This window comes from Rosa chinensis, chromosome 6 (genome assembly GCF_002994745.2).
Source record: "Rosa chinensis cultivar Old Blush chromosome 6, RchiOBHm-V2, whole genome shotgun sequence".
NCBI lineage: Eukaryota > Viridiplantae > Streptophyta > Magnoliopsida > Rosales > Rosaceae > Rosa > Rosa chinensis.
Window position 1 is genome coordinate 57,194,615 of NC_037093.1, and position 123,723 is coordinate 57,318,337.

The 123,723-nt window shown below is 40.0% G+C and overlaps 6 protein-coding genes, 3 long non-coding RNA genes and 1 pseudogene across 13 annotated transcripts; 5 read left to right on the forward strand and 5 right to left on the reverse strand.

Annotated features, from left to right (window-relative positions):
• Positions 1–4,639: 4,639 nt before the first annotated feature.
• On the reverse strand, positions 4,640–5,814 carry LOC112173496 (glycine-rich protein 2). Its single transcript, XM_024311133.2, has one exon. It carries the CDS (start codon positions 5,614–5,616, stop codon positions 5,008–5,010), a length of 609 nt encoding a protein of 202 aa, XP_024166901.1. The 5' UTR covers positions 5,617–5,814; the 3' UTR covers positions 4,640–5,007.
• A 30,187-nt stretch (positions 5,815–36,001) lies between these two features.
• Positions 36,002–40,970, forward strand: LOC112170430 (fluoride export protein 1). Of its 3 annotated transcripts, none has more exons than XM_024307721.2 (7): positions 36,002–36,298; positions 37,966–38,358; positions 38,540–38,620; positions 39,002–39,100; positions 39,248–39,440; positions 39,634–40,049; positions 40,440–40,970. In XM_024307721.2, exons 1-7 carry the CDS (start codon positions 36,089–36,091, stop codon positions 40,656–40,658), a joined length of 1,611 nt encoding a protein of 536 aa, XP_024163489.1. In that variant the 5' UTR covers positions 36,002–36,088; the 3' UTR covers positions 40,659–40,970. The 3 variants fall into 3 exon arrangements, with proteins under 3 accessions (XP_024163489.1, XP_024163488.1, XP_024163491.1); XM_024307720.2 differs by having other exon boundaries at positions 36,009–36,298; positions 37,966–38,373; XM_024307723.2 differs by lacking the exon at positions 36,002–36,298 and adding an exon at positions 37,083–37,234 and having other exon boundaries at positions 37,966–38,373.
• Positions 40,971–41,226: 256 nt separating this feature from the next.
• LOC112170431 (flavonol synthase/flavanone 3-hydroxylase) lies at positions 41,227–45,890 on the reverse strand. Its single transcript, XM_024307725.2, has 3 exons — positions 45,237–45,890; positions 41,975–42,302; positions 41,227–41,688 (listed from the first exon to the last, which is right to left on the reverse strand). Exons 1-3 carry the CDS (start codon positions 45,698–45,700, stop codon positions 41,473–41,475), a joined length of 1,008 nt encoding a protein of 335 aa, XP_024163493.1. The 5' UTR covers positions 45,701–45,890; the 3' UTR covers positions 41,227–41,472.
• On the forward strand, positions 42,309–44,953 carry LOC121050083. The gene is made up of 2 exons (XR_005801712.1): positions 42,309–44,225; positions 44,392–44,953. It is a non-coding gene; the product is annotated as an uncharacterized LOC121050083 (long non-coding RNA).
• Positions 45,891–54,756: 8,866 nt separating the features above from the next.
• On the forward strand, positions 54,757–57,976 carry LOC112170432. The gene is made up of 4 exons (XM_024307726.2): positions 54,757–54,871; positions 54,935–55,006; positions 57,017–57,418; positions 57,669–57,976. Exons 1-4 carry the CDS (start codon positions 54,757–54,759, stop codon positions 57,974–57,976), a joined length of 897 nt encoding a protein of 298 aa, XP_024163494.2.
• A 10,496-nt stretch (positions 57,977–68,472) lies between these two features.
• On the reverse strand, positions 68,473–71,494 carry LOC112173757 (selenoprotein K). Its single transcript, XM_024311440.2, has 4 exons — positions 71,342–71,494; positions 69,128–69,231; positions 68,871–69,018; positions 68,473–68,774 (listed from the first exon to the last, which is right to left on the reverse strand). Exons 1-4 carry the CDS (start codon positions 71,481–71,483, stop codon positions 68,740–68,742), a joined length of 429 nt encoding a protein of 142 aa, XP_024167208.2. The 5' UTR covers positions 71,484–71,494; the 3' UTR covers positions 68,473–68,739.
• Positions 71,495–74,013: 2,519 nt separating this feature from the next.
• Positions 74,014–76,546, reverse strand: LOC112173903 (protein DETOXIFICATION 41). The gene is made up of 8 exons (XM_024311596.2): positions 76,131–76,546; positions 75,343–75,887; positions 75,172–75,258; positions 75,028–75,084; positions 74,700–74,938; positions 74,499–74,617; positions 74,304–74,390; positions 74,014–74,194 (listed from the first exon to the last, which is right to left on the reverse strand). The coding sequence occupies exons 1-8, from the start codon at positions 76,440–76,442 to the stop codon at positions 74,120–74,122; spliced, it is 1,521 nt and encodes a 506-aa protein (XP_024167364.1). The 5' UTR covers positions 76,443–76,546; the 3' UTR covers positions 74,014–74,119.
• Positions 76,547–90,326: 13,780 nt separating this feature from the next.
• LOC112168806 lies at positions 90,327–92,833 on the forward strand. 3 transcript variants are annotated; one of them, XR_002924423.2, is made up of 4 exons: positions 90,327–90,937; positions 91,017–92,085; positions 92,181–92,267; positions 92,354–92,833. It is a non-coding gene; the product is annotated as an uncharacterized LOC112168806 (long non-coding RNA). The 3 variants fall into 3 exon arrangements; XR_005801917.1 differs by having other exon boundaries at positions 90,327–90,571; positions 90,708–90,937; positions 91,017–92,267; XR_002924422.2 differs by having other exon boundaries at positions 91,017–92,267.
• Positions 92,834–97,060: 4,227 nt separating this feature from the next.
• LOC112171639 lies at positions 97,061–98,514 on the forward strand (annotated as a pseudogene).
• A 16,943-nt stretch (positions 98,515–115,457) lies between these two features.
• LOC112174205 lies at positions 115,458–117,650 on the reverse strand. Its single transcript, XR_002925899.2, has 3 exons — positions 117,474–117,650; positions 117,291–117,389; positions 115,458–116,412 (listed from the first exon to the last, which is right to left on the reverse strand). It is a non-coding gene; the product is annotated as an uncharacterized LOC112174205 (long non-coding RNA).
• Between the last annotated feature and the right edge of the window lie 6,073 nt (positions 117,651–123,723).

The following is a 123,723-nucleotide window of genomic DNA, read 5'->3' on the forward strand; positions in this document are numbered from 1 at the left end:
TCTCCAAGGTCAATTTCTTCACTTAAATCACCTGGCGAAAAATCTTATTGGCTAGAAATTACTTTCGGAAATTAACTAAAATTTTTAGGGGCTCACACCCAAGGCCTTCAACTTTGCTGCCAGATTAGTCATTTCAAGAACATGCTCATGCATGCTTCTCCTACCATCAAATTTCTTGGTGGTAAGTTCAGCCATTAATGTCCCTGCAAGAGACTTGTCAGCACTCTTGAAACGATCCTCAATGTTCTTCAAGAATTCCTTAGCAATTTTAGCTTTCGGAAGTATAGTCTTTATGTTGTTTTCTATAGTCATTCACATCAGCATAATGCTCAGTCTATTAGACTTTTCCCAGACCTTATGTAAAGCATTTTCTTCAATAGTGCTTTCAGTAGTTAGAGTAGCAGGTTTCTCGGTTTGGAGTGCCAAATCCATATCCAGAACACCTAAGTGAAACTGAACTTGTTCACACCATTCCGAGAAATTCAGTCCATTGAGCACTGGAATAGATGAAGCATGCGAATGAAGCGAAACATGAGCTGCAACACAATAATACAAGAGCTCACAACATTAATTCTTTGAGTCACTAAACACGTATAAACAGTGAGTATATCAACACAATACTCCTTTGGGTATTATCATGCAGATAATTAACTAAAATGATGCATTTATCGTCATTTGAGCAATGAGTATATTCCCAATCAGGCAAGCTTGTAATCTTTGGATCTCCAAAACTAATCTAACATGATATAGTATACCAAGACGTAGCGGTTCGGTGAAGTCGTCAATCCAAAGGAAATGGTTTCTCTCTCAGCCCTTGCACCTCAAACTCTCATACGTGTTTTGAGTACTTTATGTGTGTATATAAGATGGAATTGTGCACTGGTTATATAGGGTGAGAGAGGACCAATTTCCATCAAGGACTTGAGTGATTTCCATCCATATGGAAATAGATCTAGGAAATTGTCTCTGATTGATCAATTAGGATCCATCAATTAGTCTATCAAATCATATACGGAATATACACCATAAACACCAATTACTTCATATGATCCACAATTAAAGGAGTAAATTCTTACATAACAATGATCCCGTAGAACATGGTAAAATCACTGCAGTAGTTGTCTACTCATGATAGTGCTGGTCATATCTAACTTCTCTCTCAAAGCATATATCGTGAGATGAATTTCATAAAAGATGAACTCATGCACCAAAAATGCCTCAGTAGCGTGTTGCTCGTGGCAAGGATCTGATCAGTATAAGATTTTTACTAAATAAACAGAGTAATCTTCTCTGAGCCATATTTTCTTGGCCAAGTCATCCGATATGTTTCTTCGGATGTCGTCAAATTCAGACATTGTTTTGTGTTTCACATAATGTGAACATGCAGTTCTAACATAGCATGATGTTTTTTTTTTTTGACTTTTTTTGACTTTGTCAAGGGGAACCCAAAGGCTTCATCGGCCCAAGATAAACCCCTTCGGCGCATGTGAAATGCTCCAACTGTGCATTACAGCACAGTGCCTGGCTACTTTGACAGCTTCAAAATTTGAACCTAGGTTGGGAAGCACACCCAACTAGGCAAGAACCACTAGGCCACTTGCAGTGGTTAACATAGCATGATGTTAAAAAAGAGAATCACATCGTTGTTTATGATAGGTCATGTCCGGTTCATATCGATCATTTTCTTTCCATCTTGGTAAAGAACTGATGTAACACGTACCATCACTACATATGAACGTAATAATTGTAAGTTGTTAATGTACGTACGTTGTTATTAAAGCCCGATGTACGTACACTCATTACTCTTCGTATTCATCTAAGCAACTAAGAATTCGTATCCAAAAACAACGTATTCAAACATTTCCACCGTTGTATGTAATAGTTACATAGAGACGACGCTTCATTCGGTGATCCCAACTCTACTAAGCAAAATCAACCAGCTCAAATTGGGTGATAGAGAAGGCTCTCAGCGTAAGCTTAACTTGATTTGGAGCAGTTCTGTTTGTAAAAACACGAAATGGAGGAACTGGAGCACTGATTCACATCTGCATAACAATCATAGGTTGTAATAGGTTGTGAAATAGAATCAAAATTGATCAAATCAAGATCATGAGGTTGCTCCTAGTCAACACTGAACACTAGTAGGCAAGGACTTGTAGATCAATTCTATATCACTGGTTGCTGCGTCATTTTTATGTGATTGGTATTTAGAAACTTAGATTGGAAATTGACCCCTTTTTATACTTGAATTGTTTTTTATCAGATAAATAACTCAAAAGCTACAATTAGTTTTTCGTGAGTCGAACTCACAACCTCTCACTTACAAAGGAGAGACTATGCCACTAAATGCAGACTAACTGGTATTGAGCTTTTTATGCTAGAATTGTCCATGATAATAAGTATTCAATTAATAAATTCTCTATTTAGAAATTAATAAGTCTTCAATTCATTTTGTAACCCTGACATAACTTATAAGTATGTATAGTGAAATATTGACATTTACATGACCTAAACTAGTTTCAGCCATAACACCTCAAATTTGTTACTTATTCACTTCAACTTATAGAAGCCCTATAAAAAATAAAATGTAAAGAAAATATTTCTCCTAGGAAGGGCAGCCGCCACATCTTCTCTTTGCTCCGTCCAACGGCAAGTCAACACGACATCGTCGTCGGACGGGCCTCATGGTCTCCTAATTGGTCTGCTCTTCTTTTTTGGGATAGGAGGCATGCTTGGGGTTGGAATAAGCACCTTGGCTTTGGGATTGTTCGCGCCTGGATCGCTTCTCGATCCGGTGGGCTTTGGACGAGAACTGTGGAATGGCGGCACTATTGAGGTCAAGCACAACGGGATCCGCGTAGTAGCAATGAGGGATTTGCTTGTTATAGCTGAGTTGCAGTGGCTTCTTCATGGTTGTTTGGGTACTGAGTTCGTCTTTCTTGGCTAGGGCGGAGGACGGTGGTTTCTCGTGCTTCCATATTTGGTCGGACATGGTATGCAGGCGGCGATGTATGGCAGTTACTGCTAGGGTTTGTGTTTCATGAGGGTGGTGCGCTGGGCCTCAAGCTGGGCTTCCATGTTACTGGGCTGGCTGGGCCTGACTTGGTTTGGACTCAATCTTTTAGGGTTTTTTTTAATCTATTTCCCTAGGTTTTTAAGCTAGCATTGTTCTCTAGGGTTAGCCTCCTAGGGTTTCAAGAAATAAATTAGAGAAAGTTCCAGTGCTTTCTTTAATTTTAGGATGATGTTTCATATTAGGTTGCCCTAGTTATATTGTTTCATTTGGTTTGGGCCATAGGATTCCCTAAGGATGACTCAATCTTGTCGTAGATCTCTTTTTAGGTGAGTTGTTCCTTGAATGTTATCTACCTTTAATATTATTAATGGATTGACACCCAATTCTCTCAAAAAAGAAAGAGTTATGCCTAAAGCATTTGTATAAATATTAAGATTTGAAGTTTCGATCTGTGAGAAGCGAAATTTCGGTCGGCCCCACTCTACTAAGCTAAATCAACAAAATCAAACTAGTTTGATAGAAAAGTTTCTCGGCATAAGCTTACAACAACTGTTAAACAAAACTGTCTAGTGTTCTTGAACTCATAGAATATCCAGAACGATGCAGAAGCATCTTAATTACGTACCCTTCACCAATACGGTCAAGAACTCAAGATACACTACAAGTGCAACTTAAATATAGGAAAATCCGACTTAACTGGCCAGCTATATGTTGCAAGGAAGAGTACGTTCGTCGATTTAGACATCCTATCACCGCTCTATACTGCCCTTTTTAAAACACAGAACACACTATGGTAAATGGTAAATGCATCATGAACAAACGCGCGTCTTGAAAAGGAATTGTCATCTATGCACGAACAAATAGAGAGACCAAAATTTCCCACGAATTTCTTAGTTCGTGTATATCTAACAAATGAAGCTTCAAGAAAGGAAATAGGTATTTCATCTACGATTGAACATCAATTGAATGATAGGATAACAGGTAAGACACTGTTTCAGAGGCTTGTTTAGTAGCTCGAACATAGTTGGCTGAGCCTGGACTACCAGGGCACAACATCACCCCAACGATAATTTAGAATCAGCTACACAATTTTTTCTTCTTCATCCCTCCTATAAATTTTCGGTTGCTCTAACTTGATCACGCTACCCTAGTAGATACAAATACAAGTTGATTTATGTTTGTTTCCTAAAAGTCAAAATTGGAAGATGAAGTACACTTGTGAACAGACCAAGTGATAAGGCCAAAGACTAAGAGCGAGTCTAGGACGTTTCAAAATTAAAATGGCTGATCATGGCAAAAGGGAATTCTTGTCCCACCAAATATCAACCTCTCATGGATTATCGACTAGGATAAGATGTATAAAAACTCCCAATTGAATTTAGTGTACCATATGAAGATTGCAGAGGACAAAGAAACTATATCCACAACCAAAACCTGAGATTTTAGAAGTCTGAAAGGGTGGAGCGTCCCCTTCGAAAGGAACCATCTTTTTGTCGCTTAGAGTTAAAAGATATCCAAAAGGAACAAACATCAAGTTGCTATAGACATTCAAGTTCATCAAATTCTGTATAAGAAATCCAGTTGAATAATTGATACAGCGACAAGAATAACAAACAATCCAAATGACACATTCTGATCAAGGACTTCACCTTTCATCAATTAATTCCGTATTGAACAACAAGAGAGACATAAAAATGGGGAGGATAACAATGAATGAGAAAGAAGAAAAAACTATCCGACCATATCCGCAAGCATTAATTAGATGGAGAAAAACTGCTATCTAATTGATGCAGTAGAAATAATCACCACATTACAAAATGAGTAAAGATTACTAACAAGAAAGAAGTCACCAAATGTGTTGAACATGAACCCTGCAGAAATAATCACCAATTAAGCACCCAAAACACGCAGCAGACCACAGAAATCTATATACCAATCCAATGCATGTGGCAGCTTTGAGTCTAACACAACCCAATTCTCACTTCTGATCATTAGGGCGCGCATTCCCTTGCCAAATGCCCTTCCTCTCCACAATTATAACAACCACCACCACGACGCCCCCGGCCGCCACCACGGCCACCGTAGCCTCTACCTCCACCTCTCCCACGGCCGCCAAATCTCCCACCCCCGCCACTGCCCTCGTAACAGTCCCTCGCCAAATGCCCAATTTCACCGCAACTGTAGCACTCACCACCACCGCCACGACCACCACCACCATAACCTCCACGACCGCCATAACCGTCACCCCTCCCTCCGCCTCTGGCGACACTATATTCCTCCGGGCCTCCGCCAGACCTCCCATAACCACCGCGGCCTCTGCCCCTACGGCCGCCGCGGCCGAGTCCTCCGCGGTCGAAGCCAGGACGGCGGGATCGGGTGAGGTTGACGACGTCGACGGCTTTGGTGCGGCCGTCTTCGCTGACTTCGACGAGGAACTCGACGGCCTGGCCCTCGGAAAGGGTGCGGAAGCCGTCGGACTGGATCGAAGTCTGGTGAACGAAGAGGTCCTCGCCGCCGTCCTCCGGGGATATGAAGCCGAACCCTTTCTGCGCGCTGAACCACTTGACCGTGCCGGTGGATCTGGCGGTCTCGGCAGCCATAAAGAAAGATCTAGAAGATTCTGCGTGAGCCGTAATCTTAAAATTCAGTTATAACTGGCGGACTAAACTCTTAACTGTCGTCCTGTAACTGAAACAGAGTAGTCAGTCCAGTTCAGTTCTGCTTTGTTCTGCTTTTTCAAGGGGAAAGGATGTTCGTTGGGTGCGGGACCCACCGTTGGGAGTTGTCATCCAAAGGTTGTTAGGGGATGGAGTGGGCGCCTTGGAGCTGGTTGGGTTTTATCCGATTATCCTTTTGGAGGCTTCCCACGTCAGCGCGCCATTCGGCGCCAACTTGAAGTTCAATAGCAAAGGCCCAAATGCACAATTGGTCCATTTTGGTGGGCTTGTAGCAGTGTAGCAATGTGCTACATTCTCTTTTTATTTTTTTGATCGGGAGCACAATGTTTTCTCTATTTTTTTTTTTTTTTCCTTCTTTTCAATGGCAAAAATCCTATTTGGGAATTGTTTCTACATGTGGCTACGGTGGCACGGGATGAAGAATTGGAATGGTCTCGTGTTCTAGTTTGGAGGTTATGGCATGAAAGAAACAATAGAGTTCATGGTAATCAAGTGCTAACTGGGGAAGCTTTGGTTAATAGAGCTGGCGAGTGGTGGGCACAGTATTCAAGGGTCATTCTGCTGGCAGATGACAAGGAGGAGATGAATCTGGGCGGTGGAGCTTCTTTTTCCAGATCACGTCAGCGTCCGAGGAGAGCGCCAGCAACTGGCTTTGTGAAACTCAAGGTCGACGACGCGTTGAACGGTGTTGCCGTATGCTTTGGTACTGGAGCAGTGTGCCGTGATCAGATGGGTACGTGCTTGAGAGTACTTTTTGTTTTAGGGGTCGGCTTTCCAAGCCCCCCAGTGTTCTAAAAAACAGTCTAGGCGGATATATGCGTCTCTCTGAGAAAAACCCTAACCGCGTCTGAGTCCTCTCGTGTCTCCTCCCTCTGTCCTGCGACGCATCCTAGGGACGTGATCGTCAGGCGGGCAGTGATTGGTTCGCCGTTGTTCGGCGAGTTTGGTGGGTTCGTGGTGGCAATCTAGGCTTCGTTTTTTTGTCAATGAAGATTGGAGATTCGCACACAAAGCTTGGGAAGGGTGGAGGTATCAGACTAATGGGTGGGCTATTCGAATCAACAGCGTAGTCTGCTCGGGTCGCCGGGCTGCCGGACGGCGACAACTCTGGTGGCGAGTCGAGAAGTGGTACTTGTATTCCTGGGTCAGTTTGCGGTGGAGGTGGCGCATCGGCTCCAGATCTAGGGGCGGATCCAAGCGGCATGGTTCGCGTGCTGGCGGTGGCGGATCTTGTACTGGCGGCGGCGGTTTGAATCTAGTCTAGTCTTGGGTGCGAATCCAGATTGGAGTGGGGTTAGTGGCTATGGCTCCGGAATAGCGACAGGGGACTGTAGGAGGCCAGCCGTGGAGGTGGGGCGAAAACGGTGCTCCGACGGCGGCGTTGGTGGTCCGACATGGCTGTTGGGATGACCTGTTGAGGGTTGAATTGCTTTGGGCTTGTGGGCTGTTGACTTTCTCTTCACCTGGCAGGAAATTGGGCCTGGACCCTATCATTGGGCCTTTTAGGCTTTTTATTTTTTATTTTTTTATTTTCATGTGTTTTTTAGTATTTACTTATTAATAGTTGGTAGCTTTATGTCACTAATAAGTCTCTACCACTATTTGTTAGGGTGTGGGCTCTGTCCCGGTCTGCACACTCAGTGTGCCTTGTCTGGCCTAGCAAGGCGGTTGTCTGTTATAAAATGGACGAATCCTCCTAGTGGCAGAATGAAACAAAAGGTCACCAGATATGATTCCATGAGGAAACATGGTAGGAAAGCTGTGTTATTTGTAATGATGCTTCTCAGTAGTAGAGTTATCTTTCCGTTATGTCATCGCTTTGTCAAAGTAAATAGAGTAACCAATCGAACACTCTTTGCTAATTGGTGCATGTTAGAATACATTACTTATTGTAATATGGGGTTCAGGCTCTATGTCCCCCCCCTGTATTCTATGGTTTCATTAATCAAGGCTTGAGGTCAGCTGCACCGGCTCTTCTTTTTAAAAAAAAAAAAAAAAAAAGTCTAGGCGGTCGCTTAGGCACTGGGTCACCGATCCTATTTGGGGCTAGGCGTTTGGCTTCTCAGTTGCCGCTCAGGCTGTCTAGGCGGTGGTCTTGGGCGTTAGATTTTTTTGGCAGAGGCTGACCTCTCTTAACACGACAAAGATCTGAAGCAAACTATTTTGCTTATGGATTTTTCTTCGTCTCTCTCTGAGAATATCAACAATTCAGTATCTCAGGATGGCAGTGGTTCCGGCGATCAACAAATCAACTCGATGAGAGAGAAAGCTAGGGGAGGGAGAGAGGAGGGGAGGGAGGGAGGGCGAGAAGCAAAGTTGTTAGTATAGGTTTTGTTGTATATTGGCATTCCTAATACAAAACATAGAGTCTTAGGTCTAAGTTAGAAGTGTGTTAATCGTTGGAGTGATTAAAGACCTAGTCTAACGAAAAGGAAGATCAATGCCCCAACTGACTCTCCGGCTGCCTCACAGGTAAATGCATTGCAATTCATAACCTCTTGTGTCTAAATGCATACTGGGATTGAAGACTGTGTTGCAATCCCAATGAAATCTGTTTGTGTGACTTGCTTAATTGTCATTTAGTTTTCTTCAAGAATATTTTCTCATTCAAAGCAATCATTCACTGAGTGCTAGGAGGAAAATGATTCAGACTAATTTGGTTAGTTAAGTCTCTTATATTTCTTTAGGGATAAAATCACATTTTATTTATTGATTATTCTTTTAGAGAATTTCTTTCCAAATAGGAGTCAATTAGGTTTGAAAGTGTTAAACTCGCTAAGGTTTTAGGGAAAGTGTGCACAATACATATAGGCAGAAAAACCATTCATTCTGTACACTTTTGAAGAGAAAAAGATTTTGTGCATCAAACGAGTTTTTCAATTACATAAAAAAAATCATGAGCTTCATAGAGAGTCATTAATTTACTTGTTCCATGTTTAAGTAAATTGGTGTGCCAAACAAACATATTTTTCATCACCCTTTTCATGCTGCATATCAAAGAACCCACGTGGTAAGTTGGGTGTCATTGATTGCAAAGTGATTGAGAGCCAAGGTGGAAGTTCTTCAACAGTGGAGAAGAACAACATCAGTGTGATCAGACAACCATCGAGAGAGAGTCTAGAAAGAATAGCTGAGGTCAGAGCTATTAGTTGTAAGTCAATTGTACTTGTGTCTTTCCATTAAGTGAGTTGATTTTCACTAGGGCCTTTAAGAGTTAAGGCCCTGCAGTTGTTTACCTCATTTTGAGGATTTTACTACGGAAACAATTCATATGTTTGTTGATTGCTGTGTGATTGCTTCTCTCCTTCTTGATTGGTACTTTTGTGTTCTTTATGTACATGCATGTACATTTGCAAGCATAATTAGCTATAATGGGCCACGCTCATTGTACCGCCAAAGGTACTAATTCCAACTAAAGGAATGACATGCAGACACACCGCCAGACAGGCTACGGCCTCGGCGTCGGACCACCTCCAGATCGCCGCCGACGCGCCGCCACGCGCCACGCCAAGATGGCATCAGAAGCTTCTGAAACTGGGAACTGAAGCATGTCAGTCCCACATCGAAAACAAAGAGAAGATCAACCTCTTCCTCACCTATAAAAGGTTCTCTCCTCTCTCCTCATTAATTACGCATTCAATACTTACCTACTGTTACTTTGTCAACACAAATACATTGACTAACTTAGGCATCGGAGAGCAGAAGACCGCCCGGCGCGGTCTCCCTCTGACGCCCATTGTATTTCATTTGACAGGTGACGGTAGCTTCGAGAACAACACAAGTACCGATCCGCCAACCGGATCAACGTTAGCTAGGGTCCAGCTACCGCTGGACTTTTAGGCATCAACATTGGCGCCGTCTGTGGGAAACCTTGAACAAAAGGCCATCCCACCACACTCACCATGACTAACGGTAGCGGGGGAAATGCTGAAGAGCAGGCAGACCATCCCTCCATCCCCCAATCTTCCGACCCAGCGGTGGGCGTTAACCGCGCACTATTCACAACCCCGGTCAACCCCGGTGGTGAGGTAGATCCAAGCGGCAGTCGCCCGCCGGGCCAAGACCTCGTCACTATGTACGAGCTAGCACTAGCGGATCTCCATAAGGCAAACAGGGAACGTGAGGAGGAGCGCAAGGAAAAGGCCGAGGCCCAAAGACAGGTGGCTACGCTTATGGAACATTTTGAGGAACTGAAAAGGACGCTGGCGGCCACCGCCCGCCCAGCACTGAGCGGGCAATCACATAACACCAGGCATAGTCGACCCAGCACCGGCACATTGGTACCAGGGCCGGCCATACAGATGCAGGTACCGTTGAACCCACCTGAATTGTTGGGAATGGGACCACCGCCCATACCTCAACTATTGCTGGAGCAAGTGGCGGAATCACTCCCGCACACCAACCGCTCGGGAGCCAGGGCAAGGACTGAAGGCAATCTGCCTATGCCAGGGCCCAGGCCATCCCAGCGGGACGTTCAGGCCGATTCCGCCGGCGATGCAACCGCCCAGATATTGGAAAGGATGCACCAACTGGAGCAGAGGTTGATCCGGGCGGAATCGGGCGTCCCAGCACCAACTCGGAATCCGCTCTTCACTTCCAGACCGGGACCCTTCTCCGCTGCAATTCTGCTGGCTGTCAGACCGGGACATGCAAAAACCCCAAAGATGTCGCATTACGGCGGAATGTCCGACCCCTTCGTCCACATGGACACCTTCAAGAAGGTCACCAACAACAAGGGGTTCGACGACGCCACCTTGTGCCACTTGTTCAGCGAAACGTTGGATGGCGAGGCAATGAACTGGTTCTTTGAGTGTCCGCCGGGGTCTGTCAGCTCATTCCATGCACTATCGCACGCTTTCCTCTCCCGCTTCATCTTATTGTCCGCCAGTCATCACAACACGAGCCAGCTATTCAGCGTTAAGCAGGGGGAGGACGAATCACTGAAGGCCTTCGTCACAAGGTGGCGAGCGGCAGCGTCTCAGTGCCGCGACCTAGACAAAACTATGGCATCAGCGGCCTTCAGGAAGGGACTTCTCAAGGGACCGTTCCTCTATCACCTCAACTACAATCATCCCAATGCGACGTATGACCACGTCATGAGTGAGGCGGTCATTCACGCTCAGGCGGAATTCATCACATATGGAGAAACCCCACCACCACCAGCAACGCCAACAAAGTCAACACAGCCATCCTCCGGTCACCAGGAAACCGCTAACAAGAACCCCTCAGCACCACCAACTGACAAGAAAAGAGAGTGGCAGCAGGGCCACCACCAGAACAAGAAGCAGAAGGACCAGCATTACAACAGGGGAAACCGCCCGACCCATGGGGATAACCGCAACAAGCAGGCGGAGTCCTCGCAGCGGTATGCAGTTTTCACGGTCCTAACGGCCTCGTATGAAGATATCTATAATCAGTGCAAGGATCTGATTCCACCGCCACCTCCTCCAAAGTACCCAAAAACGGGTAAACCCAGGAACACCGGCAAGTGGTGCAAATACCACGAGGACAGCGGCCACAATACCAATAGCTGCAACGCTCTCAAAACAGCCGTTGAGACCTTGTACCGCGACGGCAAGATGGAACAGTTCAGGGTGCGCCCACCACCACCAGTAATTGCCAATGTCGAGACCTTGGGCCGCATCAACACCATCGATGGCGGTGCTTCAATCACCAACATGTCCCACAGGGCAAGAAATCGCTATGCACGCGCTAATCATCCGAAGGAAGTCTGCAACATCCGCTACGAAAGATCCGCCAAACTCCCAAGATCAGGTTGGGAACCTATTACCTTCTCGGAGGAGGAGGAGCGCGGAGTCCATTTACCCCATGACGACCCATTCTTGGTTGATGCCATTCTTGGCAGATTCTCGGTGGGGAGAATCTTGGTGGATAGCGGGTCCGCTGTCAACGTCATCTTCAGCGGCTGCTACGACCATCTCAAGCGGAACAAAAAACTACTCCAGGATCACGAGCCACTGCTCAGCTTTTCCGGTGACGTCACACAACCGCTAGGGTCGGATTACATGCGCTTGGTTATTGGCACTAGTCCGTGCATGGCGGAGGTGCATACAGAGTTCATTATTGTCGACTGTTTCAGTTCGTACAACGCCATTATTGGTCGACCAGCGCTTAACAAGCTCAAGTGCATCATTGCCGGGTACATGCTTCTCATGAAGTTCCCCACGCCCAACGGCACGGGCTGTGTGAGGGGAAGCCAGCAGCTGGCACGAGAATGTTATTCAACGACTATAGCGCGGTCGACACGCCGCCATGAGATTCTGACGGTGGGTAACGAGGCACCACCACCAAACATCTTTGAGGATCCTAGAGATGAGGAGAAGAAATATGTAAAGAAGGAGCCGGTCAACCCGGACACGTCGTTGAAAGTTGTCTGCATCTCAAACGAGCACCCTGAGCGGACAGTCCGCATAGGCGCCCAACTAGATCCAGAGGTGGAGGCAGAACTCACTCAGTTCCTACGTGATAACGCCGCCGTCGTTGCATGGTCCTACGCGGACATGCCAGGTATCTCCCCTGAAATTATCACTCATAAACTGACCATCAAGCCCTCCTTTTATCCTATCAAGCAGAAGCGGAGGGCCTTTGATGAGGAAAAATACCGGGCAATCGGAGAGGAGGTCGCCAAACTACGGAACATTGGATTTATCCGCCAAGTCATCTATCCCAGTGGATCTCAAATTTGGTAATGGTCAAAAAGCCCAGCGGCAAGTGGCGGATGTGCGTCGACTTCAAAAATCTCAACAAGGCATGCCCAAAGGATAGCTTCCCGCTACCTCGTATCGATCAGCTAGTTGATTCAACTGCCGGACACGAACTCCTCAGCATGATGGACGCTTTCTCCGGATACAATCAGATCAAGATGCACCCTAGCGACCAGGAATGCACTACCTTCACCACCGATAAAGACCTCTACTGCTACAATGTCATGCCTTTCGGTCTAAAAAACGCCGGCGCAACGTACCATCGGTTGATGAACGCCATGTTCGCTGAGCATCTGGGAAAAATCATCGAGGTCTACGTGGACGACATGCTAGTTAAGAGCATAAAGGCCAGTGGACATGTGGCAAACCTCAGGATCATAGTAACCATCCTCCTGGCCTATAATATGCGCCTCAACCCAGAAAAATGTTTCTTTGCAGTCACCGCTAGCAAATTTCTCGGCTACATCGTCAGCGAGCGAGGTATCGAGGCTAACCCGGATAAGGTACAGGCCATCCTTAACCTGGCGAACCCCGAGTATAAGGTGGACGTCCAGTGCCTCCAGGGCAAGTTAACCGCCCTTTCTCGATTCATCTCTCGACTCACTGATAAATGTGCCCCATTCTTCAAACTCCTCAAAACAACTCACAAGAAGGTCATTGACTGGAACCCAGAGTGTCAGGCGGCGTTCCAGGGCCTAAAAGAATACCTGGCGGCAGTCCCTCTCCTTTCTGTCCCTGTGCAAGGAGAAACACTGTTCATCTATCTAGCGGTCTCGGCAACGGCGATAAGTTGCGCCATTGTCCGACGGGAGGGCCAGGATGAGCTCCCCGTGTTCTACGCCGGCAGAGGCATGAACGGAGCAGAAACAAGATATTCATCGTTGGAGCAACTGGCCCTCGCACTTATCGTTGCCGCCAGACGCCTCCGGCAGTACTTCCAGGCTCACACGATCCATGTGCTAACCAATCAACCGCTGAGGCAAGTGATGCAGAACCCTGAACACTCGGGGCGCCTCAGTAAGTGGGCCATTGAGCTCAGCGAATTCGACATAGAATACAAGCCAAGAACCGCCATGAAGGGCCAGGCGGTGGCGGACTTCATCGCTGAACTTACTGAGCGTCAACCGGAACCCGGTACTCAAACAGAGCCCGGAACAGAAATAGTAAACGGTGAATAGGCAACTCCCCCACAGTCAGATTGGAACCTGCATGTGGACGGCTCCGCCTGCGCCAAGGCCAGCGGCGCCGGAGTCATCTTAACAGGACCCGGGGGACTGAACGCGGAGTACGCGTTGAAGTTCAACTTCAAAGCTTCAAACAACATGGCAGAGTACGAGGCACTTATCGCCGGCCTACTCCTCGCCATTGGCTCAGGAGCTGACAGCGTCAACATATTCAGCGACTCGCAACTAGTCGTTAACCAAGTCAACGACAGCTTCCAGGCCAAGGACCAGCAGTTAGCGGCATATTTGGGATACGTCAAAACCTTGCTAAAAAAGTTCAAATTTCACTCCATCACACAAATCCCCAGGGAAAAGAACGCTAAGGCTGATTCACTGGCGAGACTGGCAACCGCCCAACCACATCAGAGTCCAGCGGACACAAGGGTGGAATACCTTGACAAGCCAAGTATCACAAAGACCCTGGCGGAGATTTTCAACATTCACGTCAATCCCAGCTGGATGGACGAAATCATTGCATACAAGCGCAGCGGCACATTGCCAGAAGATAAAGTCCACGCAAGACAGCTCAAACGCAGGGCAACCCGCTACAACATCCAGGATGGCAAGCTTTACCGCCAGGGATTCACCCACCCCAACCTCCGTTGCCTAAACCCAGAAGAGGGAAAGGCCGTCCTAGCACAAATCCACGGCGGAGAATGTGGAAACCACTCGGGCGCCAGATCCTTGGCCAACCGCACAATGCGACAAGGCTACTTCTGGCCCACACTTGGTGATGACGCCCAGCGGATTTCGAGGTCTTGCCACAAATGCCAACAGTTTGCAGATCTCCCCCACGCACCGGCGGAACCACTGTCGGTCATCATCGGCCCATGGATTCATTCCACGTGGGGCCTGGATTTGATGGGAAAGTTCCAAACCGCCAAGGGTCAGTTCAAATACATCATTGTTGCCATAGATTACAACAGTAAGTGGATAGAGGCGGAGCCACTGACGGCAATAACTACCGCAAAGGTAATTCGCTTCCTTTGGAAGAATATTTACTGCCGCTATGGTGTCCCACATACAATCATTACAGACAACGGCACACAGTTCAACAATAAGGAACTCATCTCATTTGCCGCCAACCTGGGCACCAAGTTAAGTTTTGCATCTGTCGCCCATCCCCAAACCAACGGCCAGGTCGAAGCAGCAAACAAGATAATCAAGAAGCTGCTAAAAAAGAAGCTCGACGACGCCAAGGGTTTGTGGGCAGAAAAACTTCCAGAGGTCCTATGGGCCATCCGGACAACCCCATCTACCGCCACCGGCGAAACTCCTTTTTGTATGATGTTCGGCACAGAGGCGGTCCTTCCTATGGAGGTAACTCATCCTACCGCTAGGGTCGAAGGCTACGGCCCAGAGACCAACAACGACGGCGTCAACTTGGACATGGATCTCCTAGAAGAAAGAAGATACAAGGCCCATCTGCATAACTTGCAAAACAAACAACGGGTATCGCGTTTCTACAACGCCAGAGTCAAGGCCCGGAACCTCCAACTGGGGGACTGGGTAATGAAGGAAGTCATCCCACCACCAACAAAACTCCGCCCAACATGGGAAGGCCCATACAAAATCGTGGAAGTCGTTAGCCCAGGCACCTTCTACTTAATGGACAAGGACGGCGTCACGTCGACCCACCCTTGGAATACTGAACACCTTCGGTATTACTACAAATAGTCAAACCGCTACCCAAGAGCATCTTGACTTAGCTAAATTTTTGCTCAAATATTTAGCTAAGGGAAGCTACCCAACGGGTACTACCCCACTGTTGTACACTGATCCGTCAGCTATCAATGAAACGAGGAATTATTCAAACCATTGTTACCAAGTCTAGCACTGAGGGCAGCTGGCAACGCCGGCAATCGTCGGTGGACTTCGTCCGCCACGTGGTGCACTTGGACCAATCTTAATTCCTTTAATGTTTCATTGATCGACAGAAGAAATATATATAACTCAAAACACTAGCACTCGCAAACACATCATGGCAAACCAAGTCAGAAATTTATTTCACTTTCAATATTCTTTACAAGCTGTCGTGACTCAGCGGCCACAAAACAAAACAAAAAAAAAACTAGGAAGGTCTCCAGCGGCCTCGGCCGGCTTCAGGGGTTGCCTTCGACATTTTCTGCTTCGGCGAGCGGCGGCACGATCGATCGACTCGCTTGGTCGGACCCTCGCGCCGTCGGACTGGGGGTCTCCATGGTACCATCCGCCCGGGTGTGTGCCTCCAGGAATCCGGCACGTGAAACCTCGGACGGGGTGGGGTGGGGAGTCTGCTGGGACCCTTCCGCCGGATGAGCGCCACTTTCTCCACTGCCCGAGCAGACACCGGCTGGGGCAGGCACGTCTGTCTCCGGCGGGATACTCTCAGTCGGCAGCACGTCAGGCTGTGACGCTTTGGCGAAGTCGATGGCGCCCTTCCGCTTCAGCATGTCTATATTTGCTCGGGCCCCAACCTTCGCCGACTCGGTCGTTGCCTTCTTAAACTCCGCTGACTGCTTGAACGCCTCAACGGCGGCGACCGCAGCGGTACTCCCTTCAGCCCTCAGCCGGGTAACCTCACCCCCCAGCCGCTTCACTTCAGCCATTCTCTCGGCGGACTCCCGCTGCACAATAATGAGTTTTTTATCCTTCGCGGTTATCCGCTCCTGCAGCAGGACGATGTCTTGCTCCAACTTGGAGACATATTCATTCCTCTCCAAGTCCCGCTCAATGGCTACTTTGAGCTTACCGCGGACATCAGCATAGTCACATTCTGCCTTGGCAAACCCCCGCTCCGCCTCCGCCAGCTTCTCCTTCGCCTCCGCCAACTCCCTCTGGAGACCTTGGATTTCATCCCTGAGCTCCCCCTCAATCAGGGGCCGCTTCGACGCCGCCACGAACATGTCGTGCAGTCCCGCCGATATTTGACCAAACGCCGAGCTGAAGGGCGATTGGTCAATTGCCGTGGGGCGCGAGATACCCGCTAGGCCGCCGAACCCTAGCCGTTCGCATAGATGGAAGAGGAACTCCCGCTCACCATCTGTCATGAACGCGGCGTACTCGGCAAACGAGTCCAGATCACTGCCGGCGGCCGTCTCTCCCTCCACCGCAACAGTTTTCGAGGGGGCTTGGCGAGCCTTCTTCTGCTGGCGGGCCCCGATTACCTCAACCTCCTCTTCCTCTTCCTCGTCAGGAGAATCAACCTGCACGCGTTTTCTCTCCAGCGCCCTTTGGTTCCCGGCGGCGGTCCTCGTCACCCTCGCTGGCGGCTCCGCCGGTTGCACCACTTTCCCCTTTTGAGGGCCACGCCTCTGAGCAGGCATCCTCTCCTTCTGTTGCCCAGCCACAACGCCTCCCCTATCCCCGCCAACCGCTTGGGTCCCCGTCTGCACTACCGGCAGACCATCCTCACCAAGGTGGGAGTGGTGCGGCATAGGCAGCACCACGGGAACCTCCGACTGACTCAGTGCCAGTGTCTCGGGGTTCACCAGCGTCTGCTGAGCCGCCAGCCCCTCGGCGTACATGGCCTCCAGAAAGTCGTCTATCTCCGCGCGATCCATGGCCTTTTCGAAAGCGTCGCGACTTGATTTATTACCCGGCGGAGTTTCTAAAAAAAAATGGGTACCAGTCAGTCCAGAGCGCGCACAAAAAAAAAAAAAAAAAAGAGAGAAAATGGTGTGGCAGAGATTTCTCACCAATGGAACGCGTTAGCCGCTGGTCGACCAGCAACTCCCAACCGGTCAGAAGTCGGAAATCAAGCAAGTTGCGGTTCCGCCAGCAACCTCTGATCCTCGCTACGCGGCACTCTTCTTCGCGCGTTAGCGTATACCGCAGTCCCGCTGCACAAAAACGGTAATCGTTAGTGAGACTACAAATGCAAATACGTAAACCCGCCAACTACGTTCAGCGGAAACCGGTTACCAACCTCGAATGGGTTGGAACTCCGACTTAATCCTAAATGTCGGCCCTTCCTCGTTCGACCTAGCGTGATACTCCCAACCCTCTGTGGCGACGCAGAAGGTCCCCCGCCAGTAGGACATTGAGTCCCTTAGATTTTCGATCAGCTTGGGGGTTCCCTGCCGGCGGCTCAAGTTCACTTGCCCTTTGCAACCCCGGCGCTTCACGTACACCAGCTCGTAGAAGTGAAGCACTTCCGCCACAGTAGGCCCCTCGCACCTGGACAACCGCCAGAGTGAGTTCATGGCCAACATCAACCGCCACATGTTGGGGCAAATCTGACCAAGGGCAAGGCCAAATTCGCACACCAGGATTTGGAGATTGGGCACCAGCGGGAATGTCACTCCTTGGCGGAATATCGCCTCATGAACGGCAGCAAATCCCGCTGGGAGAATCGAGGCCTTCTCATCCGCTGTCGGCAGGCGCAGCTTTACCGAGCCCGGCAACCGGAACGTCTGCTTCATTCGGTTAACGGCAGCGGCGTCCATCCGCCCTTCTGCCTCGTCGACGGCGGTGCCATCAGATAGAAACCACGCCGACTCAGCATTCTCACCCGCTACTTCTTCTTCTCCACCGGAGCCGCTAGCAGCGCTATTACTCGCCAAACGCTCGTCGCGCCTAGCGTTGGCAGCAGCGGCCTCACCCGCCTTAGAGCTCTCTGGACGCGAACCACGACCCATTGCTACCTCCCAGGGGATGGTCTGTAGCGGCTCAACTTCTAGTGGTTCTGGCAGTGAGGTTCCTGCATGGGCAGACGGACGCAACGAGTCAATAAAAATCCTATCCGCCGCGCTGAACGACACGTCAGACCCGGAATCCTCACTGCTCGAAATCTCTATGACGTTAGCCATCCCAAAACCCTAAAACCCACATCAGTTAGCACAAACACAGATCTAGCCTATTCTCACATCAGTTGTAGCCGAGCACATCAAGAACAAAAAAAAAAAAAAAAACCCAGAAAATGCCAAAACACGAACAAGCGCACTCAACCCATATTCGACCATCTAAATCCCTAACCACTAACGCTTGGCCAACCGCAATTCAACCCCCCCCCCCCCCCCCCCCCCAAAAATCTCATTTTACACCTCAGAACACGCCCAACAAAACCAGCAGTCACCCCAGAAAGACAAACAACAAAACCCAGAAAGTAGCAGATCCAATGAAACAGGAAAAGTAAATCCAGAAACCAACCTCGGTGGTGAAGCCTACGATACGATGATGCACGGTAATCCTAGGGGACCGCTATCGCCGTTTCTCCGGGAACGATATCTCCAAGCTCCGGCAACCTCTTTCTTCATTCTCGGACAAGTAGAGCAACAAGAACACGACTGTGGTTTTGAAGCTTTTACCAAAGTGTCAAATCTCGCTAGCTTTCCCCCCCTTTTATGTCAACATCAGCGCGTCCTCCGCCGTCCGCTGCAAAACGACATCACACGACAGCCGTACACGTGTCACAGCCCTCCACTTAATACCCGGATTAACCGAGGCGTCGCTTCGATTGCGAAACCCGTAATTACTATCATTTATGGCAAGCAGACGGCCAGGCTTAGGGGACAGGCCTCCGCACGCTAACCCCCTGCGGGTCGGACACGTGTCTACTACCACCAGACGAAGCGTCTGGTGGAAGTAACCACCGCGATAACTTCACCAACCGTCCGGGTCTGCGCTGAGCGAAACCCCTCCAGCGAAACTTCTCCCTTGTCCTATTCCAAGTGATGAAGTCTCCGCTGAGCGAAAACCCCGCCAGCGGAACTTCTCCCTTGTCATCCTCCAGGTGATGAAGTCTCCGCTGAGCGAAACCCCGCCAGCGAAACTTCTCCCTTGTCCTATTCCAAGTGATGAAGTCTCCGCTGAGCGAAAACCCCGCCAGCGGAACTTCTCCCTTGTCATCCTCCAGGTGATAAAGTCTCCGCTGAGCGAAACCCCGCCAGCGAAACTTCTCCCTTGTCCTATTCCAAGTGATGAAGTCTCCGCTGAGCGAAAACCCCGCCAGAGGAACTTCTCCCTTGTCATCCTCCAGGTGATGAAGTATGCGCTGAGCGAAACCCCGCCAGCGGAACTTCTCCCTTGTCATCCTCCAGGTAATGAAGTCTGCGCTGAGCGAAACCCCGCCAGCGACACTTCTCCCTTGTCCTCTTCCCGGAGATGAAGTCTCCGCTGAGTGAAACCCCGCCAGCGAAACTTCTCCCTTGTCCTATTCCAAGTGATGAAGTCTCCGCTGAGCGAAAACCCCGCCAGCGGAACTTCTCCCTTGTCATCCTCCAGGTGATGAAGTCTCCGCTGAGCAAAAACCCCGCCAGCGGAACTTCTCCCTTGTCATCCTCCAGGTAATGAAGTCTGCGCTGAGCGAAACCCCGCCAGCGGAACTTCTCCCTTGTCATCCTCCAGGTAATGAAGTCTGCGCTGAGCGAAACCCCGCCAGCAGAACTTCTCCCTTGTCCTCTTCCAAGTGAGGAAGTCTCCGCTGAGCGGAACCCCGTCAGCGGAATTTCTCCATGGCCATCCTGCAAGCGGGGTGTCTTCCGCTATACATCTTCGGCGGAACCCTTTGCAAACTGCGTACTTTGTTCAACGCAATATCTTTCAACAAAATACCGACAGCCGCGTCTACCGGACGCTGCTTCCTGCTACATTTAGCGGGGGGATATCCGCCAAACTGCGAATCCCGAGGCCACGCCTCACTCTGACAACGACCGCCACGCGGCGTTACCGTCAGACCGTCCCTACGGGACACGGGGACTAGTCAACAGTCTACGACGGCCCTGATCAGGTATGTTGACCCCCGTCATTTGGGTGTCACATTAGGCTCGCTACCCAACACCCTCTGCTCCGTGCAGCTCCCCCTCAACAAACAATTTGCCGACCATCCGGAGGTCTATCTTCGTCGGGGAGTGGGGGACTCCCTGGGGGGGCCCAGCAGGGGCCCGCCCGAAAGGGTATAAAGCGTCTGCTCAGTAAAACCAACGGTTGACGACGCACTGACGCTAATTATGCTCTTGCAAGTCTAGCGGAAGAAAACGCTTCAAACCACCGAGCAACTCCCCAAAAAAGATTGCCCTCCTTGACTGGGGAATTGGGGGACTTGTACATGCATGTACATTTGCAAGCATAATTAGCTATAATGGGCCACGCTCATTGTACCGCCAAATGTACTAATTCCAACTAAAGGAATGACATGCAGACACACCGCCAGACAGGCTACGGCCTCGGCGTCGGACCACCTCCAGATCGCCGCCGACGCGCTGCCACGCGCCACGCCAAGATGGCATCAGAAGCTTCTGAAACTGGGAACTGAAGCATGTCAGTCCCACATCGAAAACAAAGAGAAGATCAACCTCTTCCTCACCTATAAAAGGTTCTCTCCTCTCTCCTCATTAATTACGCATTCAATACTTACCTACTGTTACTTTGTCAACACAAATACATTGACTAACTTAGGCATCGGAGAGCAGAAGACCGCCCGGCGCGGTCTCCCTCTGACGCCCATTGTATTTCATTTGACAAGTGACGGTAGCTTCGAGAACAACACAAGTATCGATCCGCCAACCGGATCAACGTTAGCTAGGGTCCAGCTACCGCTGGACTTTTAGGCATCAACACTTTATGTTCTAGGATTCCTTGGCATGCTTTAATCCTTGGATAAAAAGATGTGGATTTTATCAAGTCAGCCTATTCACCACCCTCTAGGCTAGTTTGCTTTGATATGAGTATTTTCAAAGTGAATAACATACATAAAGAAGAAAAGAATAGTAGTACGTAGTATTGGATTTGGTGTTTCACGCGAGGTAGGGTGACATCGATTTCTTGATTTTTTTCAATCAAAAGTTTTAATTTTCTTGGTAAATCAAGTAGCTATAGTACTATAGAGATCCTATTGATGATGGATAAGTAGCAAACTAGCAATACATGGAATCGTGGAGATAATGTTAGTTTCATATAGAAAAGAAATATATTATATTATATTTTGGGACATAATATAAAAGGAAAAGTAGTTTTTTTTTTTTTTTTTGAATAAAACCCAAATCTGGTGCCAATATATTGCAACAGAAGCCAGAATAGGCCGTACATACCCTTCCACAGTAGACAAGGAGATAGTGGTAGTACGCACAGTGGTACATATCTATAGACCCACTCATTAGACAATTAAATTCATAGACATAGCGAGAATCCTCCTTTGGTACTACTGCAGAGGCGCTAGAGGTACATAAAATGCATAGAAATGCATAGCTTCCTAATATAAGGAAATCATTGTAATTAGATAAACTAAAAAACATAGGGATGGGCTTGGGGTAAAACACCCCAGCCCAAATTAAGGATCAAGAGGGCAGCCCCCAGAGAATGGGCCCAGCAGAGAAGGTTGACCTGTGCCCACCACCCATCCTCAACCTCTAGCGCTGCCGATCATGCTGAATTTTAAGGACATCAAAGAAGTATTTATTATTTTTTTGTCATAAAAGTAATTAAAAAATTAAATAAATTGAAATCGCCTACGCTGCTAGTCCCCGGGCTATCGCCCAACTAGCGCCTAGTGTTTTTCAGAACCTTGCCAAGCCCACAGACGTTTGAGGTGTTAGCCCTAGTAAATGGGCTTTATTTCTACCTTCAAGCTGGATTCAAATACTTAGAGATCGATTGAAGGAGATGCGAAAAATGTTTTCTTGGCCCTAGAAGAAAACTAAGAGGATTTTAGTCATGATGGTGTGTTGGTGGAAGAAGCAAAGTGGCTATTGAGTCAATTTCAGTTAGTTAGTTAGTTGGGACTCGGTCCCTAAAGATTGTAATAAAGCAACGCATTGTGTTGTAAAAATGGCGATTAACTTGTCGTTTCCTGCCTACTGGTGGATGTTAATGCCGGATTGGCTCAATGAGGTTATAGTAGAGGAGCAAAGTTGGTAAGTTTTAAGTGATTTGTAATGGAGTATGGTACTCTTCCCTACTTAATTGTGGTGGAGTTTAATGAGGCTACTATGTACGTACTCCTTATGTAATTAAGTTTTGTTTCAACGTTTTATCAATTAAATTCTTCTTGATCAGAAAAAAAAAAAAAATTCTTAAATTAGGGATTATGTCAGTAGGCTCATAGCTTAAATTTTTGATGTTTTGAGTTTGACTCTCGCTTCTTTCTATTTGAGTCCAAACTAAAAAAGAAACACTTACTAAGAGCATCTCCAACAGTGATACTTATATTTATAGCTAAAAGTAGTTAAAAGTAAAATATAACTAGTTAGCTATTGAGTTATGCTCCAGCAGAATACCTAAATTCTAAATTAAATTTAGGTTTTAGTTAAATTTTCTCTCATCCTAGCTAAATATAGCTAAAGAATTTAGCAAAAGTTAAATTTAACTTTTGTTTAGGTATTCTGCTGGAGTAAAATTTTAGTCTAAAATTAGCTAAATATTAAATTTATTTTAAAATAAGTAGTCTGTTGGAGATGCCCTAAGCGTCTAAATAATCATTTATTGTGTCAGAATTGTAATCAGTTATATGTCCCTCTATTTATGTTATAATACACCAAACTATAGTGTTTGATTTCTTCTTTATTGTAAACGCTCCTCTAGTTTTGGACAAGTTAGTGACATCTTAAAAACGTGCACAATGCTGTTACATTTGACTTGAAAAATTAATACGTATTGAAATCATCTATACTTGAATATTAAAACTTACGGGTCAAAAAGCCCGTCACTCAAACAATCCCATTAAATCCAAAGAAACATTGCCAAAATCTCAATAAACAAGATGAAAACACACAGTATAACCAAATTTTGAGTTCTTCGAATTACAAAATGCCGACCAACAGATTCGGAGTTTTTTTTTTTTTTTTAATTAAGTTGGTTTATTCCTTTTTTGGTTAACTACTAGCTGGTTTCTTTCTTCGCTTTATTTATTTAGCTTGCTTATACGTACCTTAAACATTCATCCACTGAATCAATATTATACCGAGGTCATTAGTCAGACACCTGTGATATGTGGATGCATATATTCTTTGTGGCACGGAAACTATCACCCCGTATATATGCATAAAGCTGCAGTCAAAATCAATGTACGTGTTCGACATACGACACCATTAATATTATAAAAGTTGAATTCTGTAGAAATCAAATTGTGTAAAAAATATGAGAATGACAAAATTTACAGCGTATCATCCATCTCTTTCTTTATCAGTTTTTTATCGTGTAACAGAGAATGTCTTTTTTTTCCTCGATCCCTCAAAACTGTCATGTTGCATGGCAGAATGAAAAAATAAAACTCTGTCAAAGTCTACTACCAAAAGTTAAAAAGTTAAAGTCAATCATATTGGCTAATCCCATATGAGCACGCACAAAATCATTCAGCTTTCTGAAATTCCAGAAATTCCCAGAATCTCTCCTCATTCGCTCAGTGCATGCAAACGATGGCTTCCCTATTCTTTGGTTTCCACTTTTCCCTTCCCAATGTCATAAAGAAGCTCGTAAACCCCTTCATTCAGGTACTGAATACACCACCTCTCTCTCTCTCTCTCTCTCTCTCTCTCTCTATCGATCGATAAGTTATATTATGATCTTAGAAGCTTCATAAGCCTCATTAATTGCATGCATGTGTTTAATTTGCTTTAATATTTCTCATGCTAGCTTAAAGAGTAAAAAGTTTTGTTCGGTGATGCTGGTATTGCTTCTGATCGAAGAGTTTCACTTAAAAATATTTTTGTTTCTTGCTTCTGAAATTTCGTTCTATCTTTACTGGATGCCAGGGCAGACGTCTTTATGAGCAAAATCAGGATTTGTAGGGTGACAAAAAGAATTTATATATAGGGTGGCCTCACCGTTGAGAAAATTGTAGATTTAAGTTCTAAAAATGATATATTCCATATTTGATGAATGACACATCTTCAGTTTGTTTCACTTATATTTGGTCTAAGAAGAAAAAAAGAAAAAAAAAAAAAAAAAGAGATGAGCTTGAGCTTGAGCTCTATATTTAGTATATTGAACTCGATAAGAAAAGGAGAGTGGAATATATTGAGTAACTTCAAACTCTATGTTTTATTTTTGAGTAACTTCACATCACATTTTTACATTTTTATCATGGCATGCATGTCACCTATACACATCATCTATTTGTCAAATCATGTCATGTAATTCTTGAGAAAAAGACCATCTTATTCTTTCAAAATCTAATGACTCAAAATTATTTTGTTTTTTTCTTCCATTTTTTCTTTTCATTACAGTCATGCTTATATTTAAACAATTTTTTTTTTCAATCAAGAATAGAAAATTTTCATGTAATTCAGTCAAAAAATTTGCACGTACATTCGATCAATCCATTTGCATAACACATGTATATGAATTCAAAGTTTGTTGGGTTCCTGCAATTTTTTAAAATATAATGTGAAAAATACATATGCATATGATTATATATAATATTTTGTTCATTTTTTTCTCTTTACATAGCTAGGGTTTAAATGCTAGATTTGAGTTTATTTTTTTCCCCTTATATTTAGATTATAGATGATAATAATTGTTCATGCTATCCCACGATATGGCAGCCCTAAACCCTAATCGCCCCGATTTCGGGGTTTTCCAATGGCGGCCAACTCTGGCCTCACCCCTAAGTGGAACCTTCCTCTCCACACTTTGTGGCTTCTCTTCAGCCCTGCACCGCTGGTTGTCTTCGGTGAACACCCTTCCAAAGAAACCTTTATATCAGAATGGATCTCTCGACCATGAACCTGAACCTTCTCATGGGGATTCTCGAAAGAGATCTGGCCTTTAGTGTTAGGGCGTTGAGGCCATCCATCGCCGGTTTGCAGGGCGGGTTACTTCTGGTCGGATCCGACCTAGTCGAGCTAGGCTAAAGGATGCAGGGGATGTCCAGATCCGGTGGGTTGTTCCAGCCATGGCAGGGACAATTCCTCTGTACTCAGAGCAAGGCGATGAGGTGAGGTCGACTCCGAGTTGCTGAGATGGCGATTTGGAGAAGATTTCCAATTTGGCAGAGAAGGCGAACTGGAATTGGGGTGGCTACCTTGGTGGGAATGGCGTGATCACAAAGAACAACATCTACTTATGTGGGTTGGATTCGATCTGCACGCGCGGTGGTGGTCTGGTCTGCAGGAGTGGAGGCAGGCAGTATGGCCGCGGGACAGCTTTGCTCCAGGCCTGGATGCACTTCCCATGCTCATTGCAGGAAGATGAAGGTCCAACTGGTTGTATGTGCTGGGGTGCAGGCCGTGGCCTGCATAATTGATGACAGTGTACAAGCGGCGGCGGAGGCAGTAGCCATGACGGGAGGTGGTGCAGAAGAGGGGGTGCCCAGATTAATTGGGAGACCCACCAATTGGAGGCCCAAATCACTTCTGTGGCCCAGGTCAGGTGGATGGCCCAAATCAGAATGGGAGTATTGGGTGTCCCAAATATTTAGAACTGTTTCTTAGATTATGACCCATTTGTGGACCGAAATGGGGGATCCTAATTCTCTAGGGTTTCATATTTGGGATCCTGGTAGTTTGATCCATAGCAGTGTTTTTGCCCGCAGCATGCAGCAATGGAGTTTTCCAGACCTCCCAGCCCTAACTTTTATGGGAAAGGAGGAATCTAATTTTTTTTTTCTTTCTAAACTTTGCCTAATTACTATGCTTAGTTTTCATAGTTGTTAGGCTCGCTTTTGAATAAGTAAGCACTGGTTGTCTAATGGGTGGTGCTAGCATACCACGTCCTAAACTTGTCTAGAGGTGGTAAGGGAAGGTATGTATCCATGCCATTCTGGCTTGAGTTGAATGAAATGATTGATTTGGTTCAAAAAAAAGATTATAGATGATAATTAATGGTTGCTACTAACATAGAACTTTTTCTTACCTTTTAATTTAGACATATGTATTTCCTTACTTTTGCTATGAATTATATTGTAATTAAATATATGGTTACAATGTCTATCTCTCTGACTCTGTCACGAGAGAATTCCCGTTCACGACAATCTCAACCTTGTGGCGACGGCATACCTACGACCAGAAAGGCTAGATTTTCCCTCCTTTCTAATCGATTTTTGGGTGATGGTGATGGGTTTAGTCCTCATCGTGGCCCTAACTTTTTTGCTTTTGGCCTCCTTTTATTGATCGGAGGTATTTTTGCTCTATGGCCGAGGGCAGATCTCGACGGTGGTTCTTCTCTGGTAGCGTCGGTGCCAGAGTGGGAGCCTTCGTTTCAGATTCCTGACAGTGTCCATGACGGCGTTGATCTAAATGATCGGGCTTTGGGGTTCCTTGAGCAGGGGTCTATGATAGAGGTGGCACGGTCGACGGTGGTGGGGTGGTCTACGGTGGTGGCTAGTGAACGGGAAAGGATGCTAGGGTTTCCTTGTGTTGGGCTTAATGGGCTTAGGCTGTATTGGGCCCGTCTCTACTGGAGTTGGGCTGCCCATCTGTTGTGGGTTTGGAAGATTTGGGTCTCTATATTAGTGCTCAAATGCTGTAGGTCGCAAAATCTAGTGCTCGGTTGTATCTTTTATTTAAACAACTTCTGAATGCTTAGGTTTTGTTAGAATAATGGTGCGTGGACTTTCTAAAAGGTGGGTGTACTCAGGGTACGCAGGATTCTTTTTTAGAATAGGATGTCTGTATGTCCTAAAGGACGGCTCTTTCTAACAGCCCCACTGGGGTGTATCGTCTTTTGTACTACTTGCTGAATTATAAAATCTGGTTGACCTCTTTGATTTAAAAAAAAAAATAGACATTCGTATTTTCCAAATTCAATTTATTAATGTTTTTTTTTTTATGAAATTAATCAATATTTGGAAAAAAAACTTAATTCCTATTTCTTGACACCTAATTCAATATATCAATGCTATTTGGAAAGGAAAAACTATAGGAAAGAATTTAATTAAATGAAGAAAAAAAATTTGAAATGATTAAATGAAGAAAAATATTAGTCAAAGAACTGTAGTTATATCTCTTAAATTAATACATCTTATATAATTAAGCCAATTCTTGAGGGAATGGTTAAATTTTTGAACTACCGTATATGCCCTCACATAATATAAATATTAATAAACAAATTATCTCTATATGAGGATAAGATAGTCAATAAACTATATCATATTTGAAAATTTTGCAATACCTCCCATGAAAGGAGAAACTTCCCCAAAATTAGGAAATAAATTGCTTTCACTTTTTTAATTTAAAAAATAAAAAAATAAAATTCAATTGATCTGTGTGGAGCACATGTTAAGGGGCTAGTAATTAATAGCTGATATTTTTTTGTCACCTAAACATTTATTAATGTAATTGATTCACCCTCTAGCATCTAAAAGGAAATGTAAAAAGGTAAAATTGGTGTTGCAATAGTATGATGTGGCAAGATATATTATGTGGAATTGAAAATAAAATTTGTATTTGCTTACATGACATAACATCTAGGATTTCAGGCCACAAATCTTAAGCCTCATTGAAGGGATATGATCCTCTCCTGAGCTAAACTCTCTGCTGAGCTACCTGAGCTTTGAAGGAGATGATGACACGTGTATATTATTAGATCCAATGGTCTACAACAAGCCTGGCTTTACTTTTTCTATTTTCTTCTCTCTCTCTCTCTCTCTCTCTCTCTCTCTCTCTCTCTCTCTCTCTCTCTCTCTCTCCACTGTTCCTCTTCTTTCGCTCTTGGTCTACTCTCTGTTCTTTTTTATTTATTTTTTATCATCTCTGACTGAGACGAAGACGTTTCCAGCCTCCTCGACTCAGACGAAGACGTTTCCAACCCTACCTGGATCCAGACTGGGATCCCCCAACTCCCCCGCCCCGATATTCTTCTCGAGAAGGGGATCGTTCTGAAATGGAGAGCCGAGTTCGGCGAAACCATCAGGACCTGCGTCATCCTTTGGGAAAATTGGGTTTGGTGAAAATTGAAGAGAACAGGCTGATGGCAAAATGAAATTCAGATATTAGTCTAGAACCCATCAATGGAACACCTAGCCCCAAATTGAACCCATCAATTGAATCCCAACCTCAAGTTCAACCAACCAACAGAATTCAATCTCAAATTGAATACTAAACATTGTTGAAACTTCAAATTTCATACCATTGTGACAAAATTAAAATGTGGATTGCAAAACAATAAACCTCAAGGTGCAATCCCAGTGATTTGAGAGAGAACTGAGTTCAATTTGTTGATGTTTTAACTGATACCCAATAGCAAGACGATAGTTGGGGTGGTTGATGGCGGTGGTGACGATGTGCCGGGTTGGTTGGTGGTGACGATGGGCTGGGTGGAGTGGGTGATGATGAACAGATGAATCTCTGGTCTTCAGAGAGAAGAGGGAGAGAGTCCTCCGTTTTTGAGTTTTGATAAAAAAAAGATAAATCAAAATTAAGTTCAAGCAATAGGGGCCATTAGATGTAGTTTTATACACGTGTCATCTTGTAATGAAAAGCTCAGGAAGTTCAGCTCCAAAAAGTGCTCAGGAGAGAATCCTCTCCCCTCATGGAAACTCCTTATCATTGCTCTTTTACAATCCATACTACAAAAATACAAAACTTAAAATACAAAAAAAAAAAAAAAAAAGTCACTTTCTTAGAAAAATATATAACTAGATTTAAAAACTAATATATTCAACCTATAACTCGTTCAATAACAAACTCTAATGCATGTCCATTCGTTTGTTAGACCTCGAGTAATAATACCCGCCGGCCAAAACTCCCCCACATAAATTTTTTTGATAATAAGTAGTTCATGCGTGCCTTGCAAACACAACCACACAATTCAATAGTATACTCGACCTTTTCAAAAAAAAAGGTTTGGCTATTACCTGCGAGCTCTGCGGATGAATGGTTGTTAAGAAAAATGGCATGCCACCAGGTGCATGTTTTGTAAGTCAAATATACCACGCGGCGTGTTTAAGTATAATGTATTTGAGAGAGATTGATGAGAGAGATGTGTTCTTATTATTGAGAATAGGAGCCCTATATATAGGGATTACAAAGTGCTAGTTCTAATGTTACAAGGAATACCAATTCGTGTAGGATTGGGAAATCTAGAACCTTCTCTCCTATTGCTACTCCTAGTTTGATAAGGCACACTAAGTCGATATTCCTTCAACACTCCCCCTTGTGCCGCTTCAAACTTGGTGGTGACGCTTCATCCGTTGCCTCGTTAAAAACCTTGCCAGGTAACAAAAACCCTGTGGGATAAAAATAACCCTGGTCGAAGGACAAAAAGAGCACAACACGTCCTTCACTCTTCGAGATCGAACATGTAGACATCATAACTCCCCCTGATGTCGATATCTCCCCCTGATTGCTATAATCGTGGGAGTTCGGATAACTTTCTCAATCCGATGCTCTTCACATGTTTCTCGAAGGTGGATTTAGGTAACGACTTAGTGAATAAGTCCGCTACATTATCCTCTGATCGGATTTGATTCACTTCAATCTTTAGAAGTGATTGTTGTTGCTGATTATAAAAGAACTTAGGCGATATATGCTTGGTGTTGTCGCCCTTGATGAAACCTAACTTCATTTGTTCAATACAAGCTGCATTATCCTCATAAATGCATGTAGGTTCATTTGTGGTAGACTTCAAACCACAACTTCCTTGAATGTGTCGAATTACAGACCTTAGCCATACACATTCACGTACAGCTTCATGTAGAGCAATAATCTCTGCATGATTTGAGGAAGTAGCAACAAGGGTCTGTTTTGTAGACCTCCAAGATATCGCAGTGCTTCCCATGGTAAAGACATAACCAGTTTGGGAGCGACCTTTGTGAGGGTCAGAGAGGTACCCTGCATCAGCAAAACCCATCAAGACATCATTGTCGTTTTGATGGAGGGAGATAGGAGAACGCCGGCCACCATGAGCGGTGGCGGCGCCGGCGGTGGCAACATGGCCGGCGGCCATTCCATGGACGGGGGCGTTTTGCCTCTTGGGGTCCAATCCCAATTTTCCGTCATTCCTTTTCTCTCTGTAGGGATAGAATAGGCCCATATCAATCGTACCTCTTAGGTATCGAAAGATTGTCTTTATACCAATCCAATGGCGGCGTGTTGGCGCAGAGCTATGTCGAGCTAACAAGTTCACTGCGAATGAGATATCTAGTCTTGTGCATTGAGCTAAGTACAATAATGCGCCTATTGCACTCAAATAGGGCACCTCGGCCTCTAATGGTTCTTCGTTCTCATCCCTTGGACGAAACGGATCTTTTCCGGGCTCAAGACTACGGCCGATCATGGGAGTACTCGTAGGCTTTGCTTTATCTTCATTAAAGCGCCTTAGGATTTTCTGAGTATATGCAGACTGATGGATCAAGATTCCATCACTACGGTGCTCGAGTTCTAAACCGAGACAAAACCGTGTTTTCCCAAGATCTTTCATCTCAAATTCAGATTTCAAGTATTTAGCAGTTTCCTTCAACTCATCTAGAGTTCCAATTAGGTTCATGTCATCGACATAAACTGCTACGATTGCAAATCCGGAACTTGTTCTTTTAATGAACACGCATGGGCATATTTCATTGTTAATATATCCCTTCCCAATCAAGTAGTCACTTAGACGGTTATACCACATCCGTCCGGATTGTTTTAATCCATATAGTGAGCGTTTTAACCTTATTGAAAACGCGCTCCGTGGTTTAGAGCCACTTGATTTGGGTAATTGAAGTCCATCTGGAACCTTCATATATATCTCTGAATCTAGATCCCCATAGAGATATGCTGTAACCACATCCATAAGCTGCATGTCAAGTTTTTCGGAAACTACCAAACTGACGAGGTAGCGGAACGTTATAACGTCCATTACGGGAGAATATGTCTCCTCGTAGTCAATTCCAGGGCGTTGTGAGAAACCTTGCGCCACAAGGCGGGCTTTGTATCTAACAACCTCGTTTTTCTCATTACGCTTTCTAACAAAGACCCATTTATGGCCAACAGGCTTTACACTTGGGGGTGTCTGCGTTACAGGCCCAAATACCTGTCTCTTTGTTAGTGAATCCAATTCAACCTGGATTGCATCTTTCCATTTAGGCCAATCCGCTCTTTGTTGACATTCTTCAACAGAGCGAGGTTCGATATCATCATATTCTATAATTCCTTTTGCAATATGATATGAAAATGCATCATCAATCGCCATAGAATTTCTATCCATCATCTCATGTACACTAGTGTAATTTATGGAGATCTCTCTATTCTCTGGAGTTGGTTCTGACATTGGAGCGTCCCCCAATGATGTCTCTTGGACATAACCATAATCCGGAATATTCTCATGAGATGGATTATTTACATCGATGATTAATGGATTATTTTGTGCCGAACTCGCTTTCTTTCTTGGGCGAGAATCCATCGAACCTATGGGCCTCCCGCGCTTCTTGGCGGGAGCCGTGGGCCTAGCCACAACGTCACCATCATTGAGAGATGGGACGTTGGCGCCATGCTCATGCATTCTTGAGTTGGCGTCATGTCCTCTACTTTTAGGGACATCAATCCTTGCAGGCACGTTTGCAGCAGGTATGTGTGATTTCGTCACTTTAGCGATATCAGAAAACGCATCAGGCATCGAATCTGCTACGTTCTGAAGATCGAGAATTCTCCGCACTTCAATTTCTGACTGTGCGGTTCGGGGATCAAGATGAGACAGAGTGGGGACAGACCACGACAATTCCTGTCGTTCCTGTTGAACATTGATGTTCTTATCTCCCCCTAACGACGGGAAGACTGTCTCATCGAAGTGACAATCCGCAAATCTAGCGGTAAAGAGATCGCCTGTCAAGGGTTCTATGTAGCGGATAATCGTTGGAGAATCATATTCAACATAAAGGCCTAATCGTCTTGAGGACCCATTTTGGTGCGCTGTGGCGGCGCAATAGGCACATAGACTGCACACCCAAATATGCGTAAGTGTGAGACATCAGGCTCATACCCAGTAACCATCTGGGACACAGAGAAGGGTTGAGTGGCAGTGGGCCTCAGACGAATAAGCACAGCTGCATGCAATATTGCATAGCCCCAAGCAGAAATAGGGAGATTGGTGCGCATCACCAATGCTCGAGCAACCATTTGTAGTCGTTTAATGGTGGCTTCTGCGAGACCATTTTGGGTATGAACATGAGGAACATGATGTTCAACATCAATCCCAATGGACATGCAATAATCATCAAAAGTCTTTGATGTAAACTCCCCAGCATTGTCTAATCTTATAGACTTAATAGGATGATCAGGGTGGTGAGCCCGTAACTTAATTATTTGTGCTAGGAGTTTAGCAAATGCAGCGTTCCTTGTGGACAATAGCATGACATGTGACCAGCGTGTCGATGCATCAACCAACACCACAAAATATCTAAATGGTCCGCATAGTGGTTGAATAGGTCCACAAATATCACCTTGGATTCTTTGCAAGAATGGTATATTTTCTTTGGTGTCCTTTGCATAGGATGGTCTCGATCCTAACTTTGCTAAAGAGCAGGCTTTGCAGAACGAATGATGGGCTCCAGAAATAACCAATGAGGATTTTGGTTGAGCCATGAAGTCACAATGGACTTTAGAAGTCGAAATTTGAGTCAGAGGAGCAGAGGTGGCGTCAAAGCCACCCTTGAGCCGCAGGGGGCTGGCGGCGCCGGCTAGTGGTGGCCGGACTTGAAGGGGGAAGGCACCGTGAGGCGCAGGTGCTCCTCCTTGATCCAAATTTCGAGTTTTACTTCCTTTTGTTCTGAAAAAGGGATGTCCGTGTGAAGTCTTTAATATACGGATCATCATGTCACGACCTGGGTGTCCCAAACGGTCGTGCCAAAGCCTATACGTGTCGGAATCCCATAAATCATCTCTCATGACATGGTTGGATTCAATGACTCGAATAGTGGTTGCATACAACCCACTAGAGCGACACATAAGTTTCTCTAATACTCGTTTATGTCCGTAGTCATTAGAGGTGATGCAAAGGAACTCTTGTCCATTCTCACAATGTGTTTCCATATGAAAACCATTGGCTCTTATATCTTTAAAATAATAAAGTTCGAAAAACATGTCTACGACATGAGATAAAATAAATCGATACTTTATTAATAATATCCAATGATGACACCAAAGTTTCGTGACCATAATCTAATCCAATATAAAAATCAAATTGATTTAAGGCATAATTGCCATGACATAATTCTTGGAAAAATAAAAGACTATAAATAAAAATCTGCGGTATTTTGTCTTCATCGCCAGATTTAAAGTCTTTGTGAACTCGAAGTCTTGATCACCATGATGCGACTACCTTCGTAGGTACATTGCAAATTCAGGTCCATTGATCAGACGTTCCATATCAGAAATAGACACTATAAAGAGGATTCTCCCTTGATTGAGGCGCATTGGCGCAATATGCATAGTCCCTAGGACTGGTGGCGTTGGAAAGTGGTGCCCATGGCCAACGTTGGTTCCATGGTTTCCAACCCTATTTCCCTCAAAATCACGCCTCCTACGGTCGTGGGATTGTCGCCTTGAGCGATTACCTTCTTGAGCATTTCGATCGTATGGATCATGACGTCGATGGCGACTTTCTCTAGCCATAGGACGATGCTCTTGATAGCTATCGTGAAGCCTATCAATTTCTCTTTTCACAAGTTCATTGCCATGTCTTTCAGCAGTGGCCATAGCTGCAATAAGCTGTTGGAAACTTGTGATCCGTCTTGCATTTACATGAGTCCGGAATAAGTCAGAGGACCTCATAGCATAGACGGGGAAGGTATTGAGGGTTTTCTCAATCAATTGGTCTTCTGTGATTGTTTTTCCACAGAGACGCATCATTGCTCTGATGCTGAGAGCTTCCGAATAAAATTGCATGACAGTGTCAAATTCAGAAAAGCGAAGATGTTTCCATTCTGCTTCTGTATTCGGAAGTATGGAGTCACGAACATTGCCATATCGTTCGCGAAGCGCATGCCAAAGCTTTATGGCGCTATCCTCATTTATGAACTCAAACTGTAGGTCACTATCCATGTGACGTTTCATGAAGGCAAGTGCCTTGGAATTATCTTTCTCAGTTTGAGGGTCTGGAGCTGTTTCTATAGGACAAAGCTCTTGGATTGTATGCAATAAATCACGGGCAATGAGGTGGATCTCGACATCAGTGACCCAAATTAAGTACCTTTTGCCTGCATAATCCAATGGAACAAAATCGAGTTTGTTTGTGTTTGACATCCAGAAAGATGAAACAAAAACAAGTTAGTTTCGGAGTCAATGCTTCCACGAAAACTAAATAAGATTTCCGAGCTATGCTACCAAGAAATCGATTTCCAAGAATAATTGGATTAGACCGAAACAATGATGTTTATATGGTCGTTAATCGATGCTTACGGACGCTCTTAGTCCGAAGTCTTACGAACGCTCTTAGTTCGTTAATTGCGTGAATCCCCACGATTCTGCTTTTCAATGATCGAACCCACGTTATAAGAAAGGTGGGATGTAGAAGAAGGGAGGTTTTCAAGTCCCCGAGAAAAGAATAAGGATTTAAATTTCGAATTATAGGAACTTCAAAACTTACTCTTTTGAATACTTACTTGGTGAAAATTCGGAGCAGATTATGTTCTGAACAGCTTGTACCTCGATTGGTGTACAGATCTCAATATGACTCCGATAAGGCTGAAATTCGGAGGTTAGATGGAAGAGACAGAGACGAACAACTTTGATGAAGAAAGTTTTTCGATCTGAGCTTCCGAACTAGACGTTTCGAGGCTTGCAAGAAGACGGATGTGCACAGGAACGGGAAAAAGATGCAGTGGGTGATGCGTTGGCTTGTTTGCGCAGCAGGGATGCTTCGGTGGCAGCAGGCTGGAACGCAGAGCTGCAGGGAGGGGGCAGCAGGGGCTGCTGTGCAAGGTTGCAAGCACACGGGTGCTCGGGCTGCAGCGAAGGCTCGGCTAGCTCGGGCTAGGGGCTGCTTTGTGAATGAGTTTTGGTTTTCTGTTTTGTGGTTAGAGTCGTGCTGATAACGTGTTTAAGTATAATGTATTTGAGAGAGATTGATGAGAGAGATGTGTTCTTATTATTGAGAATAGGAGCCCTATATATAGGGATTACAAAGTGCTAGTTCTAATGTTACAAGGAATACCAATCCGTGTAGGATTGGGAAATCTAGAACCTTCTCTCCTATTGCTACTCCTAGTTTGATAAGGCACACTAAATCGATATTCCTTCAACACGGCGCAGATTCTTGAACCAAAACCAATCATTTATTAGGTTCTTAAACACATTACATGTTTCTGCGTGATGGAGTAAATTGATGCATAGTAAAAAGGATAAAAATGATAAATATTTATAGTATCATCAACCCTTTTTCCATCGTGCGCGCTACACAATGTCTTTTGTTTTCCTCGTTGAAGATTGTCACTTTGCAGTTGTTTGAAAATTTACAGTAAAGTTGGATTAAAAGATATGAAACTTTTTTAGTCAATTAAATTGGTCAATTCAATAAAACGATCGAATACCAAAGTTCCAGATACGCCTATAAATCGATCCGTGATTGAAAAGTTTGGCCCCCAAAAACCATAAAATAAATAAAACCACGTACAAAATGATTCAGCCATTGCCAGCCAGAAATTTGAAATCCCGGAAACCCAATTTGCCCAAATCTCTCTTTCATAGAAATCCTGGTCTTGCCTTCTCTGTGTTCCACTTTTCATTCCCAAAGTCATCGTCTTTTCTTTTTTTTTTTTCATTTATCTTTGAAATGCATCCATTGCCGCCATCCTCAGATAGAAGCTTGCAAACCCTTTTGAATCAGGTACTCAAAAAACCTTCCCTTTTTCTCTTTCTTGTTACTGTAAATTTGTATGTTAATGCTTACAAGTTTTGTGATTTTGGGTTTTCTTCACGGTTCTATTTTTGTTTTGTTAACTGTTCCGCTCATATCTAGTTTAATTTAATTTGGTTCTGATGCTTAAAGTTGTGCTCGAGGAATCTGGAAATGTGTGAAAAATGTGGGAACTGAAAAGTTTCACGTTTGGTGGTCTGCGCATAAAGAAGTTGTTTTTATTTTTGTTTGGTTAACTGTTCAGCTCATATCTAGTTTAATTTTATATGGTTCTGATGCTAAAAGTTGTATTCGAGGAATCTGGAACCGTATGAAAAATCTGGGAACTGAAAAGTTTCACCTTTGGTGGTTTGTGCATAAAGAAATAGTTCAGAATCAATGAACTAGAGTTCTTTGACCTTTTTCCTTTTCTGCTTTTAAAGTTTTGGGTGCTTTAGAGGAGAGCACACGTCTTTAAAAAAAATTATTGGACTGCACTTTTGACTTCTAAATAGTATGAATCTGTTCCTGAATAAGGTACTGCTTCAGCTTGATTTATATTGGGTCCCCAATACATTCTAGTTTATTTCCTGAAGAAGTGTGAAGCGCAGAAATTTAACCTCATGAAATTCCCTTTGGTTCAAAACACAGTAAACTGTATAAAGTTTTACAGATAGAATCAAGTGATCGAATTAGAGTTGATTTCACCTTTTGATTTAGAAAATTAGGATGGTTTTGTCATCTTCAGTGTATGGGCCCAGTCAGGCGATTGAAGAACATGTTTTGATTTGTTTGGTTCTGGGATCAACTTTTGATTCCATTAGTTGGTGATAAGTGCTTATATAGGACCTTTCTCTTTGGTTGTATTATGATATGAGAAAGAGAACTGGACTATAGCAATTTACAGGCTTCAAGTCTTATATGAAGGTATTGTTAAAAAGCTAATCAAATGATTGTTTGATGTATGGTAATCAAAGTTCTTTACTGGTAGCTGTACTGCTCGAGTGCTTCTGTGCTTATAGTTGTTTTCGGTTCTAGCTTCCACATTACCAGGCTTCATGCTTGTAGCCTTATACAGAAAACTAATATAAAGTTCTAAACTATAGTTTCCTTAACCGTATAACTGCCCACTACATGAATATGGCCTCTTCTACTTGTATGGATTAGTATTTCAGACAACTCAGTCCAATTGCACATTTATGTGATGGCAGTACCTGGTTAATAAGCTTTTGTGTTTAGACTTCTCCAATTCTTTAAATTGAATAGCTCTATTATACTAATAAACAAAGTATGGATTTGTTTAAAGCTATAGGTTGTATTATTGTTGAATTCTGTGGACATCTTGAATCAGTTTGGCTCTTTCTTCTCATCATGAGCTTGCTTCGAAATGCTATCAAGGGAATTCAAATGTATTTTTCTTTTTTTACATTTGACTTCTTGTAAGTTCAATATGTTCTGATTATCTTTAAAAGTAGAGTAGTCGGCAAACTTGGTGTCTGCAGTACAAATTATGACTTGTCAACATTAGCAGCAGCAGGAATTGCATCATATTTCACTACCACGTTTCTTTCTCCTTTCACTTTTGTTATTCTAAATCAACATTCTCATTTTTTATCTTTGGCGATTACATTCTGATTTTACTATTGTTACTCTTGTAGTCACCACAAGAGAAACAAAGCCCTGTGATTATGGAGGGAGCAGGGTACCAAGGTACTGACCCTGAACCCGGAAGTAGTGTACCCAGCAGTGCCAATTCTTCTTCAAAAATGTGTTCTTCAAGTGTATCAGGTGCTCAGCCTTCTGGAATAGATGATGACCCTGATGAGTGTGTGTCTGAGGTGGGAGATATTGGGGATCGAGCTCTGCACAGCAACAGGAACAGTTTCAGTGAGAGCCTTAACAACTTGTCTGGAGAGGATGTTTTATTGCCATCCTATGGGTTTTGGTGTCGTGATCGTACTGCATCCCGTGCTATCCCCACTGTGCCTTTGCCAGAGGAAATCATATCTCTTTCCATTGATGTGGCATCACGCAATGAAGATAAAAAGCAAGTGAGCTTTCGGTTGGTATGTTCTCATTGCATACAACATACAAACCTTTTTATGTCCTTGAACATGGAAAAGATGGTTGGTGTGCATGTCTATTGATCGATACAGCAAGAAAGTCAAACATGCTGAGTTTGTTTTGTCAGATCATCCTAATAACTTCAAATTATTGTTTCTTCATATGCAGGAAAATACAAATAAGTTGCTGCCAAAGTGGATGGAGTATGGTTCATGTATGACACATTTAGCCGTTTTTGGTATTCTTGGGGTAACACACTCAACTCTTGTTTCTTGTTCATTTCCAAATTGCTTTTTGTTTGAATTTTAATATTCATGAGTTCATAGCTGCTGTGGCATTTATATAAAGAAAAAAATTGGATCTTCAAATACTTGTGCAATTTGCACTGACCATATTTATGCATCTTGTATACTTAACCTAGATCTTCAAATACTTGTGCAACTAAACTTATCCTGCATCACAAGTTTTGTTCTTGCTAAAAGTAGCTTTTGGTAGAAAGTCTCTCTACCAACATTTTGGATATCTGTTTCTCTTGACAAAAATTTATATGCCATCATAGTTTTTTGTTATTTATTTTATATGAAGAAACCTATTTGCCAAACAGATTATTTGAAATGCTTCATATTGCAGGTCTTGACGAGGTATCTACTGCAAAAATTGTTTGGCCCAGGAGGTGCTGGTGTGACAAGTGACCAAACAATTCTTTACCTTGATCTTCCTTCTAATATGGTCTCTCTCTCTCTCTCTCTCTCTCTCTCTCTCTCTCTCTCTACTTTATTGTTCTTTCTCATTTTTGACATTGTATATCCGAGGGTATTGATATGGATAATGCTGGGTGATGTTCCAACATGTTCTTTTCCTAATGGAATTTTGTAGGTTGGTTCTTTCTTGATGGGATGGTGGGGTGTTGTTTTCAAAGCAGATATATCCTATGTGTCAGATTTTTTGGCCATTGGATTGTCAACCGGTTATCTGGGAAGCCTTACTACTTTCAGTGGTTGGAACCAGAAAATGCTTGAACTCAGTGTTCAAGGCCATTGGCCTTTTGCTGCGCTTGGCAATTTAATAGGTCAGACATCACTTTTTAATTTTTAATTTTTAGAAAATGCTATATCATACATGTAGATGACAGTTCCTTGTGCATATTTCAATTTCGTTTGTATCAGGCTTTGAGCCTATTTGAAACTTGTCCATGGAAAAAAACCCATCTAGTTCAATGCACTTGGCTAATATGAGCTTCTCTTGAATGTAATTGATGTCAGGTTTATTTCTTGCGGCATACTCTATTATTTTTGGGATAGAGACATCTAAGGGTTTCAGGCAGCTTCTTAAAAGGTGTTCAGGGTCTGACATTGCCATCTCTAGAAAGACCTGGAGGGTTGACAGCTACAAGCGCCACTTGGCAGTTTGGGCAGTGTTGCTGGTGATGCTAGGTTGTCTATGGAGTGTGAGTGGAATCTTGGTGAAGGAGGACTTTAGAAATGACAGCAGTGAGACACATCTATGGTTGGCCTGCATCATTGGACCTGTAGGTGTGTGGATCAGGTGGTTCTTAGCTCGACTCAATGGACGTGGATTAGGAAAGACAGGGTTGTTAAAATGGCTTCCATTTGGTACTCTAATTGCAAATGTTTCTGCAGCTTGTATCATGGCAGCCCTTGCTACTGTGGAGAAAGAGGTAAGGTCTTTTAATCTGATTTCTGTTCAGACCTGCACCCAGAGTATACCTCTTTACTTTTTTTCCCGCCATTCTGTCATACTTGAAAAGCTTACAGTTTCACATATATTTGTCACGTTATAAACTGCTCGCGCGCAGCTCGCAAAGTCATTTGCAATGGTCGTTCTTCTTAGTTTGTGTTATCTTTTGGTTTGTTTTCTTATTTTGTTTATTTTAATTTTAGTGTCTGTAGGAATATTCTTGAAGTTTACTCTGTTCCAAGATCCACTAAGAGGACACATCTTTCTGTTATCTAGACCGTGTGGAAATCATTATTGCTCATGATCTCCCTTTTTCAAATGTTTCCTCCTAATTGCTATAGAGCCCATTGACTCTGTTTCTGTTCTGTAGGTGAATACCAAGACTTGCAATATCATTGTAACCGGAGTACAATTTGGTTTTTTGGGTTGCCTGAGTACTGTTTCTACCTTCATTTCTGAATTCAATGCAATGAGAGAAAGTAAACACCCCTGGAGAGCATATGCATACTTCATGGTTACGATATGCGCCTCGTTTTGTTTGGGGACCTTAATATATTCTCTCCCAGTTTGGGCAAAGGGATACAAATAGAACATGTTGCTAGGCCAGCCTCATCTTGTCTCGAATCTATCCAAGCACAGAACATCCTTGTGCTTCTTCAGTTTGCCATGGAACTTGAAGAAGATTTTTTCACCCGATCACCAACAGCCAATGCTGGTTTAACAGCGGCCAAGTTTTGAGTTCTGACTGATACAGCAGGTGTGTTATTCGTAGTTGGAAGAAATTACAATCGTACATTAATCAGAAATCTTCTGCATAAGTTTACTTTTCACTTCATTGCTTCAGAGTTTACTGTAAATTTTCAATCCAAGGTAATAGTGAGTTGATGATATAATAGTGATAGCAGTGAATTGCAAAGACAAACTTATAATTGCAACCTCTGAACTCTGAAGCAAACAAACTCCTACACTGGGTCGAACTCTTCACAGGGACTCAGGGAGTTCGAATCACTATTTGTACCAATGGCAACAGCACATCCTCAGTCTGACAAGCGATGTGTGCACAAATTGCAGTAATCTTATATGAACTCAAAGAAATGATGAACATTAATTCCTTATCAAATATGCTAATCATCAAGGCAATAAGTACTCACAATCTCTCAACCTAACAAGTATCGGACATTCAATATGAGCATAATTTTGTTCATCACAGTAGATTCGATATGAAAATCTTATTAAACATGACATTCATGGTCACAAACTGTCAGTTTCACTAAATAAACAAGCCATAACAAAATCACTTCCAATTTACCACTAATTAAAAGAACTTCACACAAAAAAAATCGATAGTCATATATTGAGCCTTGTGAGCTCTGAGACACCCCCTGCAGTAATCAATCAGTTAATTACTGGGGCATCTTGTTGAGCTTGTTGTAGACATACTCGCTGTACTTCTTGGTCTTGTACTTTGGTGGATTCTCCTTATCATTGACGAGCTTGGGGTGAGGCCCTATTATATGGTCTGGTGGAGGTTCCAGAAACACTGGCCAAGAGATTCTCGTCTTGTCTTTGCTCACTGTGGTTCTGTGCAGCACAGCCTTGTACATTCCATTGCTCATTACCTACCACATCAAAAGTATCAGTTAATTGCCCAATCAATCTTCCTTTCAGAAATCAGACCCGTGCTGTGAAGCTGAATCTATGATTATGTCATTTATGTGTGTCTAATTTAATTATTTTAGATTTTTAAAAAAATTACAGTTATTTTTTTAGTTATTTTCTTTTTATTTAACTTTTTGTCTCAATCTTTTTTAAAGGGGTCATCGCTTCATGTTTTCCGTCTCACAAAAACTCGCAAAAACAAGGTCTAATTATGAGAGAGAGAGAGGTGTATATATATATATATACCTCCATTTGATCACCAATGTGGATGACTAGGGCATTAGGGATATATTTGACATCGTACCACTGGCCATCTCGGCAAGCTTGGAGGCCCTGAACGTCGTTTGGGACGAGAATGGTTAGGGCGGACATGTCCGTATGGGCAACCACACCAAGAGCAAGATCAGGGCGGGGACAAGGCGGGTAGTAATTGATTTTGAGAAGGTACACCAAGTCATCACCACCAACTGCCTTCTTCAGTTCTTGTGCTTCAAGCCCCAACCCCAAAGATAACAGTTTAAATAGCTTCTCCACCACCTTATGTAGATTCTTTGCATACTCTTCATTAGCTTCCCTGCATTCGTATTGCACACCAATTAATTAATTTTCAGAGTAAAATTCAATTATGTTTTTACCATCTACCTTATCATCATCTTCTTCTTCTTCTTTTTACCGACGTTTTACTATTTGCCTCTAATACTACAATTTCAACCCACCAGCTATATGTTTACCTCACTTTTTGTTATTATTAGTTTTAATACTGAACAGCCAACCTATGTAACAACTATATAACTGACAATCAGATCCTCTGCTCACACCTACTTTCTTCAAAAAAAAAAAAAAAAATTAATTCAATGCAGTTTTAACGAAAGACTAGCTTCTTCAATCTTCACACATGCGGATGTGTGTAGATTGGCTTTTGAATATTGAAAAAAAAAATTGTGTACAATCATTAGAGTATTTAGATAAGATTTTTTGGACTATTCTTTTTTCTCATCAACAACAAATTAGGATAAAAAATTAATTTAAAAAAAAAAAACTGTGACATATTGAAAGCAGTTGTAGGTTCATATAAAGTTCCTTCCTCTTTTTGTTCTTTTTTCGTTTTCTGTTTTTTTTATTTTTCCATTTCATATTTCCGTTTTATCCATCATATAATAAATTTTCTATTATTAAAGTTTTAATTAACTAAGGGCAATTGCAGCTTCTTTTTTAACATTTAATCATAAGCATTATTTACTTAATTAATACTGATAATAGTTAAGACACCTAACTGAAATGACAAGAAATAGAAATTTTTTTAGTATTAAACATAAATTTTCACTCTAGCTTTAGACCTTCGAGCAATTTCAAAATTGATGCTCGTTAAAAAGAAAGAAAGTAATCATGACCCAAACAAATCATAGATAAAAACCTCCATTATTAACTGTTTGGATGGAAAAATGTTGAAATGAGGTCCACACATTTCTTTCCTCTTTCGAAAGACTTTCGAATACCAAAAATAGATGCCTCCACGGCTACCCCTGGACCACTCATAAATTGAATGGGTGACAAGAGTCACAAGACCAGTAACCAATCAGGTCTCACGCTCATACCAACCCTAAAACTCAGAAAGGTATACGAATTCATGCATAAGGGTTTTGAATTTTTTTTTTTTTTGGGCAACAATAAGGGTTTTGAATTTTGATGAATGAGAATCTAGGTACACCCATAGTTTTGATATTAATATTAATACTAAGACAGAAGCAAACAAGGCCCCAGTCGCAGAGACCAGAAGTACGTTGCGGCAACCGACTACGCAGTGGTAAAAATAAAAAATTACTTCATCGATATTTTTGTTAGAAAAACCTTCCCCGATAGGCAAGCAGCCACGTCCACCTTCTGGCGTGCTTAAACACTTAAATTAGATAGGCATGCAATTAACCATGTAGTCGATCTACCTACCATTTGGTTTCCTACTTACATACAAGGACCAGTCTTTTCATGAAAAACTCTGGAAGTGATATAGCAAGAAAGCCAGTTTTAAACCCGAGCAAAGCTAGAACGGTCTCATGATGCATCAAGATCATTAAACTCGATCTCTCTCAGGTTTCTTACTCTCTGCAATACACAACATGTTCATGGTTGCATGGACATTTCTAGTTCGGCTAGGGTTATTTCGACTACTATATCTACATTCAGATGTTCTCGACAAACCCATGTGATCTCCCCGCAAATCCTTTTCTCTGTTTAAATGAATTAGTTTGAATTGAGAGGTTATGTGCTAAAATTGTAGAAACAACTTTCTTTTACTATTTGTATCCAAAAAAAAAAAAAAATCTTTCTTGTACTGTCAATTATAATTAGGGTCCTTTATAATTATGAATCTCGCTTAAGATTTGAGAGGTAACTTGGCCCAGAGAAGAGTCCGATGAGACAAAAGGCAACCACCTACTTGCCTTACATGTCCTAGACTATTTAAGAAATGGCAACCCCCTTCGGACCTTAGTTGGGTAAGGTCTGGCCTGAAAAAGAGGGATTCAAATTTGCTCACTACCAAAAGATTTGAGAGGTAACTTGGCCCGGAGAAGAGTCCGATGAGACAAAAGGCAACCACCTACTTGCCTTACATGTCCTAGACTATTTAAGAAATGGCAACCCCCTTCGGACCTTAGTTGGGTAAGGTCCGGCCTGAAAAAGAGTCAGATGAGACAAAACCTCTGGCTTTACATGTCCTACGGACCAAGGCATTTAAGAAAAGGACCTCAACTTGGTACAAACCCTAGAATAATTAGTTTATAGACACTGGTAAATGAAGTGTTCTAATTAATGGAAGTCAAAATGACTAAATTTCATTACAATTCTCAGTAAAATTCTTCAAAGGCTTTCAAAATCTCACAACTGACGTTGATCCAACTAGAATGTAAAAAATGAACAAAATGACCAAACTGCATACATAAAAAAATACCAGTATTAAAATTGTATGATGCGAAACAATGGTTCAAAATTGTAATCTCGATGAAATTATGTATAGCAAAATGCAATTGTCTATTATTTCAAAAAAAAAAAAATGCAATTGTCTATTATTTCAAAAAAAAAAAAATGCAATTGTCTATTAAATAAGTTACTTGGAGTTTTATTGCACAAGCAGAGCTGCAGAGGTAACTGGAAAATGCAAAGGTGAAAATAACACAATTTCTCAAAAAAAAAAAAGTGAAAATAACATAGAAAAAATTTAATTAACTAGAGGAATTGGTACCATCACCAACCTAACAAAAAACTTAAAGATCATAATTACCAACTAAATTGGTGGCCAGATTCTTCATAAATGTAGTTTTACTTTCTATAGTCTATTATAAACGTTTTTCGACCGATTTCAATAAATGTAATTCAATTTCTATTGAAAACGTAAATACGATCCAGATATGACCAAATTAATTAGAGATTACTTAAAAAAAAAAAAAAACAGAAGTAAAAAAAGTGTCTTTTTCAGAAAAAAATTAAGAGAACAAAACGAAGTATTTCAAACCTGTAAGAAGCTGGATTCTTAGGCCAAAAGCAGTAGTTAATGGCAGAAGGTGGCCAAATCTTATGGAACAGATGATCCACCCACCCTTTCTTCCCTTCTAGTTCCTTCTGTAAAAATGTTCCGTATCCCTCCACGGACTTAGAGTTCGGATCTTTTGCGTAAACCTCTTTCTCCTCCTGCGGAAGCTCAAAGAAATCTTTTCCGACGGCCTGCAACTTGGCAATGGCCTCGTTGGAAATGTCGTGGTTCACGATTTGGTACATGCCCCAGTCGGTGCTGGCCTCGAAGATTTGTTTGAGGAGTTTCTCCTCATCAGGGTCGCTGAAATCAATGGTAGGGCACTCGAGGACTGTGCCGGGGACGGTGGTGATTCCAGGCTGCTCATTCTCTGACCTGATGAACTCCACTGGGATTGTGTCCTCAGAAGTTGCTGAAGCAATGTCTTGAACTCTCTCTACCCCCATTTTTCTGAGAAAAGGACAAACAAAGAAAAAGCAATGTCTTGCACTCTCTCAGACCGAAAAAAAAGGAGAAGGAAGAAAAGGAAAACCTCAAACGAAAGAAAAAGCAGGTGATGTTAAATCACTGAAATGTGAATTGCGTATGTTGGTTTTAGCTTTTGGTTTGCTTGTCTCACATTCTTGGCATGAAGCCACGAAGCTATGAGTGGTATTTATATATGTGGCAATGGCATTGAATTGGGTAAGTAAGATTTTTGGCGAAGGTGCATGCAGGGGACGTGGCTCATTCCTTCTCGCTAAATAGTCCTAACTGCCCCCTCTTTTCATGGCCAAAATAAAAAGAAAAATAAGCTCTGATATTTCTCGAATATCTATTCATATCCCCTTTCCCCAACTCGTAAGAAATTCTGTTACTTGAACGTTCGTGAATTACCCGTCAACTCTAAACCCTACATTTCCGTATGCTATTTTGTTGTTGGGTAACTTGGTTTTGACTGATAATTAAGGGCAGGGGAACTTCCCCTCGACTATAGTACACAAGTTTTATAGTATGTTATAATATTTTTCAGAAATCTGTTTTTGTTGACATTGCAGTTTTTGCTATTAATTAAATCAAATCGTTATTTTTAATAAGGGTGTGACTATTATCACTCTACAAAATATTTTGTTCACTCTGCATAATAATTTTATATAACTATGTTAATTGAATTTTACAGTTGATAAAATTAAAATTAGAAGAAGAAAAAAATTAATTGAAATCACATCTACCCGTAGCTCCACGCCTCCACCATACAAAGAGATGACTTTGCTGGAAAAATTTTCATCAATTAGGTTTTGGTGCCACGGTCAATGGGTTTAATTTGTTTTTTTTTTTTTTTTTTTATAACTTTTCTCTATTTCAGATTATAATTAAAGGATAAATTAGAAATTTTTAGAGATAAAAAAATTGTGTAGGGTGAACAAAATATTTAGTAGGGTGGAAATAGTATCAACCTTTTAATAATAATACCATTATATAGTTGTGGCGTAATTTTATATTGGGTGGTTCTGATTAGACCTCTACATCTAGTATTTGGACCTCCTCTTCAATATTTTTCCCTTAATTTTTTGGTTTTGTCCCTGTTAGAAATAAAATTAAGGGTAAATTTCTTCTATGGTACCTGAGGTATTGCCAATTGGACAATTTGGTACCTGAAGTGAGGCTCCGTTTGACATTTTGATACTTCTATTAATTTTTCTGTTAAATGTAAGGATGAAATTGATATTTAGAATATATTTATAAAAATAAAATAAAAAATATGAGTTTTGTGGGTTGAAGACCATCAACTCTGGGTCTTCATTATTTTCTGGGTCCTTTGGGAGCAAATGAACATGATTAATGCATTTGGGTATTTTTAAGATGACATAATTAAATTTTATGTTTAAAAAATTTAGTCGCCCTGATTTGAACACCCACAAGACTGAGACTACTTTCAGTGTATTAGACGTAGCTCGTTAGAGTAGGTGTTCAAAACTTCAAATCAAGACGACTAGATTATTTAAACCTTTTTTTTTTTTTATCTTAAACATAAAATTGAGATTTCTTAAACATAAAATTCAATTATTTCATCTTCAACATAACCCAAAAGTGTTAATTCATACCGGTAAATTGATGAAGAACGACCATCAATCCACAAAACTCATGTCTTTTATTTTGTTTTTATACATATATTCTAAATATCAATTTTATCCTTGCATTTAGCAAAAAAAATTAACAGAAGTACCGAAATGTCAAACGAAGGGTAAGTTCAGGTATCAAATTGTCCCACTTTGAAGATTAGATACCATACATCAGGTACCATAGAAGGAATATACCCTTAGAATTATGTTGAGAGTTATGGTTAAAATAATAGTGAGAGTTAGCGGCTTCATAGGTTATGGGAGTTAGGAAAGTTTAAGGTTATTATAACAGTCTAATACTTATGTCCATTGTAATTGTCATACTTATGACATTGTCTAGTGTAAGCCTATATAAGTAGGCAAGTCTAGTTGAGTAAGGTGTGTAGATGAGTATCTTGTAGAAGTATTATCAGAATAAATTTATTATAAGGTATTTTGAGAGTATCCTCCATATCTCTCTCTAGGAGCTCTATACATGTCTTTGGGTTGTACATTTCTCATATTGTGTGTCATTCATGCATCACATCTCCCTACCCAAAATTAATTTTTAATATTTACGCTTCCACTGCTATCCAACAAAGTGGTATCAAAGCCCTAGGTTGATCTTTTGGGTACGGTCAAAAATTGTACATGCAAGAGTATTATGGCGTCAAGTGTGCTATTTAGGTGCTAATCATGAGTGATGATCGGGAAAGATGTGATGGTGTCTCGGTGAGATGTTGGAGTAAAATATTTGCTGCAAAACTATTGAAATAATTGAGAATTAAACTTTTGAATGAAGATCAACCTTGAAACTCGAAGGTTGCAAAGAGGTAAAAGACTTGGAATGACGGGTCATACCAAGACTCGCTCATGTTGTTGCAAGGTGGTGGAGAAAAAAATTGCGGTGCATCAACTGTTGCTGTTGGACAAAAAGTGAAAGAAAAATATGTGTGTGTGTGTGTGTGAGAGAGAGAGAGAGAGAGAGAGAGGAGGAGGAGGAGGAATGGAAGAAAAAGAGAGGAGAGAGAGATGACCAAAGGAAGGAAGAAAAATAGAAGAGAATATTGCATAGAAGAAAAGGAAAGGAGTGAAAAATATGAAGAAAGAATAAAATGAGGGAGAAAAAAAGTAGATTGAGAAGAAGAAATAAAGGATAATTAATGCGGTCCTCCATGAAAGGGTAAAAGTCCATGAGAGAAGGAATGAAGGGTTAGATTCCCAGAAAGAAGGTGAAATGATTAACGTCCCTGGAAGAAAATGAAGGATTAACGTCCCTGTAAAAAGAATGAAAGGTATAAGTCCCTGATCGAATGAAGCATAGCACAAAGATGCCAAGAGAAAAATGCTCCCTAGAAATGGCAGAAGTACCAAGATGAAGATGGCACAATGGTGAAAAGAAGTTGACAAGACTCCCTCAAGATTCAACCTAAAATTGAGAGACATGAAGCTCACAAAATGGGTTAGAATTTTGAGAGGCATGAAGGCCTTAAAATATTGGTGAGGCATGAAAATAATCTCACACGGAAATGAAAGAAGAAAGTTTACTAAGTAGTGAGGGAGGAAATTTCCTTAAGAGTGACTAAAAAAGTTTAAAAGCTCTCAAGACCTTAAGACTGACTAAAAAAGTGTCACTAAAGCCAAGCAAATCAAGGTGTTGGTATTGTGTGAAAGATTTTGACAATTTTCTTTTTGTGTGAAGACAAGTACGAGAATGATAATGAAGTAAGTTGAAGAAAAGGGATTGAGTGATTGACGGTGACCGGCCATGAAGATGTGAAGGCATGAAATTTTTGAAAAACTTGAAGTTAGAGTAATTCTAAATTAAGGGAGGATGTTAGAAATAAAATTAATTTAGAATTATGTTGAGAGTTATGGTGAAAATAATGGTGAGAATAATAGTGAGAGTTAGTAGCTTCATATATAAGTTAAGAGAGTTAGGAAGGTTTAAGGTTATTGTCATACTTATGGCATTGTCTAGTGTAGGCATATATAAATAGGCTAGTCTAGTTGAGTACGGTGTGTAGAGGAGTAGTTTGTAGAAGTATAATCAAAATAACTTTATTACTAGGTATTTTGAGAGTCTCCTTCATATCTCCAGCAGCTCTGTACATGCCTTTGGGTTGTACATCTCCCAAATTGTGTTTCATTCATGCATCATATCTTCCTACCTAAAATTAGTTTTCAATTTTTACGCTTCCGCTGATATCCAACAATCCCTTTATATTTTATTTTATTTTTTCGACCTCAACGCTAATCCTCCGGCTACCTCTTGGGATTGGGTATATTGCTTTTAGCTACATCCTTATAACCTCTTATTTAATCATTTTGAAGGAAGGACATATAGTTTGGTTTTCCAAGAATCCAAGTTTAGATTTATACTTTGGCTATGAAATTCAACGGAGGATGATTTTTTAGAAACTCAATTGCAGTGGAAGAAGGGAATTCCTTGTATTTGAATGGTAACAGAAAAGGAAAAGACTTTGGCTAGATCATAGACTTAATATGAAGCTTCATTTTTATGGTTATGCGGCTGTGCCTCAAACTTTGAAGAATGATGCAAAGACCGAGGAAGAGTTATCACTCACATATATAATAAACTAGTAATCAATAATTAAATTCTTAACAACCATGTCTTGATTATGAATATATAACAATAGACATATCAATGATTTGATAGCTATATATACATATAGGGCCCTTCTAGTCAGAGATCCTTTTTTTTTTTACCAATTTAAGGGATAGTTTATTAGACTAACTTTTCGGTCACATATTGAGATCTCGACCGTTCAATTTTTAAGTCTCTATGATTAAATCAATTCTGCAAATTTTTAGCCAAATTGATGATCATTTGGGTATTTATAATAGTGATTTACTAATTATGAACATGAACGCTTCATGTTGGACAGATTTGATTTGTCCATTGATTTAATCTAGTTTGATACCTTAACGATCACCAATTTGGCTGAAAATTTACTAAAGTGATCTACTCATGTAGATCTACAAACTAAACGATGGATATGTTGATACGTGATCAAAAAGTTTATCTAATAATCGATCCCTCAAATTGGCCAAAAAAAAGAATCCCTTACTGAAAGGGATTTCATATATATTTATATATGTGTGTGTGTGTATTTATATCTTCCATGATCTCTTTTGTAATTAAGTTATTGAGCATGACATATACACGTGAATACAAAGTTTGAACTATGACTATGACTTGACTAGTCTACAAGAACTTACAAGTCAAGCCTTATAGTTTGTTGAGAGAGGTTGTTCAACTAGAATTTAAGTTCTTTATGGTGGCCTATCATCTAAAATATGCCGAAGCTATCGAAAATAAGGGACAACGATTTAGGATTTGATGTGAGGAAGAGTAAAATCATCTTTTCGGCTTCCTCTTTCCAAGTTGTCCCTCTGGGATGTAGCGATTTCCGTTTCTGATTTACCAGAGGTACAAGGCGATCCCATATCAATTTCTCCACCTGACATATGCCTTTCTCCCTGGACGTCTACATAGGAGATAGCTTAGGCGAATGAGTACATTTCCGATTCTTGCACAATTCACTCTCGATAGCTTTAGCTCTAGGCGAGGAATTCGAAGAAAGGGACTAACGCGATGCCAATAAACACTTATTCTTTTTAAGGTCATGATCGAGAAAATTCTACATATATATTTTATTCTAGACACAATGAATTACTAATAATTAAATATAATATATGGGTTTGGGGAACAAATGATATAGCTCTTCATAATTGATCGACATTACATTTGAAACCTAACTTCGAATCCGACATTGCTACTGTTTAAACATAAAGTAAGCAATTAGATAATAATTTTGGTGGATGATTAAGAGGGCTAGAGTAAAACTAACCTTTAACATTTTTTTTTTAATTTTCTTTTTTGTTTCTAGTGAAAAAATAATAGTTTTAAATACACACCTCAAATCTAGTTAATACACATCTAAATATTTATCTTTGTTTCTGGAAAAATTGAATCCCTATATTACCCTTGTAGCAACTAAAAAAGAAAACCAAATCGAGAGATATGAGTTGAAGAATGACAAAAACACAAATCAGGCACTGAAGTACCAAAGGGATTTCAGAAATTTTAAACAATATCATATACCCACGCTGTTCAATAGCAATTGCAGTCTATTTGCTTTTATTCTATTCTCTAATAAATATATACTCAATTTCACAAGGGTTTTGTCTTCTGTCTAATCCATTGCACTTTATTTTCATGTTCAATACAAACTAATAAAATTCTATGCTATATATATATATATATATAAATCGTAGATTGTAGATCATTTCATTCTTTTAATTGGCACTGGAAAATAAAATATTACTACATGGCAAAGTTATAGGCTTTGTTATTGTAGACATAAGCAGTATTGAAACATTAATCCATTCTCAAATTAATTTTCTTCATGAGGATTTTTTGAATGGTGAAAAAAAAATTGATCCAACGATTTATGCAAATTATTGTATTATAGAGAACAACAAATATGGAGAGGTACAATTATATATATTGAAGAGGGGCAAAATAGGAAGTTTAGGGAGAAAAGTATATAAAAAATTAAATAGGAGTGTGTATTTCTCATATCTCTAGTTTTTCACATACATGATACCGCTTTGTAAAATTAAAAGAAATAACTCAATATAAGGGAGAACAAATAGTAACATAAACAAATTTTTTAAAAAGAAGTTGATGTTAACCTAAGTGGTCCTTATTATATGCCCAACTAACCATGTAGTCTCCAAAATACTAGGACGGTCTTTAGTTTAGGGTTTGTAAATTCCTCTTTGTCCGGCGGCGCTCATGATCGACGTCAGTCTGCCTCGTCGTTAATGGGTTGCTGCTGGACCGGTGTTTGATCACTCTATGTCTGGCAGTCTCGTGGAAGATGGTTCTGGCTTAAGGTTTTGGCTAAGGGGTTTTGACAATGAGCACCAGACGAAGTCTTATATAGGCGTCTTGGGCGGCTGTACAATGCGGGTCGAGCATCGTTGAGGCACCTCCATGTTCTGCGATGTTGTGGAGCTGGACGGTGGTTTCGGAGTGTTGGATCGGACTGGTTTCGGAGTGGCTCAGTCGGACTTCGACCGGGGTTGAGGCAGCGAGGTCGGGCATTACGTTGCGTTGCAGCGGCAAGGTCTGGCGTTGGGTGGCAGCGGCGAGGGTTGGCATCTATTTTGCGCCGGCGGGGTCTGGCGTCAGGTTGCGGCGGTCGACCAATGAGGCTGAAGATGGACTGTGGGCTTAAGTCAAGCCATTCTTTGTTGGGCCTGAGTTGGGTTTCTTTCTTGGGGCTGTTAGGCTGGGTTGTTTTGACCTAGGCCTTTTTATGTTTTTAGTCTTCTAAATTCAATAATTTCCTAGTCTCTTAGGGAGCTATGCACTTTGTGCACACTCTATGTACCTCTAGCGCCTCTGGAGTAGTACCAAAGGAGGATTCACGCTACTGTTGAGTCACAAATTACTTATGCAATTGTGCCCCATAATTATGAAAATTGATTTGTCTTCCATGCTATTTTACCCTTTTTAATCCATTTCCTTTTATTTGTAGGAAACCTTGCATTGAGAATAAAATGACTATTTGAGGCTTGAAATGTGGAGATTTGAAGATAGGGGAAGAAGATACGGAGATTGGAAGAAAATTGCAAATCGACTTTTCCGGTGACTTTTCCGGCAAGGCACCACTCATGGAGGGTCTTTTCTCCAGCAAAGGAGGACCATGGTGGTGAGAATATCCCATCACTTGGAATTCAAATATCTCCCTACATCTTGTCCTTTTATCACCTTGCCAATTTGGGACCATTTGGGGGACAATGGTGTAAGAGCATCTCTTGCACACTTAGGGACCAAAGATGACACACCTAGCTGATCAAAAAGAGGCCAAAGACCAATTATTCAGAATTCTTGACTCCATTCAATCATCTTCATCCTATCCAAGATCCATTTTCTCTCTAGAGAAGACACCACCATTTCCACCTCTAAAACCTCCATTTCCACCACTACAACCTCCATTTCCTCCACCACTCAACACCACAACTCATCTTAGAGATCCCAAATTTCACTATTCTCACCAATATCAAGAGCTTGGAGCAAGGAGAAGGAGGTGACTACCACCACATCATGTTCTTGGAGACCCATCTCCACCACCTCTTCCGACATCATCAATAGCCACCCTTTACTCCCTATCTCTTTATGTATTTGATGTTTAATAGAATGTTGAAGCTTGTGTATCTAGCTATGTGTGAGTAGTGAACTAGTTGGGGCTAGGGTTGAAAGCTTTAGCCAAACTTGCTTGGATTGATGCTTTTGTTTATAAATTGATGCAAATTCATGTTGTCATTCTCACATGCTAAGTCAATAGTTGAATGCATTACTTAGACCTAATCAATTTGAGTTATGTGTTTGCCATGACATGAAGTTTTTCCTAGAGATTGATTACCTTTAGGCAAAAAAGGGAGCATGAAAGCACGCCATGTGTGCATGTGAGGGTAGTGAGCTAAAATCACCTAGAGATAGGATTGGTTTGCTTGCTTGATTACTTAAACTCTAAGCTTTATGCATTTAGGGGCAAAGGATTGAGACCTATCCGGTAATTGAATTTGTCTCTAGGTAGTTAGCTCTAGACTTATCCAGTTAGAGTTAATAAAATGAAAGGGGTTTAAGCCTTAGTAGTCCTATCCGGATGCTAAGAGGGTAGTTGGACAATTAGCTTTGCATCATTCATATTCAATTACTTTAATGCTTGCAAGGGAGGCAAAAGGTGAAACCCGATGCCCTAACTCCCATCCATTTGATAACAACTTGTTTTGTTTAGCTTAGTTTATATTACTTGCTTTCATTGTTTCAATTTGAATAGAAACTAATCTCAAAATCAAAATCAAATCTCTACACACCATCTTGCACATACTTACCATGAACTTTGGTTCACTTGTGAGCCTTTGTTTGTGATTATACATTTGCATATTCTTCTAGTTTTTCCTTAGGTTTTCCCTAGCTAGGGAAGGATTTACCAATCCTCGTGGGTTCGACATCCTTACTTAATCCCCTATTCTATAACTTGTACCTCTTGCACTTGAGGGTGGCTTTAATGCTAACAGCTACCTATATGTATTTAAAGGTATAATGGATATGTCTATTTCTATGTATCACTGTGGGTACTACCACTATTTTATTGTCTGTCTATGCCCTTAAATGACAGCGGAAGGATATGTAATCGCCTATTCTAGCTTGTGATGATTATTAATGACAGTCATTGATTGATTGATTCAAAAAAAAAAAGAAGTTGTCCTTATTATTACAATACATATTTGTATGAAAAAAATGAGTTGAATCTCCATATATCATTAAACTAATTGAAAAGAAGACGTACCAAAAAAATGTGAGAATAGGTTTGGCAGGAATGACAAGTCATTTGCTTGAGTGGAACCCCCACCTAAGTTCGAGCTCCAACATTCACAAGTCCCTCATTGGTAGCTTGTTGAGTACTGAGGTCCTACCGGATCCATATGACGCTGGTGAAAGTGTCAGCTTCTAGAGAATCTGGGTCATCATGAGACCTGATCATTGAGTGCCTGCAGGCTTTCAAGGTGGAAAACCTTGGGTAACAGGGTCTGATTGCACTGACGTGATAATTGGTGCTAGACCCGAATGTTAGTTGGGTTCCTGTAGGCTACAAGTGGTTCATAATGTTCCTGGACTGGTAGGATGCCTCCCCCCAATCCAAATACCTTCATAAAAAAAAATTATAAAAAAAAAATGTTGAATAGGAAATAGAGATCAAATAGGAAAATAAGTTGTCCACTCTCAACCCTACTAATGAGAGTATCCATACCACCATATATGGACCATAAAGTTGGCTAAACCCCGTTTATTGTTGTTGTTATTATTCTTTTTAAAAAAAGGTCTACGGGGTGAACCTGCTCTTTCATCTCGTTTGTGAGTAATAAAGTTTTTTCTTACATTTATATAATTCGTTATAAATTTTATAAAGCACCATTTAAAAATTATATTTGCAATGTTCAGTAAATTCGTAGATATACCTTTTAGTTCATCAAAGTACATAAAATAAAAGAACAACTAATTACAATGATCTTAATATATTATTTTAAACTCATTCGCTTGTTTGATAATTTAATGACAAGACAATATTCGATTTGACTAATCCTTGAAGAGAAGTTCTTTAATGGGTGAGTTATAAAATGAGGGTCGTCTAAGGTACCTTGATGTATGCCATACCCTTATTTTTTTTTAATAAATTATAGTGGAAACCTATTGAACCTGTTAATAGGTTACCACCCACTTAAATGTTGACATGTGTCATTTTAAAAATAAAATTTACTATATTGACAACACATTCTTTCTTGATATGTAATATTGTTCAGAAACATGTAACAAATATTGTCAAAATAATAAATTACACCTAGTAGAACTAAAATTATGATTTATGACCACAGTTATTGTGGTTATTGTAATTGAGTGGTCAAAGATGTAAATATGATAGTTAGACAACTTTTATCAAATGGAGAACATTGATTATCAAATGGAGAATCTCCTTACAATATTGAGTACTTACATATCTTTTGGTCTAATATTAATTTTATCATGTTCACAACATAAATGTTGTCGGAATTGTAAAATATGGTTGATAATCTTGTAAATGATGTAGTTTTTGAAGTAATTACTACAAATAGAACAAAAGTTACCGCTTTTACAGCAATTGTTATGGGTTCTGGTAAAATGTGTAGTCATTGTAATAATCATTTCACTAATGATAAAAACATAAAAATTTACCACTGTGACAACAAATTTGTTTTTGTTGTCACACTTGTTAAATTGTCCATAAACTAATACATTAGTTTAGGTAGAGTAATTACTATAAATTAAACAAATATTACCGTTTTTACATCAATTGCCGTGAATTGTGGTAAAATGCATGGTCATTGAAGTAATCATTTTATTAATGATAAAAATATAAAGATTTACCACTCTGACAACAAATTAGATGACACACTTGTTAAATTTTCCATAAACTAGTATGTAAGTTGTATGTGAAGTAATTACTACAATAGAGTAAAGATTATCGTTTTTACATCAGTTGTTGTATTTGTGGTAAATTACGTCGATTGAAAGCAATTACAACTTCGACGATGAAAATTACACAATATATTACTTAAATTATGCAAGGGAGAACTTCATTACACTAATGAGGACATACGTGCTTTTAATCAAAATATAATGGTCTACCTAGCTATATGATAACACAAATGTTACCACATTTATAAATTAGTTCAAAAAGCAGTAATAACAAGTTGTATCTTGTACGTGATGTACGTGAAGTAGTAACTACATGTAAAACAAAGATTATCTATTTTTACATTAATTGTTGTGGTTGTCGTAAAATGCATGTAAAAAGAATTATATTTGGTTAAGGAAACTACTAATGCTATAATTAATTAGTAGTAAAAACTATTTAACTAATACTAATTCCGTGAGCCTAGGTTAGAACGCTTTTGTTTTTAATAAGGCAAAAAATATAAGGGGAGTGAAATTTGCACCCCCAATATTACAATCTGCACCCCCTTCTTAATTTTTTAATATTTTCTGATGCCCTCTTATATTTGTTTCCCATATTACCCTTCTTCTTCAACCATTTTCTTCAGTCTCTCTCTCTCTCTCGTTGTCATCGAATCCCAAATCCCCAACTGCTGCATTCAGTGCCCGGAAGCCTCCTCCACGACTGACCCATCATCAAGGATGGCAAGCTCTACCTCATCTCAGCTCACGAACAGCTCTTGAAAAGCCGACCGGGGCTTTAGCTCTCTCTGTCTCCCAAAACCACAGAACTCGCCGAGTTGACTCGGACCCCAAAACCGGCCTCCGACTCGGTCCTCCCGAAGCCATGCAAGTGCTCTCCAACACTCGCAGGCTCTCCAGAGTCCTCAAATCTCCAATCTTCATCTTCTCCGAACGACTCCTCGCTCCCGACGCGCCCCTCGCCGAAGCTCCACGCGCTCGTCTCCAATGGCGGAAGCTCCTCACCACTCTCTCTCCCCAACCCTCTGGTAATCTCACCATTGCTGCTCAGATTCTTAGGTTTTCTTCTGGTGTCTCTATTTTGCAAGTGTAATTTATCAAAGTTGCAATCTCAGAAATTGTTTTACAGTGCAAATTACACACTAGGCTAAGAAATTGAGGCTTTGTTTGATGTTCTGAGGTTTCTGGAAATTGAGAATTGAATAGTTGTTATGAACTTACTGATTCTATACGATTCGAATGAGCCATTTCGTAACAATAGGATGCTGAATTTTTTAGGCATTACTCGAGGTTGTTGTCTTTCGCCGACGGAGCAACACTCGATGATGATTTCGCTTACAGAACGAAAAGAAAACCACTCGATTGACTCCACCCGGGTCCGTCGATTACAGTCCGGCCGTTCCTCTCTCGGCGAGTTCGTCGCCGTCGCTTCTTACGACTCTCATCCCTGGGACGGCGAGTTTCACCAGCTCAATACTGACATCGTCTTCTTCCGAGCTTCACAACCCGGAAAGCGTGTGGTGGTCTGTGAGCGCGGCGGGTTGTCCACCTGGTCCGGCGACTCCGTCATCTACTTTCATCGCTAAGACGACGACGGCTGGTGAACCATTTTCTGAATTGATTTCCCCCAAGATTTCGAGTCCTCCGCATACCCGTTGACTCCCCCCCCGGGTCACTCCATCGGGTCTCCACTGCTTCACTCCGGCCGCCATGCACGACGGAAAAAGAATAATCGTCGCCACTCGCCGCCGCAACACGAAGTTCCGACACGTGGAGGTCTTCGACGTCGACACGAAGATGTTCCATCCGGTCACCTCGACGCTGAACCCGGATTTCCACCATTTCAACCCATTCGTTTCTCCGGACTCCTAGTTCCTCGGGTACCACCGATTCCGCGGCGAGTCGACTCAGTGGGGCGGCGAGTCGATATTCCTCACCTGGTCAACCCGTTTGATTGAGTTTTGATGGATGGGTGTTTTGATTAGAGAAGAAGGGTAACGAGAGAGAGAGAGAGAGAGAGAGAGAGAGAGAGAGAGAGAGAGAGAGAGAGAGAGAGAGAGAGAGAGAGAGAGAGAGAGACTTTGTCTCTCAGTGTTTTGATGGTATTGAAAATGATTTGGGATTCGATGACAACGAGAGAGAGAGAGAGAGAGAGACTGAAGAAAAATGGTTGGAGAAGAAGGGTAATATGGGAAACAAATATAAGAGAGCATCAGAAAATATTAAAAAATTAAGAAGGGGGTGCAGATTGTAATATTGGGGGTGCAAATTTCACTCCCCAAAATATAATTGTCAATTGTGTAATGGTCAATTGATAATCAAGCATTAATCAAACAATAATTGGTTAATGATAAAATTAATTAGTAATAAATACTATTTAACTAATATTAATTGGCTGAGGGCTAAACAGGTTACCAAATTTTAAATATTTTTGACCATTAGATATATTTTACTAATCTAGTGATCCAAAATATTTAACAAAATGGGTGTATGACAAACACCCGGGTACTTAAGAAAATTTCTTATAAAATGAAAGGACTATATGATGCATGAAATTTTGACCGGTTGCACTGTATCGATTTCATGCATGATTGATCTTTAAACTACATTGCAAGGTGACCCAGTATGTTTAGATGCCAGTAGCGAACGTCAATTCCTCGCCAATATCACTGGATGAAACCCTTAGATCATAGATGAACAAATCCGGCTCTAGCAATTGACCGAAGCAATTTGCTCAGATACCTTCTAACTCTAACTAACCAAACTAACAGAGTTCTAACTGAGAATGAACGGCTAGATAAAATTTAGATAACTAAGTGATATAGATTTGTCAGGAAAATTTCACTGACGGTGGACGGCCCCTATATCAATCTACTTTGATCTGTGCTGGCCCCAGTTTCTTTTAATAAGCATGAATTAAATTTACTAAACAGAGCTATTAGCAGAAAAAATGTACTTAAGCTGGAGTCTAGAGCTCATTGGGTCGGGTAGGACCTCAATGGCTGGGATAAGCCACATCATGTAGGGAGACACGTTACAAATTCTAGCTATACTACTTCATCTTCTTCATGTAGAAGCCAGGTCTAGGATAGCAAAGTGGTACCATCGTGGCATGATTGTGAGCACCTAACTACTCAAAATAATGTAGGCAATGTCGGTTTCCTTGGTATAGATGGGGAAAATTATCAGCGCGAAGCCTTTTCTTTCCCACCCATTAAATCCTCTGCATCCGAGTTCTCTGTATGTACTATGTAGCCAGTGACCCAGTCAATAGGTGGGGTTTTGGGAGCAGGACCGCAAACATGCGGGGTGGACGGGTTACGAGCGGGTTTTAATGGGTTGCTGTTTAAACAGGTGCAAGTGTTCAACCCGTTAAGATAACAGGTTGTAACAGGTCAATTCAATGGATCCGCGGTGTACTCATTAGAGCTCATTATCTCAATTCATTCTTTAGTTACTCACTTACTCATATGCATATGAATCATACAAATTATTAGTCAAATTCGACTATTTGATTAGTACCATGTTCGTTCTAATTTTATCTAATGGACTACATTTTCAATAACAAAATAATTATAGATTTTGTTGATTTTTTGTAGACACAATTCTTGCATATGAGTCTAGAATATCAACGGTTGAAATCGTTGTATTAGGTCGTATAGTAGTGAAAATTAGAAAAAATCCTTAAATTTCTAAAGTACAGAGGTCCTCTCTAGAATAAGTCTCTTTAAAGTTGGAATTTGAGGATGTTCATCCTCTAATTTGAAAAAAAAAATTTATATATATGTATAGACACACACACAAGTGCATAGCTACACATGGGCTACAGTGGGCTCTCACCCCAAATTTTGAAAAAAAAATTAATTTATAACTGTTTAAGGATATCTCTATTTGTGTTTAATCCAAACTCTAGGTTACTTGACCTAGTGTTAATAGGGTTCAATTAGAAGAATCTAGAGATTCTCTTTCCTTGTATGATTCTATCTCTATGCATTGTAATCCTCTATATAAAGAGGCCCCTATTATCAATGAGAATACACAGCGATTATCTCTCAATTTCTAATTCCCTAAAACACGTTATCAGCACGAAGCCCTAACCCTGAAACAAATAGTCAAACCCTGATTCAAGAAGCTAAAAACCTTAAATCCGAATACAAAACCTTGAAGCCTTTTCTGCCTCCACCTCACACCTTGAAGAACTCGATCCCAGGAGTCCAGAACCGGCGACCCCACCCCAAGAACCGGCCGGAAATCCACCGAACCGTCCACCGGAAGCTCCATACAACCCACAGTAAATATTTCACCGGTTCACCACCTTCTGGACTTCCAATTGCTACCAAATTTTTCCAGCAGTAGCATATCAAACCCAGAAATCCAGAACCGGAAGAAATTCCATGAAAACCGACCCAAAAGTGTGTGAACCGGCCAATTGAAAATTCTGCAGAAAATCGGCAGAAAAGAGAAGAAAAGAAGGAAAAAAGAAAAAGGAGGGGAGAGACTGCAGCCCATCCACCGAGCCCAAAAGCTTTCAGCCCAGAAGAAGAAAGTACCCAAGCCCAGAAGCCCGATGACGCCAGCACAGCAGCCCACTGACGTCAGCCCAGCAGAACCTGACACGTCATCATCCACGTAGGCAGCCGACCCAGCGCCACGTCAGCTCCAGACCAGCGCCACGTCAGCCCCGGACCAGCGCCACGTCAACCCCGGACCAGCGCCACGTCAGCACAGGTCAACGCCAGTTGACCGTTTCCGGTTAACTTTCCAGCAACTATTCTGGCCGCCGCCGGCGACTTTTTCCGGCCAAATTTTCCGGCGACCTATTTCGAGGTATTTTTTTATTAAACGTTCCCGTTTAGAGAATTTATGATCGACCACTTGCATCATTGTTTCGATCTAATCAAATCCCTCTTGGAATCGAATTTCTTGGAAGCGACTACGCTCGGAAATTCCTAATTTCTTGGAAGCAACTACGCTCACAAAATTTTATATGTTTTTGTGGTAGCTTTTTCCGCTCCAAAACTAACCCTTTTCTTGTTTTCTTTCAGGATGAGTAACCTGAACAAATTGGACTTTGCTCCATTGGGAACAACTGGCTCTGAATATCACAGGTGGGTTCGTGATATCCGCCAGCATCTCAAGGCCGATGGAATCTTGAATACGATTCTCGAGCCTAGCCAAGACATGCTAACTATTGAGCAAGCTCAAGCTTTGGAAGCAAATAGAGCAGCCTTAGAGGCAAATAAGGCGAAAGCCATCATCCTAATGACTCGTCATATGGATGATTCGCTCCAGTACGAGTGTATGAATGAAGAAGACCCCAAAAGGTTGTGGGTCTCACTCGATGATAGATTTGGCAACTTCCGTGACTCCCTGCTTCCTGACCTAGAAGTGAGATGACATAGCCTCCGCTTCTGTGATTTCAAGTCAGTTCTGACTACAACTCGGAAGCACTTCGCATTAAATCCTTAATGGAATTCTGTGGTAAAGAGATCACACGTGCGATGTTGATTGAGAAGACTCCCTCTACCTTCCCCGTCTCTGCATTGATGGTTACTAAGAACTATCTAATTGATGTTAATGCAAGACGGATCACAAGGTTTCATGAGCTCATTAGAGCTATGAATGTTGCTGAAAAGCATGACAATATTCTTGTGAAGAACTATAATTCGAGATCCGTGGAAACAGAGCATATTTCGGAATCCAATTATAGTCGCACCTCTAAGAGAGGGCGCCAAGAGTGAAACCCTAATCTTAGGGATACTTCTAGACATTCTGGTCCATATAATCGCTCTACTTGGGAAGGTAATCGCCAAAATAGGCGAACACGGAACCAAAGAGGTCAACGTGGAAAGAGAGAGGGAGGCAACGCCTCTGGCCATGTTGGTGGCGCCACCAACACTAAGAGCCATCCAAATGACGCTTTCAAAGCGCCTCAATCAATGGAGTTTGAGCAAAGAGATGTATGTTCTCGATGTGGAGTGTCTGATCATTGGGCACACATTTGTAGAGCTCGTGAAGAAATTGTCACCGCCTACAAAGCCTATTGTGAAGCAAGAGAAGCTCACTATGTGGAACAAGAAGATCAAGAAGATGATCTAGAATGAAGGGTTGAAGACTACAAATCTGGCTGGGATCGATAGATCGCTAATTCTGTTTAAGTCTTTATTTTTCCAAGAGATGTAATAGACAATTGCCATATACTTTGTAGTAAATGCCATTGGATTAGATTCCCCTAATGGTTAAGAGACAATGATGTACTCCGTTGGCTTATGAATAAAATTTCGAGTTCTTTTCATTATGACTCAATTTTGATTCTGAGCATATTACTTTGTGACTACGATGGCCAGGCCATCAATATTAATTCGAGGACATGGAATAGCCCAAGTTCTCATTGCCAAATGGCACCTTGATTATTGTCACAGAAACTCTTTACGCTCTTAGGGCAAATTGCCCTATGAATAGCCAACAGATTCCATACGAAAACGCATGTAGAGAACGGAGATGAGTTCCTTTGCAATACCTCTAACGATTGCGAGCAAAGACGCATCTTAGAGAAGTTTATGTGTCTCTCTAGTGGACTCTATGTCACTATTCGAGCTATTAAATCCAATAAAGCTATGAGAGAAGATCTATTGGATTTAGACACATATTGGCTTTGTCACGACAGGATAGATCATCCTAGTCATGACATGATGATCCGTCTACTAAAGACTTCACACGGACATCCATCCTTTTGAGCAAACAAAGCAAGAATCTGATGACGCCATAAAAGGCGCCAACCATGAGCATAACGCCATGGTTGTTCCTCCTAGTGGCCATGACGCCATACATGCTAATTTCCATGGCTCCAACGCCATGATGGGAGATGTAGTCACACATTTTGCTTCTAATAGCGCTACAGACTCTCAGGCCCAACCAAAATCCTCATTGGTTGCTTCCAAGGCCTCTCGCTCATTTTGCAAAGCCAGTTCCTTCGGGAAATTAGGACTGAGACCGTCCTACGCAAAGGATATGAAAATACTCATTCTGTTCTTACATCTAATCCATAGGGATTCTATAGACTGATTCAACCAACCTGCGGACGTTTAAATATCTCATGATGTTGGTTGACACGTAAACACGCTGGTCACGTGTTGTGCCATTATCCACTTGTCATGCTACTTATGCTACACTCCTAGCACATATCATATGACAACGGGCTCACTCCCCGAATCATCATATTCAGTCAATTGGATTTGACTATGCTAGTGAGTTTACATCGAAGACTCTCGATGGTTATTGCATTGGGACTGATGTTGGACATCATATTCCCATGTCCACACCCAAATGGTCTTGCGGAAACAACTACGATGGTAATCCGGACATTGGTAATGCGCATCAATCTCCTTATATCCGCTTGGGGTGCTGCAATATCGCATGTAGCTATGCTAATTCGTCTACGACCTACCGCCACACAATGTACCTATGCGTTACAGCTAGTGACTGGGTACAAGTATTTTGTACTTACGCATATTAGAGTGAGCCATTTATGTGCCTATTGCGCCGCCACAGCGCACTATGATAGGTCCTTATAGACGAATGGGCAACTCAGTTGGATTTGAGACTCCCACAATCGTCCGCCACTTAATGCCCTTGCAAGGCGATCTCCTTACCGCTAGACTTGAGGATGTCACTATGATGAAACAGTCTTCCCGTCGTTCGGGGGAGATAAGAACACAGATGTTCAACAGGAACTACAAGAATTGTCGTGGTCTGTCCCCACTATGTCTCATCTTGATCCCTATTAAAGTGACGAGATCACACAAATATGCTGCAAACATGCCTGCAAGGAAGGACGTCCCTACGAGAGGACGTAACGCCACCCTACACGGAGGTAGGCATGGCGCCAACGCCAAAGAGAGTGGCACTCTGGCGTTATAGGCCATGGCCCCAGCTATGATGCATGGGAGGCCCGTGGGTTCGAAGGATACATTGGCACAAACCAATCCTTGAATCATCGACACTCAAAATCCGTCTCATGAGAATCTTCCAGGTTATGGTTTTCGTTGGGGGACGCCTCAACGTCAAAACCTATTCCTGAGAATATAGAGCTCTATGAAACTTACACTAGTGTACATGAGACGTGAGATGAAAACTCCATCATAATTGATGATGTAGTTGCGCATTTCATTGGGCATGAGTTTATTGAGTCTAATGATATCGAACCACGCTCCGTTGATGGATGAATGAATGCCAACGTAGAGAAATTTGGCCTAAATGGAAAGATGCGATCCAGGTTAAGATGGATTCTCTAACGAAGAGGAAGGTTTTCTGAGCCAGTAATGCCAACACCTCCTGACATAAAACCTATTGACTAATGGGTCTTCGTTAGATTGCGTGATGAGAAAAAGAGATGGCAATCTCGCCTTATGGCGCAAGGCTTCTCACAAAACGCCCTGGAATCGACTACGATGAGACATATTCTCTTGTAATGGATGTCATTGCACTCCACTACCTTGTCAGTTTGGTAGTTTCCGAATAACTGAACATGCAGCTCACAAATGTGGTTACTACGTATCTCTATGGGGATCTAGATACGGAATATACATGAAGGTTCATAGTGAACTTCATTTACCCAAGTCAGGAGGCTCTAGACCACGGGGCGCGTTTACACTAAGATTGAAACGCTCACTAAAGTGACTACTTGATTGGGAAGGGATATGCCCACGCGTTTCTATAACAAGTTTCGGATTCTATCGCGGTTCATGTTGGACATGATCTTCATTAGAAGCCCTTAAAGAGTTAAGGGAAACCGCTGAACACTTGAAGTCCGAGTTTGAGATGAAGGATTTTGGGAGAACACGATTATGTCTCGGTTTGGAACTTGAGCACCGTGTTGATAGATGCTTAGGCATTTGACAAAGTCAAACCTTCAAGCACCCCCTTGATCGTTCGTAGTCCTGATCCTGAAAAGGATCCTCTTCATTCGAAGGATGATAATGAAGACGTGCTAGAGGCAGAAGTGCCTTGCTTGAGTACAATAGGCGCATTATTGTACTTAGCTAACTGCACAAGACCGGACATCTCGTTTACAATGAACTTGTTAACTAGATATAGCTCTGCGCCAACGCGACACCATTGGATTAGTGTAAAAAATATCTTTCGAGACTTGAGATGTATGATTGATATGGGCTTATTCTATCCCTACAAAGAGATGATGGATTCGGACCCGTCACACACCAGGTACGCTGCCAACACTGGCCTGCGTCCACCATCCCCATCCCAAAACGACATAAGTGTTTTGGAAGGTTTTGCTGATGTTGGGTATCTCTCTGACCCACACAAAGGTCATTCCCAATCCGGTCAAGTGTTCACCATGGGAAAAGACCGTGACATCTTGGAGGTCTACAGAATAGACCCTAGCCGCTATTTTTTCAAACAATGCAGAGATCATTGCTCTTCACGAAGTGGTTCGTGAATGTATATGGATTGGATCCATAATTACGCATGTTCGAACAATTGTGGTTTGAAGTCTACCACAGATGAGACTACGAGCATTTAGGATAATGCTACTTGTTTTGAACAAATGAGGCAAGGCTACATCAAAAGCGATAACACCAAGCATAATCAACAACAACAGACTCTCCTCGAGATCAAAGTGAACTAGGTTCAATATGAGGACAGTGAGGCAGACTTGTTTATTAAGTCATTGCCCAAATCCACGTTCGAGAAACATGTGGCAAGAATTGACTTGCGGAAATTATCTGAACTCTCATGACCGTAGTCATCAGGGGGAGGCGCAGACATCAGGGGGAGATGTCTACATGTTCACCTCGAAACGTGAAGGGTGTGTTGTGCTCTTTTTCCCCTTCGACCGAGGTTATTTTTGTCCCACTGGGTTTTTGTTACTCGGCAAGGTTTTTAACGAGGCAACGAGAGAAGCACCGTGTTTGGACAACACAAGGGGGAGTGTTTAAGGATATCTCTATTTGTGTTTAATCCAAACTCTAGGTTACTTGACCTAGTGTTAATAGGGTTCAATTAGAAGAATTTAGAGATTCTCTTTCCTTGTATGATTCTATCTCTATGCATTGTAATCCTCTATATAAAGAGGCCCCCTATTATCAATGAGAATACACAGCGATTATCTCTCAATTTCTGATTCCCTAAAACAATAACTTAATTTTAGTTTAAAAAATTAAATATTAAAAAGTACTCCGCTCCAAATTTCTAAACTTAGCCTATATGTTATTAAAATATTTTATTCAGCCCACCCCATTGTAATTCTATGAGTATATCACTTTTGCAAATTTTCAGTCAAATTGATGATCGTTTCGGTTTTCATAATCGTGATTTACTAAGTATGAACACGAACAGTTCAGATTGGACAAATTTTGTGTGTGTGTGTGTGTATTTATTATTTGTTTAGGGAGAATTTCACAAATGGTCACTCAACTATGACTTATTCGACACTTTGGTCACTCAACTATTACTCTGTCAATTACTTTAGTCACTTTGCTAAATCCTTTATTAAAATCTCAGTTAAATACACGATATTTTTGTTAGAATTTCACTTTAGTCACTTCTCCCAATCATTATAATTCAAACTTCACAATTTTCTATGATTGTTTGGATGAAATATTGGGGCAAAAAAAATAATAATAACAGAGTGACTAAAGTGATATATTAAAAATCGAGTGACCAAAATGTTGAACAGGTAACAGTTAAGTGACCATATGTGATATTCTATCATTTGTTTATGTGATATGGTACTCATTTGACACCAGCATCTGACTAGACTAACTTTATTTATCATCATTGAACAAGAGTTTGTTGAAATTTGGTTTCCAAGTGATTGCAATCAGAAGAAAATGGATTTCCATGTAACCACAATCTGGTCTCCAACACCCAACTCATCTCAAAATGGACTTTAACAATGGCGCAGCAAATAAGAAAACTAAGAGAGAGAAGACAGAGACGGCTAGAAAGACATAGCTTCTTATGGACGTGGCCAAAAAGTTTAATGCTGACGGATCAGATAACGGGAAGAAGATCAGAAGATGCGTGAGTGAAGAGTCTAATGGAACGTCTACTTACTTGAAATGAAAAAAGTCATGAATCAGAGACAACTAAAATGGAAGAAGTCATGGATCAGAGACAACTAGAATGGGAGAAGAAAAGAATTGACATGAGAATCATTCCTAAACCCATATCCTCCTCTTGGTTATCAAATTAATGGCACGTTTACTTACTTGGAATGTAATATAATCATGAATCAGAGACAACTGAAATGGGATAAGAAATGAATTGGTATTGATTCTGAAGGCTTTGATTCCTAAATCCATCTCCCCCATCCGTAATCAAATTCCTGAGTATTCAGGAATCGATTCCTGACAAGGAGATGAGACCTACACCCATTCTGATTCTTTCATGTGTTAGTAAACGCATGAATACTTTTATCCGGAATCATTCTGATTCCTTTATATGTTAGTAAACGCAGAAATTTCCTCCATTTTCATTCTCTTTCCAAGTAAGTAAACGTGCCTTCAAAGTTATTTAAAAATCGATTTCTAATAATAAAGTGGGACCCTCACTCATTTCAATACTTATATATATTAGCCCATAAGTAAACGCATGAATCTCATACATTAGAATAATTCTTCATATAGGCTATATATGTTAGTAAATGCAAAAAATTCTCATTCTAATTAAATAAACGTGCCACATATTAAGGAATCAGACTTCTCCTTCTGTCTTGATTGTATTGGAAGTGTTACTTTTTTAATCATGTTAACGGAAACTAATGGCTTTACAGATCAACAGGAACCCACCCAATAACTATAACAAGTCACCCAATAACAACCCAAAAAAATTTAATGGGCGGACTTGCATATGCTCTAACCGTGCTGCTGGTTACCAGGTTAGCAACCCGTTTGCTGGGTCTAGTTAGGAGGGTTTGGAGGAGGAACCTCTGGCAAGGTTGTTACAGATAAATGGGTTGGGGTTGGGATCTGAACAAGCAAGTATAAGGGAAACGGGTTGTTCACATAGTATAGGGTAAAATTTGAGAGTTGGGGATAGAAAAAGTACTAGCAATTGCATCTGATTTTGAAAATAGACCCAACAATATCAATACACGACTGAAAATTAATGTATGCATATTCTTGAAAGGATCATCATGACTCTTTTACACATTTCGTACAGCCAAACCCACACATTTAGTACTTGAACAAAGAGTTTCGGAGGGAGTTATGGATTATTGCATTTCTCTTCCATGTCTTCTTATATGTATCTACATTGACATACTAAATTATCACTCCTAAACCAGCCAACCATTTCGAAGCACGATGCAAGATATACCCCCCGCCATTTAACCACAGCAGGAACCGCAGGCAGGTAAGGAACCTGAGTGTTGAGAAGTAGAGCAACATTTGTAATAAGGAATGTTAGAAACCAAAATAATTAGAAAACCAAACATAGGAAGCAGAAGAGTCAACTTACTATGGTCGATGCCACGAACATTGTCAAGTCCACGAGGTGGGCCACGTGGACCACCACCATACGGTCCCCCTCCAGGCCCTCCGGGGCCCCCGCCATCCCATTTTTTGCTAGCACCAGATCCTTTTCTGTAAGCATCCGACTTTTCCATCTGATGCATGGCAATATTAAAAATACAAGTTTCTTGAAGACAATCCATTTTGATACTTCTAAAAGTAAGCCATATAGGCTAACATAGAAGAGAATACTATAATTCTTACCGAGAACATTGTAGCAAAAAACACGCCTATCAAGTTGACGATGGCCCAGAAGAAATCCGTTATCGTCTTGAGTCGCCAAATGGATCGCTTGGATTTCACAACGCCTGATTCAAAAGACACCAGAATACTCATCGAGTGTCCAAAAGCACAAGGCACAAAGGTCAAAGAATGAGAAGAATGACTGAACTAGAATAAGCCAGCCATCTCCCAATTCAGCTTCACCTAGCATCTTGCTTTTTTTTTTTTTTAAATAAATTTTGTGGAAGTTCCACCAAGCACATCAAAAGAAATTCAATCCAGACCAAAAAAAATAGCACATTTCAGCACATATAAACCCAAGCACAACCTGGCATAAGGCCTTAGACTACAGCCAAGTCCAGAAGCTCCCATACTGCTGAAGTTACTCAAGCTTATAGAGAAGCCAAGTTGTCCATAAAAACACAAACACAAAAACACACACCACAGCCCACATCAACTAGGTCCAAGATATAAATCACAAAGAACATCCTGGTACAGGCAAAGATTACCAAAATCTAGCACAAGGTCTTGAAACTAAGAAGTTCCACAAGTTAGCAACTCAAGATGCAGTACCTCTCATATTGAGCACGCCTGAGTGAAGTCATCAACTAATTGTTCCAAAAAGATAAGCCAGAGAAATTTAAAAAAAAGAAAGAAAGAAGAGAACACACTACCCCACAAGAACTCCTATACAAAATTACAGAAGGAAAGAATGAATGAAGAAATTCAGCAGTAGACCTAAAAATAATAATAATGAAGGCAAATTGCATTTCTTGAGAGAGAGGAAGGTAAAAATAAGAATATTTGCAAAACGTATCATTATATGATAGCCAGTCCCATCTCAGCATCACCTAGGCTCTCATTCATAAATAGAGTACAAGTGACACAAAAAACATTGACAAAGAATAGAATCCTAAGTAAAAGTCAAAAATACTACAGTATAGCATAACCAACCCTCTTGTACATAATTTAGACAAGAAAGACAGAAGCATTGCCACAAAAATGCAATCCTACAGAAAATAAGTAAAAACAAAATGCAGCAAAGGCGAAATGTCACAACAATATTCAACCAAAATAAGTAGTACTGCTCTACAGGTCAAATGGCAGCAAGCCAAGTTTACATAAGCTCTTAGCAAGCTGAGTTATGTAGAAGGGAGAGAGACAAGGACATCACACGCTAGAAAGGAGCATATAGAACAAATTTAAAAAACAAAGACGGTAAACCTTATTGACAGTGAATCGGCATTGAGGTTTTGGCCAAAATTAATAAAGAAAGAAAATAGCATTGATTGGGGGAGCACAAAAGCAATTTTACTAAGCGAATGCTGCTAACCAGCCATTAATTCCCCAACTAGATTTCGCCTAGCTTCCTACACTTGTGGAGAACAAATACAACAGAAACCTAATCCAAATACACCAGTACCCAAATACAAACAACAAACACTAGGGCACATGCACACCTGAGAACTAATTGCAGTATCTCTGACTGTGTGTCCCAAGAAGAAAAAAAAAAAGACAAAATATATTATGATAGAAAGAAATGAGCAAAAAGTAGAAAAATCATGTAATCTTTTACAAACAAAAAGCTCAGCTTCGCTCAGCATTAGACTGTTCAGGCATTGCTCATATTTGAATCACATGATTCACAAAAGCATAGCCAAACAAACAAGGAGAAACCATAAAATCACATAATACAGAAGACTTTTACAATGAAAAAAGCTGGCACACCCTCTTCATTCTACACAAGCCATAAAGCCCTCTAGTTAGCCCATAAAATGATTGCTATCCCCCAAAAGCATTGAAAATTGAAGAACCTGGATGCCTAAGAGGACGCAAATTTCATTTCGAAAAACCTCCATAATCGCAGTCTAAAATGTGCTGTTTTCAACCTAAGAACATTACCAATGCTCGACCAAATTAGAGTTCTCACTTCTCACATACATACAGGAACCAAAAAAAAAAAAAAATCTTGTCCTAAGAATTTCGAAAATTAAGACATTAATCCAGAACATCAACAATCCAATATAATATTTTCAAGAGGGGCACGCGATTCAGAGCTAGAGTGATAATCAAACCCTGATCTGAAAAACATGAATAACCGATTCCGATCATACCAAACAAAAATTAAGATAAAATCAAACCCTAGCTTCTGATAGAAATCGAATCACCCCGAACGAGAGAGAAAGAGATACAAACCTCGCTCGACGTACGCCATCGGAGATTGAGATCGGAGTCTAAGCTCGGAAGTCTTCGTTCCAAAACTTTTATAGAAAGAGTCGAGCAGAATATGTTGTATATATACTTCCAGATTTTGCCGTCGACCAATTGTACACATCATCTCAATTTTCATTGGCTACAGAAACGTCAATTTTAAGGTGTTTTCTACGTGTCGTGTGTTTATTGGTCTGGGATGTAACGCTGTCTGTTAGTCCTTGTTTTATCTGGCGGTAAATTAATCTTTTCCGGTTCAGGGTAAGTCTCCGGCCCAGATCATTTTGGGCGCTCATATCTTTTGAAGTCCATGTCATGTTTTGGCCTTCGTCTGGGGTTCGTGGTGTTTGTGTTTATGAAATGTCGGAATTTCAGTTTTCTATTTTAGAAAAGAAGAAATGATTTCGAGTGATTTAATTAATTTTTTGTTATTTGTTATTAGGGAAAAAAATATAAACAGTACCCAATCTATGGCCGACTCCGAATTTCTGTACCCAAGTTTCCAAAACTATCACAATGGTACCCCAAATATCTCGCCCGACCCAACATATGTACCTGCCGTCCATGACGGTGTTAATCTGTGTGCCACGTGGCGTATTTGATGGGTATTTGTGTCATTTACTTATTGTTCCTCTTGATCATCTCCTCCGGAACAGGCTTGAGTTGATTCCTGGCCTTGGTTTTCAAAATCCTATGAATCGTCTTGGGGTTGGAAATAATCTACAGCTTGGTCCCAGTCTTGAGCATATTCTCCTTCTTCTTCTTCTCCCTCTCCTCCCTCTTCCTCCTCTTCTCCTCCTTGTTCCTTTTAATCTCCCCCTTCAGCTCCGCCATTCTCTCCTTGTACACCTTCTTCACCGACTTGTTCTTCTCCCTCTCCTCGAACGTCGTCCCCTTCCGGCTCACCTGAACCGCCGACGACCTCTGCTTCAGCGGCTGCTTCCACTTTCGCCAGGAGACCTTCCATGCGATCACGCGGTCGTAGCTTGGCTGGCCGAAGACTGGTTTTTCCGAATTGTCCGAGGAGGACACCACGGATCGCTCCGCCGGAGGTGGGTAGGGGGCGTCAATTTCCATGGCGGCATCTTCGTCGGAGGCGGCGGCTTCAGGGTTCCGCTTGCGCTTGTAGGTTTTGCCGCCGAAGCCTTCGTCTAGGCAACGGAAGTCAATTGTGTAGACCACACAGTGAAAACAAGGCTTACCCAGCCCTATTCTGGAGTCCCTTTGCTCTCTTCCTCTCTGTGTATCTCTGCCTCTCTCTCTATCTTCCCGATTTGTTCTCTCTCTCTCTCTCTCTCTCTCTTCCCGACTTGTTGTATATTGTGGGTGATAGAGATAAGAAAACTTATACAAGTGTGTTCCTCTCGAGGAAAAGAATGGTGTAAAAGTCGGCTGAATAAGGCCGGAGACGGCAACGAGGTCATCGAAAAAGAAGGCAATTGTGCGGGTTTTTTTTTTTTTTTTTTTTTTTCTGGGCTCAATTTCGGGTTTTCCCAAATCTTCTCCTTGTTTCTTCTTAGTTGGTGCAAAGAATTTGGATTAGATGTTTGTGGAATTTGGATCATATGGATTTGTAGTTTTTGCAGCTTCATGAATCCCACAAAAAAAAAAAGTCAAATTCAATAAATCTCTGTTCAAGCTCATAATACTAGCCACCAAAATTTGTTCAGTTCTTCTTATGCCTAGTTGATGAATGAATCAAGATAAAATTTCCAATAGAAGTATGAATGGATCTGTGGGGATACCTCTTCTTTTCTTTTGGGGTTGTAAAGAGATTTTGATGATAAAGGTGGCGGTGGTTATGACGGAGAGGTAGGCTTCTGGTTTCAGAAGGGATAGAGAAGATGAAGAGAAATTGATTTCTTTTGGTAAAGAAAGAGAAAATGGATTAGAAAGCCAAAAATTATGGTTTTATTTTTCTAGCCGTAGGATCTTAGAGTGGGTGGAAATGAAGGGTTGATATTCATTTATAAGTAAATACATAACTACTAAAAAAATTCAGTTAAAGAAAAATACTAATAAAATTAAAAACTAAGATTAAGGCATGGAAGGACTAAAATATCCCTGAAATTATGCCACCTATCATAACAATTAACACCGTTATAGACGGCGTGTATGGATGTTGGGTCGCGCTAGATAACCTGGGTACCATTGTGATAGTTTTGGAAACTTGGGTACTGAAATTCTGAGTCGGCCATAGGTTGGGTACTGTTTGTAATTTTTTCCCTCGTTATTATCTTTATAGATTCCCAAAAAAAAAAAAAAAAACAACCCAAATTGTTGATGTGTCAAATTTTATAGAGAAGGTATGGTTAAATTTGATGTTGCTATGAGTTGGTAGAAGTTTTCGAAAAATTTTATGGACTATCTTGCTTTAAAACAAGTATTGTTGAAAGACTGCAATTGCATGACCAATAACGTAGCGACATCTAATGTAACACAAGTGTTCTTGTTACTACTTTACTGGCCTTCCAATTGCGTGTATTCTTGGCTTCAAAACTTGTCTATGAAATTTTATTTTGAATGCAATATATTGCTTGTGTTATTGCCTTAAATAAGGACAATTCTTACTTTCTTAGGTTCACTCCTAGAATTGTCCCTTAAATAATCAAAACTGGCTACATGATTGGTTCTATATAGGGAAAGAAACAAACATATAACCCAATTCTCGTTGGCAATGCAATATCATAAAAAACATTGTATTGCACTACATGAAACCCTGGTAAAATGAAGTTTGAACTGTGAGCACTTTTTGTTATGGACTCATACGTCGTCATCCACCAAGAGCAACTGTTCTACATTTGCAGATGTCCTCAATCTCTCAGTCGCGTTTACAACCTACAAAACAAAAGCATGATCAAAATCTTTGGTCACAAACCTGGCCAATTTCAGTTCATGTACACTCTGTATTCAGATAATAAGAAACTTTCATCAGAATTCAAGTTACCTCAGCATCCCAATTGGTTCTGGCAGTGAGAACAATTAGAGTTACTGTCTGTAAAAATACTCCAATAACCATCCCCCACCAAATACCCTGAAAAATCAAGGCCAAAAATCAACAATGCGTTATTTTCATTATCATTTGCAGTCACAAAAGCATTAACTTGACTGATGAGAGTGAGGTAAAGTTTCCAGTACTTACTTCTACTCCCATACTAGTTTTAAAGCCAAGAACACACGCAATTGGAAGACCGATAACGTAGTAACAAGACAGGTTCACATAAGCTACAACAGCTTGCCATCCACTTCCAATTGCCACACCTGAAATTCCACACATCAAAAATTAGAAATGGTGCCTGACTGAGATGTTCTTTTTACTGTGTCCAGCATATTCTGTCAATACCTGAGAGTATAGGTTGAATGCCATTCAAGAAAACAGAGATGGCTAGCAAGGGGGTCAAATCAGACACTGCATCAATAACATCCTCGTCACTTGTAAATAGCTTGCTCAATCCAACTTTGAATATCAGCACAATAGCACTGAACAGTATGCTAATCAGGATGCTGGTCCCGTTCACTACAAACACCGAAAATTTGGCCACCTTTGGATGACCAGCACCTAGTTCATTACTCACTCGAACACTGCATAAGCCAAATCGCATTATCAGTAAGAAACTTCTAATACATTTTTGCCGAGGAAGAATTGAAAACTCCCAAGATTTGTCACAAACCTTGCTGCAGCAGCAAGACCTAGCATAAATTGCATGTCCCAGTTCAAGTAGTTCATGCTGGAATCATCAGAGAATACGATTAAGTTAGATAACAATGCGAGTTAAGCAACTGATCGAATGGACTGAGAAAAATAAAACATATACCAGATAGAAATGGAGTCCAGTGAGATTGTAGGGTCGGGTAGGAGCCCTGAGATAAGCACTAACCCTTGAGAGTACCAAATTTCCAAACTACATTGAAGCATTATTAAACTCAGTTTCATGAGGTGCACATAGATAGGTAAGTCTAAAAACTTTACGTGTATATATACATACCACAACATGACAGCAGAAGCAATAGTTAGCTTAAAATAAGGCCAAATTCCGGAAAAGGCTTTCCATGAGAAACCAGTCCAAGTTTCCTTGCAGTTGGGGCTTACGAGAATGTAAATCCCATTTGTAATCACAAGCAAATACCAAGAAAAGCTCAGTGTAAGAGCAGCACCTATTAGTCCATAGTCCACTACATAAACCACCAACCAAGTGAGAAGGGTGTGAAGGAGGAAAACTCCAATGGACATGTATGCCAAAGGGTTCACTATGTTCTGTGCCTGAAGGAACCTCTGTTGTGGGCAGTTTATGGCAAATGCATAGAGTTGAGGGATTAAACCACGCGCAAAGATTTGACCCTGTTCTGCTATGCTTTCCGATTGGCCCATGGCTACAAGTAATGGACCTGACCACCAGTACAAAAATGTAAGGAGGACTGCTGCTCCCAAGTGCAAGACGATTGCTCTTTGGCATATGATCCCCATTGCTCCCAAGTGTTTGGCTCCATAGGCTTGCCCACAAACAGTTTGTACAGCACTCGCCATGCCCAACTTGAAAATCAAAGCAGTAAATAAAGAGTTTAGCTTATGTTAGGCTAAGAGGATATAGAGTAATGTTCTTCAAATGAGTAAAAAACGTAGAGATGAAAAACTGAAAATAAGTTTAGCTTAATTATAGCCTTATATGATTCAATAATAGATAGAATAGCTTCAAGAACCAAATAGTATTAATTCATTCAAACAAGAGAAACAGGAAAGCTACATGAGTATGTTAGATACAGTTGGATTACATACCATAATCCCATAAGCAAGACCTTGGATTCCCACACTTGCAATAGAGGCTCCAGCAAGCTCCAATGAACCCAGATGGCCACAGAACATAAGCGTCACAAAGCTGAGCATGTAATTGAAAACCGAAACTACAATAGACGCACCGGATAAAATCCATAGCAGTCTCGACTCCCATGCCACTAGCCTAGGCCACCACCTCAATGCTATAGGCCTTTGCTCCAAAAATTCTTCAATCGCGACGGATGACAAGTCAGGAATCCGGGAATGTGAGTCGAGTCCAAGGAGTAGCGGCTGGTACTGTTCCGAGGACCCCATAGTCGTCACAGCCGGCTGAGCCACCACTACTTGATGATGAAACTGCGAGTGTGTCTGTGTGCTTGGAAAGCAGAAGCAGACAGAACGTATTCAACTCATGTAACATTATAAAATAGAAAACCGAGAGGAAGTTGAAATGATAAGGTCTAACTAACATTCCAAATTTGGTAGGCACCAAACAGTATGACCGTGCTCTGCTGTAGCCAGAGAATTTTAGCTACAACTAACATATTTTTGTTTAGAAAGTTCACGAAAACCCTTGTAAACAAGTCAAATGATACATCGAAGCACTATTTTCTAGTACAAGTACAAAGGCATTGAACATGTCAGCTGGTCAGTTTTGGGTTTGGGTGCCTTGTCGACTCTGTTTTTGTTTTAGATTCATTTTGGAGGGGACTCAGATACAGAGGAAGAAGAAGAGACTAAGATACTTCTCTTCTAATTGGGTTAGGTAAACATGTGAGAACCTAAATAAGGTCAACAACCTTTTTTTGGTATCTTGATTCAAAATTGTGAGCCGTTTTGTAGAGAGGTTGTTGAGCATACGTAGCAAGAGCTAGCCTGTTCTTTTCCTCCTTGTATAGGGGGTCAAAATTACTGTTTCCGGATGCTTTAGCATCAAATATTACATAAAATCTCCCAACCTTGTCCAACATTTGTAAGTATGAAGTGATGACTGACGCACATTAACGAAAGAAAGATAAATTGAATTAATTTTAAATCTTTGTGGATATTGCACATTATGAAAGAAAAGAAAGATCTAAACCCGACTTGAGAAACATATTGATTTCCTTCGTAGCCCATGTTGCAAACTTGCAAAACATTGAGACGCTGTGCTTTGCATCATTAGAGTACCATTGATGAGTTGCAGTGAATGTCCTGAATACTTGGAAGGGATTTGTGATTGCCATACGTGCCGTCGCAACGATCTCTAATTTGAGTCATTGATGCGATGTGAAAAGCAGCCTTCCATACTGGAACCTTCAAGTGCCCTTTATGTTAAGTTCATTAATTCTTCCACAACATACAATTTAATACACACTAACTACCTCAATCTACAATTTTCAAAATCCAGTTGTTCGGAGTCAACAAAAAATCTCTATACACCTACTACATGTGTGATGTGTCCACCTTAATCACTCAAGATGACTCATGTGACAAAGTTTGAACATCGAAAAAATTGAAATGAATTTTTTACGGTTTAAGTAACATTTTGTGAAAGCATGCTCTCCCACATGCCCAAATTGATAAAATAAGCGGAGATAGGCTTCGTTTAATGCTCAGTCATCCGAATCAAATTTGAAAATATAAATTATGTATGTATAGTTACATGCCCGGAACACAAAAAAAAAAATTACGAAAATATATGAGGCACTCTAACAGTACCCGGTCATCATGGTCGAAAGTCATAATTTTTTAAAAACTTTATCATCGGTAATTATAAACCCTGATTTTAGAGAAACATAATGCAAACTTTTGGAATGTCTTTTAAACTTTCATAATGTTTCGTGTGCTTTCATAACTTCGTGAATTGTATAAAAAATTTAAGGACTAATTTCAGTTTACCCCCTGAGGTTAGGGGTCGTCATCATGTTAGTCCCTCGAGTTTCAATTTAATCAGTAACACCCTTGTACTCTCTAAATTCATCAGCCTTGTCCAATTTTTGGACCTCGGTCCAAATTGACTGTTAAATCTGTTATGTGGGCCCCACTTAGGGGGTAAAATGGTAATTTTGAGCTCTAAATTATAAAAAAATAAAAAAATCTGTTTTTTTTTTTTTTTTTTTTTCTGTTTATTCGCTTATTATTATTATTATTATTATTTTTTATAATTTTGTCTTCAACCTATACACCACAAGTTATAATAGGTTTATAAAAACAAAAAAAATACTCTAGTTGTTTCTTCGTTTTTATTTTATTTTTATTTTATTTTTTATTTTTATAAATTTTGTCTTCAACCTATACACCACAAGTTATAATAGGTTTATAAAAACAAAAACAAAAAAAACTCTAGGTGGTTAAAAAGCCGCTCGCTGATCTACGATATTTGTGATATATCTCCGATAAAGCGAAAAATTTTAGGATATATCTGTAAAATATATCTATAAAATATAATAGGTTTATAAAGTGAAGAATAATAGGATATATCCCCAATAAAGTGAAGAAATATTTGTAAAATATGATTAAAAAAATAAATACAGATATTTCTTCACTTTATTGGGGATATATCCTAAAATTCTTCGCTCGCTGGTCTACGATATTTGTGGTATATCTTCGATAAAGAGAAGAATTTTAGGATATATCCCCAATAAAGTGAAGTAATATCTGTATTTATTTTTTTAACCATATTTTATAAATATTTCTTCACTTTATTGGGGATATATCCTAAAATTTTTCACTTTATAAACCTATTATATTTTACAGATATATCCTAAAATTTTTCGCTTTATCGAAGATATATCACAAATATCGTAGACCAGCAAGCGACTATTTAACCACCTAGATTATTTTTTTTGTTTTTATAAACCTATTATAACTTGTGGTGTATAGGTTGAAGACAAAATTATAAAAATAAAAAAAATAAAAAATAAGCGAAGAAACAGGAAAGGAAAAAAAAAAAAAAGGAAAAAAAGAATTTTTTTATTAATAATTTGGAGCTCAAAATTACCATTTTACCCCCTAAGTGGGGCCCACATAACAGATTTAACAGCCAATTTGGACGGAAGTCCAAAAATTAGACACGGCTGATGAATTTGGAGAGTACAAGGGTGTTACTGATTAAATTGAAACTAGAGGGACTAACATGATGACGACCCCTAACCTCAGGAGGGGTAAACTGAAATTAGTCCAAAATTTAATGACTCATTTGAAATGTTTTTCCTTTGGTCAGTAACTGACCAAAAAATCTATGCTCAATAACCTTTGGATGCAAGGACATAGCTAGGGTGGTCAGGGAGGGTCAATTGACCCGTTTGACTTTAGCTTTTGTGTTCCAATTATATTATGCTTCTAGTTTCACATTGCTTGTAAAACCTCCATTGACCCCTCTACCTCTTTCAAATTAGGTGACTTCTTATTATTTTTCTGTTCACATTTTAGTAAACCATCTAAGTTCCGATATATTTAGGGTTAATTACATATAAGTTCATTTTGAGGAGTTATTTTAGCTTAAGGGCCACTAAATATTTTCTTCCTTCATAAGGCCACCAGATACAAAATAGAGTTAACTTTTAAACATTAAAAATAAAAGAAATTATAGTCATGCCACTAGTCTAAATAGACCCAATTCTATCATCTAGGTCATTTTGAATCAGAAACCTCTCTCTCTCTCTCTCTCTCTCTCTCTCTAGTCACCGGCGTGTGCTCTCTCTTGTCGTCGGCGCTCTCTCCCGTCGTGGCACTCTCGTTGGGGCTTAGTCTCAACACGGTGGAATCCGGCATTTCAAGCATCGGGCATAATTTGAAGAGAAGGAATCCGGCGCTATAACTCAATTTTCCAATCGATTCAATGAAGTAAGAATCTATTCTTTCAACTCTCACAATAGCCAATTGCTTTGCGGTAGCTTTTAATTTTTGATCAAATTTTAGGGTTTCAGTACTATTATAGTAGCTTTTATATTGTTTTGATGCTTGGAGTAGCTTTCTCTTTTGATTTCAAGAATAATTATTTTGTTAATGAATGTAGGTGCTTGGTTTGTTTTACTGTTATTGCCGTAGTTGTTTTGATGGTTGGGAGTAGATTATGTGCTGGTAGATAGTGGCTCTTTCTCTGGTTGAGAGTAGGTTTTTGGTTGGTTGGCAATTGCTTTCTCTCTGGTTAACAATAATTGTTTCTTTGGTTGGTAGTAGCTTTTGTTGTATTTGTCAGTAGTTTTGGTATTACCTCGCAGTAGCTTTTAAACAAATTAGACTGATTAGCAAGTACTTTTGTTTCCCAGGGAGCACACATGTTTTGTTTGACAATAACTTTTATGTTTCTTGGCAATAACATTCATAATTTATGGTAATAGATTTATGTTGGTTGCTAGTAGGTTTCATAGTCTTTTGCAGTAGTGATTGTTTTGCTTGACAGTAGTTTTTCTAGTCTTCGATTAAAAACCTGCCAAAATTTTGTAGTACTTGTATGCAAATACATTCTTGATTCTTGCATATTGCTTTGAAGTATCTTTTAGAATGTTTGGAAGTAGATTTGAGATTTTTTTAGGCATGCAGTAACTTTTAGGGTGTTTGGTAGTATGTTTCATGATGCTTGACAGTAGCTTATCTCTAACAGCAACTAGGCTCACCAGCTTGCATGTTTAGCAAGAGCTTTCTAGTTTTGTCTCAATAGCTTTATGGTTATTTGACAGTAGCTTTATATATCTATTACAGTAGTTTTTTGTTATTTGACAGTAGCTTTCCTATTAATTGGATGTAGCTTTAAAATATTTGGTACTGGCTTTTGTTTTCTTTAGTGGCAGGTTTTATATCTTGGCATGTTGAAGTAGCTTTTGTAGTCTTCCACTATAGCTTTGTTGGTCTTTCACAGTAGCTTTTTCTAGTTTTTGTGATTATCTTTTCTAGTCTTCGACGGTGGAGAATGGGCTGATGGTGAAGATGGTGATAGTGATGGAGACGATGATGAAGACATAGAAGAAGAACCTGCAGTGAGGACAAGAAGATAGAAGCACACAACAGCAAGAAAATCTAAAAAAGGCAGGGCTTCTGAAAAAGAGGAAACAAAAGGACAAGCAACAAGAAGCAAAAGGGTAAAAAAAGCTACTGCTGATGAAGAAGAAGACCTTGAAGAGGAACCAATTGAAGAAATGAAGAAAGGGAAGAAGCAAGTTGTAAAGAGAAATTCAATGGTCGATTGAATCAAGAAGAAGAAAAGGAAGGTTGGTCAAGACAAGGAGTTCATGTATGCCAGTAAAAGAACAAGAAGAGGCAAGAGGCATTAAATGATAATTAAAACAGTAGCATTATGTAGTAGTGACAGTAGATTTTTTAGTCTATCAAAGTAGATTTTTCATGTCTGGACATTAGCTTTATGTTTGTTTAATTTCCAGATTTGATAGTTGATGGAAAATGATGTAGGGGTGACAGTAGTATTTTGAAGTATTGAAAGTGGCTTTATGAACTGTTAGCAATAGCTTTATGTTTAATTTTCAACTTTGATAGTGGATGGAAATTAATGTGTATTTTGTTATTTTCAGCTTTAAATTTCTTATTTGACACAAATGTCCATTTCCAGGTTTGTTTTGAATTTACAACATTTCTTGCTACTCTTAATGAAGTTACAACAGGTTTAGCCCATTTGCGTTCGATATTGTGTACAACAAAAAAGAGTAAGGCAGAAATTGTAGAAATGTATTGAACTTAAAAGTTTCAACATCCAACATATTCTCAACAAAATTGAAACTATCGGAATTATGACAAAGTTAAAACAGCAAAATTCAACATCAATCTTGAAAGCAATTGCAAAAACTATTATAAATGTTGAAAAATGTCAATATAGTAAAAGTTATTACATCATCAGTAAAAGGAACTCCCCATTCCATAAAAGCTACTACAAATGTTATCAAAAACAACTCTTAATGTTGTAAAAAGATACTCCATTTGTTCATGTATAGCTGCCACTATAAGTGAAAGCTATACTCAATGTAAAAAAAAAAAAAATGATGATATAGTAAAAGATACTCCAAATGTTATCAAAAGCTACTCTTAATGTTGTAAAAAACTAATCTTAATGTTGTTAAAAGATACTCCATCTGTTCATATACTATTCTACTGCCAGCTTTCAGATTGGTGCAATACACGTTATCTTGTTGTGGCGCCCCAACTCACCACATCGACCACACTTGATAGGCCTCATCGTGGCACCGCAATATACTTCATTCGAACAGATTTGGGTCGGCCAAATGACTTCTTAATCGATGGAGGCTTCACCACAGAAGTTGAACTAGCCGCATCTTCATAAAACCTCCCTCACAATATCATCGAACGTATACTTCTTATGAAGAAAGAACATGATTATCTCGGACATATACTTGCACCTCGCATAAGGTTTTGCATCCATGGCTAAGTTACTGCAACTTCACATTAGAGGAAGAACAATCAATCAGCTTCTATTTTCAATATCAATGAAAACACAAAACCTACTGAAATCAGATTGAAAAAGTACTAGCGGAGGAGAAGAAAGCTACTATGACAATAAGGTAAAGTCACTATAATAGTTATATAAAGCTACTAAATAGTAAATGTAATCAAAAAGGAAAAAATAACAGGAAAACAGAGACATGATATAAAGATTGGTATTATAACGAAGAATGAAGACAACAGCGTGCCGCTGCATTGCGAACCTATCACTCTATCAATAAGCTTCTAGTTTTGATATGAATGAAAACATAAAACAAAAACAAGTGAGGTAAAGTCACAGTAAGGTAAAGTTAATCGAACAGAAGAAAAAAAACTACTATCACATTAAGGTAAAGTCACTATAACAATTATATAAAGCTATTGAATGCAATCAACAATGAAAAAATAATGAAAGAATAAATATTTATATATATATATATATATGACAAGAATCAATGCAAAGCAGCGTGTCGCAGCACCGTGTTGACACCCAAATTTCCACAAGTTCAAATGAAACGAGTGACAGGCAAAGGGGACGAGTCATCTACCTTGTAACCTAATTAAGCCTTCAAGCAAGCCCACTTCACGTCAAAATGAAGCTCTCTACGAGAAGCCCAAATGCTCAAACGATTGACATGCATTTTCAAAGATGCCAACACGCTTATTTATCATGCAATACGCGTAGACCCAAGCTACGTTTGGGGCTTATACGGAAGGGTGTGGTGTGGAAGGTAACAGATTCTGTGAGGCCTATTGTTAAGATAAGGCCCGTCGACAATTTGGGTTTGGGGACCAAAATTCATGCTTGAGGGGCTAAAATCTTAACAAAGGCTAGTAGAGAGATGAAAGCAGGCCCAGCAAAACCTAAAGCCAACTAGACTTATTTCTTTACCTGAAGTCCATTACCCAAAGTCCATTACAACAGCTTCTAGCCCAAAGGTCGTTGAAGCCTTCTTCTTCCCAAACCAGAATGTCGTTTCTATCAAGATTGCTGCTGGGATTGGTAATTCACCATTTTTGGCAAGAACCCAGAATCCATGGAGAAGCTTTCTGATTCATATGCCCAGCAATCCTGTTTCAATTTCCAATAGCCCTCAAACTTTGTGATTACAATTTACAATAGCAGAAAATAAGGGATTAGAATCCCTCAAAGATCATATCAGCACAAAATCTGGGATCCCCATCACCGTCCTATACCTGTACCACCAATCCTCACCCTCATAGCCAGAGCAAGCTTTCACTCTTTTGGTTTCATGGGGAAAACAAAAGCTGAAAGCTTTAGAATGATCCCACCAAAACTGAGAATACCCTTTCAAAGCCTCTGGTTCTTGGCACAAATCTTCCCCGTCTATCTCAGCTATAAAAGCAAGTTCATTGCCGTTGGAAACCAAGCCACAATAACCCAGAAACATCAAGCAAGAGATCAAGCTCTATCTCTGAATCCCTAGCCATCAATTCCTCTCAATCGACTTTAACCCAAAACCTAGAAATCATGCCATTGATGGAACTCTTTCTCTCTGCTAAACTCTCTGGCATCTAGCTCCCACACCATATCCACCTATAAGTTCTGTTCTTATGAAATTAACTCCAATCGCTACTGTTATCATCTAGTCCAATCACTGCTGTTATCATCAAGCCAAATAGTTGCTGTTATCATCTAGCTGGTCACAACGAGGTTGTTCTCAGGTCCAACCTTTGATCAATTTTGGGCCTAGTCTCTCTTAATCAAGAGGGCCCTGTTGCAAAAGATCCAAAACACAAAATTGCCCTCACACACCGCAAACCTATAACTCTATCAATCAGCGTCTAGTTTTGATATGAATAAAAAGGCAAGAGGAAAAAACAAAGAATGTATAACAAAACAGTAGACGTAGAATTATTTCAGTGTGTTAGTTGCATTCCTTAACTGTATCAGTAACAATTACACACTGCATTAGTAACTTTCTCTGTACATTTTTCTATAGCACAATCAGCTTCTTTAACTATAAGCTACGCCTGATTTAGGTTTAGCAAAACAAAAATGAAATCACAGTAATGAAAGTTGAACTACAAATCAAGCTAAAGAGAGTGCAGAGAGAGAGAGAGCTGAGATCGAATCAAAACAAAAATGAAATCATAGTGATGAAAATCAAAGTATAAATCAAGCTAAACCAATTGTAGAGAGATGGAATCAAACATCAATAATTGATTAGAGAGTGTGCAATTCACGGACTATAGAGTGTAGAGAGAGAGAATGCTAAGATCGATTCAATGAGAGAGAGAACGCTAAGATCGATTCGACGAGAGAGAGAGAGAGAGAGAGAGAGAGAGAGAGAGAGAGTGGTTAACTAAAACTGAAACAGAAATAATAAATGGTAGAGAAAGAAAGAGACAGCTGAGGGTAAATTAGGTATAATAAAAACTGAGCTAATGGTTTTGGGCCCTAAAGTGGCCTTATGTGTACAAAATAATTTAGGTGGCCTTATGACTAATATAAGTCTCAAATTGACACTTATATGTAATTTTCTAATATATTTAAGCCACATACATATGAAAAAGCCATAAACTATTATTTAGTACGAAAATTTAGTTTTTTTTTGTATATAAAGATACTAAATTATTTCAATCATATTCTTGACCCTCTTTAATATGATTTTTGGCTATGTCACTACTTAGATGTAAATTTAACGATTAAAAACAAAAAAACTTATTTAAGTTAATTTTTTCCACCATAGAATTTACATCAAAGGGTAATTGAGCATAACTTTTTTGTTAGTCAGTTACTGACCAGATGAACATGCTCGACATGATGACAACTCAATCTACGTGTCTAATCTAAAAAAAGAGAATGGGGAAACTGTGACTGAATTGGGTAGTTCAAAACAGAATATAAGTGTATGGAACTTGAGCCTAATAATGACAGTGTTCTTAATGTAAAGAAGCAGTTGCCTCCATTGAAAAGAAACTGGTACGTTTTGTCATAGTGACACTTGAGGTGAAACGGACATCTCCGTGGAGCTGGAGGACCGCGCGAGAAAGGTCATGGCGAGATCGATCGGAGACGGAGACAGAGACGAAGACGGGGCGGCGACACCTGCCGTGCAATGATCAATCTAGACAAGTCCATCAGTCAGACAATGCAGTCAATCCATAACTGACCGGCTGACATCTTGAATGCCGTTGTACTAGACAATTGTGCAATTCGATGTTTGATTTGGCTTGCATGTATAGGTTGTGAAATTTCTGTTCAGAAATGTGTCATTTGGGACTTAGGAGACCTCTGTCCCAAATTTCCGTGTCTCCGGCCTCATCTGTCTCCATCTAAAATTTCCATACCTGACACTTCGTTTACACATACTCAATCCGTTAACCCACTGACCCGACAACTCCGTAAATCACTGGGTAAGACACTAGGACCCATTATGATGATGGTGGTGTGATGAATGAGTTCGATCAAGGAGAGTGTCTGCTGACCACCTGGGGTGGTTATCCATATGGGATTTAACAGGACGTGATTCACACGTGCCGTTTGGAAGATGTCCAAAAATGATTGTTAGGCTCAGTAAAAAACGTTTCACTTTGTCCTGTTAGAATGGGTCAATTCTCTCCCTGACAGACTACAAAGGAAACGTCTTCCATTCTTCAAAACTCATTTTCACCGTCAGCTGCTCTCTGATCTTAAATTTTCACACCAAATTCAATTTCCTATTCAATATTTGACCTGCAAATTGTATTTGGAACAGGCAGAGAGAGAGAGAGAGAGAAAGAGACAGAGAGTCCAAACCTCAGGTTATACTTTTGGAGGTCAATGAAGATGGATTCAGAGAAGCCAAAAACAGCCGCCGCTTCCCGGCGACGGCGTCCGAAACCAACTAAAAACACAATTAATCAACACTTGATCGAATTCAAAAACTAAATACACTACAGTGCAGAGCTTAACGAGGTGATTGATTTTCATATTACATGCAGGTCAATCCGTCGCCGGAGCCGCCAGAATTTACACAGAAATCGTCGGAGCAGCAGGAGCTTCCAGCCTTCGATTCTATCTCTGCGGTCGACTAACGATTAAACTAAGCCATTGGAATGCCGACGACGACAAGACGAAGAAAATGAAACCAGTGAGAAGACTTGTTGTGGCCGGACGGCGAATATACGTTCGGGTCACATTCTCGGGTAGTTGGGTTGGAAGCCACGAAACTTCTAGGCTTGAAGATCATTGCCCTGGATTCTCAGCTTGGATCAAGAGGAGCTCGCAGAAGGAGAGTGTAGCCAAGGTCATTCCAGAGGTAGAGAAGGTCATTGAATTTGTGACCGTGTTTAGGAAGATGATGGGAGCCGAAGACTGATCGAAAGGCTTGGCTCTTTCAACTAGCAGTACTGATCTGTCCTTTGCCTTTTTTTTCTTTTTTTTTTTCCCAAAATTAAAATGTAATCTGACGGCCCAGATCAAGAGACGTAGAAATTACGGCCCATATTGCACCGCTTCCTATTTCTTTTTCCATTAATAATTTCAATATTCAAAATTTTGGAAGATCATTATAAATAGCCCATAGTCGCGTACTTTAATATCAAACCCTTAAAACTAGAAATTTCGCCTTGTGAAAAATTTTAAAAAATAATTCCGAGCATTATTTTAATTATCAAGATCATTATATAATTTCCGAACAATCTGACATTGGCTCGATAATTTTTTTGGAAATCATAGCTCGGGTGTCCAAAAAAAATCTCCAAAATTTTTTACAGACTTGTCTTGTAGCATTCTTTATTACACAGTAATATAAACCCTAAACCACAAACCCAAAAAAAAAAAAAAAAATTACACATTATTCATTAACACACTATAAATACATAGGTTGTCTCAATTTTCTCTATTTTCAATTTCATTTATATTGATTGCACAAAAACTTTTATGCATACTAATGCGATCTAACTTGTGTTTAGTGTTTGTTGGTTTTATCGACAAATATACCTTCCATGAGCAACAGGTGGAGAAAATAGAATTTAGCAAAATCAACCGTTGAATGTTATCATGATAAGAAGAAATGGTTATAATCAAAATTTCAGCTATTTTCGTTGTCGTTTAGGTCTTGATCTACTAGGTCAACCCTAAACCCTAAATACCACATCAAACTAATATGTTTATAACCGATCATTCGCAACTTCTTTTTTCGATCTGTCAGCACTCACACTCTTGTGGGTATGAGCTATATCAAGCAATGTAAAAAAATTGGGAATTTTATCTCCTAGTGGTTCGACTCTCCTTAGAGAAGTATAGGTGTGTAAAGGGTTTTGACCGTTTACACAGTACCTATTAATATGCAGATCAAGTAAAAAAATTTACACAGTACATATTAATATGCTATATATAGATGGGTAATGTCAAATTTATCTATTTCTAATTTTAATTTTTTGAATCGCACAAAAACCTTATATGCCTACTAATATTGACCAACTTTTTTATTAGTTATATAAGTATACCTTCCATGAGCAACAAGGTGGAGTAAATAGAATTTATCAAAATCGACCGTTGGATGTTATTATGATAAGAAGAAATGATTATGGTAAAAAATTCAGCCAGTTTCGTCGTCGTTTGGATCTTGATCTATTATGTCAACCCTAAACCCTAAGTACCATATCAAACTAATCTGCTTCTAACTAGCCATTCGCAACTTCTTTTTTTGATCTGTTAGCTCTCACACTCTCATGGGTATGAGCTATATTGATCAATGTAAAAATTTCAGGAATTTTATCTCCTAGTGGTTCGACTCTCCTTAGAGAAGTATAGGTGTAAAAGGGTTGACTGCTGTTTTTTTTATGTCAAAATGATGGCGGATCAAGTTAAATTTTTTACACAATACCTATTGATATGCTATAGATGAGTAATGACAAATTTATCGATTTCTAATTTTAATTTTTTGAATCGCACAAAAACGTTATATGTCTACTAATATATATTGTCCAACTTGTTTATTAGTTATATGAAATAAGTTTATCTTGCATGAGCAACAAGGTGGAGGAAAATGTTCACCTGGTCAGTTATTGATCAAGAAAATAATGCTCAACCACCGTTAGATGTAAATCCAATGGCAGAGAAAATTATTATTAAGTTAAGGTGTTTTGTTTTCCACCCTTAGATGTAAATCTAAGGGTTATTGAACATAAATTCTTTGGTCAACAACTAACCAGGTGAACACTACTGTTTATCAAAATTGACCTTTGGAAGTTATCATGATAAGAAGAAATGATTATGGTAAAAAGTTCAACTATTTTTATCATCGTTTGGGTCTTGATCTTCTATGTGAACCCTAAACCCTAAGTGCCACATCAAACTAATATGCTTATATTCGCAATTTCTTTTTTCAATCTGTTAGCTCTCACACTCTCGTTAGTATGAGCTATATCAAGCAATGTAAAAATTTCAGGAAGTTTATCTCCTAGTGGTTCAACTCTCTTTAGGGAAGTATAAGTGTATAAAGGGTTGACCGCTTTGTTTATTGTCAAAGTGACAGCGGATCGAGTAAATTTTTGTACACATTACCTATTAATACGATATAAATAGATGGATATCGTCAAATTTATTGATTTTCAGTTTCAATTTTTTGGATCGCACAAAATCTTGACATACCTACTAATATAGCCTAACTTGTTTATTACTTTATTAGTTGTATACAAAAATATACCTTCCATAAGCAACAAGGTGGAAGAAATAAAATTTATCAAAATTGACCATTGGATGTTATCATGGTAGGAAGAAGTGGTTATGGTCAAAATTTCAGCTATTTTTGTCGTCGTTTGGGTCTTGATCTAATAGGTCAACTCTAAATCCTAAATACCACATAAAATTAATAAGGTCATAACCGTTCATTCGGATCTTCTTTTTTCGATTTATCAGCTCTTACGCTCTCGTGGGTATGATATACCAACTAATGTAAAAAAATTGAGTTTAGGAGAATGGTTCAACTCCCCTTAGGGATTTATTAGTATATAAAGAGTTGACCGTTTTGTTTGATGTCAAAATGATGGTATATCAAGTTAATTTTTTTACACAGTACCTATTAATACTCTATGAATAGATGTGTAATGTCAAATTTATCAATTTTCAGTTTCGATTTTTTGGATCACACAAAATCTTGATATGCCTACTAATGTGGTCTAACTTGTTTATTAGTTGTATAAAAAAAAACATACATTCTGTAAGCAGCAAGGTGGAGGAGAATTTTTTTTTTATCAAAATCGACCGTTGGATGTTATCATGATAAGAAGAAATAGTTATGATCAAAATTTCAACTGTTTTCGTCATTGTTTGGGTCGTGAACTCTTTTTTGGATAACCCATTATTTTTGGATTTGGACAATTCCGTCATATCTATGACTTCAATCCACTCGGTCAACTGACTAAACCTTAATAATCATATTTTTTCACAACAAGCTTCAGAGAGCAAGAGCGTTATTGGATCGTAAGATGAGATTGTTCGGAAATTATTTCACGATCTTGATAACTAAAATAGTGTTCGGAATTATTTTTTGAAATTTTTCACAAGGTAAAATCTTTAGTTTAAGAGTCCGACAACAAAATACTCAACACAAAGAGTCCGTGAGAATTTTGAAAAAAATTTCGTACAACCGAGCTAATTGTTATGATTTTCTGAAGTTCTGTAATTATGAAAAATAATTTAAGGAAAATGGAACTTATTGCCGTGCGATCTAGGCCATTCAATTTTTCCACCACTTCATCGGGCCCATCCAATTTAATTAAATTTCAGGGTATAAATATAGAGGTACATGCAGACGAACCACAGAAGTCCAGAACTCTCGACCCAGACAACGGGTAGTTAACCCGAAAGGAAGACCCGGCGGTAGCTCCACTGTCGTAGAACCGGTGTCGTTCGGCTCGTCTCGACGGTGCCGACGTTCAGATAGCCTCCTTTTGTTCATACGTTAATGGAGGAAGGAGTATCGAAGCCTGGAAGCTTCGGGTCCTCGGCGAATCTTTAGAAATTCTGGCGACTTCGGCCGTTACAGGCGATGCATGAGGTGAGGAAATCCTTCTCCTCTTCATGCTCTACGTTCTATTATAATCAATTTTGGTTTTTGACTGGGTTTTGATGGAATTATGTTTTGGGGTGTCGTTGGCCTCCTCCGAGACCACCATCCACGGTGGCGATTACAGGGCATCTGGGTTCGTTTCCGACGTCTTGAAACCTCCATTGATGTCCGGTGGGGCTCAATTGATTGAATTGGCTAAAGTGGTGAGTTCGGGTATGTTTTGCCGTCGTGCTTTTCATTCCGGCGGCGACTTTGGAGCTTTTTGGTTCGAATATGATACTGTCTCGGGTCCTGGCGCCGGCATTGAAGCTTGGGCATGTTGAAAAATTGAGATTGTGTTGAATTGGATCGAAGGTAAGAAAAATTTTCCAGTTTGGGGTTATTTTGCTGGTTGAATTCGGGTTCGATTGAACTCCTCTACTTGTTAACGCAGAGGCGAAACGTTGGCTTTTTCCTCTTATGGAGTTTCTCCGCTCCCACCAAAAGATTGAACAGGAGAATATCGGCGTCTTTCGATGTTCACGACGAAGTCCTCTTCCGGGTGTCCGCATTACTTGAATAGTAATTCGTCGTTTTGATGCATTCCTCGTTGAAGAATTGGGTGTTCGGGAATTTTGGTGAATTATGTTGGGGATTTATGGGATTCGGGTTTTGGTTATGTTTGATTACTATTGAGTTTTGATGCTCTTCTTGAAATCTCATGTTTGGTTGCTGGGAAAGTTCACGAAGTTGATGAATACCTTCCATAGCTGGGGTCCCACTCGTTTTTTTTTTTCCCCAAACCCACGCTAACGTCAGCGACCATCTCACAATAACAGAAAATTGACGGCCCTCGTCGCTCCGGGACCCACTCAGCCAGAGATCAACGGTAGCTAGCCCCAGGCTGGTGAGAATTTTCGTCGATGAAGATGGATAAGACCCATTTCTGATGACATTGATGATGAAGATGGTTCACTGGATTGATTGTTTAAGGATTCAATAATTAGTGACTGTTCTTATAAAGGTCAGGTGTCGAAATTTTAGATGGATACAGGTAAGGGACAGGGAAATGGGGACAGAGGATTTCCTCCTTTGGTTGGTTGCAGCTAAAATTGTCCTAAATTAGCAGAGCACATGCTAATACTGTTTGGTGCCTGCAATTTGGAATGTTAGTTAGACCTTATAATTTCAACTTCCCCTTCTGTTTTCTGTAGTATAATGTAACATGATTTAAACACATTCTGTCTGCTTCTGCTTTCCAAGCACGCACACAGCACTCATCATAGTTTCAACGTGATCAACTGGTAGTGGCTCAGCCGGTTGAGACAACTATGGGGTCATCAGAGCAGTACCAGCCGCTACTTCTCAGACTCAACTCTCATTCCCGGATTCCTGACTTGTCATCCGCCGCAATTGAAGAATTTTTGGAGCAAAGGCCTATAGCATTGAGGTGGGTCTAACCTCAGGACTGGTATATAGAATCCATGCCAGCTCCTAACTATTGCTTTCGCTCTCATGTTGTGGTATGTATATACATTCAAGTTTTTAGCCTTTCCTAGCTTTTTCTTTTTGTATACCTATGAAACTGAGTTTAATAATGCTTCGATGTGGTTTGGAGATTTGGTACACTCAAGGGTTACTGCTTATATCAAGGCTCCTAGCCTACCCTAGCTAGAATCTCACTGGATCACTCCATTTCTAGCTGGTATATCTTTTATTTTTCTCAGTCAATTTGATCGGTTGTTTAACTCTCATTGTTATTTAACTTTACATGTTCTCTGATGATTCCAGCATAAACTACTTGAACTGGGACAGGCAATTTATGCTAGGCCTTGCCGCTGCAGCAAGGTTTGTAACAAATCTTGGGAGTTTTCGTTCTTCTTAGCTCTACTTAGCTATATAAATTTGAGACCCAACCCGCATCGGAACCGTATTAAACGGTTTTCCTTTTTTTTACACCGCAACCGTTTTTTTTTCCGGATGGGCTGATATTTTCGGTTGCACCAAAATCCGGTTCGGTGCGGGCTGGTTTCGGTGTGGGCCGGTTTTAATATTTATCTTCAAAGTCAGGCCCAATTATGCGGGGCTGAATTTTTTTTTTTCCTGATCAGGCCCAAACTAGCTGCAATAATTTTCTTATTTCCAAACACAAAAAGTCTCACTTCTTCTGCAAAACTAAAGTTGGAACTAGCTGCAAAACCAAAGTCTCAAAACTAGACCATGCAAAACTGCAAGTAAATTTTGCAACCACTCAAAGTCTCAAACACCAACCTGTAAAGTGTAAACAGCAGTAGCAAGTGCTCAAACAGTTTGAACTTAATTAACTATTACAAACCAACAAGTCAACAACAAATTAAGTTTCATCAGCAAAGTTCCAGCAAATTAAACCAACAACAAAGTTCAACCAAAGTTCCATAGTTCCAGACTTCCAGCAAGTTAAACCAACAACAAAGTAAAATAAAGAAAAAAACAAGCAAGTTCAAATCTGCAACTCTTAAAGTTCAGAACCTCTTCAATGCTTGCTTGCTTCCACAATGAGACCAGCTTAGTCCTCATCATCAGATGCTTGAGTAACCCCTGATTATAACACCAAAAAAATTAGAAAAATGCAGATTAAAATAGATAGTTAAGTAAGGAATTTAAAGTCTAAAATAAAAACTGAAACATAGAGCTAAGTATGGAGACAGATTAAATCTTACCATTCCCCATCTTTTCCAACTCATCGTACAGTTCTAGTTCATCCTTACTAGGCTCCTTGTAAGCATTAAAGCCTGCAGCCTTTAACCAATCACTCATGCAGACCAAAGCTTCAACCATTCTTGGAGTGAGGGATGACCTAAAAGGGTCAACTACCGTTTTGCCGAGGCTAAATGCAGATTCACTAGTAATTGTTGATGCAGGGACAGCGAAGACATCTTTGGCAACTTGGGAAAGTATGGGGTACCTCGGAGCATTCTCCTTCCACCAGCAAAGAACATCAAACTTGTCATTGCATAGATCTTCTAAAGCTTCCAGCAAGTACTTGTCAACCTCGTTTTTTATCTCGACTACATCTTTTTCTTGCCTCAGCAACTTGAATTGACGCAGATTCTGTTCATGGCTGTCCTCATCACCGGGACCAGCACTTGAAGCCTCTATCCTTGGCTGAGTAGCATTCAATGAAGCCTCTACAGCCGCTGGATCTTCTTTTCCATAATGAGTGTACAGCTGCATGAAGATGCTCTTCACTTCTTCAATCATGACTTCAATTAGTGCCTTGTCCAATTGCAAGTTTGGAAAAAAAAAATACTCAAGATACAGTAGCTTGTATCTTGGATCTAAGAGAACAGCAATCAGCAAAATCTTATTGAGGTCTTCACGCTGCCCCCCAGTACTTCTCGAATTTTTTTTTCATCAACGTCCCAATACTCACCATGAGTGGATCAGCACCGTTTATGCACTTATCCAGCTCTTGGATAATAGTACACATCCACAATAATGGTTCATTTGCAGTCACAGACTTAACATCACTGAATTTCAACGTAGCATCATAAAAAAATTTTCAGAAATTTAACTAGCCTAGCTGCTTTCTCCCAATCAGCACCCCTTGGAGGCCCCTTTCTTTTTTTCCCACCTACTCTCTCTTGAAAATACCCCTCAAACTGCTGATCTTCATCCTCTAACCTCTCAAAAGCCTTCTTGTACTTAACTGCAACATCTAACATGAAATAGGTGGAGTTCCACCTTGTGCATACATCCAAAGGGACGATTCCTCCCTGGTGTTCCACCTTCTCTTGTAGTGCACACTTCCTAAACTTATCAAGCCTTGCCGGGGATGATCTAATATATTTCACATAGTTCTTAATCCCCTCAATTGACTGATCTAGCTCCTCCATTCCATCCCTCACAATGACGTTTAGAATGTGGCAGCAGCAACGCAAATGTAAGAAACTACCCCCCAACAACAATTCATGCCAATTTCCTATTTTCTCTGTCATATAATCAAGGGCAACTTCATTCGGACAGGCATTATCAACAACAATGCAGAAAACCTTCTCAATACCCCACTTAATCAAACTCTCGACTAATTTCCCTATGGTCTTGCCCTTATGATTGGGAATCACACAGAAATTTAAAATTCTCTTATGCAATTTCCAATTTAGATCTATAAAATGGGCTGTTAAGACCATATAGTTGATATTTTGGATCGAAGTCCAAGAGTCAGTTGTTAGTGACACCCTCTGGTCACTACTAGACAGAAACCCTTTAATCATCTCCCTCTCAGCTAGATAAAGTTTCCAATTAAATATCTCTAGCCAGTGTTCTCCGAGAAGGGCACTTAAATAGGGGCCGTGTGATTTTCATAAAATCAATAAAGCCCTCAACGAAACTAAATGCAAGTTCATCCCTCATTACCATTTTTGCATAAGCTAACCTAGAGACTTTGTCATCAAAACCCACAGCAACAAGATTCCCACCCTTTTCCGCAGATTCAAAAATGAGGTATCTTTGTTTTTTGTTGGGGACAAACAGAGGACACTTCTTGCACTAGAACAGCATGTGGTTCCTCATTGAAGTGGTCCCATTTGATCTAGAGTCGCATGCATATGTTTGGGGACAGTACTTGCATTTAGATTGAGCTAGTAGCATCAACGTCCCATCCAGATTCTTCACCCTCTCAAAGTGCTCCTAGGCCTTTGACTTGTTCTTCCTACCACTAAACCTGTTCAAATCCATAAAGTAAGCAACACCAACAAAGACAATCAGCATATTTCATTATAAACATCCATTTATTTCGCAAATATTTCCTGCTATTACAAAGGTAACTCACAGTAGCAATTGCACATAAAACATAATTACACATAACCAGTTCAACATAACAAGTAACCAGTTCAACATAACAAGTTTTACTTTAAACAATCCCACAGCCTTCGAGTTTTGCTTTAAACAATCCCAAATCCTCTCAGCTAGATATATCAACATCAATACCAAATAGTTCACAGAATCAAATAGCTAGAGTACGAAGCAAACAGATCCTGAAGAAGAGCACATGAAAATGAAAGCAGACGAAAGAGAATCGAATAGATACCTGTTTGCTCCTTCAGGCTCTTCTGCAGATGGTGGAAGGGGTTGATTAACCGTCTGATTAGGAGGAGTTGGTGTCGGAGTGGTTCCAATGCTCGAATCACTGTAAAATTGGGAGTCTCCGATGTCCCTTCCATAATCTGCAAACATAATCCCGAATTGAATCAGTCCTAAACCCCAATTTGAGTGAAAACCCAGCTCATGTTCGAATCAAAAAACAAATACTACCTGAGGCTTTTAGCCTTTTAGCCTTTGAGCCTTCGAGGAAGGGCCGACGGGGTCAATTTCTGGGTTTGAGGACGAGATCGATTTTTTGGGTTTCAAATTTTCAGGAGAGAATAGAGAAAACGGCGGAGGGAAAGAGTAGGAAATGAGGGACTGGGGTCGTCACTTTTGAGTTTTGAGGGTTAAGGGTTAGATTTTACGACTTGGTGTGGTCGAGTTTACATTGACTCGGATTTCACCCAATGAGAGTTTAACACCTAATTAATAATAATAAAAATAACATTTAAAAGTTAAATCGGTGCGGTTCGGTTGTACTCGGGCAGTTTAGGGGTGCGGACCGCTTCTGACCCGGATATGCACGGTTCTGTGGGCCTAGCCCGTTTTTCTTTCCTCTTTTTCAAACGGTTCGGGGACCGAATCGGTTTTGTCAGTTCAGAGTTCAGACGGTTCGGTAAAACCGGATTTCCGTCAGAAATGCCCAGCGCTATTAGAAGTTTCTTACCGATAATGCGATTCGGCTTATGCAGTGTTTTGAGTGAGTAATGGGCTAGGTGCTGGTCATCCAAAGACCAAAGGTAAGGTGGCCAAATTTTCGGTGTTTGTAATGAACGGGATCACTCTATTAAGATAACTCTCATAAGACATTGTTATTTTATATATTTTACTCTAAATGATATGAATAACTGTATCTAAAAAGTTTTAGATACTGTGCAACCTTGGTAGTTGGTATCTATTGTAGGCTATACTAACTAAAAACCACACTTACACTACTAGAATTATGTCATTAGACATCACCACTATTAAATCAGTAGGAATTGCACGCGATGTACAAAAAACGTGTAAACATTGGCTTATGAAATATCGATTTCTATTGTGGTTATAAACATCAGTCATTAAATTAACCGATGTGTAAACTTTCGTTCAAAAGTTTTGAAAAAAATGCGGAGGGACTAAGTTAAAAATTTTAGAGATGCGGGGGGGACTAAATTTTCATTCCCTCCAACACTTCGTTTTTTTTTTCTCACTTTGTCTGAAACTTTAGAACCCTATCTCTCCTCCTTCTCTCTCGTTCTCTCGTCTTTCCAAACCCTATACTCTCTCGCTCTCTCTCTCCCCGAATTTCACACACTCTAAAATCCTCTCCGACTATCTATGAAATTGATGAAGATGAAGTGTATGTAGCTGCATCTTAATTTCTTACGGAAGACGATGGAGCCTCCCCAGTCATCAAACCCTAGTCCGGAAAGCCTCCACGAAAGCATAAAGCCTCCAAGGAGAAGGCGCCTCCACTTTAGATCTCATCTATACGGCCTCGGATTCGAAGCCTTCGTCAGTGGCCAAGTTGATTAGTTTGTTGCTGCCACGGCTACCGCCATTAAATCCTCTTAAACGGAAGCTTGAGATGCTTCCTGAGAACACTAACAAAGAGGCCTGAGGCGCAAAGTAGCACCACCGGGTCTAAAGGTGAGTTGGGCCGAATCCTCCGCCTCCTCTACGCCACCTACCACCCCAGAAACCAATACCTCCTCCATCTCGACCGCTTTGCTTCCCAGACTGACCGTGACCAGTTAGCCCTCAAGGTCCAATCCGTTCCCATTTTCAGAGCCGCCCAGAATGTCCATCTCATCGTTAAAGCTGACTTTGTCTACTGAAAAGGGTCGTCTTCGATCTTGTTCACTCTCCATGGCGCGTCGATTCTGCTCTGGTTGTCAACCAATTGGGATTGGTTCATTAGCCTCACTGTTGATGACTACCCACTTCTCAAACAAGACGGTACTGGTTGAAATCCGAGCTTAGTGTTTCTGGGTTGCTTGTGTTTTTTGTGTTTTTGATATGCTTTTGTTTTTTGGGTTGTATAGATCTTCTTCACATTATGTCATTGCTGCCCAAAGATCTGAACTTTGTGAATCATTGGAGTTACATTGGCTGGAAAGTGTGAGTGCATTTGTTTTTTTTTGTTTTTTTATCTATTGTTATGTTTTGGAGTTTTGTGTTATTGGTGTTTTGAATGTTGTGGTGGATGCTGAAGTATGTGAGGATTTGAATGTTTTGTGATGCTACAGGTCGAAGAGATTGAAACAGGACATTGTTGATCAGGAGGTTAATCTTTCTGAGAAAAATGTGATGTTCTATGCGGCACAGAATAGGGTGTTGCCTAATGCTTACCGGTTGTTTACAGGTTCGTTTCCTTTCCTTACTTGGTTACATATTTAATTTCTTAAATGCTTTATTTCAATTATCAAAGAGAAATGCTTAGGATTTGCACTATGGAAGTTATGCTTTATTTCAATTACAGGTTCGTTTATTTTCCTTACTTGGTTACAGATTTGCAGCTTGTTCCCAGACTGATAATTTGAGAAATCTGTTTGTTTTTCATGAAATCTTGTGGTGTTTGCTTGTGTTTGGGACTTTTGTTAATGTTGATTTGGTTATGGAAAGTCCAAAAAAGAATGTTTGTGTTCTGACTCTCTGATTTTTGGTTTGTACATCTTTGGCACAGGTCTAATTTTGGTTATCAATTATTACGCAGGTGGCAGGAGATCGATGGGAAAAAGCCTTGGTAAGCTAATTAAATCTGGTTGTTGGGTCTGATATAGCTTTCTTGGTAGATATCGCAGTTTCAAACTTTGATCATATTTGAGATGTATGAGATATTGGTAATTGGTTTTATATAGAGAGATTTGTAGATACTGCATTTAAGTTTCTATTTTTAATAATATATGTTTCTATATTCTTATTATGGCTAATTACTGTTTAGTACCATGTGGTTTTAGTCCAACATCAATTTAGTCCCTCGATTTTCAATTTCATCAAAAACACCTCTGTAATATCATTTTCTCGTCCAATAGGTCCCTCCGTCGGGATTCCGTCAATTTCAGACGTTAACTGCTGACGTGGCAGTCCAACTCAGTAAAAGTGGGACCCACATAAAAGTCAAATACCGAAAATGACCCTGGCCAACCAGATATGGAAAAATCCAAAAATAAACTTCAAATTTTGAGGTTGGGGAGACTCGAACCCACCCCAACACGCATGCAAAAAAAAGCCCCAACCACCATGCCACTTGCACGACATTAATATATGTCAAACAACATAATATATATATCTGTATACCCAACCAGATATGTAAAAATCCAAAATAAATCCCAAATTTTGGGACCACCACGCATGGAAATGAAAACCCCAACCACCATGCCACTTACACGACATTGAAATGTGTCAAACAATAAAAAAAATATATATATATATATATCTGTATACAGAGCCGAATATGGAAAAATTTAAAATAAATCCCAGATTTTGCATTTGGGGAGATTCGAACTCACCCCCACCACATGTGCAAATGAAAACCCAACCACCAGACCACGTGCATTTTTTTGGTATGTTTCAAACAAAAATATATATTATTTTTGAATTTTTCCATATCTGGTGGGGCTGTGATCTATTATACTAATATATATCTTTTGTTTGGAATCTATCAATGCCGTGCAAGTGGTCTAGTGGTTGGGTTTTAAATTTGCACATGTGGTGGGGTGACTTCGAATCTCCCCAAATGAAAAATCTGGGATTTATTTTAAATTTTTCCATATCCGGCTCTGTATACAGATATATATATATATATATATTTATTTATTTATTTATTGTTTGACACATATCAATGACGTGCAAGTGGCATGGTGGTTGGAGTTTTCATTTGTATGCGTGGTGGTCTGGGTTCGAATCTCTCTAACCCCAAAATTTGGGATTTATTTTGGATTTTTCCATATCTAGTTAGGTGTGTGTGTGTGTGTGTGTATATATATATATTATGTTGTTTGACATATATTAATGTCGTGCAAGTGGCATGGTGGTTGAGGCTTTCCTTTGCATGCGTGTTGGGGTGGGTTTGAGTCTCCCTAACTTCAAAATTTGAAGTTTATTTTTGGATTTTTCCATATCTGGTCGGCCAGGGTCATTTTCAGTATTTGACTTTCATGTGGGTCCCACTTTTGCTGAGTTGGACTGCCACGTCAGCAGTTAACGTCTGAAATTGACGGAATCCCTACAAAGGGACCTATTGGACGAGAAAATGATATTGCAGGGGTGTTTTTGATGAAATTGAAAGTCGAGGGACTGAATTGATGTTGGACTAAAACCACAGGGTACTAAACAGTAATTAGCCCTTCTTATTAATTTGTAGGTTGCTGATGACCTGCAAAAATGCAAGAAAGGTGTGTTTGGGACTAAAGGTGGCGGCGATAAAGAGGTAAAATTTAGAGGCATTTTATTATACACCCAATTTCTAGAAAATTTAATGGAAAAAACCCACATATTATTTCTTTTCAATCTACCCCCAATTATTGCCAACTAGGATAAAATATTAGATTTCATTTTTCAAAAAATTACACAAATTGCCATAATTTAAATCTGACAAACATAAGTCAACTAGTAAAATTAACGTCATCTTTAAATACCTTAATTGTAGATCTTTTTTATTGGTCCCATTATTATCGCAATTTTCATTAAATTCATCATGATTGCTAAAATTATGGATCTTTTTTTACATAATTTTCTGAATTCAAAACTTATATAGATTTAAGTACGTGAATGTGATATTTGCTTTTTGATAATTTAAACTTTCTATTCTAAAAGTAACTTTTTGTTTTACTTGCAACCTAACCTAAAGATAAAAGTTTAAAGTTTTTAACCCAACTAATAGATTGTATTTTTTTTTTTTTTTAATTACAACCTAAAGATTAGACAAGTATGTTTAGTTAACTTGATTTGTAGAAATTTTAATATCAACCTATGTATTAGAATCATTTTTAACATCAACCTCTTTCTTAGGTACTCTATTATTGCGAGTTGACCATGTTTATTACGTTGAAAGTCTCTATATTATACCTATATGCGTATACCTATATAAGAGCAACTTCAACAGCTTCCCTATAATTTCTGTATAATAGAGAAGCAAAAGTCAAAGCTTTAACATCTTTTTCTTCTCCAACTCCAACAGATTCTCTATTCTACATCAATCTCTAAAATCTCCATATTCTTCCTTAAATTTTAGAGATTGCTGTAAATATAGGGAATTTGGTTTTCTCTTTCATCACTTTCTCTAAAATAGAGATAATTATAGGGAATCTGTTGGAGCAAAAGAGCCTTATTTTTCCCTAAAGTAGAGAAAAATCTAAATATGGGGAAGCTGTTGGAGTTGCTCTAATAAGCTAGGTACCTAATCATCAAAACACTTTTTCTAGTTAATTTGATTTCAAGTATGTATCTAATATATAGGAGGTTTCTTTTTGTTTTTTTTGTATGACACGGACACCTCTATATTACAATCAATTTTTTTTTTTGTATCATACCACTTTATTAGATTTTCTACTATATTATACCTATGATTGTAGAAGATACGTTCTTTTTTAGGTTTATGGTATTCAAGCCTCACTTTCATCTAATTACTTAGTAGGAAAATTAGAAATGTAGTAGTTGAGAGTAAAAAGCTATCATGAGATTAATATGAAAATATACCTAAAAAGAAGAAGAAAGCAATCCAAGAACAAGATATATACCTTACAATTAGAAAATTTTCAAGAATATAGAGAGGCACCGAATGTGAGCCTAGGAGTGAAAACACAATAACAAAAACTTTTTTCTCATTTCTTGACCCCATCTTGAATCCTTTTCTTTTCTTTAAGAACATTTCTTTAGTTGTTCTTCATAGACACATGCGAGAAGTATCATACCTGCTTGCCCCTCGCCCTTTCTTTCAAGCAAGAAAAACATTTGAGTTTTTCTATTGGAACCTCCAAATTTACTCACTTGACCTCTATGCTTTTTACACCTCGTATCAAATTTTCAAATATTAAATTTACTCATTAAACCTCACTAAAGTTCCTCAAATAACCTCACTCATATAATTAATTTACAAACAAATTAAGATCTTTATAATAAAAAACTTAGTCATTTCAATGATTTAATTACTCTATAAATCTTAATTACATCTCCATTCCTTAATCAGACAACATAAATCTCTTATCCAATAAAAAAAAAAAATCAAACACTGTTAAAGGAAAAACATGTTGTGTGCCTTCGTCAAAGTGATTGACGGAGAGGGAATCAAGCAATTACTTATTAATATCAATCAGCATGGATTACGAACCAATCAGTAGTTAATGTCATCATTGTAATTGTTCTTTCCATTGTAATTCTCTCCCTGTATAAAGGGGTTATGAAATGAAATGAGTAGACTAATTCCAATCCATTTTTACTTTTACACGTTATCAGCACGCTCAGAGCCAATAGCCAAGAAAAAAGTCTAGTTTTCTAATTTATTTCGGTCGAAAAAAAAAAAACCCAAAACCCTAAAGAAGAAAAACTTTTTCTTCTTTTCTGCCGCTTTCAAAAAAAAAAAAAACTCTGCATAAGCAAATCGACCTCCCAACCAAGAGAAATTGCTCTCTGCACCGCCACTACCTGCACAACCCAGCAGCCCCGGCGTCAACACCATCGGCCCCCATCCTCCAAAATCCCCATTTCTCCTTCGTCCTTCGTCTGCAACAGCCCAGCAGCCCACACAGACGCTCACCTGTCGTCGAAGGACTCCCACCAACAGCACAGACGCTCATCTGTCTTCGCTGCCTCCGCCTTGCAGTCACTGCCTCCAGATTGCAGTCACCGGCCTGTTGCCCAGCAGCCACTTTGCTACCAAGCCCCACGCGCACAGCCCACCTCACCCTCGACCCTCCCTTCCGCACCTGCGCGGCCAGCACCCCACCTCCACCAGCTGACAGGACCCGCCCCGGATTTCACCCTGAAATCCGAAGAGGCCCTGCGGGGCCCACCTTAGAAGAAATTCTACCAAAAATTTGACAGAACTTCCCCAAAAAATGGACAACCCAAAACCTGTAGAAAAACAATTACACTTCTAAATCATCCATCCTTATTCTCCTGGAGCCACCCTGCTCCCTATATCACAACATCTCTCATATCACCAAACAATTCTGAAACTTAAGAATATTAATCTCATAGGTTATCAGAGCAATCTAATATACAGGCGAACAAGAGAATAGAAAGCAAGATAAATGACCGATGCTTTTATAATGCGGAAGCTATGACAGCTATGCCTCAACCCCAAGTACGCTCGACCTCAAGCTAAACTGGCCTGCAAACTGGGCATTTAAAACCGAAGGGCCCAGGGGAAAACATTTAAAATCCGTTAGAGTGAGTGGACGAAAAATAAGTAATTCAAATGAATAAGTAAAACTTAATGCTTTCCCAAGTTATTCTCTAAATTCTCGCATGCAGTAACAATCTTGAAAACACTCTTAATCATCCTCTTTACTGAAATCTCAATCACGTAACAAGAACATCTTGAAATCTCTTAAAATCTCATCCTCAATCCTTATAAAAACATCCTTTTCATGAGGCTCGTTCGATGACTAGAAAGGACTGCTGTCTAGTCATCTCATGCCATCTAGGAGGGACTGCCACCCAGATGACGCATCGGAAGGGACTGCCAACCGGAATAGGAGGCGGTGGATAGATGGGACTGCCAACTAGCCACATGTAGTAGACGGGACTGCCGACTAACCACAGATAGTAGACGGGACTGCCGACTAACTACCTCATGTCATCTGGAAAGGACTGCCAACCAGGTGACGCATCGGATGGGACTGCCAACCGGGCTGTAGTCTGGAAGGGACTGCCAACCAGACTATTACCTAGAAGGGACTGCCAACTAGGTAAGATACGCATGCGCCAAAACTGGCCTCCGTAATAAACTGAATAGCCTCCTCAAGAACTGAACATAACCTCTTTCAATCACTTGCTTTCGGAAAGAAACTCGATATTACCTCAATAAATCAATAATAATTCACCGAAAGCATAACTCAGTAATAACTCACTAACTCAATCCTCGATATCTCAATAAATCCTCGAAAGCATAATCACATACTCTATAATTCAATAATTGCTTTCGGAAAGAAAGTTCCATCTAACCCAAGTCTGATAAGTGCGGAATTCAAAACCCAATAAATCTCGATAAATCAATCATGCTCAAATATTTGCTAAATCCCTCGCACTCGTATATCTTCATAAAAACTGATATTCGAAAACAATAATTCTCATAATATTTTTCCGAATCAGTCACTTCCCGAAAATCATTTCCCAACTCAATAACTCATGAATGACTATCTCAAAAATCTACTAAAAGCCCTCGGAAAGGAATTTCAATACTAATCTCGTAATCCATAAATAAATCTCGATAAACTAAATCTCAAATATTCAAAACATAATTAAATCTCAATTGGAAGAAAATAATAATAATACTGCATGCGGAATTAATTTAAAAACAAATGTCCACTCACAGTACTATTGGCAACCACGCAAACGAGTTCCTTCATCTAACCGTAGCTCACGACATTGCCCTGTACACAATTATATTTCCGTAAACGGCAATCCGATAAAATAATTACGAACTTAAACGAAATCCGAAAATCCCTATCTCCAATACTTCTCAAATTCAACCCAAATCTCTTCCACAATTCTAATTCCTCAATTTACATATTCCATAATGAAAACGAGGAAAATCCGACGCCCGGATTTCCCATAATTCCACCACAAAACTCCAAACTTCGAAAATTCACAAACAATTCCAAACTCCTCCAAAATTCACCAAACTTCATATATAAGCTTTATGATAATTATAGAATTTAACTAGCTAAAAATTGAAATTTATAAACTACCCTAGCTGCCGCTACCGCTGCCCACAGTGGCGGCGCCGCCGCCACCATCTCCGATGGCCACCAAAATTTGGCAGTAGCACCTTCTCAACACACTGATTCAACTTCTCAACTACAACATTCCCAAATAACAATTAAAAATGGCCGAAATCGATTCAATGAACAAAAACCCAGAAATCCTCAAGAACCCTAGAATTTCAATTCGTCGATTCGGCATCTACACAACAAATCGTGATACAAGGCTATAGGGGAAATGATCAGTGATGAAAACCGAACCTTCGACGGCGAGATGGGGACCGGAGGTGGTCGGAATCGCCGGAAATCGGCAAAAGCTTCAAACTGCAGCCGGAGGAGTTTTTCCTTCGATCCGTGGTTTTCCGGCCAAATCGTGGAAAACCAAGGTTGCTAGGGTGCTCGGAGGGAGGAGGCGCTCCTCTGGTGACCGGTGGCACGCCGGTTGGTGGCCGGAATCGCCGGAAATCTGAGGGAGAGGGAAAATGGTCGAACCGGAGAAGAGAGAGGTCAGGGGAGAGGAGAGAGAAAGAGCTGGGGTGGGTTTCCGGAAATGGAAACCTACCCGGGGTAAATTTCTATTTTAATCAAAAATTACCATGAACAGTAACTTCACATTTTTGGCCATAACTCTCGCATACGAAGTCCGATTTTTACGTACCACATATGCACGCGCTCGGTTTAACGTCCTCTACAACCTTCATGAAGGAAAATTTCTCAAATTTTGACCCAAACAAAAAGTCAACTTTTAGGGCCCCCTAAAAGCATTGAAACGACAGTAAAAGTGAAAGTAAAAGTTGTTTACTGTCCAAATGACTAGTAAACCGGTGAATCCGGGTTTGGGACGTCACACCAGCGCAGCTCCCCCGCGCCCACACTCTGCTCCACCCGCGCTGCCCAGTCGGATCGCCTGCTGCACAGATCGATCATTCAACCTCCAGCCTCGCACTGCCCATCTGACAGATCGATCATTCAGCCCAGCGCCCCCCGCGCATCAGCCCCCGCTATTGACCCCTGCGCAGCAGCCTCCGCATCAGTCCACCGTGAGCAGCAACTGGTAAGCCGGAGGAAGAAGCGAAAAAAGAAGAGTAGAAGGAAGAAGCGAAAAAAAAAAAAAAAAAAAACAGAGAAAATCAGAAAGAAGAAAGTAGAAGGAGGAAGAAGCGAAAAAAAAAAAAAAAAAGTTAGCCGGCCCAGAGGAAAAAGAATTCCAATCTCAAAAAAAAAAAAAAAAAAAAGCAGGCCCTGCAGGCCCAGAAACGAGAAAAAAAAACAGAAAAAAATATAAAAGAAAAAAGAGAAGGCCCAAAGAAAAGACCAAGCCCCGAAAAAAAATAAAAAAAAAAGAGATCAAAACCCACTGCTGAAAAGGGAGACGAAGCGGTCTAGTGCCATAAGCACAAAAACATCGCTACGCACGCCTGCATCAACACGCGCGTGCGCTAGGATTGTTTTATTTTTTCGAAACCAAGTATGTTCTCTTTAATTTATTTAATTTCATACTATGGTAGATTTTCATTATTTATTTTCTTGAGCATGCTATATATTTTATTGTTTATGCTTTTATTATAAATTTTTCGAGCATGCTTAGTTAGATTATATTAATTATTTTACGCATGCTTTGTCATTTATGCTTTATATAATTATCTTTAAGCCATGATTATATATTTGATTTTTGAGCATGCCATATATATCTATATATATTGTTATATATTATTTATGAAATTTTGAGCACGTTTTTATTTTATTTACGCTTATATAAATTATGTCTACGCATGCTTTGTATTTTACTATTGTTTACATTTTATTTTACGCATGCTATATTATTGCTATTATTATGTGTAGTATATAATTTGTTGTATATTTGTGAAATTTGAGCGCGCATGCCATGTAGTTTATTTTTATATGCTATATTTAAATGTGCTATGATTATTTCTAATGCAACATATCAATACCGTTTGGCCATGATAATGAAAATTCATGCGCATTATACACACACTTACTGTGATAAAATATTTTCACATAGCATCGGAAAAAAAAAAGTGTGACCATTACGAATCTTGGTCTTGAAATCTAATTCATACGTTTGGAAAATAATTTACGTGGATGTCTTTATGACTGCGTAATTTGTATCTTCTCTCTTGTTTTATGTAGATGGCTGATCCAACTCGACCTGAGTTTGACATATTGGACTCAGAAGGACTTGAGTACCATCGTTGGGTTTCCGATATGGAAACTGCCTTTGTGGCAAAAGACTACACTGCCACCATTACTGATCCCAAAGATGATGAACTATCTAATAAGGTGAAAGCAGATGCCTTAATTTTTCTAAGGCGACATATTGATCCTAGCCTACTCTGGGAGTACCTCCAGTTGAAGACACCCAAAGCACTGTGGGATGCCCTTAAAAGACGTTTTGGACATTCACGATACTTTGCTCCCAGGACTGGCTGTTCAGTGGAATGGAATCCGCTTGCTTGACTATAAAAAGGTCAATGACTTCAACAAGGACATGTTGCGCTTAAAAGCACGTCTCAATTTTTGTGGAAGGGAAATCACAGAAGATGATATGATCTACAAGACTCTTACCACCTTTCCTAATTCAGCTTTTATACTAGCGAACCAGTATCAGTTGGATTATGACAACAAAAGAATCACAACCTTCAATAAGTTGATAAGCCTACTGAAAATGGCTGAGAGACAAAATAAGATTATCTTGAATAACAAAGCCAGGCCCACTGGGACAAAGAAAATTTCCGAGGCTAATTATGGAAAAATGAAAGGTGGAAATAACTCTAATGCAAGGGGGTTTAGACGTGCTGATCCCTACCCACGTGGCAACAATGCACCACATGGAAAGGGACATGGGGATCATGGAAACAAGATGCCAAAGGAAAGAGTTGACAATGAACCATGCTATAGGTGTGGATTCATTGGGCATTGGTACAAGAACTGCCAAGCAAACAACAGAGTAGCAGCCAATTACAAGAGGTATAGAGAGTCTAAGGAACAAGTGGCTCACTATATGGAAGAAGGAGGTCATGACCTAGACGTCAACCTTACAGTTGCAGACTCCAATGGCAAAGAGGAACTTGCTAAGTCAATGGATGCTCTCAATCTTGACTGATCTGCTTTATTCATTTTATTTTCCAAAGACAGTTGTGAAGGCATAATGCCTCATTTTTAATTAGACTATTGTTTGGTCTTAAAGTTTATTTTCAATCATGGATTGATGAATAAGATTTCTGAACAAGACCTTGATTTGATTATCGTTGACTTATTAATAAATTTTGAATTTTATTCTGAAGCACTGAATTTATTCAAATTTATTTACTACACATATTTACATGGTTCAACATAGCACTATAAAGATGTAAAGCAATACATCTAGAGAAAAATTATTAGAATGAAAAGAATACCATTCTACGCAAATAGAAATACTCTAAAGAATATGAGTTATATTTTCTAAACACCTCCCATTTATTTGTAGGAATGAATGGAGGAGAACTTGAGTGCTTAGATGATAGTAGGACTACCCACACAATATTAAGAAATAGGCAATTATTCATTGAACTAATAGCCTATAATTCCTCTATGACTACGATGATTGGATTATCAAAAGTAATAAAATGGCGAGGAACTGCCAAATTTTTGCTGCCTAACGGCACAACATTTCAAGTCACAGACGCTCTATATGCACCAAGAGCTAATCGAACCTTGTTAATGTTTCAAAGCTATTTGTGCCAACGATTATCCAGTAAAAACACACCGTGAGAATGGAATTGAATACCTTGATATTACATCTCATGACTGTGGAAGGAAATGCATCTTTGAGAAACTTATGAGTCAATTTAGTGGACTGTACCTCACTACGATTCGGATCATTGAATTCTATACTGTCACCAACAATGAAATGTGGGACACTGACTCATACAAGCTTTTGCATGACCGCCTATGGCACCGAGGTCGTAACATGATGATCCATATTTTTCAAGAACTCACATGGACATCCCTTCTTTCGAGTGAAAAAAAAATGGGAGAAAAATCCGCCACACTGTAAGGTGTCGGTTCTAGTATTGCTCAAATGCAGTCATTGCCTTCTGAAGTACCTGAAGCACTACCTCCCTCCCATTATGCCTCATTGACTATTTCAAAGGTATATCACTCGTTTTGCAAAGCCTGCTCTTTAGCAAAAACAGGATCGAGACCTTCTTATGCTAAAGATACAAAACAAAATATTCTATTCTTACAAAGGATACAAAGAGATGTCTGTGGACCTATACATCCAGAATGCGGACCATTCAAGTACTTTATGGTTCTAGTGGATGCTTCGACAATCTGGTCACATGTCGTTTTATTGTCCACAAGAAATGTTGCAATACTCCTAGCAGAGATTATATGTTTGAGGGCTCACCACCCTGATCACCCTATCAAGTCTATAAGGCTTGATAATGCTGGAGAGTTTACATCAAAAGCATTTGATGATTATTGCATATCTATTTGGATCGATGTAGAGCATCCTGTACCCCATGTGCATACACAAAATGGTCTCGCAGAAGCCACCATCAAAAGGCTACAGATGGTGGCTAGGGCATTGGTTATGCGCACCCACCTGCCTATATCTGCATGGGGTTATGCAATATTGCACGCAGCTTTACTTATTCGTTTAAGAGCCACAGCTAGCCAACCATTTTTCTGCGTACCAGTTGGTAACTGGATATGAGCCTGACACTTCACACTTACGCATATTTGGTTGAGCAGTATATGTGCCTATTGTGCCCCCACAGCGCACCAAAATGGGTCATCAGAGACGATTAAGTATTTATGTTGGATACGAATCCCCAACAATTATCCACTATTTGGAACCCTTGACAGGCGATCTCTCTACCGCTAGATTTGCGGATTGTCACTTTGATGAGACAGTCTTCCCGTCGTTAGGGGGAGATAGGAAAAAGGATTTTCCAAGGGAACGACAGGAATTGTCGTGGTTTGTCCCCACTCTGTCTCATCTTGATCCCCGCACTTCATAAAGTGAAAGTGAAGTGAAAATAATAATCGATCTTCAGAACGTAGCAGATTCGATGCCTGATGCGTTTACTGATATCGTAAAAGTGACGAGATCACATATACCAGCTGCAAATGTGCCTACAAGGTTAGAAGTCCCCAACAAGGGGCACGGTGCCGCAGATAGAGGCACTGCAACCGCACTTAGTGGAGGTGTGGTTGAGGTCGTGGCTCCCCAAGGAAGAGGGGGAGGTCACTTAGTTCGATTGACACTCACCCAAGGAAGAAGAGGGTGAGTAAGACACAAACCAATCATCAATGTATAGAATCCCGCTCATGAGATTATCTCTGATTATAGTTATGTCCATGAATCAATACTGGAGGACGCTCCGATGTTTGAAATGATTCCAGAGAACAAAGAAATCTCAAAGGATTACGAGAGTACGTATGAGTTGATAGAAAGATCTTCCATACACATTGATGATATATACTGTTGCTCAAAGAATCATAGAGCACGATGATATCGAACCACGCTCTGTTGAAAAATGTCAACAAAGAGTAGATTGGCCTAAACGGAATGAATCAATCCAGGCAGAATTAGATTCTCTGACAAAGAGACAGGTATTTGGTCAGGTAGTGCTAACCCCACCAAGTGTAAAGCCTGTAGGACATAAATGAGTCTTCGTCAGAAAGCGTAATGAGAAGAATGAAGTCCTAAGGTACAAGACTCGCCTTGTGAAGCAAGGTTTCTCACAACGTTCCGCTACTTAGTTAGCTTAGTAATTTCCGAAGGACTGGAAATGCAGCTCATGGATGTGGTTACTGCATATCTCTATGGGGATCTAGATTCAGAGATATATATGAAAAGTGCCTAATGCCTTACATTACCCAAGTCAAGTGACTCTAAACCACAGAGTGCGTTTGCAATTAAGTTGAAACGCTCACTTTACGGATTGAAACAATCCAGACGGATGTAGTATACCCGTCTAAGTGACTACTTGATTGGGAAGGGATATAAGAGCGATGAATTATGCCCCTGCGTATTCATAAAAAAAACAAGTTCCGGATTTGCAATTGTAGTTGTATATGTCGATGATATGAACATAATAGGTACTCTTGATGAAATAAGAGAAACCGCGAGCTACTTGAAATCCAAATTTGAGATGAAGGATCTTGGGAAAACTCGATTCTATCTAGGCCTTGAACTAGAACACCGAGTTTGTGGAATATTAATCCACCAGTCTGTATATGTCCAAAAGTCAGGCGATATAACATGGACAAAGCACATCCTGCTAGCACTCCCATGATCGGTCGAAGTTTGGAGCAAGGAAAGATCCATTTCGTCCAAAGGAAGATGGCGAACAAGTGTTGGGAGCTGAAATTCCCTGTCTAAGTGCAATAGACGCATTATTGTACTTAGCCCAATTTACTCGACCAGACATTACATTCTCAGTGAACTTGTTAGTTAGATTTAGCTCAGCGCCAACGCAGCGTCACTGGAATGGTATCAAGAACATTTTTGATACCTAAAAGGAACCATTGACTTGGGACTGTTCTTTCCCTACAGAGAGACAAGAGGGACCGCAGATGGAACTGCAATCCCTAAAGGAAATGTTCGTGGCGAAAACGCCACTCACTACACTAAAACGCCAAATGACGTTTTGGTCGGTTTTGCTGATGCTGGATACGTATCTGACCCACATATCGTTCCCAAACTGGTTATGTATTTACCAATGGGAACACGGCGATATCTTGGAGATCAACCAAGCAAACCTTTGTGGCTACCTCCTCGAACCACTCAGAGATCATTATTCTACATGAGGCGGTTCTTGAGTGTGTATGGTTAAGAACTATCATTGCACATATTAGAGGGACTAGTGGTTTGAGCTCTACCACTGAAGAGCCTACTTGCATTTACGAACACAATGCAGCTTGCATCGAACAGATGAAGCTAGGTTATATTAAGGGTGATAACACAAAACACATATCGCCAAAGTTGTCCTACAATCAGCAACAACAGACTCTCCTCAAGATTCAAATGAATTAAGTAAGGTCTGAGGAGAATATGGCAGATTTGTTCACCAAATCATTGCCTAAGGACACATTTGAGAAACATGTGAAAAGCATAGGAATGCGAAGACTTTCCAAGCTCCCTAGATTAATGTAAGTATCAGGGGGAGGTGTAGACGTCAGGGGGAGTCTAACACACACATGTCATACTCAAATGTAAAGGTGCGTTGTGCTCTTTTCCTTCGACCAAGGTGTATTTTTGTCCCACAGGGTTTTTTTTTGTTACTTGGCAAGATTTTTAGTGAAGCAACAACTCATGCACCATTTCGTCTTTGACTTGGCACAAGGGGGAGTGTTAAAGGAAAAACATGTTGTGTGCCTTCTTCAAAGTGATTGACGGAGAGGGAATCAAGCAATTACTGATTAATATCAATCAGCATGGATTACGAACCAATCAGTAGTTAATGTCATCATTGTAATTGTTCTTTCCATTGTAATTCTCTCCCTATATAAAGGGGTTATGAAATGAAATGAGTAGACTAATTCCAATCCATTTTTACTTTTACAAACACAAGGTATTGAGTTTTAAAAATTAATAAAAATAAAATAACATGAACTATTATGTGATTTTTTTTATTTACTTTTTCTTTTTTAGTTGTGCAAAAAAAAAAAAAGATTAATCATTTTTTCTTAATGTTTCTCTATTTTTTGTACATCATGATTAATTATTTAAATATTATTTATTTATTTTTATTTGCTAGCTCTTTTTTCTTCTTCTTCTTTTTACAAATATAATGGATATATTTAGATTTAGGGCATGATACAATTTATTTTGTTCTCCCTGACCAATATGCGTTCAATATGCATATCATACATTTTTATCTTAATCATAGTTTTATTTCTTAATAAATATATATATGAATGCTTTAATGAGTATGTAGTGAAATTGAAAAATGAAAATAGATAGGGAAAATAATAAAGAATGCAATCTAATATTATTGAATTGGAAAGTCTAGAGAAAATAAATATAACCATTTTTTTGGTATAGTTATTGTCCCTAATAGTCATTTTATAGTAGGTTATATATGTCATTTACTAATTCATAATAGAGTGAGGTCAAGTGAGCAGATTTGGAGGTCCCAATAGAAACTCTCAAAACATTTTCTCCCAGTGATTGAATCAAAATCTCTTTCCATCTTTTGAAACAATAATTGACCCCATCAAGGAAAAGAAAATTGAAAATCTATTCAAAAAGAAAATACCTACATATAAGGAAAACAAGAATTGAAATTTGTGCTGGAAATGAACTACTATTGTAATGAGCATATATAGAAAAAGAGTTTCTATTGGGAAGAAATTAAGGACGTAATTGATTATGATAAAGTGAAAATGAATTGATTTTTTAGCTTAATATTTCAAATTCAAATGGATGATAAGATTAAGCAAGATACTTAATTTAACCCTCAATAATCAGAAGGCCATATATATATTTTGTTTTGACAGAGTAATAGAGATTTCATTCAATCCCAAAGCCAGAACGGCACTTACAAATAATTCCCATATGCCTATACCCTACATCAGTGGTCAACCAGGTAAGGGAAAAAGTGTACCATCCATTAGTACATTGTCGCTCAAATATTCAAGAGCCTACACAACTACAAATCTCAACTTACACTAAGAAAACTACCGTGAATCTCCCTTCGTCAATGCACTCAATTGTGGTACTCCAGGAGATTCATTAACTTGGTGTAAAAAGAAACCATAACCGTGCAGACTTATGTTGACTAAAACCTAGCCAACCTAACTTGGGCCGAAGCCCACTATCTTCCCTAAAAAAAGGGAGTTATGGAACAAGTAAAAAACAAAAACCATAAAAACAATTGTTGAGCCCAAAAAGAAAAGCCAAGCCAGGGTCCAAAAAGGGAAAAGCCCATTGCAGGCCCAGACACCACCTCCTCTGCTAGGGTAGACGCTGCACAGCTGCAAAAACGCGACCGCCACCCCTGCCACAACCGCCACCACCAATGAAGCACACCCCAGCATTTGACCACGATGACGACGCTCCAAGAGTTCGAGAAAGACCCGACGTACCGAAGCACGAACCCAGATCCCCTCGGATGCGGATCCACAGCAAGCCGTCGACTTCCCTCTTCACGCCGCCACCAGATCAAGTTTGAAATAAACCTGGAGGAAACCAGAACCATCCCAAACCATGTGACCTGTGCTCGCGACCTCCATAGCCTCAGAGCTGCAATCGAGAACCCAACGCCGACCTCCCATATGAAACCCCAATCCTGACAATCCCAGAGAGACTCAATCTTGCAAAAAGCCACCGAGCTTCATTGAAAAATATACTCCCTGCCCGGCTGCACTCACCGCAATCTGAAGAGACCAAAGGCCCCAGTCAGCGCGAGAGCTGCCAGACGAGAATGGAGGAAGGGACACGAAACCCTAAGTTGGAAGACGACGGCCGTCTCTAGAGAGTAGTTCCTAGGTTTTACAACAATCTCAGAAGGGCATATTAGATATATCAAAGAATGAGAAAATCTATTAATTATAGACATATACTCTATATGGAAAGTTTGCTTATGTAGAATGGGTGTAAATTGAAAGAAAAATATCTATAGGTTTTTCTCAATAGAAGCTTATATTTTTGGGTTTATATCTAATTTTCTCTTCTTATCTGTTTCGAATACTTTATTTTCTGCTTGAAGGCTTGGAATGGTGGAATTGTCTACTTGTCCTGTACTGTCAAACTAGATGGTGTGAAATTGGTGATTTTCCTGATGATTGAGAACTGCATACATATCTACTTGACATAATTTATGAGTTATGAATCATCAGCCAGTCATGAACTTTTCTTAGGGGTAAAGCTATATATATATATATATATTCTAGGATTAAATACTGTTTACTCCCTATACTTATAGAGTTTCATCGTTTCAGTCCTTGACCTTCGAATTTCACCTAAAAAGTCTCTGAACTCTCAATTTCCTCCCAATTGATCCCAGCCGTCAAAATTTTCTGTTAAAGTTGCTGAAAATGTCTATTATGCCCTCACTTACTTTTAAAAAAAAAAAAATCTGTTTTATTTCTTTTTTTTCATTTCATCTCTTGAAGGTCTGTGGATTGAAACCATCTTGATGAGGAGATGAACAGAAGGAGGCAAAAGAGCCGGAAGAAGAAGAGGTAAAAAGAAAAAAAATAAAAAAAGAGAGGAAGAGAAATATATATATATATATATATATATATATATTTTAAGTAAATGAGGGTATAATAGACTTTTTAGGAGAAGATAACGGAGTTTTTGACGGATTCTTGACGGCAGGGACCAATTGGGAGGAAATTGGGAGTTTAGGGACTTTCTAGGTGAAATTCAAAGGTCAAGGACTGAAACGATGAAACCCTATAAGTATAGGGAGTAAGCAGTATTTAACCCTATATTCTACTATGAATAATGGATAACCATTCTAGAGTTTCTAGTAATTTATTGTTTTGAAAGAATTAGGGTGACGTGGTAGTCCAACTCAGCAAGGAAGAAAGTCTCAATATTTGAAGAGATGTCCAACTTAGCAGTCCAACTCTATATATATATATATGAGTATAAACTACAAAGCATAAAAGATTTATATTTGAAGAGATGGGTCAAAGCTAAAACGTTGTCAAGCCTCGCACACAACTATTCTACGCACGACGCTTGAGGGGGCAACTGTTGAAACATAAAAAATTCAGACATCCAATTACAACTAGGCCCGTCCATATCAGGAAAATATGAGTGCTTTATTTAAATAAAATTAAAAGCCTCTCATGAAAACAAGGATGGACAAAGTTGATAACTTTTAAAACTCTAAGCAAAAGGAAAAAGCACAAGAGTCATTAAGCTGGTCTATTGGATTTTTACAAGACGTCAGCCTCCTTGTTTTGTCAAAATCTAGATTACAAAGCAATTACAAAATACAAGAGTTGTAGTCTTCACGAAATACAAGTTCCCCAAGTAGTTCACTCCAAGTTGAACTCTAAAACTCTATGTTTTATGCAAACCAAACTCAAGATCGGTGCAATATAAAAGCACTACATGAAAAGAAAAAATGGAGGACGAAAGAATAGAACGTAGCAGCATCAGGAGACCGGGAAGAAGCAGAAGGAGAGCAACGGAGGAGAGGAAGAAAGCAAGAAAGAAGAGGGTGAGACTTTCACCGATCTGCACCTTTTCCTTTGCTGTTCTCAAATGATGCAGGCCTCCAGTGATACCGTAGGGTATCAATATCATGCTCCGACACGACGTGCCTTAGGGTGCCTATATTGTCGTTGAGCTCTAGCACGGCGTGCCTTAGGGTGCCAAAAATATTATCAAAGCTCCAGTGGTGGTGCCTTACGGTATCAATACTGTTTTAGAGCTCTGACCCGGCGTGCCTTCGGGTGCTGATATCATCCTTAAGTCTCAAGTTTGGGTTAATACACCCTGAAACTGGCAGAGGACCTCACACGAATCATCATCCAGGCCATGCTTTCATAAGAGGTCTTGGTTCAAATGAAAAATGATGATAAAAATAAGGGAACTCTGTCAATTTCACTTAAACACTACATGTGATCCCCCTGCATTCTTTCAAAACACTATAGCCAAAAATAAGCCAGTCCCGACCTTCTTATTCAAAGGAAGGATACAGAGGAAGGCTGTCAAAATAAATACAGTTCTGCAGCAAACGAGATGAAACCAGAACTGGCACTTGGAAGAAGATGCTCACCCTTGAAATAAAGCTTCAAGACTTTGACATTGTTGTGACTATAATCACCTAGTCCTTCTTGAACCTGCACAGCAAGCAAATTTGTTAAAATTGAAGACAAGCTTTGAAGCATCCAATTGAGAACAAATTTGGTGCACAAGCCTTTATGTTTGTAGAAGGCCAAACTAGTAAGAGGCGGTCAAAGGCCTTTAACACCAAAAGATGACAAGCAAGAAAGAAAGCTGTGTAGTGGAATTGCAAGGTGAGTCTCAAGTTGTCAAAATTAAACACACACTTTGTCACAGCCAATTCCAAGACAAATCTGATGCACAAGTTCTTATATTTGTAAAAGGTCAAGACAATCAAATGAAACAGTCTAGACTTGATTTCAAGAGGTGACAAGTATGTGTTCGTGGGTGTAGCGTGTTAAGGAAAGAAAGAAAGATGAGAATTTGTAGCGAAAGTGACTAAGCAAACTTCAAAGTTTAATGCAGCAGCTTTGAAATATTTGCGTCCCAAAAAGCTTCGAAGTGGTGCCAATATAAAAGCCAAATGAGAAAAGTCGTGGCGGTGGCACTTTTATCTGGGCATGGAGCTTTAATTTAAGTGTGGTCAATGTGATCCAAACCATCCCAGAACTTGACAAAGCATAAAGCAATATATATATGTATAAAGAAAAAACAAAGAACGAGTGCTTTGGTGATGTGCAGGCCATGAGATAGATTAATTAAGCTATGCATAAAACAAAAGGGCTTAATTAACAAAGTGTCCAACACAATTGCAGAAGCTGACAAAGTGGCATTGCAGACCATCAATTCATGCACAAGACAAGAGGTTTAATTAAGTGCAACAATAAGATTGATATAGAGCTGGGCTTGTGAACACAAAGGAAGAGGATCCAGACAATCACAATTTTCAATTCACAATTGATTTGGCTAGTGATAAAAGGGAATTTGGCCTCACCTACCACTCACCCAGAATACGACGGAGTCTTTGAATTGAGTATGTGCCTACCCAATGCACGCTAAGGCTAAGCTCTAGCTAATACTTCTGTCACAACCACTGTCAAACGCAATACAAAGGGGAGATTAGCACCTGGGTCCTTGAGTCACGAAGCCGGAAGAACTGAGTAGGGAGTATTCTTACCCAATTTCTCACAGGGAAGCACAACAGCAAATTTCAAGCTTCTAAGTGTTCAGAGATTTCCTCTAGTCGAAGACCCATGCGTGCTCCCATCTCCAAATCACATTCCATCTTCGGAACCCATCTCCAATTCGACTTGGCAGTAGCGCCGAGCTCATGTTCTATCTGGGTTTTGGGTAAAGACGGTGGAAAGAAAGAAAGAAATATAAGAAGTGAAAAAGGAAATTGGGAAAATATAGCAGCTGGGCCTCCGTGTCACTTTGGGCCTCTATGGAGCTTATGATGGTGACCCATAATAAATTCGGGTGTCCAGAAGAGAAAAAGAAAAGCTCGATGGGTGCCTCCGATCTTCAGGCAAAAATTAAAAAGTGCGACTCGGAGTTTACTCGATGCTATGGGCGTCTAAATCAAAAATACTCAAACATCGATTTCGTAAAAGTGCTTCGAAATCCAAAATGAAATTTCTTTTGGTACAAAACCAAGAAAGCTCAAAAGCCCACAAATGTACGAACTACAATGGTTTGATCCCTACACAGGGTATATAGGCAATCTAGCGACCCACTAGATGCAACCACAAATTCAAATCGAATCCCTGATTCCACCAGTCAAATTCACCCAAACACCAGAAAAATCAAATCATTCCCAAATCACCCAAAAGCAAATACAAGGGCTCTAAATCCTCACAAATATCTCAAACACAAATCCAAAAATAAATGGGTCATCTACCCATTTAAAACCCTAATGCTGGAACTACATGTGGTTTGATCCCGCAAGGGTATGTAGGCAATCTGGAATTAAATAATCTAGATGCAACCGCATCCCAAACACTATTCCTATTCTAAAAACCCAAGTCTTCCAATGGGTCATCCACTCATTGGAACTCTTGAACTACGAGTGGCTTGATCCATTCCCGGGTACGTAGGCAACCTATTCCAAAATTTGGGTGCAGCCGCAAAAACAAATGACCACACACTGGTTTCTTTATAAATGGAATCAAATGGTGTTTCTCTTGTAATAAGGGATTGTAATTAAGAGACACATTCTGTCTTTAATGGGTCGAACCCGAAATAATTAAAACTTTATTCTGTTAATGAATACGAGTGAAATTACGTTGGGTGACATTTTACACTTTGTGCAATTTTTACTCAACAGTAGGTTAGACAATTTTATTGCTTAGGAGAGGATCCTCTCCCTTCAATATGAGGGGATTGATATGATGTTTCTGTAGTGGCTTGTTATCTATACTATTATTAAGAGAAGAGGGTTTGTTAGCCAAAATCTAAAATTTTGACAGAATTGACTCTAGAAGATTAATAAACTTTGAGAATTAATTAAATCACAAGGATAATTAAGACATTTACAAAATGTATTTTTATTAAAAAAAATTGAAAAAAAAATATCCACAATCCACTTTTCTCTCCCCCATTTTCTTTTCTCTGTAATAACCAACTTTTTTCTTTTTTATTTTCTAAAAAAAAAAAATATTAATAACTTGCACATACTTTGCATGTGTGAAAAAATGCTAGTTATATTTGAAAAAACATGATGGACAATTGGTTAAGATCTGCTATTGTTTATTTTGTATAATTGAAGAATTTAATATGATATTTTGTTATGTCTGATGACGCTCATTCTTTATCCTTTGCAACTGTTAAAACTGAAGAGATTTCGGTGTCACTGCCGGCTGAAATACATCACTTAGTCAAGTTTTTGTGATTAACCCTTAAACTTGCGGTAGTAATTGGTCATGGAGAGTTGCCTATAATTAATGGGTATGAGACCCTGACAGTGGCCGATTTAATGGGTATGCCAACCTGACTAAGAACCTTGATGAAAAGGTTGGGTTGATTTAAGTCATTTAACTTTTTCTTTCACATCACGAGCTTGCAAATGGGGCACAAAATTAAATAGAGACAATGACAAAAAACTACCAACAACATTCCATTTAATGCATCTCGAGGTAGCTCTGTACCAACTGTGTTACATGTATGATGGGGAGAAGTCTGAAATACAACGGCCGCAACTTACAACCCAAACGACCGTTATAACGGAGGGACAATGTAGACATTTCCAAGCGCTAAAGACAGAGGACAGTAATAAGGTTAAAAAAAGTTTACCACACTTGCTCCCTCTCACGTGACAGAGTCATAAAAGAAACTCAAGAATTCCATAAAGAATTCCAAACTTGAGGAAACTCAAAGAAACTCAAGAAAGGATTTAGGAATTAGGACCCGTACGGGTCGGCAATTTGTTTACGATCGACATCGTGAACCTGATCGATTGTATTATTGTTCTTTGTTCCTCCTGAAGCTACTCTCACATCTCTTTTCTTCTATTCTTACTTCTTACTCTCTCTCTCTCAGAAATTTACAACGTTTTGGGTCTAGTCGAACTGATATCATCATTTGTCTCTCTATGTTCCCCTAATTTCTGTTGCAAAATCAAAGTCTTCCAAGTAGAATTGAAGAAACTAAAACTATTAATTGATCAACTACAAAGCTGGGGAGACTTAATCTTTTAGTGGGATTTTTAAATTTATTGCTGCTATTGGCTTCCATTAATTTGGACTTTTAATTTTAAACATCACCAGCTAATAATTAAGCCCCATTTGCATATATTTGAAAACATGGTGATGGTGCTGGAAGGAAAGAGGAAGAACTGGAGGCGATACATGCATGTGCGTGATGAGAGAGAAAATCCCAAGCGGACTGGAGGCCACTACACCATTCTTCGGACTGGTCTTCATGAAGACCTCGTCGATATATGTTTGATCGACCACTTTCCTTCACTCTGGATGTGCTTTCTGTAGAGGAAAAGTCCTTGCTGGGTTGATGAACACGGGGGCTCCATTTGATCGATGAGATGAAGAAGAGACGTGGTGGCCTGCTGGCTTATACAATACGGTGTCATGCTTGGTTATTTTGTCGTTTTGTGACAATAGACCAATCACTCCCTCATTTTTTTACCTTAACGACCACCACTTTAATCCCTAACGACCGTCGCTTCGGAAATTACTAAATGCCCCTAATTTGATTGATCATGTGGTTCTGCTTATGCCAACTAAGCATTTGTCAATGGCTATAACCTACATCATGCGCATTCCAGCCTCCTCCGTATGATGGAGGATTGTTAGGCCATATTTCGTAGTTAAACATAGATGGAGGAGCAGTTATGTGAAATGAATAATCAATCCACTCAACATTTTCATTAAGGTTCTTAGTCATCTTGGTCCCGTACCCATCAAATATGCCACTAGCAGGGTCATTTGCATAAGCCTTTTTTGTTTTTGTTTTTTCTCTTGTGGGCCTTGTGGCAGCATACAGATGTCTTTGCCGACCTTCTGTAACTAATCTATCAAAGAAACCAGCATGTCATGGTTAGTGATGAGAAAGAAGCCTCACTCAACGACATCCTTGACAACTTCATCCACGAGCCAATTGCTATTCTCGGGCTGCTTATAAGCCGAAAGAATGAACTTCGCCAAGACCTAGGTCATTGAGCCCGCCCAAGGCCAAGGCCTTAACTCTCTCTACCTTCATTAATTTTCCAAGGACAATTAATCAATTACTAAGCAAATTAGTGATATATTTGCATATATGTCAATAATTCATTAGTGGTATATCTATAATGTTAATTACGCGCTTAGAAATGAGTTCATTATTTCTTGAAATGAGTTCATTATTAGAAAGAAAACGTTTAGAACAGCAGGTAAGCGATAAAAGAACATATACTTTTACTTTAAAATTCAACTAAACTAAAAGATCACATGACGTTATTGTACAGATTAATTGTTAGGTTAGAAAATGTCTTATGGAGAGCTGCTCCCAACTTGACAAACCCTTAATTAGGGTCCTATATTTTGAATATATGCGGAAATGGCCACTTTCCTTTTGCTTTATGATTACTTGGAAATTTAGGCAATATGATTCTAGTTCTCACATGTTTTGAATTTGAGGTTTTGGAACACCAACTCAAGTAAGGTATGTATGTACATACGGCCTATTGTCAAGGGTAAACAGCACACGCACGGTGACTGTTCTTGGACAGATCTTCTGACCTCAAGCCCAGACAACACCGCCTCAACCATTTTTCTTGAGTGTGTGCGTTCATTTTTCAGGAAAGTATATTTTTCACCGGCTGCCATGTGGGATCAAAACAATTACAGTAAAAGAAATCAATTTTTGAGTAGGTTAAAGAAGAAAAAGATATTTTAAATATATTTATGAAACTGAATGCTCGAACAAAAAATAAATTCCTATTAGCAAGAAGGTTATTGAATCAAGAAGATATGGAAAAGAAACCCTTTTACGATATCAAGCCACTTTGTACTCTCTTGATGGCGGGCGCAGACTTACATGCTTGATACAGTATTTTCTTAGCAAACAAAGAGGTAAAAACCGCTACACTGGGGAAAGTATATATATCAATGCATATGATAAAATTTCGATGTGATATAGCAAACGGAAAATTGTCAAATGGTCTTATAGGAGTAACATTACTAGAATACAATTAACATCTCTTCATCAGGTTCCTAGATAAATACACTATGTAGCCACCCTCAAAACGCCAACATAACCACAACAGTTACGACCTCTCGGCCTCTCAGACAGCAGACGTACTGTGAAAACACTATTACGATAACATAAAAGGCAAGAATTGCAAAGGCTACATCTAATTTCCACACAATCATGTATTATTACTTGCTCAAGAAACTTTTTCAAATTACAACCATTCAATTTTGCCTAGTGATGAATACTTATTATGTTGCTTTATTTTGACTAATTATTGTCAATGCCCTAATCATCTCAAACGCAAAAGATTAACCCAAGATTGATGCAGTTAAACAAAAAGATTTTCTCCTTGTCTTCGTCCGGTGTACTGTCCTGAATGTAATTAGTTGATAGCTTGTTCTGTTTGTGGGTAGCAATGTCTATCCATGTGGTTTTCTCTCTCTCTAGTGGATTTTTTTTTTCTTTCTGTCCATTTCTGTTGATTTCTCCGGTTTAGTTATTTGTTTCAATCAGTTTGATATGTCAAGTCTATTTACAATCTGTTTCTTGAGAATCATTTTGATGAATGCTTTTATGCGGTTCTGAATTTGTGGTAGGGTAAATTTGTATGCTTGATCACTATGTGTTTCTACGACTCTTCCAGTGTTGTTAATGTGTGTGTTTGTGTTTCTAGGACTCTTCCATTACTTTAATGTCAAATAGTTCAAGCCATTTTCAACGTGTGAGAGAATCATCATCTACGGTCATCCTCAATAGAAAGCCCTCCTCCGCCTTACTCCTGACTTGTGTCAAGTTGGTATTATAAGCATGGTGGAAACTATTTTTTCTTTTCTTGGTAGCAAATATATATCCACACACTATATAGTTATATTATATTGCTATTATAATTTTTGTCTGTTATTGTGTTTATGCCATAAGAAACCACGCAGTTCACATATCTCAAGTTGATTTTTGTGTGCCTGCTTGTGTGTTCCTGTGGTGTGGGGATGTGGGTGCATGCCTCTTTATTTTTTAATTTATGTCTCCCTTGTCCTACATGTACATTTTTGTCACACTAATATTTCAATTCTTGAACAGTCCAAGGATTACAGATCATGACTGGGATTACAGATGGACGGAGTACCCAGCTCATGCAAGAACTTCGAGACATCCCTTGGATCAGTTGTTGGCTACCTATAGAGACCATTCAGTCCTGCACACTTTAATTCGCTGTTACTTTTCTTTAGCATATAGGTAATTTTAAGTGATGTATATATTCTTGTCCTATATTTTGAATTTTGCTTAACATGTTCCATATGCAGTATTCTGGTTTTGGTTCTCTGTTATGTTATTGATTCTACTAAGTCCATTGTTTATTATGTCAGGTCCTGGGAAGTTGGCCTAGTAAAACAGCTAGTTTCCCTTTACCCAGAATCTTATTTGCTAGCTATTGTTTTGGTTATAGGGCATCATTTCATCTCTATGCAATAGTTAGTTTGCCATGTTGACAATATTTTGGCATGTTGGATAAGTTTCTTACTTTTAATCTTGCTTATTGCAGCAATGGACAAAAGTACATCTACACTGGATCTAGTGATCATTTGGTCTATATTTATGATCTGGTAGTTGACATTTCTCACTATCAAGATGTGTCTTTTGCATGTAATTTCTGTGAAATAGCTAATGGAATGAGAAGTGGTAACTGTCATCTTTTAGTATTCGTCTGCACACTCAGGCACATAAACAATTTGGCTTCTGATCTT

What these genes read in the sequence shown, in the direction of transcription:
- LOC112173496 (XM_024311133.2), bottom strand. Translation starts at nt 5,616, where the DNA reads ATGGCTGCCGAGACCGCCAGATCCACCGGCACGGTCAAGTGGTTCAGC.
- LOC112170430 (XM_024307720.2), top strand. Translation starts at nt 36,089, where the DNA reads ATGATTCAGCCATTGCCAGCCAGAAATTTGAAATCCCGGAAACCCAAT. An exon ending in TGCAAACCCTTTTGAATCAG is followed by an intron (nt 36,299 to 37,965) that starts GTACTCAAAAAA and finishes TTACTCTTGTAG; the next exon opens with TCACCACAAGAGAAACAAAG. An exon ending in TGCGCTTGGCAATTTAATAG is followed by an intron (nt 39,441 to 39,633) that starts GTCAGACATCAC and finishes AATTGATGTCAG; the next exon opens with GTTTATTTCTTGCGGCATAC.
- LOC112170431 (XM_024307725.2), bottom strand. Translation starts at nt 45,700, where the DNA reads ATGGGGGTAGAGAGAGTTCAAGACATTGCTTCAGCAACTTCTGAGGAC. An exon ending in AAGAATCCAGCTTCTTACAG is followed by an intron (nt 42,303 to 45,236) that starts GTTTGAAATACT and finishes ATACGAATGCAG; the next exon opens with GGAAGCTAATGAAGAGTATG. An exon ending in ACATTGGTGATCAAATGGAG is followed by an intron (nt 41,689 to 41,974) that starts GTATATATATAT and finishes TTGATGTGGTAG; the next exon opens with GTAATGAGCAATGGAATGTA.
- LOC112170432 (XM_024307726.2), top strand. Translation starts at nt 54,757, where the DNA reads ATGACAAGTCATTTGCTTGAGTGGAACCCCCACCTAAGTTCGAGCTCC. An exon ending in ACCGGATCCATATGACGCTG is followed by an intron (nt 54,872 to 54,934) that starts GTGAAAGTGTCA and finishes GAGTGCCTGCAG; the next exon opens with GCTTTCAAGGTGGAAAACCT. An exon ending in TCTCTCTCCCCAACCCTCTG is followed by an intron (nt 57,419 to 57,668) that starts GTAATCTCACCA and finishes TGAATTTTTTAG; the next exon opens with GCATTACTCGAGGTTGTTGT.
- LOC112173757 (XM_024311440.2), bottom strand. Translation starts at nt 71,483, where the DNA reads ATGATGTGTACAATTGGTCGACGGCAAAATCTGGAAGTATATATACAA. An exon ending in TTTTTGCTACAATGTTCTCG is followed by an intron (nt 69,019 to 69,127) that starts GTAAGAATTATA and finishes GCCATGCATCAG; the next exon opens with ATGGAAAAGTCGGATGCTTA. An exon ending in TGTTCGTGGCATCGACCATA is followed by an intron (nt 68,775 to 68,870) that starts GTAAGTTGACTC and finishes CTCAACACTCAG; the next exon opens with GTTCCTTACCTGCCTGCGGT.
- LOC112173903 (XM_024311596.2), bottom strand. Translation starts at nt 76,442, where the DNA reads ATGGGGTCCTCGGAACAGTACCAGCCGCTACTCCTTGGACTCGACTCA. An exon ending in CTGGACTCCATTTCTATCTG is followed by an intron (nt 75,085 to 75,171) that starts GTATATGTTTTA and finishes TGATGATTCCAG; the next exon opens with CATGAACTACTTGAACTGGG. An exon ending in CATTCAACCTATACTCTCAG is followed by an intron (nt 74,618 to 74,699) that starts GTATTGACAGAA and finishes GTGGAATTTCAG; the next exon opens with GTGTGGCAATTGGAAGTGGA.